Genomic DNA, 144,179 nt, shown 5'->3' with positions numbered 1-144,179 from the left:
CTACTGCCGTCAACGGGGCCGCCGCTGCTGCTGGCAGCCCCATTGAAAGCAATGGGATGCTGGCACCCCCCCCCCCACATTAAAATCTCCGCCTGCTGAAAGGGCTGCGTCTGATTGGCTGAGTGCTCAGCAATCACAGGCAGTGCTCAGTCATTCATTGAATGACAGCTGAGTGCTGCCTGTGATTGGTCACAGCACTCAGCCAATCACAGGCAGTGCTCAGCAATTAATTGAATTCAGGGCGCACGCCTGAGCGCCGATAGCGGCGGTGAGGTAAGTATTTATTTTGTTTTATTTTTTACTACAGCTAGGAGGGATTTTCAATCACTGCAGGTGTTGTCGGGAGCAGCGGTGGCCCCATTGAAAGCAATGGCAGAACATCGCGATTCTCTGCCACAGCTGTGACAGCTGTGGCAGGGGAATCTTTACTCCCCGCGGGGAGTGCCATCATTACTGAACACTGTGACAGATTTGTTTACATTTTTTTACTACTTTTACACAATAAAAACACAGTTTTAAAGAACAACAATTGAATCTGCATTGCTGCATTTTAGGATCGATAGCATTGTTATTTTTTGGAGCTGTGTGAGGTCTTGTTTTTTTGTGGGAAGAGCTGCAGTTTTTATTGGTACCAGTTGGAGGTACATATGACTTTTTGATGACTTTTTATTGCTGTTTTAAAAAATTTTTTGATTATTTTTACAGCGTTGAACCTATGCGACAAAAAAGCTAAAATGTTTTCATTGTCTGCGCCATTATGAAAGCGGTAATACCTGTTATGTGTAGCGTTTCTAGAATTTTCTTTGGTACTTTATGCATTTAAAAAAGGGTTTTATGGGAAGAAATGTGTATTTTTTAAACTGGATTTTTTTTTTCTTTAAATTAAACTTTATTGAACTTTATTAATGCTATTTTTTAGTTCGTCAAGGAGACTTGAAGATGTGATACTACGGTACTAGGATAGTAGACTGCTTTACTTATGTAGTGCTTTCTACTAGGCCTATGACAGCAGCCTATTAGACTTTGCCAGAGGCAAACATGGAGGCCTTTGTATAGCTTCCAGCTGCCATGGGAACCCATTGGTATCTTGTAATCACACTGCGGGAAGCGTAGTGTGATTACAAGATAGGAGACGGATCTCCCTTCTCCTATCATGTGCTTACATGTTGCAATTGCTATTGATTGTTGCATGGAAGGGGTTAAATTACCAGGATCTGAGGTTTCTCTGCATCTGACAGTTAGAGCAGGAGCCTGGCTAACAGTACTGCCTTAAAATTAAAAGCCCATTAGTGAGGCCAGTAAATAAGAGTATTGGGCATCACTAATGGGTTAATACTGTATGTACTGTCTGATTTTGTCTTTTCATGTTCCCTCTGATCTGCAGAAGATGTTGGTGCTATATAAATATTAGTAATAATCCAATATGAAAACAGATTAAAAAGATGTTAGATTTTAAAATTATTAACTACTTAGCAGATGTTAAGGTGGTTTCACATCTGCTTTGGAATCTATGGTCGGAGGTTCCGCTAATGATCCGGTTCAGCGCTTTTTCTTCCATTTAAAAGCCAGGCAGCTGAGCGGAAACCGAACAGACCCTTTGATAATCAATGTGGTTCGTCCGGTGCCGTTCGGTTCCGTCCTAAAACAGAGCCATTTGGCCGTGGGGATTTCCCTTTCCTGCTCCCCAAGCAGAATGAGAAAGAGGAACCCTTCGCCGCAGATGTGAAACCACCCTGTTAGAGTTGTAGCTTTGTGTAACATTGATTATATAGTGCCAACATATTCTGCAGAGCCCCGCAGTCTCTGTTTCAAGTGGTACATAAAATCTATTTTTTTGGCACTATGATCAATTTATAAGGAAGACAGTCAACAGATCAGGATGTTTTTGGAGTGTGAAAGGAAAAAGGTGTACCTGGAGGAACCCCACCTAGGCACAGGGAGAACATACAAACCCTATGCGGATGTTGCCCTTGATCAGAATTAAGACTAGGAGTCCAGAAACCAACTGCTGCAGCTAACAGCGATATCCCCTGGTATACCATGTATTTTTCTTAATTGTCAATTCAGTTTGTTTTTGCATTGTACAGTAGGAAAATAAAACTTCCCGGCTACATGGAAACCATGAACAAGTTGCTATTAACAGATCTGCCATTCTTGTCAACAGATTTGGCGGTCTTATTGTATGTCTATATTTAGTACGTTGAGTAACAAACATGCCCTGAAGTTACTGTTGATATGTCGTTCCTGCTAACAGATCTCGCAGTCTTATCATACTGTATGTCTAATACTGCCATGCTGTGAATGGACAAGTGTAATGAGTTTTGCAAGTATTTGGCATTATATGATAACTAGACTATTTGGATATTCATGTGTCAGTGAGCTGAGCTGGAGAATTACTGAAGTATGCCATCTATAATTAGAATAAAATAAGACCACAACAATATAAGCTGAAGTGGCAGCCGGCCTGCTTGTTGACAGTTTCCATGTAACAACCTAAACAAAGTAAAACAAAAAAAAAGTAAAAAGGTAATGTGCTAGATCACATACATATACGTTAGATGGAAAATTTTGACATTTGATTCTCACATTGCAGCACTCATATATTTGAAATCAGATCCAGGTGAGAACCGATGGGGTAATAAATTGAATGTGAAGTAAAGTTCAACTCCATACGCCCCAGGGCATATATGTACATCCTGGGTTTGCAAGTTTGTATGGAGCTGAATCGGGAGATGGGTCCATACATAGCCAATGTGAACTGTCTTTGACAAATGACACGGGCGTCAACAGCTGCGATTGGCGATTATGCCGATTGCAACTGTTAGCCCTTTAAATGCTGCAGAAAGTGACACCTAAATCCCCCAATCGGCACTGAGATTGCAGGGTGCCATCCGAGTGTCATGGTAACCAGATGCCTTCTAAAGGACTCCAGGGCTGCCATGTATTTCAACCTGTCAACCTGTTAGGATTTGCCTGCAGTACGTCATATTAAAATGTTGACAGAAACACCATATACTGGAATACTGAAGTATTGCAGTATATGATATAAGCAATAAAACGATTGCAAGTCCCCTTAGAGGATTAAGAAAAGAAGGAAAAACAAGTGATTTTTTATTATTAAAAAAAGGATTTAACCCCTTAGTGCTGAGCCCATTTTATGCCTTAATGACGAACGAAGTTTTGAGTTTTTTTCATCATCGCATGCCTAGAGCCATTTCTTTTTAATTTTCCCCACAATTTAGCCATATGATGGCTTGTTTTGTGGGACAAGTTGTATTTTTTTTATTTCATCCTTTTGTGGTACTTATAATGTATAACCTACTAATATTTTTTTTTTGGGGGGGGGGGTGCGGTTGGGAAAAAAAGGAATTTTATTTTTACTTCATTTTTACAGCATTCAGCAAGCAGACTGAATAAAGGGATTCCATTATTCTTTGGGTCAGGGCAGTTCTGGCGATACCAAGTTTATACAGTTCTTTTATGTTTTGCAATTTTTGTTAATTAAAAACACTATTTTTAAAAGATTTGTTTTAGTGTCACTGCATTCCAACAGGAATAACATTTTTATTTTTCCATAGATGGAGCTTTATGATGGCTTGTTTTTGCAGGATGAGCTCTAGCCTTCATATATTAATTTATATATTTTAGGAACATATAACATTTTGATCATTTTTTATTCCATCTTTTTTAGAGGCAAGATTACAAAATCTGCAATTTTGGCACTTTTTTAATGGTGTTCACTGTGCGGTATAAATAATATGTTAAATTAATGCTGCAAGTCTGTAAGATTACATCAATATCAAATTTATATAGTTGTTATAGTATATCTTGCTACTTTTTCATACTTTTTTTAAAAAGATGTGTTTTTTTTGTATTATCACATTCAAAAACCCCCGACATTTTTTTTCCATCAACTGTGCTGTTTGAGGTTTTTATCTTTGAAAGACTGAGGGTCCATTCACACAGGACGACTGTTGGCCAAGCGATGCCCGACACTCGTCCCTGTGTGTCCGCGCTCCTGTGCTGTCACATGGGAGCTACTGGTGCTAGATCGCTCACGGAGCAGCTAGCAGGGGGGCGGACAGTGCAGGAGATTTCTCTCCTCTCGCTCCCCCGCCTCTCTCTATTGTCATAACATAGTGCTGCATAAATGATGGACAATGAGCTCATCGTTCAGTGTGAATAGCGTCCGTTTAGTAGTGATCAGGCGCTGTGTTATCTCAATGGAGAGGGGTGGGGAAACGAGAGCAGAGAAATCTCCTGCACTGCCCCGCCCCCCTGCTGGCCACTCTATGAGCGAGCCAGCACCAGTAGCTCCCGTGTGACAGCACAGGAGAGCGGACACACAGGGACGAGTGTCGGGCATCGTTTTCCCGACAGTCGTCCCGTGTAAATGGACCTTAAAGGGGTTGTCCCGCGATAGCAAGTAGGGTTATGCACTTCTGTATGGCCATATTAATGCACTTTGTAATATACATCGTGCATTAAATATGAGCCATACAGAAGTTATTCACTTACCTGCTCCGTTGCTGGCGTCCCTGTCGCCATGGTGCCGTCTAATTTCAGCGTCTAATCGCCCGATTAGACGCGCTTGCGCAGAAGGGTCTTTTCCCTTCGTCTCGGCTCGGCAGCAGCTCTCAGCTATTGAATGACAGCTGACGCGGCTGAACTCCGGCTGCAGCGGAAAGGTGAGTATACATTTTTTTTTACTTTTTACACATTTTTGGATGATTTTCAGGGAAGGGCTTATATTTTTAAGCCCTTCCCGAAAATTCATCCTGCGATCACCGGCAGCCCATTGCTTTCAATGGAGCCGGCTGTATTGCCGGCTCCATTGAATTCAATGGGCAAACATCATTCTTCTCTGCCACAGCTGTTACAGCTGTTGCAGAGGAGAATGATTTGTGTTGTATATGTTCTCAATGGGGTCGGCGCTGCTGCCGCCGACCCCATTGAGCGCATATAGAGAAGACCAGAAATCGCAGATCGCAGATAGGCGCGATCTGCGATTTCTGTTCTATAATTAATCGGACGAGCGCATAAAAAGCACTCATGTGTCCAATACCATTGCAAAGCAATGGTTTTATAAAATCGGCGATCGCATGCGCAAATCGAGCGAAAAATCACCCGTGTGACCGAGGCCTAAGGAGCCCATTGAAATCAATGGGTTCTATTCTCTGTGTATTGCTTGCGCAAATATGTCCATGTGACATCAGTTAAAAATTGCATTTCACTAGTAGTGTCAAAAACAAATTAAACATAACTAAAATAGTGTCCAATTTAGTCTGTAAATGTAAAATACGGCTTCTTAATAATATTTTGGCATTTGACATTAGTTCTTTTTTACTTGATATTACATATAAGCTGCTGTCGAAAGAGCTATATGTCTATTACATGTTTACATTCAGTAATTGGAGTACATAAAAAAAGCAAAAATCTGACTATTGAAGTTCATTATTAGCCCTCGTTCACACGAGCGTTGTTTTGCACGTGCGTGTGCGCACAAACCTGCGCGTCCTCGCACATGCCAAAACACACGTAAACAAAGCTGCATGCCTACTGCTGTCAATGGGGCCGCCGCTGGTGCCGTAAGCCCCGTTGAAAGCAATAGGATGCCGACACCCCCCAGCATTAAAAAAGAAAGGGCTGCGTCTGATTGGCTGAGTGCTCAGCAATCACAGGCAGCGCTCAGTCATTCATTAAATCGGCATGACGTGTGCCGATTCCAGCCTCCTGATTGGCTGGAATCGGCACATGTGATGGGGCGGAGCTACGCGATGATGCGTACAAGGAGGCGGAGCCAGAACGCCGCTGCTGCCGAGCCAAAGGGAAAGACCCATCTGCGCAAGCGCGTCTAATCGGGCGATTAGACGCTGAAATTAGACGACACCATGGCGACGGGGACGCCAGCAACGGAGCAGGTAAGTGAATAACTTCTGTATGGCTCATATTTAATGCACGATGTATATTACAAAGTGCATTAATATGGCCATACAGAAGTGTATAGACCCACTTGCTGCCGCGGGACAACCCCTTTAATTCTACTTTTTATCTGTACCATTTCTTGATTCATATGACTTTTTGACTGCTTACTAATCTGTTTTTTCTGAGACAAGATATACAAAATTAGCTATTTTCACCACTTTTTTGTTAATTTTTTCATTGCGGACATCGGCTCTTATAATAAACTCCTATACTTCAGTACAGCAGTGTATTATATTTCCTATGAAGCTCAGTCAGGAGCTTAGTCTCATAAGCCACTGTACATGGGAATCCCGGAGGCCATCTTCCAGCCTCTAGATACTGTGGCAACTCATTGGGACCCTGTGTTCGCATTTTGGAGTCCAATGGGTGATATAAAGAGCTCCCTTCTTCTATTAGCTTGCTCAATGGTGCAGTCGCATGGACCATGGCATGCAAAGGCTTAAACAACAAGCATTGGAGGTTTCTATGGTTCCCGCTGTTAGAGTAGGTGCTGAGCTGTCTTCAGACAGCCAAGAACTCCTTCCTAGTGGCATGTGAGAGCCGTGCTGTTATTTTAATGCAGTGCCCTAAAATGGAGTTAAATTAGCCCATTAGTCACTGCCATCAAAAGATGTATGGGTGGTTACTAAGTGGTTAAAAAAACTAATTTCCTGTATTTATAATAAAAAAAATCAAAACAGAAAAATATATTTAGTATCACTGCATGCATAAAAGTTTAAGCTATCAATAAAATGCATTATTTATCTTAAACAGTTAACATTGCTAAAAAAAAAAAAAAAGCCCACAACACCAGTACTGCACTTTTTTGGTCACCTTGCACCCCCCCCCCCCCCCCCCAAAAAAAAATGTAATAAAGAAGTGTTTTAAAAAATCATATGCACTGCAAAATGGTACCAATAGAAACTGCAGGAGGCCCCTCAAAAAATGAGACCTCATACAACTACTGTATATCAATGGTAATATAATAAAGTCATAGAAGACAGAAGATGGCAGCAGAAAATTGTTTTGTTTTCTTTCAAAGATATTTTACTTTTTGTAATATAGTAAAAAAAAAAAATCTTTTGGTATCATCATAATTAGAGATGAGCGAACACCAAAATGTTCGGGTGTTCGTTATTCGGAACGAACTTCCCGCGATGCTCGAGGGTTCGTTTCGAACAACGAACCCCATTGAAGTCAATGGGCGACCAGAGCATTTTTGTATTTCGCCGATGCTCGCTAAGGTTTTCATGTGTGAAAATCTGGGCAATTCAAGAAAGTGATGGGAACGACACAGCAACGGATAGGGCAGGCGAGGGGCTACGTGTTGGGCTGCATCTCAAGTTCACAGGTCCCACTATTAAGCCACAATACCGGCAAGAGTGCCCCCCCCCCCCTCCCAACAACTTTTACTTCTGAAAAGCGCTCATTAGCATGGCATACCTTTGCTAAGCACCACACTACCTCCAACAAAGCACAATCACTGCCTGCATGACACTCCGCTGACACTTCTCCTGGGTTACATGCTGCCCAACCGCACCCCCTCCCCCCCACAGCGCACACCAAAGTGTCCCTGCGCAGCCTTCAGCTGCCCTCATGCCACACCACGCTCATGTCTATTTAGAATTGCGTCTGCCATGACGAGGGACCGCAGGCACACACTGCAGAGGTTGGCACGGCTAGGCAGCGACCCTCTTTAAAAGTGGCGGAGCGATAGCCCACAATGCTGTACAGAAGCAATGAGAAATAGAATCCTGTGCCACCGCCATCAGGAGCTGCACACGTGGGCATAGCAATGGGGAACCTATGTGCCACACACTATTCATTCTGTTAAGGTGTCTGCATGCCCCAGTCAGACCGGGCTTTTTAATTCATAGACACAGGCAGGTACAACTCCCTATTGTGAAGTCCCTGTCGACCCACAGCATGGGTGGCTCCCTGGAACCCACCGGCGGTACACAGAAATATCCCATTGCATTGCCCAACACAGCTGAGGTAGTAATGTCGTGCTTAATGCAGGTGGGCTTCGGCCCACACTGCATGCCCCAGTCTGACTGGGGTTCTTTATAAGTGTACAGATGTAGTAAAAACTCTGTGTGCACCTACAGCATGGGTGGGTGCCAGGAAGCCACCGGCGGTACATAGAAATATCCCATTGCATTGCCCAACACAGCTGAGGTAGTAATGTTGTGCTTAACCCTTTCCAATCCAATTTGTATATGGTTTTCCTAGGGGGCTTACTCTTTTTCTGCCGTTATACAACGGCGCTATATGCTGGCTAAAGCCAGTACTGCATGAGCTGACACGTAGGATAGGCTCCGACAGCAGAGAGGCTGGCAATATACAGTAAGAGAACCCCGACGGACGTCTACCAACAACGGAGCTGTACAGCCTTAAACCCTAATGTCTTCACAGGTCACACAGTGGACTGGAAAGGGTTAATGCAGGTGGGTTTCGGCCCACACTGCATGCCCCAGTCAGACTGGGTTTCTTTATAAGTGGAAACAGATGCATTTATAATTCCCTGTGGACCCACAGCATGGGTGGGTGCCAGGAAGCCACCGGCGGTACATAGAAATATCCCATTGCATTGCCCAACACAGCTGAGGTAGTAATGTCGTGCGTAATACAGGTGGGCTTCGGCCCACACTGCATGCCCCAGTCTGACCGGGGTTCTTTACAAGTGGACACATGTAGGTTAAACTCCCTGTGGACCCACTGCCTGGGTGGGTGCCAGGAAGCCACCGGCGGTACATAGAAATATCCCATTGCATTGCCCAACACAGCTGAGGTAGTAATGTCGTGCGTAATACAGGTGGGCTTCGGCCCACACTGCATGCCCCAGTCAGACTGGGGTTCTTTAGAAGTGGACACATGTATTAAAAACTCCGTGTGCACCTACAGCATGGGTGGCTCCCTGGAACCCACCGGCGGTACATAAAAATATCCCATTGCATTGCCCAACACAGCTGAGGTAACGTCAGCTGTAATGCAGGTGGGCTAAAAATTAATTTGATTACACTGTAGGCGAGGGCCCACAAAAATTGCTGTATCAACAGTACTAATGTACAAAAATTGGCCATGGCCAGCCAAGAGGGCAGGTGAAACCCATTAACCGCTTTGGTTAATGTGGCTTAAGTGGTAACTAGGCCTGGAGGCAGCCCAGTGTAACGAAAAATTGGTTCAAGTTAAAGTTCCAACGCTTTTAAGCGCATTGAAACTTATAAAAATTGTTCAGAAAAATTATTTGAGTGAGCCTTGTGGCCCTAAGAAAAATTGCCCGTTCAGCGTGATTACGTGAGGTTTCAGGAGGAGGAGCAGGAGGAGGAGGAGGAATATTAGACACAGATTGATGAAGCAGAAATGTCCCCGTTTTGGATGGTGAGAGAGAACGTAGCTTCCATCCGCGGGTGCAGCCTACGTATTGCTTACGTATCGCTGCTGTCCGCTGGTGGAGAACAGAAGTCTGGCGAAATCCAGCCTTTGTTCATCTTGATGAGTGTTAGCCTGTCGGCACTGTCGGTTGACAAGCGGCTACGCTTATCTGTGATGATTCCCCCAGCCGCACTAAACACCCTCTCCGACAAGACGCTAGCCGCAGGACAAGCAAGCACCTCCAGGGCATACAGCGCTAGTTCAGGCCACGTGTCCAGCTTCGACACCCAGTAGTTGTAGGGGGCAGAGGCGTCACCAAGGATGGTCGTGCGATCCGCTACGTACTCCCTCACCATCCTTTTACAGTGCTCCCGCCGACTCAGCCGTGACTGGAGAGCGGTGACACAGTCTTGGTGGGGAGCCATAAAGCTGGCCAGGCCCTTAAAGACTGTTGCACTGCCTGGGATGTACATGCTGCTCGATCTACGCACATCCCCTGCTACCTTGCCCTCGGTACTGCGCCTTCTGCCACTAGCGCTGTCGGCTGGGAATTTTACCATCAGCTTGTCCGCAAGGGTCCTGTGGTATAGCAACACTCTCGAACCCCTTTCCTCTTCGGGAATCAGAGTGGGCAGGTTCTCCTTATACCGTGGATCGAGCAGTGTGTACACCCAGTAATCCGTCGTGGCCAGAATGCGTGCAACGCGAGGGTCACGAGAAAGGCATCCTAACATGAAGTCAGCCATGTGTGCCAGGGTACCTGTACGCAACACATGGCTGTCGTCACTAGGAAGATCACTTTCAGGATCCTCCTCCTCCTCCTCCTCAGGCCATACACGCTGAAAGGATGACAGGCAATCAGCCGGTGTACCGTCAGCAGCGGCCCAAGCTGTCTCTTCCCCCTCCTCCTCATCCTCCTCATGCTCCTCCTCCTCCTGTACGCGCTGAGAAATAGACAGGAGGGTGCCCTGACTATCCAGCGGCATACTGTCTTCCCCCGCCCCCGTTTCCGAGCGCAAAGCAGCTGCCTTTATTGTTTGCAGGGAATTTCTCAAGATGCATAGCAGAGGAATGGTGACGCTAATGATTGTAGCATCGCCGCTCACCACCTGGGTAGACTCCTCAAAATTACCAAGGACATGGCAGATGTCTGCCAACCAGGCCCACTCTTCTGAAAGGAATTGAGGAGGCTGACTCCCACTGCGCCGCCCATGTTGGAGTTGGTATTCGACTATAGCTCTACGTTGTTCATAGAGCCTGGCCAACATGTGGAGAGTAGAGTTCCACCGTGTGGGCACGTCGCACAGCAGTCGGTGCACTGGCAGCTTAAAGTGATGTTGCAGGGTGCGCAGGGTGGCAGCGTCCGTGTGGGACTTGCGAAAATGTGCACAGAGCCGGCGCGCCTTTACGAGCAGGTCTGACAAGCGTGGGTAGCTTTTCAGAAAGCGCTGAACCACCAAATTAAAGACGTGGGCCAGGCATGGCACGTGCGTGAGGCTGCCGAGCTGCAGAGCCGCCACCAGGTTACAGCCGTTGTCACACACGACCATGCCCGGTTGGAGGCTCAGCGGCGCAAGCCAGCGGTCGGTCTGCTGTGTCAGACCCTGCAGCAGTTCGTGGGCCGTGTGCCTCTTATCGCCTAAGCTGAGTAGTTTCAGCACGGCCTGCTGACGCTTGCCCACCGCTGTGCTGCCACACCGCACGACACCGACTGCTGGCGACATGCTGCTGCTAACACATCTTGATTGCGAGACAGAGGAGGAGGAGGAGGAGGAGGAGGGTGCTTTAGTGGAGGAAGCATACACCTCCGCAGATACCACCACCGAGCTGGGGCCCGCAATTCTGGGGGTGGGTAGGACGTGAGCGGTCCCAGGCTCTGACTCTGTCCCAGCCTCCACTAAATTCACCCAATGTGCCGTCAGGGAGATGTAGTGGCCCTGCCCGCCTGTGCTTGTCCACGTGTCCGTAGTTAAGTGGACCGTGGCAGTAACCGCGTTGGTGAGGGCGCGTACAATGTTGCGGGAGACGTGGTCGTGCAGGGCTGGGACGGCACATCGGGAAAAGTAGTGGCGACTGGGAACTGAGTAGCGCGGGGCCGCCGCCTCCATGATACTTTTGAAGGACTCAGTTTCCACAACCCTATACGGCAGCATCTCAAGGCTGATGAATTTTGCTATGCGGACGGTTAACGTTTGAGCGTGCGGGTGCGTGGCGGCGTACTTGCGCTTGCGCTCCAACAGTTGCGCAAGCGACGGCTGGACGGTGCGCTGAACTACACTGCTGGATGGGGCCGAGGACAGCGGAGGTGAGGGTGTGGGTGCAGGCCAGGAGACGGTAGTGCCTGTGTCCTGAGAGGGGGGTTGCATCTCAGTGGCAGGTTGGGGCACAGGGGGAGAGGCAGAGGTGCAAACCGAAGGCGCTGAACGGCCTTCGTCCCACCTTGCGGGGTGCTTGGCCATCATATGTCTGCGCATGGTGGTGGTGGTGAGGCTGTTGGTGTTGGCTCCCCGGCTGAGCTTTGCGCGACAAAGGTTGCACACCACTGTTCGTCGGTCGTCAGGCGTCTCTGTGAAAAACTGCCAGACCTTAGAGCACCTCGGCCTCTGCAGGGTGGCATGGCGCGAGGGGGCACTTTGGGAAACACTTGGTGGATTATTCGGTCTGGCCCTGCCTCTACCCCTGGCCACCGCACTGCCTCTTGCAACCTGCCCTGCTGATGCCCTTGACTCCCCCTCTGAAGACCTGTCCTCCTGAGTAAGCGTTGCACACCAGGTGGGGTCAGTCACCTCATCGTCCTGCTGCTCTTCCTCCGAATCCTCTGTGCGCTGCTCCCTCGGACTTACTGCCCTTACTACTACCTCACTGCAAGACAACTGTGTCTGATCGTCATCGTCCTCCTCACCCACAGAAAGTTGTTGAGACAGTTGGCGGAAGTCCCCAGCCTCTTCCCCCGGACCCCGGGAACTTTCGAATGGTTGGGCATCAGTGACGATAAACTCCTCTGGTGGGAGAGGAACCGCTGCTGCCCAATCTAAGCAGGGGCCCGAGAACAGTTCCTGGGAGTGCTCCCGCTCCTGAGCAGGTGTTATTGTAGTGGAGTGAGGAGGCTGGGAGGAAGGAGGAGCAGCAGACAGAGGATTCGGATTGGCAGCAGTGGACGGCGCAGAACTGCGGGTAGACGATAGGTTGCTCGAAGCACTTTCTGCCATCCAGGACAGGACCTGCTCACACTGCTCATTTTCTAATAACCGTCTCCCGCGTGGACCCATTAATTGGGCGATGAATGTGGGGACGCCAGAAACGTGCCTCTCTCCTAATCGCGTAGCAGTCGGCTGCGACACACCTGGATCAGGAGCTTGGCCTGTGCCCACACCCTGACTTGGCCCTCCGCGTCCTCGGCCGCGTCCACGTCCTCTAGGCCTACCCCTACCCCTCAGCATGCTGTATTACCAGTGATTTGATTTCACAGGCAGGAAATAAATTGGCGCAAGACTGCAGGCCAAATATAATTTTTTCCCTTTTTTGAAAACGAAAGGCCCCACTGCCTCTAGTGAATGAATAATCTAAGTTTAATAACTGTGCTGTTTTCCTGCTAATGTGTCACAGAACGTGAGGGTAGCAGAGTTATTAACTGTGGCAGAGCAGGTATTTTTTTTCCCAATTAAGGAAAGCAAATGGCGAAGCCAGGAGTAAAACGTAGCTGGGTGCGTATGATTTTTAAAGGTGTCACACGCAGCCGACACGTGTCCACCGCCCTTAGGACGGACAGAGGCCGGACAAATAGAATTATTTTCCGTTTTTTGGCACCAAAAGGCAGCACTGCGTATATTCTATGAACATGAGAAGTTTAATAACTGTGCTGTGTCCCTGCTAATGTGTCACAGAACGTGAGGGTAGCAGAGTTATTAACTGTGGCAGAGCAGGTATTTTTTTTCCCAATTAAGGAAAGCAAATGGCGAAGCCAGGAGTAAAACGTAGCTGGGTGCGTATGATTTTTAAAGGTGTCACACGCAGCCGACACGTCTCCACCGCCCTTAGGACGGACAGAGGCCGGACAAATAGAATTATTTTCCGTTTTTTGGCACCAAAAGGCAGCACTGCGTATATTCTATGAACATGAGAAGTTTAATAACTGTGCTGTGTCCCTGCTAATGTGTCACAGAACGTGAGGGTAGCAGAGTTATTAACTGTGGCAGAGCAGGTATTTTTTTTCCCAATTAAGGAAAGCAAATGGCGAAGCCAGGAGTAAAACGTAGCTGGGTGCGTCTGATTTTTAAAGGTGTCACACGCAGCCGACACGTGTCCACCGCCCTTAGGACGGACAGAGGCCGGACAAATAGAATTATTTTCCGTTTTTTGGCACCAAAAGGCAGCACTGCGTATATTCTATGAACATGAGAAGTTTAATAACTGTGCTGTGTCCCTGCTAATGTGTCACAGAACGTGAGGGTAGCAGAGTTATTAACTGTGGCAGAGCAGGTATTTTTTTCCCAATTAAGGAAAGCAAATGGCGAAGCCAGGAGTAAAACGTAGCTGGGTGCGTCTGATTTTTAAAGGTGTCACACGCAGCCGACACGTGTCCACCGCCCTTAGGACGGACAGAGGCCGGACAAATAGAATTATTTTCCGTTTTTTGGCACCAAAAGGCAGCACTGCGTATATTCTATGAACATGAGAAGTTTAATAACTGTGCTGTGTCCCTGCTAATGTGTCACAGAACGTGAGGGTAGCAGAGTTATTAACTGTGGCAGAGCAGGTATTTTTTTCCCAATTAAGGAAAGCAAATGGCGAAGCCAGGAGTAAAACGTAGCTGGGTGCGTATGATTTTTAAAGGTGTCACACGCAGCCGACACGTGTCCACCGCCCTTAGGACGGACAGAGGCCGGACAAATAGAATTATTTTCCGTTTTTTGACACCAAAAGGCAGCACTGCGTATATTCTATGAACATGAGAAGTTTAATAACTGTGCTGTGTCCCTGCTAATGTGTCACAGAACGTGAGGGTAGCAGAGTTATTAACTGTGGCAGAGCAGGTATTTTTTTTCCCAATTAAGGAAAGCAAATGGCGAAGCCAGGAGTAAAACGTAGCTGGGTGCGTATGATTTTTAAAGGTGTCACACGCAGCCGACACGTGTCCACCGCCCTTAGGACGGACAGAGGCCGGACAAATAGAATTATTTTCCGTTTTTTGGCACCAAAAGGCAGCACTGCGTATATTCTATGAACATGAGAAGTTTAATAACTGTGCTGTGTCCCTGCTAATGTGTCACAGAACGTGAGGGTAGCAGAGTTATTAACTGTGGCAGAGCAGGTATTTTTTTTCCCAATTAAGGAAAGCAAATGGCGAAGCCAGGAGTAAAACGTAGCTGGGTGCGTCTGATTTTTAAAGGTGTCACACGCAGCCGACACGTGTCCACCGCCCTTAGGACGGACAGAGGCCGGACAAATAGATTTGTTTTCACTTGTTTTTCCACCAAAAGGCAGCACTGCGTATATTCAATGAATAATAACTGTGTTGTGGCCCTGCCTATACAATTCTTTCCCTGCAGTATCAATGGAGGGTGCAATGCTCTGCAGAAGCGATTTTGAGAAGCAAAAAAAAATGCAGCACAGCTAACAGCAGCCTGGACAGTACTGCACACGGATAAATATGGCCCTAGAAAGGACCGTTGAGGTTCTTGAAGGCTACACTCACTCCTAACACTCTCCCTGCCTATGCAGCACTTCTGTCCCTAATGCCAGGTGCAACGGTCTGCAGAGGCGATTTTGAGAAAAAAAAAATTGCCACTGCTAACAGCAGCCAACACACAGCTATCAGTGGCCCTAATAAGGACCTTTGGGGGGTCTTGAAGCCTACACTAACTACCAATTCTTTCCCTACAGCAGCTCCGGTACAAACAGCACTGTCCCTCATCTAAATCACACGGCATCTGAGGCGAACCGCGGGAGGGGCCGACTTTTATGTTCGGGTGACACCTGATCTTCCCAGCCACTCACAGCAGGGGGGTGGTATAGGGCTTGAACGTCACAGGGGGAAGTTGTAATGCCTTCCCTGTCTTTCAATTGGCCAGAAAAGCGCGCTAACGTCTCAGGGAAGGAAGTGAAAGTAACCAGAACACCGCATGGTGTTCGTTACGAATAACGAACATCCCGAACACCCTAATATTCGCACGAATATCAAGCTCGGAAGAACACGTTCGCTCATCTCTAATCATAATCATATTGACCCACAGAATAAAGTTTTCGTACCATTTTTGCTGCAGTAAAAACAAGACCCTCCCCTCCATTATGTTGATATTGGATTGTTTTTCCATTTTATTTTACTTAAACATTTTAAAATGTTTTTCAGTATATTATATATATTGATATGGTATATTAACCCCTTCCAATCCAATTTCTATCCTGGTTTTCCTAGGGGGCTTACTCTTTTTCTGCCATTATACTACGGTGCTATCTGCTGGCTAAAGCCAGTACTGCATGAGGTGACACGTTGGATAGGCTCCGACAGCAGAGAGCCTGGCAATATACAGTAAGAGAACCCCATGGACGTCTTCCAACATCGGAGCTGTACAGCCTTAAATCATAATGTATTTACACATCAGAAAAAACAAAAATGAAAAAAAAGGCCACAATATTTAAGAGTTTATAGGCCATGTGCCATAAATGTCTAATCCCGCAGGTGGGACTCGCATCTATCTCCAAAATGGGAGAGCTGCACTCCAGTCCAGTTTGATTGCTGTATCTTTGTGGAAGTCACAGAAATAACCAAGCATGCTTGCTTGCCAACTCCAGTAGAGGTATATTAAAGACCTGTCCGTTTACTGTCTGTGTGGGTCATGGGACCCAAAGGTGAGCCCAAATCTATCAGATATTTATGGAGTATCCACAGGATTTTGTAAGATGGAAATGCCCAATTATGAAATATTTTCTAAAAGTAATATCTTTGAGTAAATTATTATTTTCTAGGTATTATATACTAATTAACCCAGTATTTCCAGTGTCTTATTGCCTTTTTTAGATTTTACTGTGGTTATCTTAAATTCAGTTCCTTGCCACCACATATTGTCATCATTCCATTTCTGTAGAACTCGATACACTGACATCGTATCGTAAACATTTTATCATTTCAAACCTATGGTGCAGTAGTAATGCAGGCGCTGACCAGCTGATTGCTTGGTAGCACATCTTGCCCCAGGGCAATTTTATGTGGCTTTTTTCCGACACTTACGAACAAATCTAAAAAAGATTGCATAAACGCCTGAAGTGTAAAACAGCTCTCCCTTTGCAGAAGAGATAAATGTGAACATCTCTGTGTGGGCATATCTCAAGGTATCAGCTACACAGTCAGATGTGGCCCTTCTTGGCCTTCACAAGCATATGTAAAGCCTTTGCCTGATAATTCCGAGGAGGGTCGGGGGCATTTAAACCTCCTTTTCATTGCTGCACTCAGAAAAGATATCACGTTATCCCAATTGCTTAGTAGCCAAAGAAATAGCAGTTAAGCTAAGAGGCACATATAACAACGTGATATAATAGATTTTGATATTTGAGGGGGTGGACATCAGGATGAGATTTTCATACTGTTTCATTAGATTTTCATACATTTGCTCAATGAGACCAAAAAATCATTTAAATGGTTACTCCATTGAATAAGAGAACAGTCATTTACTGTAGTCTCAAGACATACAATTACATACTGTAGACCTTAGAGGCTCATTTTAATTCCAATGTTCCTTTAACTTTGGAAATGTTACTTTCCCCTGTCTTTGGGTTTGCTAAGTGTTGACATAAACTCCATTGAAACAATGGTGTACCAAATTGTATACACTCATTGTCTAAAAAAGCCCATCGAGCACCTAGAAGGAGTTGTTGGAATAGAATGAGAAACTTTCTATGTGTGATTGTAACGTTTATATAAGTGATTATAGTATCAAAGTAAAAGGAAAGTCTTTTGTGGAAAATTGAACACATGAAGGAGGTTCTAGTGCCCTGTTGTACCGCCTCTAACTTGGATGCAAGATGTGATCCGGGCGGTTATAGAGGCTCTAATACCCAGTTGGGTGGCCTCTAACTTTGATACAAGATGTGATACGGACGGGCATGGAGGCATACAGGTTCCGTATGGTATCCTGCAGCATATCAGTCCACATTTGCTGAAACTGAGCCTCTAGACCATGCAAACGTGTAGACTGGCAAAGTTGGTATCAGAGATAGTCCAATACATGTTCTATTGGTAATAAATCTGGCAACTGGGCAGACCACAAAAGTGTGACAATGTTGTGGAGACTTTCCTGTGACACCCTTGTTTTGGCGGCTGAGCATTATCCTGCTGGAAAATGCCTCTTGGTAGCCCTACCATGTCACACATGTGGCTGCAGGATGTCCTGAATATATCATTGAGCTGTCATTGTCCCTCATAGCACTGACATATGCGATGGCTCCCCAGACCATCACACCAGAAGTGGGGGTAGTGTGTTGCTCCACAGGAAAGGCAGGATTGAGGTGCCCACTTTTAGGTCTCTAGACACAAACATGGCTGTCCTCAGTGTCCAAACTAAACCTGGATTTGTCACTAAACACAACCTGGTTCCACTCTGCAGAAGTCTAGTTTTGTCGTGCACGACACCACTGCAAACGGAGGCGATGGTGGATGAGTGTCAAAGGCAGTCCATGTAATGGGTGCCATGAAACCAAATGAAATGTCCTTCAACTAAGTATCTGGAAATGGTTCTGACAGACACAGGGGCCTGTTATGATGGTGCCACCTGTTTCTGGATAGCAGACAATGAAACAGTTGGAACTGCTTCTGCTTGTTGGACGATCAGATGATTCTCTCTACTGGTGGTGTTAAGGTTGTGCATCTGGGACCTGTGGTTCTACAGGATTCCTTGTGCACACATTCACAGCTAGTGGTTACTTGAGCTGGCTGGGTGTGGTATTCTCCACCAGCCAATCCCCCTTGTCTGCTGCAAATAAATACCAGCAAACTCTTGTGAGAGATTGCTGGTCATTTTAGTTCTTCACTGTTAATCCCACTCAGAGCTGGTGTGTGCATGCTTGTCTGTAATGTCCCTCTCTCCTCCCCTGTAGATGGTCTGGGCACCTGCTTGCCCTCCCCTCCTTGCATTCTGGGGTGCATGCATTGTGCAGTGTGTGGTACGGTGACCACAGAGATGCAGGCGGCCCGCAGGTTTCTCCCTATCTCTGCGCAGATGTCTGGTGTCCTATGTCTGTGTCAGATGGGTGATGCCTGGCACTGTTTCCTATGTCAGCATGGTGGCTGACTCTCTATTTCCCTGGTGTGAGGGACTGGCTAGGGACTGGCTATGGTTTACAATTTCTATGCATGTGAGTTCTGGGTGGGGTTCCTGTTATATGTTGTATGCACAACCATGTTTGTTGGTGTGAACAGTGACATGTGGTATGTCTGTGCAGGTGGCCAGACAAGTGCTTTATGTGCAGTCCTGTTCTATGTGGTATGTGTAACCTGGTATGCTGGTGTAAACAGTGATGTGTATTGTATGTCTGTGCAGGTGGCCAGACATGTACTTTATGTACAGTCCTGTTCTGTGTTCTATGTGGTATTTGTAACCTGGTATGTTGGTGTGAACGGTGACGTGTGTGATGTGTCTGTACAAGTGGCCAGACAAGTGCTCTATGAGCAGTCCTGTTCTGTGTTCAGTGTGTGTGAACAGTGTAGGTTCCTGATCAGGGCTAGCTAGGTCTGAGATGAAGACAGTAGGGCTGACCTTATGAGGACGGCTACCCTGCTGTTAGGCAGGGGTTCCCCACTTTTCCTGATTAGTTAGGGACAGGGGTCCTTCCATCTATTCCTGGAGAGGTGCAATTGGTCAATGCAATACTGTGTGAGTGATTGCAGTTTTAAAAGGACTCATTCCTGCATCTGTTCTGAGGAGTGGCACTTTAGTGTGCCGAGCGGACGTAACAGGTGGTCTGTCGAGGGACCGTTCGCCCTGTGTGTGTGTGTGCCCTCTTGTATCCACTGGTCCCAACACCTCGTCAGAACAGCCCAGGTGGCAGGCAATCCATCAATTTGACCATTCAGCTTCTCGCATTCCAATAATGTGCCCCCTCTCAAACTCGGTTAATTCAGCAAAATCTCTTCAATTTAGTTGTAGAGGTGTTTAGTGGTCGTCACGCTCTACACAAGTGGAGAAAGAGGTCCATTACACACAAGTGGCCTCTAAGAGCCTTTTTATACACCAAGGGTGAAACCACTTTTAGGGTGACAAATCTAATCATTTGCATATCTGGCTGACATGTAACTGCATGCCAAGTTCTGCAGCAAAACCACAACTCCTTCTAGGGGCTGGATTTTTTTTTTACAAAGAGCGTAATTCCATACAACATTTGTGATTATTTTTAAAGGCTTAGGACAAATGGTTCATGTTTCAATACAACATTTTAGTACAGTGATCCCTCAAGTTACAATATTTTTAATTTGTAATGGTCTTTCGTGGACCACAGTAATGTGAAACCACATTCAATATGCAATACCATAGACAGTCCAGATCTGCGGCATGTGTGAAAGGCATCTCATTGGTAAAGCACCTGTGTTTCAGAAGTACATGCACTGATTGTCTAGTAGCACCTCTCTACAGTGCAGTGTGGTACTACATGTCCTGTACTGCTCTTTACCTGTCCCAGCATGAGCTGCTCCTTGGGGCACCAGGTGAAGCGGCTTCATTTTATTTTTCTAGAACCATGTGTGTACTGTACAGGATCCTGAAGAAGCTCCTGCCCTCTACATAGAAAGTTATTTACAGATTCTAGCCGCTCTTTCTGACTTTTTTAAACATAAAGACCTGTTTTATATGCACTAGTTTTCTGCTTATTTTTTTCTTTCATTTTGTCTTATTTTTAGGTTAACATTTTGGGTAGAGATGAGCGAACGTACTCGTCCAAGCTTGATGCTCGTTCGAGTGTTAGGGTACTCGAGATGCTCGTTACTCGAGACAAACACCACGCGGTACTCGAGTCAATTGCATTTCCTTCCCTGCATGTTTAGCGCCATTTTCTAGCCCATAGACATGTGGAGAAGGCATTACTACTTCCTGCTGTGACGTGTCAGCCCTCTCCCCCCCTCTCCCCCACAGTAGTGAGTGGCTGGGCCGATCAGGTGACCGCCGAGTACCTAAAGGGGTCCCACCCGCGGCTCACCTCAGACGCATACAGGCAGAGGTTAGGGATAGTGCTGCTGCTGATATAGGGACAGTGTTAGAGTAGGATCCTGTCGTAAAGAACCCCAATGGTCCTTCTTAGGGCTACTCCTCATAGTGTGCATTACTGTTGTGGCTGGCTGGGAGCAGTAGTGCACCAATTTTTTTTTAAGCATCTAGGGCTGTGCAGGCCATTTCAGCTGTACATAAGGCAGAGTGTAGGGACACAGCTACTTATATAGGGAAAGTTTTATAGTCCTCCTAATCCTCCGTACAAGAACCCCAACGCTCCTTCTTAGGGCTACATCTCACCGTGTGCATTATAGTTGTGGCTGGCTGGGAGCAGTAGTTCACCAACTTTTGTATTACGCATCTAAGCCTGTTCCCAGCCTTTCAGTAATAGCATTCTCAGCCTGCAGTGCCGTAGACCCAGCTCTCACCGTGAGACTGCACTCTAACATTTCCTAGCCTACTGCAAACTACTTCAGTTATACCGTTCTGTGTCTGCAGTGCATAACGCAGAGTTTAGGGACACAGCGACTTCTATAGGGAAAGTTATACAGTCCTGAAACTCTGTGCAAGAACCCCAATGGTCCTTCTTAGGGCTACATCTCACCGTGTGCTTTACATTTGTGGCTGGCTGGCAGCAGTAGTGCATCAATTTTTGTATTACGCATCTAGGCCTGTTCCCAGCCTTTCAGTATAAGCATTCTCAGCCTGCAGTGCCGTACAACCAGCTCACATCGTGAAACTGCACTCTAACATTTCCTAGCCTACTGCAAACTACTTCAGTTATACCATTCTGTGTCTGCAGTGGATTAGACAGAGGTCTCACCACTAAACAGTACTGTAATATTTCCTGGGCCACTGCAAAGTATTTCTGCTCAGCCGCTGTGCAGAGCGTCTCACAATACCCTTTCCTTGGTGGGGTTGAGATAGCCGCAGTTACCAGCACTATCCGCTGGCTTTAGAGTCTTTTCCCACTCCATACAGCCTCTCTTATCTACAAGTCTCTGTGAGCGGTAAATTACCCCTAGGTATCAGCGCAAGACAGCAGGTTAATTTTTTCAAGTCACAGCATAGAGTCTCCACTATCTACAAGTCTCTGTGTGCGGTGAATGAAGCCACAGTTGTCAGCGCGGTACAGTGGGGTGATTTATTTGGGCCCTGCTCTATTCTTAATCCGCCATGATGAGGAGTAGGGGTAAGGGTCGAGTAACCAAATTTTGTCAGGTGTTCGCCTATACTCTTGGTACACCAATGTTTCAGGGGTTCGCCTACACTCTTGCTACAGAAATTTTAGAAGGGTCTGCCTATACTTTTGCTACAGAAATGTTACTGGGGTCCGCCTATACTCTTGCTATAGAAATGTTACTGGGGTCTGCCTATGCTGTGGGTGCACAAAGACTTCCTATCGCGGTGTTTTACCTATCTGGCACAAATACGCTGACTGACTTGGGCAGAAATGTGGGCCAAGGCCAAGGTCCTTGGCAGGTTGAAACTCTGCCATGTTTGGGTACTTTGATTTCTTCCTGTGTAATACCATCTTTGTGCACCCACAGCATAGGCGAGCCCAAGGAACTCAAAGACTTCTCATTGTGGTGTTGAGCTATCTGACACCTACACAGAATGAATTGTGTGGGGACACATGGATTTCCCATTGCTATGTAACTCGCGGCACCTTGGGTCACACAAGGTGGAGGCTGGGACCGAGCCTGACCCTGGGCCCGCTCACGTGCTTCCCACACAGAGTATTGCTGCATTGTGGAGATGTGTAGAAGTGCTGGCACCTGAGTCCCCTTTATGCCCACGTTTGCGGCTCCTGACAATTTTGCGACGGATGTGGCATGGGATTGGAATGATGATCGGACGTCAATTTATCATCAATTCTTAACAGCATTGTGGGCTACCGTCCACACTTTCAAAGAGGGTCGCTGCCTGGCCCTGCCAACCCTCTGCAGTGTGTGCCTCCAGTTCCTCCTCATCCAGTACGCACTTATAAATAGACATGAGGGTGGTGTGGCTATAAAGCGAGCGTGTGGCATGAGGGCAGCTGAACGCTGCGCAGGGAAACTTTTGAACTTTTGTGTGCGCTGTGGATGCAGGGTCATGCAGGGGGGTTGGACTGCAATGCAACCCAGGAGAAGAGGCAGCTGTGTCACCCGCAGGCAATGATTGTCCTTGGTTGCAGGTAGTATGGTGCTTGGCTAAGATGTGCCAGCGAGTGTGCCTTTCTAATGAGGGTTTGTCCCAAGTAAATTGTTAGGGGGGTGATCGCCAGACTCTTACCCCCATTTATGCTTAATAGTGGGACCTGGGAGCCTCAGATGCAGCCATGCATGCTGCCCCTGCCCTTCCCTATCCGTTTCTGTGGTATTTCCATGACTTTCTGATGTTTTCTGGCGTTTCACAAGTCATCACCTATGCGGAGCATCGGTCCCATACAAAAAGGCTCCAGTCCCCTTTTGACTTCAATGGGGTTCGTTACTCGAAACGAGCTCTCGAGCATTACGAAAAGTTCGACTCGAGCAACGAGCACCCGAGCATTTTGGTGCTCGCTCATCTCTAATTTTGGGGCTTCAAAAGTAATTACCAGTTCTCCATAGAGTTATAGTCTCCAATTAGGGCTTGCTCACATCAGCATTTTGATTTCCATTTTAAACTAAACCATTTGGTTTTTTCTAATGGCAGACATAGTTTCCATTTTTTATGGATCTGGTAGATGAATTAGTTAAAAAGAGGCAAATATCTATCCATTTCTTTCCATTTGCTTCTATTTAGATCTATTTTTTATTCCATGTTTTATTATTTTGTCTTTCTAACCTTCTGTGCATTTATAATAGATCCATTAAACAGACATCAAAAACAGTACACAACAGAAAATTTTCTATTCAGTTCCATGACTCTTTCACTATAATGTTAAAAAAAAGAAACAGTGCCCATTGCATTGTGATTCTTTTTTTTCCTCCCAGAAACAATAGTGCAGCAGTCTGTACTATTTCCATTTAGAAAACAGAAATCAAATGGAACAGAGGCAAACTGACCTGAACTTAAAGGGAACCCTTTTGTGGACAGAAGCACCGTGGTAATCTGCGCATGCGCCAGTCAGCGGCGCCACAAGACTTTGAATTGCAGTGTAGATGACGTGATGTAAAAGCTGAAGACAGGAGAGTTGGTCCGGCCCACCCACCGGACTGGTCGGCGTGTTTTACATACAGAACAGGAGATCTTTGTAACCAGATTACTCTGTTATGGTTTTATTAACATGACAAGTGGTAGGACTGTGCAGAACAGCACAGTGCACACATTGCAGCACTGCAATTGAATTACATAAGAAAAATCTATTGATAGGTTCCATCTAAACATTTCAGTACCCAATTAAATTAATGGCAACTAAAAGGAACCTCAGACAGAACAGCTAAATAGAAAACAAAAGCGCAGATGTGAACAAGCTTACCATGTCTTCAACAATGGTAGTCCCAGCATCGATTCATGTGTAACTTATAGAGGTATTCCGGTTACACAAAGTTGCTGTCGAATGATAATCAAAAGTTATTAAAGTTTGCAATGTGGTTCTGCTGTATAAACCAGGGGCGTAACTATAGAGGATGCAGGGGATGCGGTTGCAACCGGGCCCAGGAGCCTTAGAGGGCCCATAAGGCCTACCTTCTCCATATAGGGAGCCTAGTACTATGAATAAAGCATTATAGTTGGGGGGCCCTGTTACAAATTTTGCATTGGGGCCCCAAATCTTCAAGTTACACCTCTGCTATAAACCATCACCTCCTCCAGAAGTGCTTATTCCCAGGTTGCCCTGGATGCTTCCTGCCAACATTCAAGCTCTAGAGATTGGGCTATTTCAAGAAGAACAACCAAAAGTGGCATTTTGTTATCATCCGCTCTTGGGACCGGATTGCTGACCTATAGCAGGGCAGCTTAGCGGGGATGGTCACAGAAAGAAAGTACAGAGTAGGGAATTGTATGAAATGTCGTTTCAAACTGCATATCAACAGGGATGAAGCAGTCATCTTGGAAAATAGCTATGCGGGAAAACATCAGAAACGGGGGACCGGATAAGAATGTATTGGCTGCTTGATTTATACCCATGACCAGCTGTACAAAATATGGCGCAAGCACCTTTCATATCTGGAATTTTTGAAAGTTCACTTGACAACCAGATACCCTTAAAGGGGCCTCTTTACTTTGGTAACAATCCAATATCTTCTTCCTCAACAAATCACTATTTCACATGGAACTGTTATACTGTATATTACCTTTTACAAATGTGTGCATGAAAGGTCAGCAACTGGGAACTCTGTGGCTAAGTTTTCTACAACATCTTGTACTTATTATAGTTTAGTAGATTTGAAAAGTTACACTACATGCTCACAGTTTGCTGTAATGCTTTCTCTGCAGCATATGGATGGGGTTAGGTAAAACTCTAATATATTACTGATTTGAGTGTGGATTCTTTGATGAAAATTAGGATGTGTGAGGTGTCTTTCCTTTATTCTTTATGTCCTTTTAAGAGGATTTTCAAAACTAATCAAAATTAAACAGCTTTCTCAAGAAAGAAGGATGAGTACATCAGAAAGCAGTTGACAGCTTTCATAAATGACTTGTCTAGTTTAGAAAATACATTTGCATATACCCTATTAGATAATTCTGAGTTAATTGAAGGTGATCCTCTCTTCAGAATCCTGACTTTTTTTTTATAAGAGTGAAAAGCAGTTGCAAAGATTGTCTCACTTTGGAGAACCTGTCTTGTCCTGCATTACACACAACCTATTGACTTTTTCAAAATTCTCTGGGAGGCTTGAAATATAAGCTCTACCCCAAAAATAAGCCCTAGCTGCATTACATAAAAATAAAGGAATACATTACCAGCAGACTCAGTCAAAGTCCCTCCCGCTACTCTCGAGAACTCCGTCACAGTTCCCACAGTCCTCGGTGCCCATACAAGATCACTTCTGGTTACAGGATTCATAAATCCAGCCTCCAGAAAGTGATGACTGTGATTGGTTCATCGAGCGCGGCATTGATTGGCTTCGTGGAGGTGGGATTTATGAATCTCTTAACCAGGAAGTGATCTTCTGTGGGTGGCCGAGGACTGCAGGAACCGCACCAGAGTTTTGGAAAGCAGCAGGAGGGATCCAGGCTAAACCCGTTAGATAAGTAAAATAAGGCATCCGCGAAAATAAGACCTAGTGCCTCCTTATGGGCAAAAATTATTATAATACAAGGTCTTATTTTGGGCAAACATGGTATATATCATTTGATCGTTGGAGCAACCAGGACAAGGGCACATAGTTGCCAGAGTTTTTCAATTTTTCTTGTTGTATTAAGATAATAAAAGCTTTTCAATGGCTTAAGGCAAGATAACTTGTTGCAAAAAAATAAGCAAAATCAAGTTAAACTTTGTTACATTTGTACCAATAACAGCTTCAGTACATAGGCAATAGGCTGAAACTAGAAAATAGAAGCAAAAGGGTAAAAGAAACAAAAATACATAGACATTAGATGGCAGAACTATGTTATTCAGATTTTCTATTTTCGTCCCCGCCTTCCAAGAGCCATAACTTTTTTATTTATCCATTGATATAGCCATATGACAGCTTGTTTTTGTGGTATAAGCTGTATTTTTAACGGTACAATTTAATGTATCGTACAATGTAAGGAAAAACTTTAAAAAAAATTTAAATGGAGAGGAATGGGGGAAAAAATGGAATAATGCAATTTTGGGAGAGCAGTAAAAATTACAAATGAACTTTGTTCTATGGGTCAGTACTATTACAGTGATGCCAAATTTATAGAGGGTTTTCTACTTCTAAAACGTAAATTTGTTTTCAAACAAAAATGCCATATTCTGAGACTCTTAACTTTAATTTTTTTGGCAATTGGGCTGTGTGGAAGCAGTTTGATTGGAATAAAGAAGAATTGGATCTGCATAATACCTACCTGGATTTATTATGAGCTACCTTGGATTTTAGGAGGAGTCCCATTCCCCCAGCAGGAGCGTAGGGATTTTATTTTTTCCTGCTTTACACAATTGAGGCATCTCCTATACCCTGTGGGTTCTCCCTGTGACGCTCTCCCCATATTCTGAAGTCATTCTCAGGGATCCGGTGCTTTGGATACACCACTTCACTGAAAGCCTACCTGGAGTGGCGGGGGATAAGGTATTTGCATTGAAGAGGAGTATTATATGTATGAGAATCACAGTAATGAAAATATGTTAGAGCTACACCTATTGCCTTCTGCTTAGCATGGCAAAGGAATTGTAAATCGTACGAGGTTGCTAGTGGTGTTGGTTTGGTGGGAGATTGGGATAATGAACAGGAAAGGTTCTATTTTACATTGTCATAATGCCCCCCATGCCCAGCACAACAACTGGGGAAGAAAAACAGGGGGCAGGGATACTGGCTGGTACAACTGGCAAATATCGAGTCTATTGGGGATAAGCACAATAGGAAAGGTACTTTTACATGGGAAGAGCATTGGCCAGATAATCGCTCAGAAGAGCCAATTCAAACGATAGCTGTTCACTGTAAACATGTTCGCCAACAGGGTGACGAGCGATAAGTCGCTAGTCGCGTCATTTCAGCTTACCACAAAAAAATGGTGGTCATTAGTTGGTAAAAGGTCGTCTGGTGTAAAGTCACACTTGATCGTATTTGAATGGTATCTTGGCAAATAACTAATGAAAAATCATTGATCTCTGTAAAAGCAAATGAATGACTGTTAGTAAACTTCAATGACTTTTCTGAGCGACCATCTCAACGATAGTTGCTCCGTGTGAAGGTACCTCAAGATTAGTGAAAGATGTCCTACAAGTCAGTTGGACCGCCGGAGGAGCTACAGAAGTTGTGGATTTTAATTCCCTTCGAATATCTTCATTGAAGTTGACAGAATGTGTTGATTAAGGTAAAGTTAAAGGAATAGAACTATTGTACAGATAAAAATAATAGCTGTAAGTCTTCCATTGTCAATCTGTTGAGCGTTATTTCTAAGCAATTGAATGGTACCTTTTTTAATTTAAAGAACAGAGTAGGCGTTGGGGTGAGTGGGAGTGAAATTTATAGATCTGCATGTATGAACAGAAATCAGGGACTGTAGTTCGCTACTTCATATTTCCTTTGAAATTTTCTGTAAAGGACCTACAATAGAGGGAAGGGGTAACAAAACATAATTTTGAATGTACTCTCACAATAATGCTATTATACATAGGTATTGTATAGTATACGGTTAGAATATGAACAGAATCTACTTTCAGATATTCCAACCATATTGCTTTTAGTTAGTTATGAGGACAGTTAGCTTTTTGTTTTGATGTTTTTTTCCACTTTCAATATTCGCTGTTCATTAATTTTACACAAACTATACATATGTAGATCTTAAATACTGAAAACGTAATTTCAAGCTGGGTGAGTTATTTATTTTCTAAAGGACATATATCTCTTATTTGCACTGTTTCACAGTAGAAGTGAAATTATAACAGGGTGGTGTTGCCCTCTAGTGGTAGTGCCAGTAAGAAACAGACACATTTTCCTTATGGATTACATCTCTGTATCTCAACATGCTAGTTTCCTTTACAGGATATTATTGTGAAAGAAGCCATCAGTTTTATACAATGATGCTGCTGCTTGTGCCCTTCTGATTACAATTTACTATAGTAATTTCACTGGACTTCTAGAGAATCATTCTACAAGGGATATTTGAACATAATGTGACAATTGGTTAAACAGGTATGTGTGAAGATTTCCTGCAGTTCAATATTCAGATTCTCTGAGAATAATGCCTTAACTTGCTTATAAAATGCAATGGGCCCAAAAAGGTAATAATACAAAAGTTATAAAAAGGGAAGATGCTTTATATCTATAGACGTGTTGCTTGTATCTGTAGAGCGTGGAACCGTTTTAGCCCAAAAAAATACACTCGTTGTCAAAAAAAAAAAAATCAACCAGTTGGAGCAGAAGGAGTTGTTGAATTTGAATCAAACTTTATATGTGTGATTGTAATGTTAATATAAGTAAGAAATTACAATATCAGAGCAAAAGGAGAATTTATTGTGGAAAACTAAAGACTTGAAGGGAGGCTCTAGTACTCTGTTGGGCCACTTATAGTTGGATACAAGATGTGATACGGGCTGGCATAGAGGATCTAGTTGGGCCACCTCTAGCTTGGATACAAGATGTGATACGGGCGGGCATGGAGGATCTAGTACCCTGTTGTACCGCCTCTAGCTTGGATACAAGATGTGATACACCAGGCATGGAGGCATACAGGTTCCATATGGTATCCTGCAGCATATTGGTTCATATTTGCTGTAACTGAGCCTCTAGATTGTGCAAATTTGTAGGCTGTCAAAGGTGGAATCCCAGATGGTCCCATACATGTTCTATTGGCGATAAATCTTGTGAACGGGCAGCCACAGAAGTGTGACAATGTTATGAAGGCATTCCTGTGACACCCTTGTGTGTGCGACTGAGCATTATCCTGCTGCAAAATGTCTCTTATAAGTCTTGCCATGAGAGGAACACATGTGGCTTCAGGAATCAGGATGTCCTGAACATATTGCTGATCTGTCATTGTCCCTTGTATCACTATAAGGGCTGATCGACTGTCATTTACGATGGCCCCCAGACCATCACACCAGCAAGGGGCAGTGTGCCGCTTCACAGCAAAGACAGGAGAGAGACTCGCATCCCTAGGCCTCCAGACATGAATAGAGCTGCTGTCAGTGACCAATCTAAGCCTTGATTCATCATTGAGGACAACCTGATTCCACTCCATAGCAGTCCAGGTTTGCCATTCATGAAACCACTGCAAACTGGGGAGAAGATGGGTGTCAAATGCAGTACATGTAATATGCACCATAAGCCAAAATGTCCTTCATCCAAGTGCCTGGAAATGGTTCCGACAGACACAGGGGCCTGTAGCAATGTTGCCACCTGTATCTGTATGGTGGACAATTAAACAGTTGGAGATGTTTATGCTTGTCAGATGATCCTATCTATTAGTGGTTTGTTGAGGGCGTCCTGAACCCTGTCGCATTATGTGCCTGCCCTCATGCATCCACTGGTCCTATCACCTCCTAACAGTCTATTCAGAATGGAGCAGGTGGTGGGCAATTTGTTGATACAACCACCCAGCTTCTTGTATTCCAATTATGCACTCCCTCTTAACCCGATTAACATTTCAAAATGTTTTCCTAGGAGTCTTGAAAGCTTACATATATAATTGTTCTGGTTAGCCAATAAAGGTATCACCTCTATAATACTTTTGCTTGTAGTATAATATTGTGTTACTAGTTGGCAGAAACATCTTAACTAAGGATGAGCGAGTATACTCGCTAAGGCACTACTCGTCCGAGTAATGTGCTTTAGACGAGTATCTCCCTGCTCGTCCTTAAAGATTCGGGGACCGCTGCGGAGCGGGGAGCTGCGGGGGAGAGCGGGGAGGAACGGAGGGGAGATCTCTCTGTCCCTCTCTCCCGCCCGCTCTCCCCTGCTCTCCGCCGCGACTCACCTGTCAGCCGCAGCAGTCCCCGAATCTTTATGGACGAGCAGAGAGATACTCGTCTAAAGCACATTACTCGGACGAGTAGTGCTTTAGCGAGTATACTCGCTCATCCTTAATCTTAACCCTTTCCTTCCACTGTCTGACATCTGAAGACATTCTGATTGAAGGCTGCACAGCTCTGATGTTGGAAGACATCCGTCAGGGTATTCTTACTGTATATTACTGGCTGCTCTGTTGTCGGGCGCCTCTCCAGCCTGTCCGATACTGCAGTTCTAGCTCTATCCAGCAGATGGTGCGATTGTATAATGGCAGAAAGAGAAAGCCCCCTAGGAAACTCTGAATCCAAAATTGGATTGCAAAGGGTTAATGCTCAAGTCACAGGCTGCTGTTGATACATCCAGTTCAGCAATGGCGAGAATGTAGAATAAGAAAATGAAGAAAAGAAGAGGTCCTCTCTGTAGATTCTGTCTGGTAGAAATAAAGTAATCTTGTAGATCTAGTAGCTTTTAATGGCTGACAAAACAAATGAAGTTACAGCATGATGTCACATCATTTCTTTTTATTAGCCATTAAAATGTATTTTACAATGGGGGGGCTGATAATTCTTGGCTTTTTGATCTTCATTTGTTTGCATATCAATTAAAGTAAAATCATTTGAGAGCTTAATCTTTGCAATACTTTATAAGCACAGTTTGGCATGATCTCATGTGTCATTCTTATGTTATGCAGGTTTGACAACATTGCGGAGACTGCAGCAGATTTCACTACGAAGTAGAGCAAAGCAGTCATGAAATTCCTGTTTCTGGAATGGTTGTAATTAAAGACATTCATGGTGACATTCTGCAAACATTAGGCAACTAGTGCCCTTTGTACCACACAGTGAAGAATTGGGTTGGCAAATTTAAAACTGGCCACTTCAGCACCAGCGATCAAGACTGCTCCGAGAGACTTCCAATGATCATCATTCTAGAAACTATAGACGCCATTTATGACATGATTCTGGAAGACTGGCAAATTTCTGCTAAGATGATTGTCAAGGCTCTGAGAAAGAATTGGGTCCTTAATAGAGATGAGCGAGTATACTTGCTAAGGCACATTACTCGAGCGAGTAGTACCTTAGCCGAGTATCTCCCCGCTCGTCTCTAAAAATCCAGAGAACAGGGGTCTTGTGTCCATTTCTCCTTCTCACTGCAGGCTCCCACCATGATGTCAAATTGAATGGCTTTGTGGTCATGCCTACACGGCCACCACTCTGCTCATTCCAATTGAGCTGATGAAAAGAGCCAATCGCTTGTATTACGTTACATCCGGCAGTTCTATTGAAAATTAATGAATTGGCACCATGTTTGCACGACCGCCACTCCATTTGATCACCTTCTCGCTGCAGGGTGCAGTAAGCCCAGATTGAGAAGGAGAGGGGGACACGAGACTCACATTCTCAGGATCAGCGGTGAGCCCCCCACTGATCAGACTTTGAGTATAACCCTTTTAATAGTATCAATTTTTTTCATTATTTCAGCCTGTTACTCAGCTTCAGACGGCATGTGTTGATCATTAAAATACTGAGACATCAAGCGAATAATTAGCACCTTTAGAGTCATTAAAGTAATCAATGCATGCATTTAACTTTACAAGCTCTTCCATTCATTTGTAATTCCAGTAAGCCTTACACATTGAACACATGGATTATATGATTCTAGAGTAAACCACAGAGAACGTGGTGAAGGGCAGTTCCACATAGAAATCAGGAGGCACGACAGGCAGAGAAGACAGCTTTGACGTGCTGCCCTACCTAACCAGGTGAGTTGCTGTAATAGACATATTTATGGTTATTAATGCCAGTTTTAATCTTTCGGCGCTTATACTGTACCAGGAAGACAAAAGACTTTTGGCGTTAGCTACTTTAGAAAACTTAGAACTTGCCTGATCACAACTCTTTGAAGTAAAATAAAAAGTTTCCAAGTTTGAATTACTTGTATTAGGACAGGAACAGAGAATTCTGCAATGTGCTGGGAAACTGTCTGTATTTAAATTAACATTTAAATGAGTTGTTCTGTTTGTACAATAACTTTCTATTAGAAGAGCCCTCTGAAAATAAGCTGATCGCAGGGTGTTCCACTGTGGGACATCAAATAAATCTACTGTAATCTCTGGAGAAACATGGCAGCAAGTGTTCAATTGCCTTACAGCACCACCACAGAGGAAATGAAGAATTATATAATGCCAATGAAAATCAATGGGCTGTCCATGCAATGCACAGTAAGGGCCAATTCATACAGCTGCTTTTTCGGCTGTGTGCTGTCCATATATCCCATGTGCAGGAGACTATATATATTAGCCATTTTTTCAAACAGACTGATGATCCCTCTGAAAACAAATTACTGCATACCAGAAAAACAATCAATCACAATATATGAATGCCAACCAAGCTCCCCTCTCAAGGTCCAGAATAGCTTTGAACAAGACTAGTCCAGATCCACGTCCACCAGGATCAAAACGACTTCATAGCAATCCAATAATGAAAGAGGATTTATTTACAGATACAAAAGATCCCCACTCAGGGTAACCGGAAACATACAACGCGTTTCAGCTATATATAGCCTTTTTCAAGTATATATTCTGGACCCTGAGAGGGGAGATTTGTTGCCCAGTTTTTCTGGGTACCTGCTCCCCTCTTAAGTGAGTATTCTCCCATTCTGCATGTTTGTAGCGCAGCTTGGTTGGCAATGTTTGTGATTTCTCTACCTCCAGCAGTTGTTGATGGAGGATTTATTTTTCCCTATGGCTGCAGCTCTCCATTGATTGGATTACATTCAGTTTGGATTTGGATTCCCCTATTTGCCCTTATTGGATTTGGATAATATATGAGCTTCATCCCAAGGCGCTGTCCTACCCTTTTTACAATATATGAATGACATTTGTTTTGTCTTAACTAAAAATATAAGCACACATTGTTTTAAATATGTTGTGTCATTTATAAAATAATAATAATCTTTATTTATATAGCCCCAACATATCCCGCAGCTTAGCTTAGAAGACAGGGAGAACAGAAACAAAACCACGGTTATATGTAGTAATCAATTGATGGAAACAATAGGGGTGAGGGTCCTGCTCCAACGAGCTTACATACTACAAGTAATGGAGTGATACAGAAGGTAAAGGGCTGGAGATGTGTCCGGTATGGCGAGGTGGAGAGTGTGGGATGCTATACACATAGACAATGGTCAAATTGGGCCTTATAGTGGCCAAATTGGTATCACAACAGGGGGTGGTTGGTGGTGGCTAGCAGGGATTACAGTCAGTAGGACAGTGTGCATGTTATCAAGTGGACTAGAGAGGGGTTTGGCTAAGAGGCTTTGGTATGCCTCCCTGAAGAGGTGTGTTTTTAGAGCACGCCTGAAGTCGTACGAGTCAGGGATTGCACAGAGAGTTTTTGGGTAGTGCATTCCAGAGAACTGGTGCCGCTCTTGAGAAGTCTTGGAGGCGGGAATGAGAGGTTCAAGTTAAAGGGGCACTAAATCTGATTTAGTTAGCGGAGTGGAGGGTGCAGACTGGGTGGTAGAGTGAGATTAGGGAAGTAATGTAGGGCGGCGCGGTGCTGTGGAGAGCTAAGTTGATGAAGGTAATGAGTTTAAATTGAATTCTGTTTTTAATGGGCAGCCAGTGCAGTGACTGGTACAGAGCAGAGGCATCCATGTAGCGGCTGGACAGGAAGATGATCCTGGCAGCCGTATACAGGATGGATTAGAGGGAGGAGAGTCTGGTGCGGGGAAGAGAGTTGCAATAATCGAGTCGAGAGTGGATAAGGGCAACAGTGAGCATTTTTAGTGTGTCCATGGTGAGAAAAGGGTGGATTCTTGTGATGTTCTTGAGGTGCAGGTGACATGTTCGGGCAGGAGATTGGATATAGGGGGTGAAGGAGAGATTGGAGTCGAATACAACCCCAAGACAGTGGGCGAGCCACAAATGGTGGTGCCACACACTGAGATGAAGATGTCAGGATGAGGTTGGTTAGTAGAAGGTGGAAACACCAGTAGGTCAGTTTTTCAGAGGTTTAGTTTTAGGTAGAGAGAGGACATAGTGTTAGAGTCAGAGGACAGACAGTCAGTAGCATTCTGAAGGAATGGTACTGTGACATCATGGGAAGATGTCATCTGGGTGTCATCAGCATAGGGATGGTACTGAAAGCTAAATCTTCTGATGGTTTGTCCAATAGGGGCTGTGTAGATGGAAAAGAGGAATTAGCTACGTTGACTTGAAGTATAATACTGAATATACAGTTGGGTCCAGATGATTTTAGACAGTAACACAATTTTCATAATTTAGCCTCTCACCTCACCACAATAGATTTGAAACAAAGTAATCAATATGCCATTGAAGTGCAGACTTTTATAGTTAATTCAAGGGGTTTAACAAAATATTGCATTAACCGTTTAGGAATTGTAGTCATTTTTACATAGTCCTTCAATTTTCACAGGCTCAAAGTAATTGTATAATTGATTGATAAGCAGTTTCATGGTGCAATTGGGTCTATTACCTCTTTATTTCATGACAGATAAAGTAAATAAAAGGTTTGCAGTTGATGCCAAGTGTCAAATTTGCATATAGTGGCTGTTCATGGGAGCTCTTGATCTGTGGTCCAAAAAATGTCAGTGCAAGAAAAAGCGGCGATCATTTAGCAGAAAAAGAGCAAATATGACGGGGTACAAAATGTGATTGTTCTCAGCAAAAGAAACCACGTAATCTTGTAGATATGATACCTTTTAATGGCTAACAAAAATACATGATGTTAATACGAGCTTCAGAACCAACGAAGGGTTCTTCTTCAGGCATAAATGAAATAGATTGGAAGAAGCATGCATAAGAGGGATACAAAAGAAACAGGAATCTTCTATTGGTGGGCGAGGTGTTACTAGTACAGGCTTCTGTTGCTAGGTGAATGTATGCGGTTTCCTTTTAAGCTGATATGCTAGCGGGCATTGTTAAGATGGTTGCGTTCGCCTCCAGTTATTTTTTTTCTTTAACTCGTTATTCAGTTTTTCGGCGATTTTGTGATAGCCGACTCATACGAACAGCTGGGAAATTTTCTTTTCTTTTCCACTGCTCAAAGCATTATTTTTAAAAAGTCACACGCAGCAAGATCGAGTGAATACAGAGGGTGTTACAAGGGTATCATGCTGTTTTTTTGTCAAGAATTGCTTAACAATCAGCACTGTGTGGGCAAATGGGTGACTGGTTCTTCCATCATGACAACACACCTGCCCACACAACGCTGAGTGTTAAGCAATTTTGGATAAAAAACGCCATGACACCCTTGCCTCATCCTCCATATTCACCCGGTATCACTCTGTATGACTTTTTTTAACTAGTGCTTTGAGCAGTGGAAGTTTGTATGATTCGGTCATCACAAAATAGGTGAAAAACTGGCCAGCTTGATGAAGAAAAAAATCACTGGAGACGAATTAACCTTCCCCAACAACATCGGCTGGCATACCGGCTCAGAAGGGTTCCACAGACATTCGCCTACCAACTAAAGGCTGTACTAGTAATGCCTCGCCCCCAGTAGAAGATTCTTGTTTCTTTTGGGTACTCCCTCATATAATGAAAGAGAGGGCAGAAACTTTAGAATGAACAATCTGGTATCTTCTTAACAAGAAGAAAACCACTGGAGAGCTCAGCAACATCAAAAGGATGAGGAAAGCGCCGAAAACAATTAAAGTGGCTGATTGCAATTCTTTAATTGGATATTTATCCTGGGAAAAGAAAAAGCCTTCCCAACCCTTAGCCAAGTCTGGAACACTCTCAGGGAGGTAAGCATATCATTGTCAAAAAGTAAAATCAAGAGACGTTTTTATGAATGTAAGTACAGAGGGTTTCTTTCTAGATGTAAACCACTGGTAACACTAAAGGCCAAACTGCTAGAAAGTATCTAATAAAATCTCCCCAGTTTTGGAACAGAATGAAACAAAAAATTAACTTGTAGCAGAATGATGAAAAGAGAACAGTATAGAAAAGGAAAGGAAGAGCTCAATATCTGATGCACCACATCATCCGTTAAACATACTGTAGGCTGTGTGATGGCATGAGCATGTGTGATGCCAGTGCAGATGGGTCAGTTCTCTTTACTGATGATGTGATTGCAGATAGATGTAGTAGGATGAATTTTGAAGTGTACAGAGTTAAGCCTCATGTTCATGGGCACGCACGGATTCCCAGTGTGGAATCCCACAGCGGATTCCACCCGTGCCGGCAGCCATTGGACATTTGAGGACATTTTCTTACCTGTCCGGCAGTGGTGCGGGTCTTCTCCGTTCTAGCCAGATCTTCTTTCTTCTGCACGGCGGATGCACTCGCTGCGCTGGCCGATGAGCCGCATGCATGTGCAGTGCATTTTTTTTTCAAATCTCCCACTTTCCTGCGGCATGTCCACAGTGTCAGCTGCGGTTGTGCTGCGGATCAGACAGCTTCTATTGACTTCAATGGAAGTCTTCCTTGCTGCAATCTGCAGGAAATGGAGCATGCTGCGATTTTTTCCCGCGTGTGTGATCCGCATGCCGGGACAAAATGACATCCACATGTTTTTATTTGTTTTGTGGACGCATCCCTATGGGCAGCTGGATTTGCAGATCTCCCGTGCAGGTTCCGCAAATCAAATCCGCCTGTAGACATTGGGCCTTAGACTTTCTACTCAGACCAAATCAAATGCTACAAAGATGATAAGACAGCATTTTGCAGTAATGATCCAAAACATACCACAAAAGCAACCAAGAGTTTCTTTAGGTACACAAATTGAAAAATAGTCTTCAAAGGCCGAGTCTTCTGACATCATCCAGAGTTTTTCACTTAATACAAACCAGAAGGTAGAGATATCTAAAAACCAGCAGCAGCTGAATGTGGCTTCAGTAAAGGTCTTGTAAAGCTCTCAAGGGACAAAATTCAGCTTTTGGCCATTTACATAGGTTCCTGACTTCAGTCAGTCATTATTGCATAGAAGTATTAAAAATAATGCTAATATTTATAATAATATTAATTTGTCCAATTACTTTTGAGCCTGTAAAAATGGAGCGACTACGTCACAAATGACCGTAATTCTTAAAGGGTTTATGCAATATTTTTGTTAAACCACTTGAATTAACAATCATAGTGTATAGATCAATTACATACTGATGCCTTTGTTTCAGATCTATTGTGGTGGTGTAAAAAGGATAAAATTATGAAAATTGTGACACTGCCCAAATACTTCTGGATCCAATTGTACATTATAAATGATCTTTACCGGACTGTGTATTATGTCACAGTAGATGTCAGAAAATACATTTAAAAATCTTTGTAACATTTGGGCAAGAACATGATATTTTTATGAATTTGTCACATTTCCAGATTAACTACTTATATTTTGCACAAGGAGAACGGCTTTGGGAGAAATATTCATGATTCCCGTTCCCGGTGAAGTTGGGTTTTCAAATCTTCCAAGTATTACTGGATAATGGACTTCCACAGGACAGACTGTACCCTTTAATTGTGGAAATCTATCAAACAGCCTAACCTATTCTGCCTTTCATGTTCCAGAGGCAGAAGCTCATTTGTATGTAAATAGAGAATAAATAAGCAACCTTCCATTCAGAATCATAAATCTGATTGTATCTACCAAACAGCAATCTCAAAAATCATTCCCCTCCGAATGAAGGAAAGAGTAATCATAGGACGAACTTTGCAATACAAATGAATTGAAAGGGAAACATTTTCAAAAATAAATACCAGCTTTCAGCACCCATTGTGCGCATAAGTTCCTCGTAGAACCGATAGCTATATAGAATGTGACACTGTATATACACTGTAGCTCTCATGCATAAATTATATAGTGTAGGCTCATGCCAATTACAGAGTTCGGTTTGTCAGCCGATGTATTAATTCTTTAAGCGGTTTTCCAGTTTTATGTAAATAGATCATAATCCGTGTATAATGATATGTTTCTAATATGAGCAAGTTCAGAATATACTTTGTGATTCAGTGGCTCATCATTATCAAGATCTCTGCTGTCTGGCCATGATTTCTCTCAGCTGAAAGTTTGTGACAGGGAACAGTAATTGTTTTCTGTCACTTTATGACCTGTCAAGTGCTAGGAGCTACCAGTTTAAAGTGGCTGACAATTCTTGCAAATTGCGGTGTGGTGAGATGACACTGTGCATAGGGTACCTATAGATATTCTGCATTATAGGCGAGACTATACAGTTGGGTCAAGAAGTATTTGGACAGTGACACAATTTTCATAATTTAGCCTTTATACACAACCATAATGGATTTAAAACAAAATCCTCACTATGTGATTGGTGTAGACGTTCAGCTTTAATTTGAGGTTTTTAGGAAGAATATTGGTTAACCTTTTTAATAATTGCAATCATTATTTACTTAGTTCCTCCATTATCACTGGCTTAATATTAATTAGACAAATATATTAATTGGACACTCGATGATGATTATCCGTTCAGTCGCATCCGACCTTCAGTCACTCTATGGATCAATGTTCTCCACGCATTCCTGTCTTTCACTGCTTCTTTCAGTTCCGCCATTGACATGTTGGTGGTGGCCTTGATTGTATCTAGCCATCTTGTTCTTTGTCACTTAGACACTTAGACCAATATAAATACACATCTAAGGTTTTTTTCATTATTTCTGGATGCAAATACTGTGCAGTCAATGACTGCCTGAAGTCTGGAACCCATGCACAGAACCAAATGCTGAGTTTCCTCCTTTGAGATGCTTTGTCAGCCCTTCACGGCTGGTGCCTGAAGTTGCAGCTTGTTTATTGGTCATTCTACCTCCTGTTCCGCAAGTGAAAAGCATGATCAATTGTATTTTATTACTTTCTATGTTAAAGACCTATTGATTTCAGGGTGCTGTACAAATAAAAAGGAGTTTATATTTATATTACATAAGACAAAAACAAGTACCAAAAATATGAACCAAATGAGTGACAAACTGATAACAGGGTGAGAGGCCTTCCGATTTACATGGCAAGGAGGGAGGAGACAAGAAGTATGGGTAGAAGCTGCTAAGATGATAGTGTGGTGGCAACAGGGCTATTACAGATAGTAGGATTTTATGAAGAGGTGTCAGGGTCTCCATTAAGTTCCATTAAGCCTCAGCGAACTGTGCCATTGTCATATCTGGCTATATCCATTGTATATATCCTTATCTCACCTAAGATTGATCAATGCTATATACATAAAAGAACCTAATGTGCTTCTTTTACATAGTCTATCTTAGTATCTTAATCCCTGTTACACGGGACAACAATCAGGCACGAATGTTCATTAGAATTTTCATTTGCCCAATCATCAGGCAATGTAAAGCAGCACAAAATCAGCCAATGAATGAAAAAATGCTGATTCGTCAGCTGATCACATGTTTTGTGCAGCCAAAAAAAATCATTATTTTCACCAGCACACCTCCCCATGTTAATGAGGATGTGCTATTGACAGTGATGATTCTCTATGGTGCATGAATGATTGCAAAAAAAGACTACATTGGCCCAAGTAAAGATTAACCGAGTGAGTGCCGATCACCATGATAAGCACGCTCTTAATACGTAAATTGGCCCATGTAAAAGAGCCCTTATCAAGTGACTGAGCACATGATGCAGCTCTGGCTTTATGTATTTGCAATTAATTGATCCTGTATGGACAAATGAGTGAGTGCCTGTGAATGAGTCACCTGGTCTTCTGGACAAGCTGTAGAACACATTGCCTTGGTTTTCGGGATCAGTTCTTGTGCATATGGCTTTAAGTGGCTGCTTGACTTGCTTCAGGATCGGTGAGCACCCATATTAGATAACTAGGTGAGTGAGTAAAGCATAGTTTATATCCCATTGTGTTGGCTAAGCTAGAGGTATATGTTTGCAGTCTTCCCTGGCATATACCTTTAATGTATTCCACTGTATAGGCATACAGTAGGATATGTTAGCATTTGACTCCCATCTATATATATAAAATTGAATGTATGCGTGTCTGTCTGTCTGTCTGTGTGTGTGTGTGTGTGTGTGTGTTTGTCCTTTATGCACTACTACACCATTCATCCGATCGCCATGAAACTTTGGGAAGTTGTTGAGTACACTCCTGGGAAGATTATAGGCATAGTACATTTATGCTATGATAAATGGCGCGCGTGCGAGCGTCGTCGACAGTTACGCCCCCCACGTAGATCGTTCGATTTCCATCACTGCCACTAATTCTCTCACTTCGCGATGTCCTAGAAACATGACATTTGGCACGAGCATTGATTATGTCATAAATAGGAAAAGCTAATGGGTCCCAGCTCGATTATTCAATTCTATGCGCAAAAGAATTAGCGTCCAAATTTTACGTACGGAATGTAATTTTCTCACATAGAAACTTGAAATTTGGCACGAGCATTGATTATGTCATAAATAGGAAATGCTAATGGGTCCCAACTCGATTATTCAATTCTAAGCGCAAAAGAATTAGCGTCCAAATTTCACGTACGGAATCTAATTCTCTCACTTCCTGATATATATAAATGAATGTCTGTCTGTCTGTCCTTTATGCATTACTACACCATTCATCCAATTGCCATGAGACTTTGGGAAGTTGTTGAGTATACTCCTGGGAAGATTATAGGCATAGTACAACTATCCTACGATAGGTTCCGTGCGTGCGAGCATTGTCGACAGTTATGCCCCCCAGACAAAGATCGTTTGATTTCCATCTCAAGCACGAAAGCAAAAGGCATTACCAGCAACAGGATGCGTGTTCAACCAGAAAATGATGCATCCACCGAACGTTTCGCAAGACAATTGCTGGATATTGAGAATGCTGAGGTAACATGAAAGCTGTGCTGTGATTGGTGGCTACTTCTTATACTGCTGAGGTAACATGAAAGCTGTGCTGTGATTGGTTGTTATATATTATACCACTGAGGTAACATGAAAGCTGCGCTGTGATTGGTTGCTATATATAATACCGCAGAGGTAACATGAAAGCTGCGCTTTGATTGGTTGCTATTTTTGATATTGCTGAGGCAGAATAAAGGTTGCGCTGTGATTGGTTGTTATTTCTCTTACTGCTGAGGTAACATGAAAGCTGCGCTGTGATTGGTTGTTATATTTTATACTGCTAAGGTAACATGAAAGCTGCGCTGTGATTGGTTGTTATATATTATACCACTGAGGTAACATGAAAGCTGCGCTGTGATTGGTTGTTATCTAGATATATAAAAACAAATGAATGTATGTCTGTCTGCCTTCGCAGCAACGCGCGACGGGTAAGCTAGTTGAAAATAAAACAACAAATAACTGTATACTGAGCATTTGTTACTGACTTTCCCTGCATAAGAAAGTGTAACAGACTGCGCTTACCTATACATTGAAGAAAAGGTATCCTAAAGCATACCGGCTCAGCGTATTCCAAAATGGCACTCTTTTGGCATACAGTGGGTGTGAGGCCTATGGACCCAACTTATACACCCGATATTTATACCAAATACAAGATGTGGGCAGAACCTAAGAGAGCAACCTGGTCTTGAATACTAGAGCGAACAAGTGCCTATAACTCTCGGTGTCAGTGATATTAACCCCTTAGTGACCATGATATAGTCTTTTTACGTCCTGCTGTTGCAGGACGTGTATGGAGGAAGATAGCACTGCTATCTCCTTCGATACATCGCAGGTGTCAGCTGTTTATTACAGCTGACACCTGCGGGCAACAGACCCATTCGGCCGCCCGGCTGATCAGGACTGGTAACCCTTTAAATGCCATTGTCAAATCTGACAGCGGCATTTAAATCCCCCGAACGATGTTTGGGGGTCCCATACGGCCCCCCCGCATTGAGATAGGGAGAGCCGTGTGGGTGTCATGGCAGCTGGGGGCCTTCTGAAAGACCCAAGGGCTGTCATGGCAGAATGCCTATCAAGCCATCCCCGTGAGGTGGCTTGATAGGCTACCTGTCAGAATGCAGTATGATGTAATGCTATGCTGCCGCCGGCCCCATTGAGCGCATATAGAGAAGAGAACAGGAATCGCAGATCGCAGATAGGTGCGATCTGCGATTTCTGTTCTATAATTTATCGGACGAGCGCATAAAAAGCGCTCATGTGTCCGATACCATTGCAAAGCAATGGTTTTATAAAATCGCCGGACGCATGCGCATGCGCAAATCGTGGCTAAGAACGCCCGTCTGACTAAGGCCTAAGGACAATTACTCGATCGAGCATTGTCCTTAGCGAGTATCTCCCCGCTCGGAAGTAAAGGTTCGGCTGCCGGCGCGGGTGACAGGTGAGTTGCGGCAGTCAGCAGGGAGGAGCGGGGGGGGGAGAGGGAGAGAGATCTCCCCTCCGTTCCTCCCCGCTCTCCTCCGCCGCTCCCTGCCCGCCACCGGCTGCCGAACCTTTTGTCTCGAGCGGGCAGGTACTCGCTAAGGGCGATGCCCTTAGCGAGTATGCTCGCTCATCACTAATACTGACCCATAGAATAAAGTTATCATGTCATTTTTGTTGCTGTTTGTGTGCCGTAGAAACAAAACGCACTGAAAGATGGCGTAATGTCGTTTTTTTCCCATTTCTCTCCACTTACAATTTTTAAAAAGTTTTTCAGTACATTATATGGTACATTAAATAGCACCATTGAAAAATACTCGTCCTGCAAAAAACAAGCCCTAATACAGCTACGTTAATGGATAAATAAAGGAGTTATGATTTTTTAAAAGGGGGGAGGAAAATACGAAAATGGAAAAAAGCAAAAAAATTGGTCACTAAGGAGTTAAGTAAGCATATGCCCTGGCCAAATAGCAGTAAGTGGGCCTTGCATGGCACTGTTACATACCGACCAACATGCTATAATGCACTCCTATGTAAAACTTGTTTGGAACAGTCATCAGCAGGTCATATGGCAATTTCTTTTTGTATGGCAGAGGTATATGCGCATTGTATGACACTATTATGTGGACACGGTTTGGCATTATTATTTTGAAACTACTTAGCACTGTCATGAACACAAACTGAAAAGATGGAAAGAAACCCCTCTGAACATACATTGCGTTGAAGGCCCAGTATACTGCAGATTCTATAGCCGTACTGTGCTCTTTGAACTACTCGAACAGTGGCAACGTAGGGAAGCTATAGTTTAAATTTATAAAAACATATCAATCTCCAAGCAGAGCTGCATTTTCAGTGTAGACTAGAATTATTCTTTAAATTGAAAAAGCAAAACTGTTTATGCAAGACTAACTTTCTGATGCACAGGCAGCCTGAAGAGGAAGACAGGACATACTTAGTAGTCAACTACGACCTGCACCATTAGGCTTCACACAACATTACAAGACAAATCCAATAACAGCAACTCAAAGTTGACATTCTGAGGGACATATTCACTGAACCTCCTCTCTTGTCATTTAGACAACCACCTAGCTTGAAGCAAATGACTATCTGTGTGTGAAGTTCCCTGGAAATGGCACACCTCCTTATCTACTGGAAAATGAGGATGCCTGCATACATCATCTCCATTAACAGAACTTCACATTGGAAATCAGGGGACATTTTCCTGCAAGCTTGTAATCCGAGTGTATATATAAAATTATAGGTATAACCATATAAAAGGGGATACATATATAGATATTTTCAAATATATTTTACATTTTGGAATCCTTCCATTTAACGGCAGGAACTTTCAATAATAGAGTATATAAAGTTTCCAGCAGTAGACAAACTATGCCTTTAGTGCCATAAGGAAACTGCTCTACAGTATGCCACATTCTGCTGCATATGGCGTATATGTCTGATGGATATGCCTTTTTTTATAACAGATGCATTTTAATGTTACTCAAATTCCATATAGATTCAACATAATCAGTATTGTAAAGCACTGATTTTATCGTATTAATAATTAACTGAAGCTTAGGCGTCTGCCGGTGACACGTTCATATAAGTAAATGGCTAATGACTCATTATATGCTTATTCCTCCCCATTGTTGGAACGGCATTTTTAAATCAATGAATATCTGTAAAATAGATTAATATCAGTTCTTTCCCTTACCTGACAGCCCTGTGATCACCCATCATGTATGTTCAAAATGATTATAGAACAAATCATACCTTACTTAGATGAGGGAAAAATGTAATACTTCATTTCTTATATAACAAAATTACATAATACTGTAGCAAATCACTGATTGTCTAGATTTAGAAAAGGGCTTGTCCTGATGGCATAGGAGAACAGAGGGGAGTATTAAAAAAACACAGGGCTAGAGCCGGACCGTGGCTGGATAGCTATGCAGCCAACTCTACTGACTTTTCGGCAAGACAGACCCTCTTTGAGGGGTTTTGTCTTCTGGACAAAATCTTTTCATATGATGTTTTAGGGCATATGGACATCATAGGGGGGATCCTTTGCTCAGGATGCCCCTCTATATGTCAAAGCAGAGAGCTGTCCTCAAAAAAACCTTGTATTACATGGTTGATGATATATCTATATGGGCATCATGTACAGTTATTAGGCTGGGTTCACACAGGGCGGATTTGCTGCGGTTTTGCCGCAGAAGAACTGCTTCTGCGGCAAAACCGCTTCAAAGGTTAATTTGGGCTTGCGGATTTTCATGCGGATAAATCCGCAAACGTTTTTTTCCGCAGCGCTTTTTTACTTTTTGCCGCATATTTGGTGCAGTTTTGGCTGCGTCCATAGAGGTCTATGGACAAAAAAGCGCTGCGGAAAAGACCGTAGAATGAACATGCTGCATCTTTTAAAACCGCGCCGTAGTTCCATTTCCACACTGCGTCTGTGCGGAAAAAAATCCGTCCTGTGAGAACAGCTTTTTGGCAAATCTCATTTGTGCTGCATTGCACTGCAAACACAGCGGTTTTGCCGCAGTGCGGATATGCAACGGCAATCCGCGGTAAATCCGCCCTGCGTGAACCCAGCCCTATAGTTGCTGCTTTTGTAGGGAAAGTAGACAACCATGCAAAACTTTCCCCAACATTAAGGCCTCTCTCACACAGGCACTTTTTACCGCGATTAACGCAGTGGTTTGAACGCCGCGTAAATCGCAGTATAACGCTCCTATTGAAATCAATGGGGCCTTGCAGACATGTGATCCACAGTGGTGCTTCTAGCACCGCGATTTTTGAGCGCTATCTGCTCTATCTTTGGCCGTTTAGCGCATCTCATCACTTGGTGGTAAATCCAAGCCCGCTTCATGAGGGACCTCACTAAAGTACGGCAGGAAAAAAGTGAATCTGGGACATCGAAGAAAATGCCTTTGAGATATGAACACATGCTACAATTCCCGTAGCAATCTGCAGAATTCAGATTCTAAGTATTTTTATTATTTTGAGATATAAAAAAACTGACTGGTTTTGTGAATTTATTACAATTTTGTAAGGTATGTTGATAGAATTTTTAAAAATGCAAAATACTTTGCCAAACTACACATTTGTAAATGTCCCATGGGTGGAAGAAAATCGCTAATAAGAGAGTATGGCATGTAGCATATGGAGTAAAGGCTCTTTTACACGCAACTATTACACTGTGCAATACAATTTTTGTAACAGATAACCAAATAGGCGGCTCATAGTAACTTTAGTGTGCTGAATTCAATCTGATATCTGGTTTTTTTTTGCCACGTAAGGTTTTCCAGGTATGGGGAATAATGTAATCCAATTGCCATTGTATTGTATTTTTGGAAATATGCCTGTACAATTAATCCTGCAGGCTCGCCATTAACCTTGCTTAATAAAAAGAATAACAAAAGTGATTGTGCAACTATTTCGCAAGCACTCTTACACACTGTGTGCTGACTGAACACTATAAGGGTAGGTTTATGTAACATATAGGGTATGCTTCCACGTGGTAGAAACGCTGAGGATCATCCACCAGTAAATTGTAATTAATGAGTTGTGTTTTTACAGGTCGTTGGTTAGACTGGGACTATTTTTCAAAATGTAATACCAATATGGCTGAGCAGTGCAGATGTCTGAACAGCCCAGGCCATTTCTGATATGTCTGCGGATAGTTTACAACAAAGACAAGGCAGAGGAAATAACATCATTGGTAAAGTGTGCCTATAACAAGTATTTCAGAGTAAAGCTTGGTGACACAGATAAGAAGTGTAACCGCACATCATCTGTGTGTCATCTAACACTCATCTCACATGGGGACTGAAAGGCAAGAGTAGAATCCCATTTGCCATTCCGATGGTTTGGTGAGAACAAAGAGACCTCCATACTGACTGTTATATCTGCATGACAAATACCAAAGGTTTGCAAAAATTGCTTACTCCCATATTTTTTACCTGCTCTGCTGTGTTTTTGAGGGCAGAAATACACTACATATTTCCCTATACAACAACAGGCTCATTGAAATGGTGTGCAATTAGGATGTTTCCTGTGTACTTACTGCGTATTTGTGCCCACCCATTCACTTCAATGCCTTAATGCAGTGTGTAATACACCACAACAAGGTCATGCTGCGTATTTTTTTATGCGATTGTACATCATGCAAAAAAATATGCTCATATGAACAAACTCCTTGAAATCAATTGGTTTTATAATGCATGCAAGACATCTCAGTCATTGAAGACCGTTACAAAGGGAAGTACAATCTGAATATGATGGGTGACTTTTGCTGGTTCTTACAGAGGGAATGTAATGTTTCTTACAGAAAAAAGTCAAAATCCAAGCGTCATTTTCCACCAAAAACCGTTGCATAGTAATATTACGGCACGTCCAAACTGTTATCAATTTAAATAAAGGAAATGGTTCGTAACTTGAAAGTGAGACGTGCTGCTGGTATTCAATGATGCCAGTGGAATCAGCAGGTTTTAATCTTACAGAAATATATCAATTACTTTCTGTTATGATAATTTAAAAAAAAATTTTTTTGCACAGTGTTATCACTCAAAATTTGTTTAAACGGCTGAAAATGAATGATAATCGTTACATGTAAACACAGGCAGTCGTGCACTATTCATTCAATTATGGTTAGCCAAGGTTTTTAGGCTGGCATAAAATCCATCATTTGACCACTGGAAATTCTTTCAATTTGAATTAGTGTTTCCAGCACCTAAGTGATGGCTTAGTTTTGCTTTGCATACTAATGAGTACTATGTTTACCAATGCAATGTGGCCAGATGTTTGCTCAGCTCTTAGAAGTGTTTATGCAACAACAATCACCTAAACACACACCCAGCTGAGCAAACAACTCATTGAGCAAAATGCAGGAGATTAAAGCCATCAACTGCACATGTTATTTTATGCAAAAATGTCGGCAGTTCGTTCAGGCGTTCTGCCGTTTAAGTGATTATCTTTGCGTGTAAATGAGTCTAAGGACTCAGTCAGAGCATTTTTTGCTGCCCATGTTTTTTGCGTTTGTGATTCGTATCTATTAGAACCAATGCTTTTCAATGGCAATGGTCACATGTCCAATTTTTACCTGCACAAAAAATTTGCACTGCTAAAAAATAGGACACCGAATTGCAAAACGCATCTAACAGTGGCATCAGGATTCTTTGGATGTCACATCCATAGGTTTCACCTTGTAGTCAATGGGGCCAGCGGCAGCAGTGCCAACGCCATTGACAACCTACAGAGAAGACTGCGATTCTTTGCCACAGCTGTGACAGCTGTGGCAGAGGATTTCTTCATCTCTGTGGGGAGTCCCCTCATCGCTGAACACTATGACAGCATTGTTACAGTGTTCAGTGACAAGGAGACTCCCCGCGGGGATGAAGAATTCCCCAGCCACAGCTGCTACAGCTGAGGCAAAGGATCACAATGCTATCCCATTGAATTCAATGGAGTCAGTGCTACAGCCGGCATCATTGAAAGCAGTGAGATTCTGTGAAGCCGGCACTGTACTAAAGCATTTTCTTTGGGCAGGGAATTTAAAAATCCCTGCTAGAAGAACACTCTGCTTGTGATTGGCTGAGCACTGTGACCAATCAGAGGCAGCGCTCAGCCATCAAATGACAGCTGAGTGCTGCCTGTGATTGGTCCCTGCGCTCAGCCAATCAGAGGCAGCGCTCAGCCATTCATTAAACCCGCTTTGCATCATCACTAAAGGGTCATGGCATACTCAAACATTTTTGTGTTGCTTGATGGTAATTCATGTCACTATCAGGTTTCAATTGTGCTTGCAATTTACTGGGTTTTTATTGAAGATTCCATACCCACATATTGTTAGCTGGTCACAAGGTATTTTACTGCATTTATATAAACTCTAAAATCGTCTGCCCCATAATCTCGCTCAATATAAAAAGATGTAAGGGTCCTTTTAAAAGGTCTCTACTATGGAAAGAAGTTAAAAGCTTGAATACTTTGAAATTTTGTGCATACAAGAATCACATCCTAATCAGGTAGGCATTTTCTGGTTAAGACAGAAACATTTCCCATGTATTCTTGTTGCTCCAGCAATTGACAAAAAGGAGGAGTAGTTCTACTGGTAAAAAAAATGTTAGCTTTTTCTTCAATGTAGACTTTTACCAACCTGATGGAAAACATACAATATGAACGATCTCATGCGCTTCGACGAATTGGGGGCGGGGGAGAGCGACACACAGGAGAAATTCTATCACACCTGGCAGGCTTGGATCACCTTCAGGTCCTCCGAGCGATTCAAAAATTGGGTGGATACGGGATGACTGTAGAAAGCACAGGAAACTTCCCTAAGGGAACCCAAGGCCTGGGTGTGGCTCTCCCCTGAGACCTGCATTATCATTCCAATCCACTCTCCAGTGATCCACCTGCTCCCTCCCCCACCCACCCCCACAAACCATCCACCCCCTCCTACCCCCTCTCTGTCTGTCAGTATTGTCTTTGTCTTGGTACAATTGTTGACATTTTTGGACAGTAAATAGCTGTCTAAGGGGGAAAAAATGGAAACATACCCGAATTCTTGATGTGAAAATACTTTTATTTACATTTATTTACACTAATTTACGTTGCTTTAAATTTACACACAAATGACAAATGTATGTTTTTATTAAGAAAATATGTGAATAAAATACTTTTGAATGAAAACATACAATATTAGAGATGAGCAATCATACTCGTAAGGGCAATTACTCAAGCAAGCATTGTCCTTAGCGAGTACCTGCCCGCTCAGAAGAAAAGATTCGGGTGCCGGCGGGAGGCGGCTCACCCGCGTCGGCACCTGAATCTTTTCTTCCGAGCGGGCAGGTACCCGCTAAGGACAATGCTCACTCGAGTAATTGCCCTTAGCGAGTATGCTCACTCATCTCTATACAATATATAATATAAATTATGCTATAGAAGTTATTTATGCCCTAATCAAAAAACAAACTAAAATGTATTGTACTTTTTTTCTAAGAAAATCAACGATTATAACAATGGGTCTGTCCTGATTTTAACAGAGTTATGTTGTCATGTCTAGACTCATCTGCTTCTGTCCACCTATTTATATCAATTGACATGAAAAGGAAATTTTATTGATATATGGAGGTTGCGACACACTAACTAAAAAAGATCACACATTTTTTACACACGCACAACATCTACATTTGCATACACATTTTCTGCACTGAATCTGTTGTTTCAATGTATAATACCTTGAAAAAGAACTGTTATTATAACTTGCGATCTTTCTAATTATTTCTTAAATATATAACAGCTTCCTTGCAATTCCCAGAAAACTGAACAATTACATTTTACATTTATTTAAATACTTGACCAAAATGTCCTCATTACGCCTTGATTTTTTTTTCATAAAAACTGCATGCCTGAAATACAGCCATCCACAATATGGTGTCTTCAAAAAGCTGATATTTGGGGACACTTTATAAGCTTAGCAGCTGCAGATTGAAAAGAGAAGAGTGAGTTAAAATTATATTTCTCAAATAATATTATTCACTTGAGTCAATTAAACAAAGCAAAATACTGCCCAACTAGATGAGACGCGAAACGTAACCTCCAAGATCAGTTACATCAACTAGATTTATATAAATATGAACAAGCTCTGTGTAAAATTAAAGCCAAGTATTATAGTCAAAATAATAAAACTAGTGCATTGTTAGCATTGTGTCTGAAATCTAGAGCTGCTAACTCTAAAATATCTTATATTTTTAACACACAAATTGTAAGAATATATTTAACTCTCAAACTATAGCTAATAGTATAGCTGATTATTATGCTTCACTTTATAATCTCCAAGACAGCCCATCAACTCCCCAACCCACTACTGTGGAGATATCTACCTTTGTAAATTCTGTTTCGCTCCCTTAGGTGTCAGAGCAGCAGTTAGAAACATTATCTGCCCCTATATCTCTAGCAGAAATCAATAATGCTATCAAGTGACTCAAACATAAAACTCCTGGCTCTGATGGTTTAACACACAATTACTAGAAGGTTTTTCTGTCTGCCTTATCCCCGCATATTGTTTCTCCTTTTAACAATATACAAACAATGGGTACAATCCCCAAAGAGGTGTTACATGCTACAATCATTATTCTCCCTAAACCAAGGAAAATCCCAGATAGACCTGGAAACCTCTTCCCCATATCATTACTTAACACGGACTTAAAAATATATTCAATGATCTTAGCCACTAGGTAGGTGGATATTTTACCCACTCTGGTTTATCAAGATCAGGTAGGATTTGGTAAGGGTAGGTACTTGGTTAACGATCCCAGTAAATTTGTAAACATTATTAACTTTATAGAAAAAACTCACGATACAGAGAAGGCATTTGACTGAGTCCATTGGAGATACCTAAGTCAAATTTTGCTAATATTTGGGATATCTGGAGTAACAGATGACTCAATTCTGGCACTATACTCCCTCCCATGCGCTGCTGTATTACAGGATACACCTCTAAAACATTTAACATCTCCAACGGCACCCGGAAAAGATGTCCGTTATCACCTTTAATATTTACTCCGGTCATGGAGCCCTTAGCGGAATGTATAAGGAACGCAAAAGCTGTATCTGCAATTACTATAGGGGGAAAATAACACAAATTCGGTTTGTTTGCAGAAGACATAATTATAGCTTCTACCAAACCAGAATCTTCATTACTGCAGTGTTAGAAATAAGTTTACCAGCATCTCTTATTACAAGCTAAATATTGCCAAATTTCACATCTTAGGTATATAAGTACCTAACTCTGCTATTTCCAGTTTTAAAAGCAATTTATCATTTTCCTGGGTATTGGACTCACCTGTTTAGGGATTAAACTAGTCTTCCCATCCTGAACACTATTTGTGAATTATATTCTATTACTCCAAGACATTGAGTACGATCTAACCTTTTTTTCTTAAATATGAAGCATAGTAGGTCGGCAGAATTTCAATCATCAAGATGCTAATAATTCCCAAACTCCTATATATGTTTAGGAACCTCCCTATCCCTGGTCCTCTGTCTTACCTCCATAAACTAAAAGAAAAATTTTAATAAACATATTTGGAAAGGGTAATGCCCCCATGTGGCAGCCCACACTTTATATCTTCTCATCCACAAAGGCGGATTAGTCTCATCACAAATTTTTTATTACTACTATGTGACCATAATTGGAAACCTAATACCATCACAAAGCATTTGGTGAATATAGAAAAATTGTTTCCAAACACTGTACCTGTCTATATGTTATTGTGGCAAATAATAAAATGTATTTCTGTAAATCCCCTTATATTACTATTGAACCTGGGATCACAGCATGGAATCACATAATAATTTCCAAATCCATTATCTCCGTTAAAGGGGTTGTCCCGCGGCAGCAAGTGGGTCTATACACTTCTGTATGGCCATATTAATGCACTTTGTAATGTACATTGTGCATTAATTATGAGCCATACAGAAGTTATAAGAAGTTTTTCACTTACCTGCTCCGTTGCTAGCGTCCTCGTTTCCATGGAGCCGTCTAATTTTCGGCGTCTAATGGCCAAATTAGACGCGCTTGCGCAGTCCGGGTCTTCTTCTTTTCTCAATGGGGCCGCTCGTGCAGGATGCCGGCTCCGTGTAGCTCCGCCCCGTCACGTGCCGATTCCAGCCAATCAGGAGGCTGGAATCGGCAATGGACCGCACAGAAGCCCTGCGGTCCACCGAGGGAGAAGATCCCGGCGGCCATCTTCAGCAGGTAAGTAAGAAGTCACCGGAGCGCGGGGATTCAGGTAAGCGCTGTGCGGTGTTCTTTTTTAACCCCTGCATCGGGGTTGTTTCGCGCCGAACGGGGGGGGTTGAAAAAAAACAAAAACGTTTCGGCACGGGACAACCCCTTTAAGCTTCTTTCCCACGAGTGTATATCGGCCACAACCATACGTCGTTATGGGAAAGACGATTGTATTGACCAGTCTGGTTTTTGTCGTAATGCTAATATCTTTGCTGTATGCCACGGACAATTCTGGATGTCCAGATTGACAGATGCCTTACGTTTGACGCAATTTCTGAAGTTTAGCAGGTGGTTTTGTACCTGAATACTTGTCAGCAAAGGCCATTTGCATTTCCTTAATTGATCCACTTCACACATAGCCTTCCATAACAACTATTTGCTGTTGCATCATCTTTTTGGCGCAACATGCACAGAAGGACTAAATCGCAGGGTAAAATAAAGTCAGATCACTGCACACAGGGCAACACGACTTCACCAGACAGGGTGCGAGAGGCTGTGGCCTCCTCCCAAGAATGTGCTGGCGGGCTCAGAGGTGGGCTACTTTTTTCCATGGCCCACCCAGTAGATAGATCAATCAATCGGCATTGTTTTATACTGTATATACAAGCCAAGAAGAAAGTAAATCGCTAGGTATAATATCTCATAGACCAGATATCAAGGTGAGAACTGCATTACATACTTAAGAAGCACAATGCAAATATAATTAGGAATTGCTGAATTGCTAAATGAAAGCATTTTTAGAGGCGTAAGGAAACACTAAACATTTTAATTTCAATTTCAGTAGCTGCAGCAGACGTTAATTTTTAGAAGTAAGAATAAATTCTTTTAATAACATATAATAAGTAATTAAGGGTGTTGGGCTTGTGGACCATGAAGCTGTTTTATTTGTTGATTACAATATGCGTGCAGGCGATTATGTGACAGACTGGCAATAGCTGAGAGCATAGAAAACAGAGGTAATTAACAGAATTGTGTTTCTCGGAAATCGCACAATTTGTAATACTGCATGACTAGGCACAAAGAGAACAGTCATTGGATTTTTCCTTTTCACTTACTCATAAAATCCAATTTATAATGTGAAATTTATAACAGCATATTTTCAGGAACAACAACTTTATTGTGTAAGGGTAGAAATTCATAGCTTTAATATATAACATTTAGAAAGAATACGGGTTAAAGGGATCGTGCACTCTGGATAATACTTTTATAATAGAAGGGCACCTCATTCCCCAGATATAACGCAATCACGGGGTGTTCCATTGTAGCGATCCCCAGTGATGTAGTGTAATCTGTTGGCGAACGTGGCTTTGACTGTTCATTACTAGAGATGAGCGAGCGTACTCGTCCGAGCTTGATGCTCGTTCGAGTATTAGGGTACTCGAGATGCTCGTTACTCGAGACGAGCACCACGCGGTATTCGAGTCACTTCCATTTTCTTCCCAGAAAAGTTTGTGCCGTTTTCTGGCCAATAGAAACACAGGGAAGGCATTACAACTTCCTCCTGTGAAGTTCCAGCCCTATCCCACCCCCCTGCAGTGAGTGGCTGGGGAGATCAGGTGACACCCGAGTATCTAAACTGGGGCCGGCCGCGGCTCGCCACAGATGCACGTTGAGAGACATTAGGGAAAGTGCCGTCCTGCTGTAGCTGCTATAGGGAGAGTGTTAGGCTGTTATCTTCATCTTCAAGAACCCCAACGGTCCTTCTTAGGGCCACATCTGACCGTGTGCAGTACTGTTGAGGCTGCTTTTAGCAGTTTTGCACATTTTTTTTTTTTTTGTATATCGGGCGTGCAGACCATTGCGTCCTCAGTCTGCAGTCATTTTACTGAGTATAGGGGCAGTACTGGTGAGGCAGGGACAGTGGTACAGGGAAAGAGATATACTGGCTATATAGGCAGTGGGCTTTTTCAAAAAAATTGGAAAAAAAATCTTTGGGCTGCCTGTGACCGTGTTCAGTTTACTGCGTGTCTTCTGGGGGTAGTAGTCGCTCACTATTACCCAGCTAGGTGTTACTGCAGCCTTGCGCATAATTTTTTCTGGCTGCACTGTGCTTTCATTAACCACAGTCATCCTCCAACAGGGAAATCCATATACAGGCTATATAGGCAGTGGGCTTTTTCCCAAAAATTGGAAAAAAATACTATATTTGGGCTGCCTGTGACCGTCTTCAGTTTACTGCGTGTGTGCTGGGGGTAGTAGTCGCTCATTATTACCCAGCTAAGCCTGTGACCGTCTACAGTTTACTGCGTGTCTGCTAGGGGTAGTAGTCGCTCATTAATACCCAGCCTTGCGCATAATTTTTTCTGGCTGCACTGTGCTTTCATTAACCACAGTCATCCTCCAACAGGGAAATCCATATACAGGCTATATAGGCAGTGGGCTTTTTCCCCAAAATTGGAAAAAAATACTATATTTGGGCTGCCAGTGACCGTCTTCAGTTTACTGCGTGTCTGCTGGGGGTAGTAGTCGCTCATTATTACCCAGTCAAGCCTGTGACCATGTACAGTTTACTGCGTGTCTGCTGGGGGTAGTAGTCGCTCATTATTACCCAGCTAAGCGTTACAGCAGGCTTGCGCATAATTGTTTCCTGGCTCTGCTGTGTCCGTTACATGATCGCCGTCATCCCGCCAGAGGGAAAGAGTATACATATATACACTGCATACGGTGTCTGTCTGGTTTTTCACCTCACCATTTTAAAAAATTGAAGCAAAATACTTAAGGCCTACCACTGGCCTTTGGCCACTTGACTGGTTCTGCCCTGTGAATTCCAGTAGCTCAGTCATACGCACCTAGGTCTCACTACAGGCTTGCGCATAATTGTTTCCTGGCTCTGCTGTGTCCGTTACATGATCCCCCTATACTGTGCTCCCCCTATACTGCTGCTAGTGATATGTTACTGGGGCCTGTCTAGACTGCTACTACTACTGAAATGGAACTAATACTGTGCTCCCCCTATACTGCTGCTTCGGAATTGTTACCGAGGCCTGTCTTGACTGCTACTATTACTGAAATGGGCGGTTGGGCAGCATGTTACCCAAGAGAAGTGGCAGCGGAGTGTCATGCAGGCAGTGATTGTGCTTTGTTGGAGGTAGTGTGGTGCTTAGCTAAGGTATGCCTTGCTAATGAGGGTTTTTCAGAAGTAAAAATTGGTAGGGGGGGGGGGGCACTCTTCCTGCTATTGTGGCTTAATAGTGGGACCTGGGAACTTGAGATGCAGCCCAACATGTAGCCCCTCGCCTGCCCTATCCGTTTCTGTGTCGTTCCCATCACTTTCTTGAATTTCCCAGATTTTCACAAATGATAACCTTAGCGAGCATCGGCGATATACAAAAATTCTCGAGTCGCCCATTGACTTCAATGGGGTTCGTTACTCGAAACGAACCCTCGAGCATCACGGGAAGTTCGACTCGAGTAACGAGCACCTGAGCATTTTGGTGCTCGCTCATCTCTATTCATTACCCATTTAACACCAGCACAAGGAAAATGAAGCATTATGTAGTACCTATTAACATCACTAGTCTGTCTGTGAAATGCATGAACTTTCTGTTCTAGCTAATTGATGGAGGTCCTGAATGAGGGAGCCTTTACCATTAAAGGGTTATTCCAATCTCTGGAGAGATCTGGGGAAGAGGATCTGTTCCCCATAGATTTGCGGCACCGCGGCAGCAGTCAGCTGACTTTTTTTAGCCACGCCGGGAAAGAGATGACTGTACAGCTGAGGACAAGGAAGTAAGTAACTTTATGAAAGACAGTAGAGCCCCGTAACAAGGCCTTTCTCTGCCCCGCTGTCTCCTCGGCTGTGAGCCCACTCCTCGAACGCTGCACAATACTGTGACTGGTATTCAGTGAGGCAGCAGTAGCACTCAGATCTGTGTTAAAATCTGCACAAAAAGGCAAATGTAACAGACAGATTTTCGCGCCGGAGAGCTGGTCTGCGCATGCGCAGAAGACATGTGCGGCGTGAGCACGCCGGAGCGGCCCCATTCAACAGAACAGAAGACCGGACAGCGCAGGCGTGTCTAATGGAAGAAGAAGGCAGCTTTAGTCGGCGCCATGGAGACGGGGACGCCAGCATCGGAGGGGGTAAGTGTATAACTTCTGTATGGCTCATATTTAATGCACGATGTATATTACAAAATGCATTAATATGGCCATACAGAAGTGTATAACCCCAATTGCTGCCGCGGGACAACCCCTTTAAGCAGTCCTTTGAGGGGCTTGATAGCAATTCTGCCAAATAGAAAAATGCCAGTATTCATTGTCACTGTACAGTGATATCCATGAACAGCGCTCTGGTCATTGCCACTATACTTTGCTGAATTCTTCGCACGGAAGTCGCCTGTAAAACCGCAGCAGAAATCCACAGCTATTCTGCCGCAGATCCGCATGTGGATTTAGTCCTGTCAATGGGCAAGTCCTACGTGCAGAATTCCTGATGCATTTTTGTGCAGGTCTGCATGAAGAGGTGACACGTCACTTCTTTCTGCAGATAAGCGCGTTAGAAATTCTGCATGCGGATTTTGTGCATTGACAGGACTTAATTCCACATGCGGATCCGCAGCAGAAGCTGCAGCAGAACAGCCCAAGAATGGGGATCTGGTCACTCCCAGAGTGAATTCACTTCACTTCAATGACAGCCCCGGAGATTACCGAGTTCAGGCACGTTGGCATTCTCCGGCGCTATCATTGAAGTCGATAGGGCATAACTTTACAACTTGGCACAAGTTGTCCAATTAAAAAGAAATGTCTGACTGGCTGCAGCCGTACCGTGACTTTTGCTGTCAACAGAAACTGGGATCGCTGTGGGACCAGCTGCAGCATTTCCAGGGGTGGGAGAGAAGAGAGGTGAGTAGGGTTTATTTTGTTATTTCAATACATTTTTCTTTTAGTTGGGCAACCCCTTTAAATCCCTAGCATGTCAATTTACACACAGCTGTGCAGCGAAAAGAAACTATTGATTTCAATTGGTTTGTTCACATTTCCATATCTTCCACACGCATTTCGGTCATGCAAAAGAAAATATATATATATAACATGCTCTATTTTTTTGCGTATTTGCACACCAAAGGCCCCCATTGAAGTCAATAGAGAATACACAAATGCGCATGCAATACGTAAGGAGATGCGTGAAACTCTGTGTAATTCCACTGGAAAAAGAACACATCTGGAACTAATAGCCATTTTAATCGGTGTTTCTTGTTTTCCACGCGCAAATGACCCCGCGGCAAAAAGTGCGATAAAATATGCTGATGCTTGCAAAAAAGCATTGTTCATTCCACAATAACACAGCACTAGAGATGAGCGAACGTACTCGTTTCGAGTAATTACTCGATCGAGCACAGCGATTTTCGAGTATTTCCGTACTCGGATGAAAAGATTCGGGGGGCGCCGGGGGGCGGGGGAAGCCGTGGCGGAGCGGGGGGTAGCAGTGGGGAACAGGGGGGAGCCCTCTCTCTCTCCCTCTCCCCCCCACTCCCCGCTGCAACCCCCACTCACCCACGGCGCCCCCCGAATCTTTTCACCCGAGTACGGAAGTACTCGAAAATCGTGGCGCTCGGGTGAAAAAGGGGTGTGGCCGAGTAGGTTCGCTCATCTCTACACAGCGCAAATACGCTTGCGCCTGTGTGACGCTGGCCCAAGGTTACTCGCACACAGATATCACGTGATAAAATTGTGCAATACGATAAAAAGGAAGCTCCATAAGAAAACATGGGCTAGAAAAAAAACACAAAACGCAGAAAGATAGGACATGCTGAGTTTTTTTTTTCCACGCCACATCACATGAGTGAAAACATTGCAAATTGGAATGAAACTGTTGAAAATCATTGGTTTCATAATTCTGCGTTTTCACTCACTCTCGCATTGCGCGATTTTATCGGCAGTGTGTTCTTCACACGACTATATTTGTGCATTTAAAAAAATATATATATACGCACGCAATGCGCAGAGAATAGAACCTATTGATGTGAATGTGAAAAGGACCTTCTGTATTTTCCAGCGTATGTGCGCACCAAGGATCCCAAAGAAGTCTATGAGAGGTGAGCAAAGACTCAGTCAATATGCGCAAATGCTCAGTACGCTACGCAATTCATTGGAAAAAAATGATTACATTTGGACCTCATTAGGCTAAATAATCCATGGAAGCGGCGTGTTACGTGAGAGAACGAGCCCTGTGTGCGCAAAAAGTACAGTAATATCCATCCAATGCACAAATATGTTGCGCCGAGACAAGCGTATTTGTGAATACGCTCGTGTGAAACCGCCATTAGCTAGAGTCCATGCATAGCGGTAACTTATGTATGGGTATTATGCAAGTCGCAACTTCAATTGTTTATGAGGGCAAAACATGGGCACATACGCTAATACGCTCGCCGCTACGGGGTATCTTAGCGCACGAACTGCTTTTGTTTTTTTTTTGACTACTCAAACTCTGCACTAGCCTTTGAAGAAAAAAGCGGGGAGGTAGGTCTTGCCCTATCTTTCTTACACGTAGTATCAACGCGCAACAATCGCGTGTAATTCGCTGTGTGCCGCCCGTGAGTCACATGTCACGCTTTAAGTACACAATATCATTGCGTACTTGCTGTGCGTCGCTGATCGCCATGCACTATCTGGGCGTGTATGCACGCATAATACGCTCCATGATAGAACATGCTGCGATCTTTATTGCACGCGTACTTTGCGCAGTACGTGTGATCGGCAGTATGGTGACCTATGGCAAATCGGTACAGCGCATTCCGCACGCAAAACCTGTGCAAGAATACGCTGTAACAATATGCTCGTGTGAAGGCGCCCTCAATAGTCACAAGATCGCAGGAAATTATTTTCCGTCCATGGAAACATTTTTATTTCGCAAATAATATCTGATATCCTCTGAGTGTTGTGTTTCTGGTATCCTGCTGGACGTGGGACAGCACATACTGGTGGCCACAGCAATGTTGTCGCTCTGGCCAGCAGATGTGTACATAGCTGTTCCCAGGGCTGCAGATTTGGCATCTGTAGCTCTGCCGCCTATCATTTGCTTGTTGTTGTCTTTAAAGACACTTTGAATAAAGTTTCATTAAAAAAAAACATACAGAGTGAGCCCATATCAGCCTCTGACGTCAGCGTTACGTCTTTAGAAAGCGACTCAGCTTCTGATGACGTATATTGTGTGCGCGGTACAAGCATGTATCATAACAGCACGCAGAAGAAGCATTGGACCTTTACTAGCGAGGATGAGCTGCAGCGGCTCCGGGTGCAGGCTAATAACCGCTGCCGGGCGAGGATACGAGCGACAGGGCAGGTGCGGGGCTGCTGGCTGTACTCGTCCTGTCCCGGTATTCGCCTCTGTTGAGCTTGGCTGATAATGTCAACTGTCTACATGTGCCGCCTCCTGCTGCGTCCGACCTGACACGGCGGTTATAATGCAGTACGCACTGGACCTAATGCTTAGTGATACCATAACAACCAATCAGATGGCAGCTTTCATTTTCTAACCTTCTCTGGCAAAAATGAAAGCTGTGATCTGATTGGTTGCACTAGTGGTCCCCCCCCCCCCCTCCCCATTAAGGTGGTGCCTGCTGTCAAAGCTCAGCTGTGCTGTTTTGAGCCACTGCCTGCAGGGGGCAGCATGTTGCTACATTTCCATAAGTGTTTGATATTTTCGTGGGGATGTCTTTACAGCACTCTACGGCCCAGGGGGTTTTCTGTGTTTTTTTGTGTAGATTCTGCCGTGTTTTCTACCTCATATTCGCATCAGATCTGCCGTTGACATGTGAGCGTCTGATTTCTTGTGTGGGTGATGTTTTCCGATGTGGGTTATTCCCATGTGATAGAGGCTTGCCCTGTCCCTTCTGAATGGACATGTGCGCACGCATATTAGCATATGGACTAACCTACAGCAGCCGTAGTGCGAATCCATCTCCGTAATCCGCATAGAAACATGTCCTTATTGGAATCTGGACTGGATTTTCCCGACACTGTTTAGCGGTGGGCCGCCGCCATGTGGGCCGTGATACGGGCTGAACTCTAACTGACTTGTCATGGATCCTGTAAAAATGGAAACCATGACCGTAGTGTGAACAAAGCCTTTGCTTTATAGGTCCCCAATTATGAAATTGTTCCTTCTGCAGAACCCTGAATTACATGTAGAGCCTGACAGAGCAAGAGGCGCTGCTTGTTGGGTACAACTTGTAAAGTGGACCTGAGTGTTCAAGTTTCTAAAATTCACCATGTTTTCCTTAAACCAGCACTTTTTCAGTCACCCTGTCTCTCCAGAAAAAATTCAATAAAAAGCGATCAAAAAGTTGTATGTATTCCGAACTAGCACTAACGTAAACTACAGGACATCCCGCAAAAAATGAGCACTTTCACAACTACGGCGATGGAAAAATAAAAATGTTATTGTGCACAGAAGATGGCGGCAGAAAATAACAAAAAAAATTAAATGTCTTTGAAAAAAAAGTACAGTAAAAAAAAAACTATACAAGTTTGGTATCGTAGTAATCATACTGACCCATAGAATAAAGTTATCATGTCGTTTTTGTTGCAGTTTGTGCGCCGTAGAAACGACGCACTGAAAGATGGCGGAATATTTTTTTTTTTTCATTTTACTCCACTTAGAATTTTTTTTTTAAGTTTTTCAGTACATTATATGGTCCTTTTAAATAGCACTATTGAAAAATACAAATCGTCCTGCAAAAAATAGGCCCTCATACAGCGATGTCGATGGATAATTAAAGGGGTTACGAACTTTTTAAGGGGGGGGGGGCGCAGCCGCATCATAAATGGGTTAAAGACAATCTGTCACCATGCATGGCCGCCCCCTTCCTGAACTACTTTAATGTGTGGATAACTAGAGAAACCCAGATTCCTAGGATGTGTAAGCAATAGAGTTGAGCGAACGTACTCTTCCAAGCTTGATGCTCCTTCGAGTATTAGCATACTCGAGCAAGCACCACGCCGTGTTTGACCCCGCCCCAGTTTTGACCCCTCCCCGCTGTGATGCGCACGTCAACGGCAGTTTGAGAGAGAGAGAAAACAACCACAACGCTCGGCACCTGTCTGGTCCCACATACAAAAATGCTCGAGTTTCCCATTGTAGTCAATGGGGTTCGTTACTCCAGTAGAGCTCTTGAATTTTACGAAAAGCTCGATTCGAATAACGAGGACCCGAGCGTTTTGGTGCTCGCTTATCTCTAGCAAGCAATTCTTTCTGAACTTGTTCAGCAGTCTGTGCGATGCATTGTAATCTACCCCGGACCCCTCAGACGGTATGGAGGGTCTTCTAGATGCTTGGTTGTTATACATAGCATGGGACACTTGCAGGATTACTGCTGGCAATGAAAGTGACTTCAGAGATAATAATGACATGGTTAGAATCCGGGTCCCTGCAGCTATCCACACATACTAGTAGTTCACGGCTGCTTTTCTTCCTGATTACTTTCATTTGTAAGTCACTGGGGAAGAGGAATCAAGTCTGTTCTCAACTCCCAAAACATATCGTTTATTTTTCTCTCTTAACTTAAAGGCTCCAAAAGAAACAAACAAAACATATATAGACAATAAAAATAAGTGAAAGAATAAGCCGACCGGGTTCCCAGGGCATCTGAGCGACACATGAGCAGTGCTGGTCGGTCACGGCACCTTGTAGTGTCTTAGACTTAGGGTTCCTTCACACTGGCAATCGCAATTATCGCCGCAGCAAAATCTCAACTTTTTTCTTGCACATTTTTGAGCGTCAGCGCTGCTTTTTCTCACTAAAACATCGCCGCCGCTCACGATTTTCTCGCACGATTTTGCCACAATTTTTTAGTGAGAAAATCAATAGGACTTTCCGATGTTAAAAACACATCGCATGAAAATCGCAAGTTTGCGTTTTGCGACTCGATTAAAAAGGAGGCTCCATAGGAAACATAGGAGATTAAAAAAAGCAGAAAGATGGCACATACCACAAAATTTATTTTTCTTGCAACATCGCAAATGTGAAGGACGCTATTGAAAATCATTGGTTTTGTAATTCTGCATTTTTATTCGCTCTTTCATCCTGCGAAAATTGTGTTTTGTTTTGGGGTTTTTTAGTTAGTTTTTTTTTTTTTCTCTCCACTCCCCCCCCCCCCCCCACCTCTCTCCTCGCCAGTGTGAAGGCGCCCTAATGATGTAAATCATGAACAGTGTGCATCACATAGTTAGAGGAGTGGTGTAGCCATCTTTGTTTCTCCAGGCCCAGAGAGTTGCTTTAACTACACAACTTAAGAAAAACCTTTCAGTCCCATAAAACCCTTGTAAAACCTTTTTTATCATTTCTGCATCCAGCCCTGTCCGCTGGATTTATGGGTGCACGATGCAGAAGAGCAGGTGCTGTGAGCTTCGTCTCATTGGGTGCAGATCACACACTCCGCTAATAACTTTCTCCCACTCTGTTTGCAGGCTCATCTCTATGACATATTTAATCTGGACCCTCTTGAAGAGTTGACCATTTGCAAATATTATGAGAAGAAGCTGCTGGATTTCTGCAATGCCTTCAAACCTGCCGTGCCTAAATCTGTACTGGTGAGAGGATTGGGATGGAGGAGGTTATGGGCTTGGGTAAACATAAAGGGGTATGCCCATCGCAGACATGTATTGCATATCCACGAGACCCTTGTGCTCACATATAGGTGGTGACCGCACTCCAGGTTTCATTGAGCATTTTTGTCTGACAGTGTTTGCTGTTTGTGTTTTCTGGACATAATCTGTCTATGGGGGATCTGTCTATTAACTGATTTGGCAGTTTTTTGGCACATTAATAAAGACATTTGTATGATATGCATATTGGCTTTACTTCTGCTCATGTCTTAAGGATATGCCGTACATGTCCGAGATGGGAATACCCCTTACTCTGCCTCAATTAACAAAATTGTCCAGCTTTCACCCCTCCCCCCACCACCAGCTTATTCCATTAACCTCAGGAAGAACATTGTAATAGAAAAGGCTTTTTATAAATAAAGGGGGGCAGGGGGGAGTATCCAAAAGTTTGGCATCACGAAGGGTGTAAAATGTTAGCTAATCTGTAATTCTGCTTCCTCTTTTAGGGAACAGCTTGTATGTACTTCAAACGCTTTTACCTCAATAATTCAGTCATGGAGCATCATCCACGTATAATAATGTAAGTGCTGATTGTTTGCCTAGAATATAGAAATAGAACTCCTAACTGAGAAGTGACCAATCCAGTTTAAAGGGGTTGTACCAAGGTTGCAAGTTATTCCCTATCCATAGGATAGGGAATAACTTGCTGATCAGTAGAGGTCTCACCCCTGAGACCCATGCCGATCTCGAGATCGGGGGTCCTGGGTTCTCCGTCCTCCTCCCTGCAGGGTTACTGCACACCCGCAGGGAGGAGGAGACTGAATGGAGTGCTGGTCACACAGGCGCACTAGTGCTGCATTCACTTTCAATGAGATATCTGAGCTGCATCAGTATATCTATCAGCCCCACTGATCGCGCATGCTTGGCCAATGCTTATTTCATGGGAACATCACTGCGGGGGAATGGAGCGACCCTTGCCATGATTGGCAAAACCAGACACTGGAGTCCTGTTCAGAGGGTCTCAGCAGTGAAGTGCAGCCTTGTTAACGACTTCAGGGCTGCTATATGTTGTGTTGATAAAAGTATTGGCACACGCATAGAAGGCAATTACATTTTGATTTTATTCATGTTTTTCAATACAGTGTTGGGCTGCATTTGGCCTCAATGACTGCAGTTGCCGCCTTATGCATGCTCTCCATCAAATTCCTATAGATGTGTGGAGGGTTTTGTCTCCATTCCTCCAAGAGAGCTTTAGATAGTGATGCGGGGAAAGATGGACGTGTGGGGCGTTCACAGATACGGCATTCTAGTTCGTCCAAGAGATGCTTGATGGGGTTGAGATCCGTGCTTTTGGCTGGCCAATGAAGTTTGCAGATGTTCTGCTCCTCAATACTGCTTGCTGTCATGTTGGTAGAGACACGGCGCTGTACCAAAGTATTGTCAGAGTAGTCCGTAATCGTTGATGGTGGACTTCGCTATAACCAATGGCACTAGTCCCCCACATTACATATCCCCTAACAGCAATACTTATATCAGCATAGGGTAGAAGATGAAGTCAAACATACCTAAAGCTAAAAAATAATAGTATTGCACCTCTCCAATGATAGTGGCCATTTTCATTGGCCTTCTATCCCTAGTAGCTGCAAGTGGTACTCATCTAGTCTCCAGATATGTGGAGCCATACTGTCTTATTAGGATATTGCAGCATTATGGAAACCACATGACATTGTGTCCTAAGTGGGGATCCTATGATAGACATTTGGTCCTATAGTCACTGCTGTTGATTTTGAACTTCCATAACCATAAAATGGAAAGACTACACCCTTATACTTCCTTAGAAGTAAACTTCAGGCTGTCTGCTTGATCTAATCTGTATGATATGTCGGGAGCTCAAGCACAATACTCTGTGTTTTATAGGTTGACCTGTGCGTTCCTGGCTTGCAAAGTAGATGAATTCAATGTCTCCAGCATCCAGTTTGTGGGTAACCTGCCTGACAACCCCACCACCCAAGAAAACGTCCTTGAACAGATCCTAGAATATGAGTTGCTGCTTATCCAACAGCTGAATTTTCACCTGATAGTGCACAATCCATATCGACCATTTGAAGGATATTTAATTGATATGAAGGTAGTAGGTTGTAAGCCTTTTATTTGACTTAAAGGGGCACTAATACATCTTTAGCTTTATTTACGCTGCAGTTAAACTTTATCTCTTGTTCCCTGTAAATGATTTCAATTTTGGGATATTACTGGGAAGAGTAGCAATACGTCTGCCCCCTTGATCACTGCTTTCTTATATATGTTTTGTTCCGAGAACCTGTATAACCATACTTATTTGTGAAAGATGTTACCTCCTTTTTATACATTGTGTTGGATATCAGCAGTCTTATTAGTGTTGTTCGTATCTTTTCTAAGTCATGGCATTATCACTACGACATCACTTTATAATTGGGGAAATATTCTGTATTTTTGGTCCTGAAAATAAAGGGGGTGCAGCACTTGTTTACCTCTCCCGTTCTAAGTTTTCTCTGTTCGGTGGCGCTCCCAGACTGGCAGCAGGTGGACCGGAGTGTCGTTGTGCAGGAAAAATGGAGAAATGGACAGTACACTAGGTCTCCGACTACCGTTAATCACAAAGTCATAGCATCTCCTGGTGGTATTATCCCATAAAGGGATGGCATAACACTACAACTCTGTAGCGCTCCAGGGCGTACATTATTTGTATGGAGGGGGATAGGGGATCAATGACGCTTCATACAAAGCGAGTACCGGCTGTGTCTTAGTGTCAATACCTGCCCGCAACAGCTCCAATCAGCAACGCCACCGATTGCCACACTGTACTTTCAGAGTTTACAGAGCTACACTCACTAAAAAAATCCCACTGGGCGAAATCTCTTTGCATCATAGAGGTGTCTAGCAGTCAACAAGTTCTACAAAAGCAGAAAAAGAGGTCACTACAAACAAGTATCATCTTAGAGCCTTTATGTAGGCAGCATATTTCACTGTCATTTTTTTTTCTGCCCACTGGGCATGTTCATTTGCTTGTGGCAAACAAAGATGCACCAATTGAAGTGGCTAATTAGTTCCAGATGTGTTCTTTTTCCAGCGAAATTCCGTGGTGTTTCACGCACCTCCTTGTGTATTGCGCAGACATTTATGCATCCCCATTGACTTCAATTGGACCTTTTGGTGTGCAAATACGCAGAAAAATAGAGCATGCTCAATTTATTTATTTATTTTTTTGCTCACATTCGAAATATGCATGCAAAATACGGAAATGTGAATGAAATCGATGGGTTCTTTTCTCTGCGTATTGTGCTTGCAAATGTTCCACACGCAAATATGCCCATGTGAAGCCGGTCCTAATGTGTCAGATAAAGCTAATTTAAAAAAACGCTACTGCTGGCTAATCCACCTCTTCCCACATTACTTCCCTTGCTTTCTGCCTGCCAATCCCTTCACTGGCTACCCATTGCCCAGAGAATCCAATTCAGGATATTCTCAATTACTTATACGGCTGTCCACAAGCTGTCCTCTCCATACAGCTCTACCCTAATGTCCCATTACCTCGCCATATGTAATCTTCGGTACTGCTAGATCTTCTCCTCTGCTCCATAGTTGTTTCCAGAATCGTCCCCATACGTCACCTATACTCTGACGTAGATCAAGAAGGGGGAATAACTTGCTTCACATGGGGATCTTATGTAAGAACCCCCCCTAATCCCGGTAGGCAGTAGTTTGTGATGGTGCTCCTAGTAGAGGCATGGGTAGTAGTGGGCCTCTGTAGCAGTTTGTCACTCATCTACTTAATGTTTATTATTCCTGTCGTCCCATATGTAACGGTGATCCCCCGTTTCCATATGTACAGCTCCCTGGAATTATCCACGCTCTGAAACAAATGTCCCCATGCTCAGGCTATACTTTGTATTTTGATACAACTTTTAAATACAGTTTTGAGAGTTGAGAAAAAAACTCAATGCATTAGGCTTTGTTCACACTGATCAATCATAGCTGATACTAAAATTCTGCCATTTCTAATTTTTTTTTTTTTCAGACTCGATACCCACTGCTGGAAAATCCAGAAATCTTGAGAAAAAACGCCGATGACTTCTTACACCGGGTTGCACTCACTGATGCTTGCCTGTTGTTCACACCATCGATAATTGCAATAACGGCAGTTTTATCCAGTGCGTCCAGGGCAGGAATTAATATGGAAAGGTACAAAAAAGAAATTGGAATGTAGATTTATTTATTTAATTCTCTCTTATACTCTAAGCATTGTGGTAAGCGCTGCGATTTAAATGGCTGCGCTTTGCTGCAGTTTGCAGCCGATGCCGGCTATTGGGACTTCTCATCAGTGATGAGGAGCGCTAAATGCTCAAAAATAGAATGTTTGAAAATCGTGGTGCTGAAAAGCTCTGCGACCGAGCGGCTGTGTGAGAGGCTCTATTGAAAAGAATGGGAGCCTCTCAGAGCAGTTAGCGCTGTGCTGAAAAAAAAAAATCTGTGTGAGGGAGGCCTTACAGACATATTACAGTTGTGTGATACCAAATTTATATATACTTTTTGTGTTTGCCCTAATACGTTTACACCCGAAAACATTTTATTTTTTTTACATTTTATGTCATCCCATTTCCATTTGTACCCGTTTAGTGTAAACCCTACTTATGTTTCTATTTCCGGGAGGTAAAAGATATAAATGAATGCTAGAATTTTTATTACATTTAGGCCGCTTTCACATGGGCGACAAAATCGCACAGTTTTCTCGCGATGCGACAGTGCTGCAAATCACATTTATGTAAAGCCCATGCTTTCCTATGGGTTCTTTCACATTAGCGATGTTTTGTAGGCGGCTACATTGCGAGAAAAAACAATTGTGGCATGCTCTATACAGCCGCGGTTTGCGATGGTTTGTAGCCTATGTTTCCCTATGGAGCCTTCCTTTCTGTTGCGATGCAACTTTTACAGTAGGACGTTCTACTGTTGGAGCCCTAAAATAAAACCTAGCTGCAAAAAAAAAAACAAAAAACAGTACATTACCTAACAGGCGCTTCTCCTCTGAAGCTTCGGCACCTGGCTCTAGTCATGTATTGTTTTTTTTTTTTAAAAGGTAGATGGGGCTTATTTTTGGGGTAGGGTTTATATTTCAAGTCCCCCAAAAAAATCCCGGCAAAGGAGTGCTACAAAATCACGATATCGTCACGGGAACGCAGCAATATTGCACAGAACACTGCTGCGATATTGCTGCAATTTTCTCGTGGGGATATCACTGTCGCCCGTGTGAAAGAGGCCTTACTATGCAGGATAAATAACATGTTTTATACTATGGGTCGTTATGTATGCGGTGATACCAACCAATTGTCAGGGTTTAGTTAAACAGAAGAAAAAACCCAACAAAGACTGAACTTTTTTTTTTCCTCTCGACTCCTTTGATAGCTTCAGTAATGCACTGTAATACTTCTGTAGTGCAGATTATCAGGCAAATCAGTGTTAGGCAAAGCCAAATAAGTTCCAGCACATGATAGATCTGTGGCTATTGGTTGCCCCTTTGGTATTGCTAAGGGTTAAAAACCTGGGAGTAAAGTTGACTGTGATACTGGCCCTTACAGTAGGCGAAGATGCAGGCAGCTCCCCCTGCGCTCGCACAGCTCAGGTACAATAGTAATGGCTTTCTCCTGTTGCCTGAGCACAGCTTGGGATAAGCAATAAGGGGGTTAATCGGGAGTATACGTTTATTACTTAGGGTTGCTAAGAGGAACTTTTTACTTTTATGTATTCCAGTTATTTATTGGAGTGTCTGTCACTAAAGGAGAATCGAGAAACCATGACGCATTTACTGGACGGAATGAGACGTACGTTATATACTTATATGTTCCCCCTTCATTTATGCTAATGGCTCTGGTTCATAATTGTCCTTATTTACTATTTAAAAGCCCCACTTATGTCTTTTCTAAGAGTGCAATGTCCAGTCGTGAAGCCCTGTCATTAAGCTCAAGCCTCCTACTTACTCAGCTTGACAACAAGAGTGGTAATATGGAATTCACTGGGTTTAAAGTAAAAGCTATAGATTTATTTTCTTTTAATAGTGATGGCTACTGCTAATACAAAGAGTGGTAGACCTCTTGCACAGTTTCTACAGTCTTCTATTATGCACCCATGAGCACTCAGTGTGCTGCCATATGGTGCTTGCATAGCTCCATAATACAATGCAACCTGCTACTCCATTTATGCCCTCATAAATACTAAAGTATTGAAAAGATGAAGAAAAAATACCCCCTGTGTGCCCCCACATGAAATCGGAGGTATTTTATGGCCCTCCATAGCATTATATCAGCACAGTCTTACGGATGTGTGTTCTACAGACCCTTAACAAGGCACCAATGCCCTCTGTGTTCCCAACAAAACAGCAGTGACTTTTGATCAGACTTAGGCCGCCTGCAGACGAGCGGGTCGGATCCGGCAGCGAGAATTCTCGCTGCGCGATCCGACCCGAGCGCCTGCAGGGACGAGCGCGTACTCACCCGTGCCTGGCGGCCCCGGCTCTTTCATGTGCCGGCTGCCGCGCAGCCAGCGCATGCGCAGACCGGAGCCGGCGGCCGGGTGAGTGCGTGCCCCGCAGAAAATTAGAACATGCCGCGGTTTGTTTGCCGCGCGAGATTTCGCGCGGCCAAACCGCGGCCGTCTGCATAGGAGTGCGTATTTTAATGCACTCCTATGCAAACTTTCAGCTGCGGAAATCCCGCGGGAAATCCCGCGGCGGGATTTCCGCTCGTCTGCAGGCGGCCTTATGCACATTTTCCTAAGAGTTGTCAGTTTTTCTTAGATTATTAAGACTTTCATTAACTGTTTTTTAGGACTTAAGATACTGGTGTCAAAATATGAATCTGCCAGGCCTGAAGAAGTTGCTGTTATTGAGAAGAAATTGGAAAAGTGCCACAGCTCTGAAGTTTCCTCTGCTGGCAATGGGTAAGTGGCAAAAGATTGTGGGGAAGATTTCCTTAGGCTGGCTTATAATACTTTAGTCATTGTGCTAGCTTTTTTGAGACCAGGGTGTTTATCTGGCCATAGGTTAGATAAGAACCACTTCACCTTTGTTACTGTATGGGGTTAAATTCAGTACATGTGCGTTAACTGTACTGGATGCAGGAAATGTGGTGTTTTGGAATTACAGCATTCATTTTGGGATACACTGCATTTTTAATGTGATTTTCTTAGCTCCTCATATCATTAGCTGGATGCTTATTGGTGCCTGTAATCCAGTATTCATAAGGAATGGGTTTTGTATTAGCAAACCACAACCACTACATTTTTTTGTAGCGTAGCAACTACTTAAGTTGTTCTTTCCGTTTGCTCCTCAGAAAGTGTAGGCAACATTAGGGAGAGGTTTGAGATCAGGGTCGTCCTTGTCAGGGCGTGTGCTGTGAGTAGGTGGACAAATCGAATATAGGGCCTTCCTAAATATATTTCCTTTTTTAATCCTTTTTATTATGGGCTTTAAGTTCCCATATGAAAAGGGAGTTTCATGTTGGTTGTGTATTCTATTCTTAATTTTTTAGACTCTTGAGCTTATCTATGAACTATGTTGTTTTTGGTAGGAATAGAGACTCCTTTAACAAGAGATTCTCTATACTTGCTTCACCATTCTCTTTGGGCACTCGCTTTTCAGTCTGTGTACTAGAGTTATTCACATAGAGAAAGTCTACTGATACATTAAGCTATTCTTTTTTAGATGTGTGTCCTCCCTTATATATTTTTAGGGGAGATTTGTTTGTCTTAGGCTGCTTTCACATGGCCAAGAAACCCACACGAGATGTACCTCATTCTTTTGTATGAAGTCCTATACACAAGCTATGTTTTCCCGCACCGCTCACACTTTAACAGCTGCATGTTACACTTGCAGTACAGATGTGTCAGAATTGAAGGTGCATGGTAACCCTAAAGTCCGCTGCATATGTGGAGTGGGGTTTGTTCTTGCATTGTACTAAACTAGCTTGTGGGATTTGGGTTTGGATTCTGTAACAAGTCTTCTTTCTATACATGAGTGCAGCCTTACTGAGTCTTGTGGCAACTACCCTAAACAGAAGTCCTGTTTAATTGACTTCATGAAAATATGTTGGAATAGTAAATAATTGCCCCAAATAACCGGTAACTAATTGTTTCACCTACAAATTGTGCTTTATTCTAGGAGAAAGAGAAAAGGTTATGAAAATGATGATTATATATCAAAAAAGTCCAAAACAGAAGAGGTTTGTATTCTGCTTGTGATTAAGAATAAATGTACATGTAGTCCCCTACTTACAAACAAGTTCCGTTCCAGGAAGCGGTTTATAAGCGCATTTGTTCGTATGTACGAGCAAAGGGTTGTATGGAGGGAGAAGGCAGGTCGATCCCGCTCCATACAAGATGGCTGCTGTCTGTTGGATAAGTAAAGACATCCAGAGGTTATTTAGCACGTCATTATTGGCACGTCAGACTGGAACAATGAGGCTGTCGCGGAGGTCACAACTGGCTGTGATGTTGGGGTTTAAAGGGGCTATTCCAGCAAAAACATTAGTTACCTGTACACAGATGGGGTGATAAATGTTTGGCTGGCAGGGCTCACTAGAACAGCGCACCCATGAGTCCTCCAGGAGAATGGCTGAGCGGTGTACATAGGTGACCACAGCTCCATTCACTGGGACACAGATAGCCACGTACCTTGTTTAGCCCATACAAGTGAATTAAGTGGTGGTCATATTTGCGCATTGAAGCTGCACTGTCCTCATACTGGTTACCTAGCCTGTGGATGGGTGGTGTTTATGGTAGAATAAACCCTTTTTAAAGGCATCGGTCATCAATTTTTCACCCCTTAACTCTCCTCCTCCCCCTGCCCCTGCACTGTTTACACAAGATGTATTGGGCATTTTTAAAGTTACTTTGTTGAAAAGTCTGGCTACAGCATGTCTGATAAGTGGTTGGGTTTCTTATGCTATGTAAAAGGCCCACAGCTGCTTTACGACGCAAACGGCACCACTATGATCGCCTTCTCATCGCCAGGGTGGCCAGTCAGGACCCTAAACTCTGATCGGAGAATTTAAATGCTGCTGTCAGAATTGAGTGTGGCATTTAAAGGGTTAAGATGCACTCAGCCGTTAAAAAGAGCCGCATCGGCTCCAATAAATGCTGAACTTTCATACTTTAACTGTGCATCCTGGGACATTAAGGGGTTAAGCTGCGTAGTGTGTTTAAAAGGTGAAAAATTGGCACATTCCCTTTTTATAATTTTTTTATTTTTAGCTGTTTGGTACCGTATATTTCGGTGTATAAGATGACACCCCCACCCCTCCTCAACTGTTGCCTTATACGCTTGGAATAAGGTGTTAAAAAAAAAAAGAAAAAATCAGTACTTGCCTCCCCCGGCGTTGTGGCACTGCTGCAGGCTGTCGCTCCCTCCTTGTTCCCGACAGAGCATTGCTTTCTGGATGCGGGGCTTGAAATCCACGACTCCAGAAAGCTAATGCTGTGATTGGCTAACACACGCGGCGTCAGCCAATCAATGATATCATTGAATGGCTGTGATTGGCTAACTCTTACAGTGTCAGCCAGTCACAGCCATTCAATGTTGAATGGCTGTGATTGGCTGATGCCGTGTGTGTTAGCCAATCACAGCATTAGCTTTCTGGAGGCGGGGATTTTTTTGGGGTATGGCTGGTGTATAAGACGACCGCCGACTGCAGAGCAGATGTTTCGGGGTTAAAAGGTCGTCTTATACGCCGGAATATACGGTATTTTTGATCAATGCATTTTATAGATAGAAGCAGTAGGTGGTTTCCCCTCATTTTGGCTCTGACTGTGCTTATTTATTTTCCTCTAGGAGTGGAGTGATGATGATCTTGTGGACTCTCTCTAGTGGCTCTTCAATCTTGTAATATACTAAAATAAAGTTGTACTAGTGCTTTTTTTACAGTCTTTATTTTCTTTTCTACTTGTATAAAGTAGACACTCGTAATACATTCTACAACTAGCAGAAAAGGTTTCTGAAATCCGTGTTAGTAGCTTACTGATGTGTACTCTGGCTCTATCTTATTACTCAGGCTACATTCACATTGGTGCTAGAGGCTCCATTCACTACTGCTTTTGAAGATCCAGCACAAAATCCAAAACAAAATAGTCCAGGAAAACTTTATGCAGAATGTTGGCGCACAGGATGGGACCCTATTACGGTCAATGAGGTCGGTTTGGGACCATTGGAGACTTGCTTGCCCCTGCCTCCTCCTCTGCCACTCGGCCTGCTAGCTGTGTACTACTGTGGAGTAGACAGTGATGTCTATGGTCATATACAGCAATCCTATGGCCAGAGGAGCAGTCAGGGCAAGCTTAAGTAATAAACCAGAAGATGGCACTGCAGGAATAAATACAATAGTCAGTTATGATTTCATAAGATTCAAGATAGGAATAAAGGTGCCGTGAAGCTGGGTAAACACCGGAACAGCCTAGGTAGTCTTTAGGATTAAATTAGTCGTCGTTAATATATGCCTGTATTGATTTAAAGAGGTATTCCTGGATTACAAATATTTTCTATTTATGGCCGCTGCTGGAATCCCCGCTGAATTCAATGGGAGCTGTGCCTGCAATACCAGCCAGGGCCACTGTGCTATGGTCAGCTCTTTATTCCACACCAGCCTTGCTTTAGATTTAGAACATTAGCTACTGTTGTCTGGGTGGTCAAAAAGGCCAAGATGTTAGAAGAACAGATCCCATGTAATGAGACCTTGAGGAAGAGTAATTGATAAAACAGCTTGTAGACCTTTTATATTTAACCCCTTCCTGTCATACAGCTTGATACATCCTACGGCCAGAGTGGTGCACAGCGTATGCTGTGCATGGAGCAGATTCGTAAGCTAAATCAACTCCATACATAGCAGGTATTGGCTGACTGACACCCACCTACAACAACCACGATCATAGAACTCCAATGGTGGCTGTTAACCTTTTTAAATGCTGCGGTCCGTGCTAATAGATTTGAATGTCCTGACCAGGCACCCTCCTCCTCCCATGATAAAATTGCAGGGGTGCCATCCAGGTGTCATGGCCCCTAGGGCTGTTATGATGGTCTGCCTCTCAAGACCCATTTAAGACACAACGATCACTCAAAGGACTGCTTTTGAGCGATAAGTTGTCTAAATGGGCCTTTGGTTACGATTTGAATTACTTAACAAAACCCATTGTAAAGAGAATAGAATTTTAATGGGTTTAGATAACTTTCTGTGCCATAACATCACAATGAAGGTAAAAGGTGTGGCATTTTTAACTCCAGGAATAAGAGCCTTTCTGATTGGCCACATCTGCTTGACAGTGTTGTTTCCTGTCATGGCTATCCCATTCACAGAGGAAACATGGAAACTTTGTTGACCTAGTAACATGGAAATAACTTTTAAATCCCCACAGATGGTCCATTTATGGTCAGAGTAGCTGAGCTTATTAAGAACAAACCCAAGATTTCCGTAGCATTCTTTCAAATGGACTGAGTGTCCAACAGGCACAGAAGCATATTGGTTACCATTGTGAAGAAGTACGGCTTTCAAACTCCTTTTTGACGAATCTATGAAAAGTCTCCATTCCTCTGGGTCATATGTTATGTTGAACATTTCCATGATTCCAGGTACATTGTTGCAGAAAATTAGTTCACCCTCTTGTGTAAAAAAAAAAAGGGACAAGCGCTGCGGAATAAGTTGGCGCTATACAAATAAAGATTATTATTATTACAAATTCCTTTTCTCCAAGTCGGTACCATGAAAATGAAACACCGGAGGCTAACATATGTCTTTCTTTAAGTCTAGACCCTAACACTTCCGCTGAATCCTTTGGTAGGCCCAGATCTCGTACTAAATCGTTCAAGTCTGATTGAGAGACAAGTTCAGGGTCATTGGTACCTGGATCATAGCTGTCATCATTATCGCTGCTACTATGTGACATTTGGTCTAAATCGTCTAAAATATTGTCCAGGGTATCCGGAGGTGAAGGAATAGGCAAGCCAGGTCCATGAGGAACAGGGCGAATAGCCGAACGCATGTTGGTTGGGTATGAAATGTCCTTCCTGTTTTCTAAATTGAAACCTTGCACTGAACTCATCACTGATTTTTAGGCTCTCTCCAAACCATGGGTACTCCAAAACGAAATGATTTCTTCTTACCTTGAAACCATTGTCTCAGTTCTTCAACACACGCAGAACACACTATATGGGGAGCCCAAGATTTATCTTGGTCCCCTAATTTCATACCAAAGTATGCAAAATACACCTTCTGAACAAAATTAGAAATGTTCCTTTGTTGCTTCTTGACGGTATAAGACCCACAAATATAACAGAAACAGTTAGGAGAGTTGACACATCTTCTAGTAGCCATTTCTTCTAAATACCGTATCACAAAACTGTTTGATGCGTCCACCACAGTGGCTGGCTCCACACTGAGTCACTGAATGCAGTCAAGGTCACGCCTAGCAGACAGTTTAGATTTGTTGTTGTACGTGTACCGAACCTGAAAAACCCTGAAAATAAGGAAATTTCAGGTGAAATTTGTGACTTATCTAGGGGTGATGGAATTTTTACACTATTTTTACCGTAATCAGCACAAAAAATACTGTTAAACCCACTAATTAAATATGCTACAATTTTTTCATCGCAGACCTGTGTAATCGTTCTGTCTAAATGCGCTGCCCTCGTGCACTGTTTGTTCATTGCTCATTAGCAGTGAGCCTTATCAGTGCTGCACACAGATTTTCTCAGCTTACAGCACTGATAGCATTCTTTCAGCTGATATCCCACTGGGACTTCCCAGTGGGGTACCAGCTGAGCGTGCTGTGAACACAGCAGGAGTATACATAAGGCAGTGCTCCAGCTGTCTTCTGCATACCCCGTTCAGCTGTATAACAGCTAAACGCTCCAAGAACAGAGCAGCTGTATACAGAAGACCACTGGAGCGCTATCTTCCGCATACAGTAGGACCCTTTATTTACACACTAATAAGCTCTTAAGTAGCTAATTAGCTACTTAAGAGCTTATGCAAAGTGAACGCTCAAAACTGTCCCTTAAACTGCCGTTTGAGCGAATTTTGAGCGATCATCTTACCATATAAATGCACACAACAATTATCGCTCAAAAGATTGCTTTTGAGCAAATAACTGATAATCGTTGAGTCTAACTGGGCCTTTAACCGGTCCTGACAGCAGAGCACCTTAAGGCCACTGTCAGGCATTTTCACAGCGATTGACAGGGCTTTTTAACGCAGCCCATCCTTGTGATGAGGTGCGTTAAAAAGTGCAAAAGTAGAACAGACCGCTCGAAAAATGCGACACCAAAAATGCTGCATTCAAGCGCATCTGCAAGGCCCTATTGAACTTAATGGCGGTGTTGTACTGCGGTTAGAAAGCCGCGCTAAGTGTGCTCATCGCTATAAAACACCTCCATTGATTTCAAAGGGGCTTCTCAGACAAACATTTAAAATGCCGTGTTTTTCTACTGCGGTTTGTTCTGTTTTCGGGCACTGCAGTATTATTAAACTTGATACGTGGAACATTTTCAGGCCTGTGAAAAACACGGTAAAACGGTCACTGCGGGACAGATGGCTTCCATTGACTGCAATGGAAGCAGTCTGTGTGGTTCGCACTAGAATAGGACATGCTGTGATTTTTCCCTCTGCGAGCAGGAAAAAGAAAAAAAAAAAAAAAATCAATCGCAGTTGATTTCCAGTTGTGGGCATGGAAAAGCGTTTTGCATAGCATGTCTATGGGCAGTATTTGCTGCGGGATCTGTAGGCGAACACCCACTCCGGATCCCGCAGTGCAAATACGCCCGTGTGAATTGGGCCTTAGGTAAGCCCTTTGTATATTGTATTTATGTTTGAAAAAGAGGCCTTCTGTAGCTTCACAATGCGTTGCCACGTTTGTTCCTGCCGAATAATCAAAGCTTGTGGATACAAAGACATTTCCTTCCGACTTTGATACGACTAGGGGGGGCCTCAAGGAGAGACCCCCCCCCCCACAGTAGTAAGTCCTTTTAGAACCTTTTCTACTGGTGAACTGCGCTAAATTCCTGTGAGCATAAACCCTTTTTCTCCTTATACCCATATTTTTCCTGGATCACTACATGCCCTCTGGCATTCGGCTTGTTTGCTCTCCATTTTGGTGAATATAGGAAGCACAGATAAACCCATTGTTTCAAGGACATCATCCTAAGCTTAAAATAATAGAAGTATACGTCAGAGATGCGCCAAGTGTGTTGAAAAATTACATATGTCAATTTGGCTAGTAGTAGGTCACGACTCACCTGGTGCTCGGTGGGATAACCCTGGATGGGGAAACAAACCGGCACCTGTTGTCCAGGTCAGCGTATAGAGAGATCTTTACTCCACGATGCGTTGAAGCGGAGAGACGCAGAAGGGCCCAAGAGGTGCTTGAAGGAGAAGGAATAACTATGCAAGAAGGAAAATGTCTTCTGCACTCGTGTGGATAAGATTGCTATAACTTAAAGGGGTTGTCCGGCTATAAACATTAGGTCTCATTACTTCTGTTTGCCCAATACAATGCACTTTGTAATATACATTGTGCATTGTAAATTAGGCAAACAGAAGTTATTCACTTTATTCACTTACCTTTTACGATGCCCCCCCGTGTTGCTCCTCGGTTGCCATGGGTTCCGACAAGTCTCTTGTCCTCTTCTTGTCGGGACGACGGGGACACGCTTCTCCAGCACAGCTCTGCGCATGTGCAGAAGAACTTCAGCCGATGGGAAGCTCAGTTCTGCCTGCAGGGGAGGCGTGGCTGCTGGCTCTTCATCTCCAAGGTAAGAATGAGTGGAGGGGCGGGCTCTCGAGGGGGGGGGGGGGGGCTGGAGAGGGAGAGATGGATGGATGGATGTGTGCAAGGGGGGGGGGGGGGGGGGTGGTGCAGTGATGTGTGTGTTCGTGGTGGCTGGAGACCCGGCTGTCAGAAGTCCCGGGGGAAGGGGGGGTGGAGAGGGAGAGATCGATGGATGGATGTGTGCAAGGGGGGGGGGGGGGGTGTGTGTGTGTGTGTGTGTGTGTGTGTGTGTGTGCAGTGATGTGTGTGTGTGTGTGTGTGTGTGTGCAGGGACCCGGCTGACAGAAGTGTGTGTGTGTGGGGGGGGGGGGGGGGGGGGGTCATTGTAAGGGGGAGGGGCACTATGAGGGCATGTGTGTGTGTGTGTGGGGAAATGTTTTGTTTTACTTTAGCAGGGTGGGGGGGGGGGGGGGGCAGTAGGTAGCCTTGCAGTGGGGGGCTGCAGGAGAGTTGTCTCTCGGCTCTCCCCAGCCCCTCTCCATTCACTATACACTCATGCCAGGATTTTATCGTGAACCATGAGTGTATAAGTGTCCCCTGGCTACAACCCCTCTGAGTATAGTATGCAGCAGGGGGCGGGGCCTGGGCGGGGAGAGACTGTAGAGCAGTTCAATAGAGGTGGGCGTGTCATGGGCGGGGCTAGGACGTGAGCTGAGGGAGGCCATGAAATCCTGCCTTTTCATGTCTCTTACTGCCATCGGGAGCGCGCACACAGAAGAGGGAGAGCGCAGAGCATGTGAGAAGGCAGCACAGAGGCGCCATCTTTGAAAGCTGCAGTGAAGATCAGATTCTAAGGTAATAAACTGACATTCCAGCTGATCTGCCGGCCGGTTTGAGCCTCTGTATGCTGTGTGTTACTATCCTTACTGAAAGGGAAACGGCAGCATTATAAAAATTTTTACCCTGTGTGGCCGGACAACCCCTTTAATCTCTTGAGATGCCGTTGAACATCACGCTCTTTATTAGACACAATGAGTGACGCGTTTCAGCTAAAGAAAGCCTTTTCAAGCTCATAATACAAAACATGAAAACGATAGATAATACAGATCTATGTATTTTTTGTATGAGATGAAAAAGGCTTTCTTTAGCTGAAACGCGTCACTCATTGTGTCTACTAAAGAGAGTGATGTACAACGGCATCTCAAGAGATTAAGTTATATCGATCTTATCCACATGAGCGCGGACGACATTTTCCTTCCTGCATAATTACTTAATCATCATAAGCTTGTGGTCGGCCCTCCCCGTGTGTGGCCACAAGTCCTTACTTTGTAGCATTTGACATAAGAATTTTTTTTTTCTTTTTAAGTGCCATCCCATTTAATATTTTTTTGTAAAACTGCGGCATACTGCTAGGACAGATCATCACTTTAGGATAGCTAGGTGTCGAAACCTCTCGGTCTCAGACCAAGGTGATAGCAGGTCCTGGCGATATGCCATTATTTTTCAAGCAGGTAATAACTTAACATATTGTTTAAATTTTCAAGAGGACACACTTTTTTCAGAAGTGAATAAAAATGAGAGAACCAGAAATACTTTACAAAATGGTTTACTGCATGCACATCAGATACAACAATCAATAAATTTAATGAAATCAGTTATTTACTGGTGTAAACATTTTACAAAAGCTTTTCATTATACATGGTTTTGATGGAAAACATCTACCATAAATCAGTGACACATAAAACAATCTTTCAAAAACTTAACATGATCCGCGAAAGACAGAACGCAAATAAAAATAATAGCACTTGTTCCATTGTCAGTTTCTGAAGTCAAACTACATACATTATCGGGTTGCTTTAACAGTCGCGAGCAATAACAGAAACCAGTTAAAAATACCAGTATAAAAATAGCTTGTAATCCAGTTATAAATGACTGTCAGGAAGCAGAAGACGTCTACTGTCAGCCGCCGGGGTTTGGGATTGTAGACTTTGGCATAATGCAGTGAACTGGGGGATACTGGAGTTCAGTAGACAAAGGCTCAGACTTGTAGAAGTCAGTTCAAAGTGTGAAACGTGCAATTTCTCTGGACCAGATTTCTTGAGACAGAACGCCCGCCGCAGCGTCACGGGTCCGTCAGCAGAAGTTTTTGCCTGCATAGTCCCACATATCACGTGTGGCGATCATGTGCTATTTTTTTTTTCTTTTTTTTGGAAAGAGCAAAAAGGAAGTGATATTGTGAAGTAATTTCCAGGTGTTGGCATGCAGAATAGGCAGAGGTTGGTGCTACCTGGTGTTGTTCGTTACCGAATACTGACTTTGTTTCTGTTGAAGTAGTTCTGTGATTGCCAGAAGCTTTTTGAGGACATGCTGTGGGAAGAAAAAGGTTATTTAGTATATAGCAAAATAGAACAAAGCCTTCATAATAAGGGGGACTTGTCTGCTCCGTAAGCATTTGAATTCATAATACTAATAATCAACTCCACTTCATCTCCCCAGTTATTGCTTCTGGTATTGTATGCATAGGTTGGGTGTTACCAGTCCTTCTCACTAAGGGGTATCCATAGTCTAGCACACTGCCCAACTATGCACATTTAGGCCTTTGGCTGCACGGACTTCTGAAAGTGAAAACTGTTAAGTAGTTTCACCTGCACAAATTATGCGGCCAAAAAACACATTAGAAACAGTTGTAATTTGCTGTAAAGCATGCAATGTTTGGTCACCTAACAATACCGCTATTATTTGGAGAGCGAGAATGCATCCTAAGGCCTATGACATCCGAATCTGTAAGTTGCACCTGTGAGTCTTGGCTGCTACTCACATTAGACACTTCTCCGTGTGCTGTCCGATAGACAGACGGTCTGCAAATTGACTTGCCTCATCCGTGATTTGAACAAGCATAAGATAGTATGTAAGGCCGAAAAAAGACATATGTCCATGCAGTTCAGCCAATTACCCCCCACTGTTGATCCAGAGAAAGGGGGAAAAAAAATTTCTTCTCAACTCCAATCTGGCAATCTGAATAATCCCCAGATCAACAACCCTCTTCTGAAGTCATTAATGATAACTAGAGATGAACGAGCATACTCGTTAGGGGCAGATACTCGAGCAAGTATCGTCCTTCTCGAGTACCTCGTCAGAAAAGTTTCGGGTGGCGGCGGGTTGCGGGAGTGAGCGGATCAACACCCCCCCGTCAGCACCCGAATCTTTTCTTATGAGCAGGCAGGTATTCGAAAAGGACGATACTCGCTCGAGTATCTGCCCTTAATGAGTATGCTCGCTCATCTTTAATGATAACATATAATATTGTATCACTCAAGAAAGGCGTCCAGGCCTCTCATACTCTTATCGAATTCGCCACCACCTCCTCCTAGGGCAGAGAGTCCCTAGTCTCACTGCTCTTACAGTAAAGAACCCCCTTCTATGTTGGTATAGAAACCTTCTTTCCTCTAGATCACAGTTTCCAAACTCCAGTCCTCGAGGACCCCCAACAAGTCATGTTTTCAGGATATCCTATAGAGAGAACACCTAAAACCATTTCTGGGACAACTGACAATTCCATCTCCTGTGCAATACTAAGGGAAATCCTGAAAACAAGACATGCTGGGGGTCCTTGAGGACTGGAGTTGGGAAACACTGCTTTAGGCGTAGAGGGCGCCCCCTTGTTACAGTCACATTCCTAGGTATAAATAGATGATGGGAGAAATCCTTGTATTGACCCCTGATATATTTATACATAGTTATTAGGTTGCCCCTCAGCAATCTTTTCAAACGAAATAATCCCAATTTTGATAACCTCTCTGGGTATTGTAGTTCACCCATTCCATTGATTACTTTAGTTGCCCGCCTTTGTACCTGCTCCAGCTCTGATATGTCCTTCTTGTGTACTGGTGCCCAAAACTGTACGCAATATTCCATATATGGTCTGACCAGTGACTTGTAAAGAGGAAGGACAATGTTCTCGTCATGTGCCCCTATACCTCCTTTTGATGCACCCCATGATCTAATTTGCCTTGGCAGCAGCTGCCTGACACTGATTGCTCCAGTTAAGCTTACAGGACACATGATTAAGGTTTTTTCATACAGACCATCGGTCAACATGAAAAAACAGCCATGCACAAAGTCCATGGGCTTCCTTGTGTGCGCAGTCTGCGGGAAACAAAATAGGAGTTAGTCTACGCCCACCAGCTCAGAATGGCCAGAAATCGTATTATTCCTCTTGTACACATACAGCAGCTTACTCTGAAAAGTAATCTGAATTGGGTATACCTAATGTTTCAAGAACGGAGCGGCACAGCAGAATACTAACCCAACACCATCACACATGTTGCGCTCAAAAAAAAAAAAAAAATTGCATGAAGCATTACCTGCTGTGCACCTCGTTCATTACTAATGGTTCGGAGTTCATCAGAATGTGCCACGCACATTTCATGTAAAGCTGCCAAATTGCGGGACAGGTCAGTCCTTGAGTGTTCAGTAGTATCCGGTAGCTCAGGAACGTTCTGGAATAGTCAACTTGTATTAACATTCCAGATTTCATATTCCACATTTTCATTTCTTCAAAACAGACATCATTTCAAGAACACCATACATTCCCATAATAAGCCAAGTACTTGCTTCCCATACAAAAAGAGCATCTTAATTTCTTACATCCAAACTTTAAATCATTAGTGAAACTATGTCCACTCCATCACTTTCAAGTGCTCTTGTCAAGAACGTTAACAGGTGAAAACGGTATCCCCCCCCCCCCCCCCTTATCATGTAGCGACTATTGCCCCGACCTGCCAGAATTCAGCACGTGACAGCAGTGCCTGCTACACTAAGCGGAGCACATGACAATACATTTACACCAACTGCCATTGGGCCACGAATTGGAACTCACCCCAAGTTCATCTAAGAACATAATCATGCGGTGCTTGTTACTTTTAATGAATGGATTCACGCCTTCCATGTAGGGTTCCTAAAAAAATGAATGAATACAAGCGAGTTGAAGTACGGTATTCTACAAAGGATCATTTCACTCCGCTGCATGAGTAATGAAGAAAGAGTGCAACTCCAGTAACGCCAACTACAGCTTTTAGTTTCATGTCATGAGTCACAAACACACCCCAAGTCTACAAACACATGGACTTCTCCCATCTAGCTACAGAAGCGCCATCAAGACAACCATAAGGGATGCAGAAATGGTAAGAGTGTAAAACGTGCGGCAAGAGCATACGGTCCAATGACTGAACATATATGTAGCACTTCCAAAAGACTTACAGCACCACTATACAAAGATACAGATGCAGCCAAATGTAACCTGACTCCAAGCGTTCAGGTAACCTTCTGTGCCAGTTTGTTTACCCTTCCAATAGCTTTACAATGGGTGTTGTTGTATGGAGATGATAGCTTTTCAGTAACTTAAAATAACTCATCACAGAAAGTAATCCAGCAGATTAAACTTGGCTACATCTGTACAACATTATGTCAGCAAGCCACATCCAGGCTCTTACAGCGTCGGCTGCTATCGTGTAGTAAGATAAGTAGTCTAGTAGATCCGGGTTGTAAGTTGTGTGTGTTTATATTTTTCTAACGGGAAAATTAATTTTATCCAAGATCCTATTTCCTACTTCAGTGTTCAGGGCACTTGTACTGCAAAGTCAAACATCAGTCAACTATAGTTTGGAGGAGAGGACAACTTCCAGATATCTCCCACATGTAATTAGGGACACTATGCCAGTTATGGATCTGCAGAGACTAGTCACCTGCGATATACGTGATGTGGAGCAGCTTACGTGTTACTCAATACAAACATTTAAAGGGGTTGTCCCAAGCAACTACTACTGATCACCTATCCTCAGAATAAGTAATCAATAACTGATCAGCCGGGGTCCGTCTCTTGAGGTCACCTATATCCTGAGGATAGATCATTGATAGCGTTTGTATGAATATAACAAAAATAAGGAGGAGGGGGGGGGGGGGGGGGATAACATTTTTATATATTTTTTTCTTCTACAGAACTACATAGGTTCTATTGCACATCTGAATTCAGCCTTAGGATAGTGGCACACGGCTGCATTTTCCGGGCCACGTGCTGGCCATGTAATTCCACGAACAGCACACCAATCCTATGAGGCTATACAAATTTTTTTTTTTTTCAGACCAGTCATCCTCAAGAAAAAAAATCCAATTACTGCCTGTTTTACAGACAATAAGACATGCAACGTCAGTGTGCTGCGTGGTGGCTGTGTGAGATAAATCTGAGGGAACTGTGCAAAAACCTAGTCTATGCTTTTACACAATCCTTTGAGGTCTACAGACCATTCCTTCTACTTTAAGGCTTTGCTCTGACATGCACTGTCAGCGGAGGGACTTTATAAAAATAGGTGTGCGCCTTTTTCACATCAGGCCCAAACTACAGTAATCACAGGTGGACTCCTAGTTGTAAATGTATGACAGACACAAGGGACGAGATGCATCCAAGCTCTACTGGTTGGGTTCATATGTAGTGGCCACAGTGCCGTTCACCAAAGTCTTCCAAAATAGTTAAAACTGCAGTGTTTTGCTGTGGCTTCAGAAAGCCGTGGCAAAAATTAGACCGCATCCCAAACGTGTAAACCAAACTCCTTTTTTTGTTCTACTTTTGCTCAAAAATGGTAATATATCTTCTTTGTAGATGGGTGTGCACATTGTTTGTCATCTTTCTCACATTTGAATTCTGTGCCTACAAATTGCAGCAGAACAAAATTAAAAATCATTAGATGTCCAATTGTTGCCGGCTTTCACAGACGAAGCCTGACCATGTAATGGTGTCCGTGTGCTGTCTGATGCGAGTGGCGCCAGAGGTTTTTGGGCACAACACACATGGGGCCACGTGAATCAGGCCTTAAATCCTTCTGCAGCACTACAAAAAGTTTGTTTTGTCCAGGGCCAAAGAAATTCTTGCAAAGGCTTCTGCAATATTTGCAAGAATATACACGGCCATCACACTGATCAAACTATATGAGCCCCCACATGGTGTTTATACAGGTTCCATACTTTTACACTACAGAGACAATTTGGTTGGTGGGGGGTGATTTATAGTACGCGCTGTTATTTTTGAAGTCTGTTTTGCTGGAGGCAACGTTACCGCTATTTGCAGCAAATTTAGCAAAATGGCACCGGATGCTGATAATTCCTTCACATATTTAAATGCGTCAGAAGTGGTTTCTTCAGTTTTCATATAACCCACCTACTGGAGTGAGATTGGGCGAAAACTGACTTTAAAAAGTTGCAATGCATAAATCTGTCTAAATTCTTGCCACGCAGCAAGCTACTCCCAGTGTTAGCTCCACCCTCACAAGCTGACGTGCATAGCGCAAATGGTTAATAAGTGTCCCACAGCAGATTAGATACTAATTTAAAGTAAGATGCGTCAAAAAGACATTATATTAGGCCTGGTAGTACAGACGAGTTCCCATTGCAATGAATGGCCTGTAATGCTAAGCCTGGATGCTGCCGTTTGTTTCCTAGCTCAGCTCAGTGCACTGGAGAACAGCTGAACAATGGAAGGCTGACCCCACCAATCTACTACTGATGGCCTATCCTAAGAATAACCACCATCCATCACTGATCATAGACAGGATTTAAAATACATCTTTAAAAAAATGTTAAAAAAATATGTTTTATTCGATACGCCATTATATGAAGTGATAAAGACCCGTATTGGGAACTATAGAATTACCAATTTATGACTTCTTTACAAAATACATCCAAATTGCAACAGAATTTGTGGCTTCATAAAAAAGTGGGAGTAATATGGCATACTAGGGACGTTTGTGATATTTTGTCGTATTCTTCACACACTCAGAGGATTGTGAGTCCCTACTGCAATCCTGCAAATTCTATTGCAATTTGGATGAACTTTGTAAATACATTGTAAACTATTGCCAGTTATGATGATTTCATTATTGTATCGCTCCTAGTACTGGTCTTGCCCCAATATTTATTACATCACTTTATATAATGGCGTGTTGCATACAAATGGAGTTTGTTTTTTTTAATATTAATAAAACTTATATTTTACCTTCTGCCTATGGTCTGTGATGGTAGTTGTCCCTCTGGTAGAAATTAGGCCATCAATAGTTCACAACTGAATAACTCCATTAACAAGGAACCTGTGACCTTCTAGAAGTACCATAAACGAAGTTATGGTGTTTATAGAATAGGTCTCACGGAGTCTGGGGTTATAATTTTTACACTTACCGGGTTCCCTATTCCCATGCTGTTCCCCCGGGAAGTCCTTGCATAGCCATTTAGCATGACTCTTCATTCGGTCTGCGCTCACTCCACTAGAGGACAGCAGATTGCGTACGCACTGAATGAGTCATATTAACTGGCCGCACACTGATTTCCTGGGCTGACAGCATGGTAACAGGGAGCCTGGAAAATATAAAAAGGACACCCCCGACTCAACGGGATCTGTCCTATAAGCATAATAACTTACATTTATGGTGTTTATAGGAGGTGACAAGTCCCATCTAGCTTTTATATTTTGCTGGTTTCAATATTTCTTCTGCTTATAAAAGGAAATTTATCTGACAACACTATTAGGAAATCGCTCCCAATGCAATCGCCTAATACATTAGTTTCCCAAAATGGCATACAAAAAGTGCTTTAATGAGGTTAGGCATAGTTATGTCATGTATGGCTACTGAAAAAGGTGATGCACTCTGCGGTGTGTTATATGTCTGCATTACCCCAGGCACTGAACAGTTAAGCGATGGATAGAGATATTGAACCCTCTCTCACAGCACATTATAGTTGGAGTTATTGGTTATCGTGTTAAAAGAGCAGTTCCAATTAGCAAAGACATCGGTCAATTTAAAGATCCAATATGAAAACAACTCTAGAACATTTATTCCGTGACTACAGTACAGTGAGAGTGGCAAAATAAGATGAACGATGATCTACACTTACAATGAAATGGAGGTCATGCAATGACAAGTGCAGAAGCAGTTTGTTATAAGATTAAAGGAAATAAAGCTTGTTTTCTTACAGCTCCGGAGTTAATAACGCAGCTTTGTGGCACAGCAGCCTCATGTCCCTCCCGTGCCAACCAGAATAAAAGGAAGTGTTATTAGATTGTATTTTGTACTTCGTGCATGTATACTAAGACTGCAGCAAGGGTTACTGGTACACACTGGAAGCCAATATATTAAACTGAAATGAATGGTCTAAGGGGATGACTTGTAATCGGATTTGTGTGGCATTACTTAATATTCATGTGCGCTAGTGAACTTAATGTAACATCATAGAACAAGTCAATTGACACACAAAAAAGACAATCTACTTAAAAAGACAGCAACCTTTTTAAGTCATTTCTGGCTTCTTACTTTTAATATAAAGATATATTGCTCATAGACTAGATGCATGGATTCAGACCGCAGGTTTCAAGAATTAACAATTCACAAATTCTAAGCAATATTTATTAATACATGTTGTACTTTCCATCCCAATAGAATGCTGTTCCATCTTGAAAATTGGCAGAAATAGAGAGTCTTCTAACCTGTCAGGTTGGCACAGTGTGCCATCAGGGCAGAAGACTATCCATAAAGCCAACCTCTGATATGTAAACTCTCAAATGCTGGATTATTTGAAAGTGCCAAGAAAACCCTCATGCAAATCGGTGGAAGTATTCCAAGGCTCAGCCTCGGATTATTGTAGCTGTTACACGTCCTATGTTGATCTGTCACATCAGCATGTGACTGAGGCCTAAAAGGGTATGCTCACACAGTGTAAATGATCCACAGCATTTACAAGCAATGTAGAAGAGATTTCAAGAAATCTCATCTAAACGCTGTGGAAAAACCCAGTGACCTGTGATGTGGATTCTAAATCTGCATCGTGTCAATTTATGCAGTGGATTGTCACCACGGATGTCACCCCTTCAAATGAGGGGGTGAAATCTGCAGCAAATCCACAGCATTTCCACACTAAAACCCTCAATTAAAAATGCATTTTTCCCCCCAGTGGCTCCACCACCATATGTGGCTTTACCCCTGAATGCGCTCCTAGAACATTGCTTTATATTAACAGAGAAGAGGCAGTCAAGGATTCACTGCATGTAGTACATCATATCTATAAACACAAAGCAATAAGATGTGCAAAAAATTCTTACTTTGGCTCCAAATTCAACCAAATTTGCTAAATTTTGTAAAGACTTGGCGACCAGCGTCAATGTTCGTGCTGCAGTTGGTGAAGGAGAATCTACCAGGGAGAGAGAGAAGTGGAGGTTAGCAGAAATAAGCAGAACGATCTACAAAGTCTTATTAGTGCTGCATTCCCTTGCACAGCAGCTAGACGGCTGCGGAGGAACTGTAGTGCGGCCCCATTCAGGTGAAAGGGGGTCAGTTGCAGTTCCTTGCACAGCAGGATGCCAAGAGGGCAGCTGTACAGGGAAAACTGCAGTAGGGTTGGAACCTTTCAATCAAGCAAAGTGATGATCGTGTTATATCATCACTTTAAGAGATGAGAAGACGCCTTTATAGGAGTAGTTTAATGTGGTAAACTATCACTACCATCAATGTCTGATCACTCATTTAAGTAAATGCAGACTACAAGGACTGTCATTTCTAGAATCTACTGAACCACAGTTGTATTAATCTTATAAACTCTGATAGCTATATAATTATGTCCGAGAGAAGAATACGTACCCGAGATGATATTAAACATCCTTGGATTAAGGATAGCGGGGCAGATTAATCGCAGAAAAACAAAGCCACTGAAAATTGGAATAAAGGAGATGATGAGGCAATAGACAAGTACGTGCTCCCCTCCCTGTAATGTTTTATGCTTAGAAACACATCATAGACCATGTATGTTCTGGTTAACCCCTTCATGACACACATATGGCTATATACATCCTAACTGCACATAAATCCATGCAGTTTGAATGGATATAGCCGTCCACTACATATGCCGAGTGTGGAGCGAGCTCGAGAGCCCAACCTGCTCCATACACAGTGGGTATCAGTTGTCTCTACAACAGACACCTGCCCATAACAGCCACAACCAGTGAGAACTCGGACCATGGCTACCAACCCTTTAAATACTGCCGTCAGTTCTGACAACGCAATTTAAATATCCAGATCGGGACTTGGATGTCCGAAACCATCCCACAGTGATAACACGGGGATGCTGTCTTGGCGTCATGGCAGCCTGAGGACTTCTGAAAGTCTCCAGAACAACCATGATAGATTGCCCATGAGGAGATGTGCCTGTAACGTCTTTACTATGCAGCCTGTTAAAATATAGTATTATACAATACCATAGTATTGCATTACACTATATAAGTGATCAAACAATCACAAGTTCAAAGTTCCCTATGGGGACTAATAAAATAAAAAGTACAATATAAATATATTTTTTAATTAAAATTTTTTAAGTTCAAGAAATCTCATTTCCAATTGTCAGATTAAAAAAAAAAAAAAAAATCTAAAAATTGGCATTGCTGCACCTGTAAAGTTTTAGTTTTTAAAAATTCTCGCAGCCGGATCCAACCTGGCCGTCTGCAGGCGGCCTAACTGCGTAAGAAAAAAAAATGGGATTGTCATTCTGTCTTCAAAAAAAGAAAAAAAATGAATAAAAAGCTATCAAAAAGTTTTATGTTCCTCAAAATTATACAAATACAAACTACAGATTGTCCCGCAAAAAACCGAGCCTGCACACAGCTTTATCGATGAAAAAAAGTTGTGGGTGTCAAAATAGAGAGACAGTACAAATTTTTTAAGTACTACTATATAAAAAAAAAAAATTAAATCTGTTACCCAATGTACTTTTACTGACCCACAGAATAAAGATGTCACTTTCACTGCCACATCAATGCTATAAAAATAACCCACCCACTCTAAATTGTTTAACTGTGGGTTTTTTCACCACTGTTTCAGATTTTCTTTTTTAATTCTATGATACATTAAAAGATGCCATTGAAAAAAATACAACTTATCCCACAAAAAACAAGCCCTCATGTAGATACGACCCCTGAAAAATCAAAAGTTATAATTTTTTGAGTCTGGATACCAGAACTGCAGCATGTGACCTGGACGCTGGCGCATCAATGACCCTGATCATAAAAAGGTCAATCCAGACAGTATTTACAAAGTACGATTTATTAAATGGCACATACCAGGCAAGGCTCACACTCAGTAATACAAAGCAAGTGGGTAGCGGATGATTTGGGGGCTTATCTGTGACTTGCCAGAGGCGTGGGGTTAGGCCATGAGAAGAAGTCAGCGCCTGTGTTTGAGTTTTTGGATTATGCCTTTAAGAATAGAGTTTTAGCATTTTTTAGTTGATTGCGTGTAGCTACTTACCTAACAACTCTTGTCCTCATGGTTGTATTAGAAGGCCACTTTTGTTGAACAGACCGCTGTAAGCATCCATAAATATACCTGAGAGTTCTGTAAAGATATTGAATGTGTAAGATCATTACATCTTCTGCCACCGGGTTAAAAGGAGGATACAGGAGTCACATGTAAATGTGAGCATCCAGTCATTTGCTCCAGTACACATCTTAAATACATGCAACTTCACCCAAAAAACGTACATGGGTGAAGCTGGATATTTCCCCAAATGAAAGACCGAGGAGAGGAGAGAAGTTGGATTTTAGCTGCTCATTGCATAATGAGATAAGCAGCTCCAGAGATGCCTGGCCACCACTCATCCTGTCCCTATTAAAACAAACACACATGCACACCCATACAATCTACATAAATAAACCGCAATTAACTCATTTCTCATTTAGAAGAACTTCAGACTTACGGAGGGAGTATTTCTGCTGCCATAAAAATTTTTTCCACCAACTCTGAAAGTAAAGCCAAGAGGTGGGCCAAGTTCGCATTCACATCTTCATTCTTCTCCAGCTTTGAAGGATTCAGCTGTATAAAACAGTAGATGGAGGAATAAATCATCGATGAAAAAGTACATTGTAATCATGTTAAAGGGGTGACCTAGGTCATCATTATGAGATCAGTGGGTGGGCCAAATCTTGGCACACACTAATCAGCTGTTCCAGGGGCCATGGCACTTGGGCAAGCACTGTGGCCTATCCATTGGCCTGTGACTTCACATCAATTGATCGCACAGCCATTGTGCAGCTCAGTCGCATTCAGGTGAAGGGGATTGAATTTAAATACCAGGCATAAATGCTATTCAATGTAAGGCGCCGTGCCAGGTGTATGATGAAGAGGCCGCAGAGCTCATCCGAGCGTCACTGCCATTTCCAACAGCTGATTGTCGGGGGTGTCGAGTTAGCCTCCCCGCCAATCTCAAATTGATGATCAAATCAAAACATGGGTCAGAAGAGCCCGTTAAAGTAATTTATGATAAGATATAGAAACTGATGGTCAAAGTCAAGTTTGTTGCATGTACATGCAACAGCTGACTTTACTTGGGGCATTCACACACAGATTTGCTGCAGATACACAGTAGCCTTCAATTGAAGGGATGAAATCTACTGTGGATCCTTGTCGAAATCTGCATTAATGGTGCTTTCATTGCAAAAAATGCACACCAAATCAGTTATGTGCGAATACACCTTAATAAGACTTTCTGCAGTGGCAGCAGATCCTTAATTGGTAGCGATTTCTTACCTCACATGACTGCTTGCTATCCATTATTTTTAAAATGGTGTCTTTCAGCGCATGATGAACAAACGGAGTAGCAGTAGCTTTCATATATTGCTCCATCAGCGTGCTTGCTAAGGTTGTTGCTCGGAAGAGAGTTGTAGCTTCATCTACATTGTGGGTAAACAGAACATATCTTAACTCAGACTGCAGCCCAACTGTATCAAATTGCATATACAAATTAGGAGAAAAACAGGACTACAGAGAGAGGATCCTTTGTAGTCGAAATATAAATTTATAAATAAAGTAAACAAATTTAGTGTTACACCATGATGTATAAACGCTTCTTTCCAAAGTACTTTTTATGTGAACAGTCAGGCCCGGCTCGCACGAGCGGGACAGATTCCGCTTGAAAGGCCCGCAGCAGATTCCGGCTTTGAGCCCGGCCGGTGACCCTGCGTACGACCGCGTAATGGACTGACCATGACTGCGTACTCACACAGGTTGTCATACACAGTACAGCTTTTTTTGTTTGTTTGAATTTCCTGCACTGCCGCTTAGCGATGACATGGGTACCCCCGCAGCCCATGTGTAATCTAATTGGGTATGGGATGCGGGTATATCCACGACCATAAAGCACAATGGGCTGAACGGTAGCGGATCTCCACTGTAAAATAAAACATGCTGCGCTCTGTTGTCCACTAGTGGATTACGTAATTCCAACTCGCTAATGTGAGTGGAATTGTGTAATCTCATGTATTTGATTGAACATCATATTACTGCAGATCATAGGATCACGGAATTCACAATCCTAATCCAGCGGCGTGAGACCAGCCTCCCTTAATGCCAGGAGAAACATATGGATGCATAAAAACCTTCTAAATTAGATGCTGCATACCTTCCACGCTGATCTCTTTGTCATTTAGTGTTCGCAAAAGTAAATACTCCATTTTTTCATGCAGGAAAATCCGCAGTAAAATGCTAGCTAGTAGTGTTCGATCCTGTCCACATACATGTGACAATGCATTTACAACATGCAGCTCCTTCTGAAGTATAAGCTGCAAGACAGAAAAACATCAGGTTACAAAATCATTCCACCTATGCATAAAAGCAGCCTTCTTGGGTCCGTCCCTATACGAGTCAGAAAGGGGAACTGCCAGGAGACACTCGCTCTGGAGTATCCCTCATGTCCACATATTACATAGTCCGCCATTAATTAGAATGGCCAACATGTGATCCAACATTTCCCCTATAAGAGCTGCAGTTTCTCTTGGCAGCAGCTGATTGCTGGGGGTCCAGAATGTTTGTGAGGCAAAAGTGAACCCCTTTAATCCTTCACAGGAATTCTGGGTAATGAGTTGACTATACTATAAAATCTGGACAAGTTTACACGTACATGTATGTACAAAACTAACACATTATGCTAACAAATAGAACTTAAAAAAGTCCCCAAATAAAAACTGCCAATATTAACAATAGTGTTACCTCTTTAAACTCATTGTACTCCTCCTCTGGCATGATTTTCTCCATAGAGTACCTCGCCCGGACACGCAGCGACCCTGGCTCTATACCCTTTAGCGGTATGTGGGAGCTGAGTTGAAACCATTCATCTATTGCATGTCCTTTTTGCAGTCTATTTAACTGGCAGCGCATAAATACTGGGGAACAGGAAAGTAAGAACGTTACATGTATGATCCATATACTACGACTTCGGCAGGTTTGACTATAAACATAGAACACAAAAATAGGCCACTACTTACATATGTCGGGATCTTTGCTTTTCTTTGTTTTGTTACTTAGGCTAATTTCAAACCGGTTTATATCTGTAGATAAATCACTAGAGAAAACATACAAATCATCATTTCAAGAACTCAGTTGAAACCTGGCTTTATGTGCAAGTTCTTTTTACTAAAAGGGGTTATCCTACACTTTAAAAGGACACTATCCTCACCTTTGAGCCCCATAAACTACGTTAAAAGATGAGGGAACGGGAAGTCCAGGGAGCTGTATTTCATCCTCACTGGGTGCCCCGTTCCAGTGGAGTATCCCCCACACCTAGTTCACAGGGATACAGTGCAGGAATGGGAGAGTATGAAACACAGCTCCATGCACTTTCCATTCCCTTGAGCCCCATAATGTAGTTTATGGGGCATAAAAGTCGATGACTGCTTCCTTTTAATCTTTTAGAACCTGTCATTTTAGGCAACTGCTGTAAGTGTAATTATCCAACATATACATACAAGTATCATAAAATGTAAAGGGATTATCTAGTGAAGACAACCTCGCTCAGCAATCAAAAATCTAGCAAGTAACAGTTTTGTTTGCAAGAATAACAAGTTGATGAGGAAAACCAGAGGAGACTGGTAAGAATGCCAGGTAGATGCAATGCCATCTGATGCATGCTTCATTGATACTAACAGGCAATGACCATATAGTGCATGTAGTATCTGTCAAAAGGAAGGGCTCATAAGCAACATTGTATTACAGCTCCACATAAGCTCCAAGTTGTATGGAGCCGAAACACATCATCTATAGAAGCCGTCTATGGTGCTGTATTGCATCACAGAATTCATGTGTTTGGTTTTTTTTCGGGTGTTCATGAAATGGTGTGGTCAATATCTTCTGGCACTTATGTCTCCTTGTACCAATGAGAACGCCTTTGTCTTAACATCGTAAATGAGAAAAAGAAAAAACAAACAACTTACTCAAAGAAAAACTCTTCTGACCAGACAGGATTTTGGCCCTCCCTGGCGTGTGTCTTCGCTACCTGTACACTGTTCAGGTAGATGTTACAATACGGACTAGTGAAATGCTTGACTGGGAGCTTGTGAGCTTCTTCTATGTGCAAATGAAGACTGCTGACCTGGAAATGAAAGTTATAACGTAGATAAAATTTCCAAAATTCTACTGGACAAAACGCAGTTTGGATCAGCACAAAAAAATAGACCCTTCAGAGTAGTTTCTAGGTAGGTAACTTATTAAGACATTCTACACCACTCCTAACAGAAAAATGCTAGCAAGAAGAGAATGCCAAGCTCTACCCAAAAAAACTTACATACTACAGGTGGTAGAACGAGGCAGGATGTGTTTTATTGTTTAAATGGAAGACGTGGCTTATTTTGGCCCTAAGAATGCAACGACGTTTTGTGAATATTCATCTCCACTTCTTAAACACCCCACCTTTATTTTTCCGTTGATAGGGCTATATGAGGGCTTGTTTTTTGCATGGCAAGCTGTAGTGTTTATTGGCACTACTTTGAATGTTAAACCACCCATATAATGAAGCTCTCTCCCCTTCATACTTGTAAGAAAGCCCTTCAAAAGTGGATGACTGACGTATCTACACTTCTAGCTTTGGTAAACGTGCGTTACCTCATTTAGACTATGGAGAGAAAAAACGGACATCCCTGTGCATGCGTCAAAACCAGTAGCGCAGTGCCAATGCAGTGTGAGCTGGAAACCCCAATGATCCATGCGAGGTGCATGTTTAGATGTATGGAGGGTGAGAGCACAGACTACTTCAGCTGTGGAACTGCCCATTGGAATGTTCCATAGCAAGTTGCATACCACTCGTGAGCACTGCAAGTCATTCTGCAACTGAAGCCAAGGAAGAAAATAAGGTACTGTTTGTGTCTAGCTTTGCCACATTCTATGTTGGGATTAGATTCTTCTACTAAATATAGGTGAAAGACGTCCTTTCAATAGTATTAGTTTGTGTTAAATGACGACATGCAAGCTCAACTGCCACTCCACAAAGGCCCCTCCTCACCCGCATGCGTACTTGGGAGCCCCATAATAGCCATCAGCTACAATTTATTATAAAAGGTGTTTGGTGGGAAAACTCCTTCAAAACATTTTGCTACAATAAATGAAGACTTCTTCAATCAGTGTAACACTAGGCTATTTTTTCCTGATGGGCAAATACTAGCAGGAACCTTCAGGACCCTCATTCTCGAGATTGGTCGGGGTCCCAGCAATCAGACCCCCACTGCTCATAAAAGTTATACCCTAACCATAGGATAGGGGATAACAAATCGCTTGGCACAACCCCTTTAAAGAGAACTGAAACAGTTAATCTGTCAAGCACAACTGCCATGCAGTGATCTACACAAGACCAGCCTGGAACGAAGATTTTCTTCATGAACGCAGCATATATTCATGACTATATTTACTGCACAAACCTGTCTAAGCCGTTTATTAGAAGAGGCTTGTGGCGTTTTTCGTAGACTGCAGAATGCTTGAAGACTTTTCATCCAATCCTAATGAAATATGGAGTAGAAAAGAGAAGATTGGGAACAGATCTACACTCTTGTAGTTCATGATTTAAGGATCTGTGCCCCATCTACATAATCACAGATACAACTTAACATTTGCAAACCTAATTGATTCATCAGAGAAAACTGCTGAAACAAACTGGCAATTGCAACACTAATATTTATTGCTGCAGCCAAATGACTAGTTTTGCCGATTTGTTCAGGTTGCCCTGCGATATGGGCAGTTAGGGACGGCCAAACTGGGTGCAAACGGTGCAGATTTTCTCAAGCATATGCTGGGGGAAGAAAAAAAAAATCTGTGCTTAATCTGCAGTGGAATTGACATGTGGTGCAGATCTGCAGCATGTCAATTGTTTGCTGTGGATTTTCACCTTTTTCAATGAGCAAGGCAAATTCCACAGCAAGCCCACGGGTAGGACAGACAGATTTCAATGAAGATTCCTTGTAGATTTCGCAGCGGGAATTCCACCCTTAATATTCTAAGAAGCAACTGGGATAAGTGACATTTTATTCACATACTAAATTGAAATGAGACTTTGTACACCTGTTTGTTTCCATGGTACAGATTATACGCAAGCCAAGCGATTTTTTTCTTGTATGACTGACAGTTTTGGTTTTCTTTGAAGACTGTTAGCTTAACTCAACTTGATCTTTACTTTGCCTTCTAAAAAGGACCTTGCGAAGTCCAAAATCTTGTACACTGTACATTTACTACACATATGCGTAAAAGGAAAAAAGTGCTGTGATTGCTGCTCCAGTAATCCCCTGAACTATTTTCCTACACTAAAGAGGTGCAGAGAAGTGTGTATGATTGTCAGATATATATTTGAGAATGCAGATGTTTACTGTGGCTTTCCAATAGTTACAAAGACTACAACTTGCAGCATATGCAATGGCAGCCACAGATTGCTGACCTCTTGAAGCCTATGGAAGCCGTCCGGATCCGCGGCACACCCGCAGCTGAATTCCTGCTCTCCAGCGCGGGAGCGTGGAAGAGCAGAAGTTCCAAAAAAAAAAAAAAGTGCACAGCGCATGCGCGCAGCACGCTGCCGGTGTGCTGAGCACATCCACGGGGCCGAAGAAAGAATATCCGGCCGCGACGGAGGGCAGATCCGCAGCGTCCGGACAGGTAAGTAATTCTTATTTTTAGGCCTCATGTCCGCGGGAAAGGAGCGACCCGCTGCAGGATTCTGCATCAAGAATCCACGGCGGGCCTGATTTTCCCCGTGGATATGAGGCCTAAAGCTTACGATAGAGAAAGTGAACACACAAAAAACACAACAAGCACGTTATTACTTTGTGTTCGGATGATAGATCCGTACACCTATAGTACGTGTATTATATAAAATTACCTCAGTTTGTTCTGGAGTCTCCCCAGCAAAGTAGAATATATAATGCTCCTCACTAAAGTGCTGAACTACAATTTGGAAACAGTTTGGCCTGAAAGAAAACCGTGAGATTTATTATAGTAAGGATTACTTATTTCCCAGCTAGGCAATTTGTGAACACACATTTAAGCCACATTTCCACATAACGGAAAAGCCACAGCCGATTCTGGCACAGATAACCATCAAAATCCAGACGCTACAAGCGGATTTTGATGCAGATTTTAACCCCTTGCTTGAACAAGTGAAATCTGCAGCATAAACAGACAAGCTGTGGATTTAAAATCCGCACCGCAGTCACTTTACACTGTAGGCTCTCTTTGCATTGTGGGCAACTTCTCTTGAAATCTCCTCAGCACTATAAGATGCCGCAGATTGTTTGCAGCCAACTCCGCAGCATCTCCACAACGTGTGAACATACCCTTACAGGTTGTGCACTTAGGACAACTATCCGCTAGGACTGTCAGCAACGCTGCAACTAAAGTTAAGCATTACACGTCCGAAGCAAGACAACCATGTTCTCCAATACCTGTATAGGGAGGAGATACGGCAAGTGGTTATCCAAAGTGAACACACACGTCATGGATGTGATATGTATTAGGACACATGTGGACAACAGGCAACAAAGGGTACATATTGACAAAACTCAAATGGGTTTTCAGATGTAGACTGTAAGACAAAGCTCTTCTGAGCTACTTCTAGTGTAATCTACTGTAGAGCTCTGGTGCAGCTGCTCTGAAGTCCTTAAAAGTAGTGAAAGAAAAAAAACATCAAAGTGACAAATAATTTCTAACATTTTTCAATGATTTTCTGTAATAAAGGGCTTCAGGATGTGGGGGTAAAAAATAAAAAAAATATCACAATCTCCCAGCATTTATAAGTAAACAAGCACTAATTAACACGAGAGCTGCTCTTTTACTTACATGTCAATAAAAAGTTTTCCAAGTTCTAAAAAGAGTTAGCAGATGGCAGCCAATTGGTAAAAGTAACTATGATGTACTCACTGCTCATGTCCTCCCTAGGCTGCAGTGGTGATGCTGAATGTACATACACAGGAGCACCGCAGCCATTCACTGGCCTCAGCAGTCTAGAGCCCTATACCGCTGAGGCCAGTGATGCATGCGTATAGAGCGTCACCACTGGAGCCAAGTAAATGCAGTCCAGCAGCAAAGACATGAGATGCGAGTATACGGAAGCTGCGAGTATACGGTTATTTTTAACGATTCGCTGCTCTGACAAATTTTTTTCACAACTTAGAAACCTCTGTTAGCCGAGCCTGCAAGATGGAACAGTACATTGTCACAGATCTAGTATGGTACCTTCGTACAGCATCTCTAATATGGTACCCTATAGAACATGCTATGAGCTTTGTGTGAAGTTGGAGGCATATGGAAGTCCAGTAGACTTATGGGAGCCGTATAATGGCTACATACAATCCTAAGCTGTAATATGGCCAAGTGCATAAGCCTTGAATCTCATTTTGCTGCCAGGTATAGGCATGTACACACAGTTCCTGGGAGTCTCCCCAATACTAGGAACAACATTGAAAAGCAAACTGCACCCAACTAAGTTTTATCAGGGGAATAGGAGGAGGAGACAAGAACACCCAAACAAAAAAAGACATTTGGTTGGAACCTCTCACCTGCCAAACAGACTGTCATGGACTACATAGACAGAACACACACTCAAATCAATTAATCCTTTGGGCTTTGTTGCACGTTTTTCACTTTCAAAAAAAATAAGTTGGGCATCATTACCCTCTAAGATAAAATACAAGTTCTTCCACCGCTTGCCTTTACCTACAAAGAAGAAACATACGCAGCATGTTAACTGAGTGAAGGCGTTCAGCCAGCACATTACAGCTGTCAAACATCTAAGCACTCAAATAGCTGGCAGACCTGGCCCATTACTGCTGCCGGCTGCACGGATCGGGACGATAAATGTACTGTATCGGGGTCTGCTAATTAGCGTCGAGCGAGCCAAACCAGTTGAACTCCGTTTTGGATCGAACTTAAATGAAAGTTGTGTTCGAAATGTACCCGACCCTTGGCCGGTTGGTCCCAGCCAAACCAGAGGATGGCGAGGATAAGGACCTGTGGCTCAGCGATTGGCACATTTATAAAGCACATACATATTAAACAGCGCTTAACATTACTTGATATTTTCTGTTCCCACTGGGGCTCACAATCTATATTTACCTGAGGAGGAGGAAGAGTAGTAAGAAGTTAGAAGCAGATGCATGGTGGCTCAGTGGTTAGCACTGTTGCCTGGCAGTGCTGGAGTCCTGGGTTCAAATATGACCAAGGGCAACATCTACATGGAGTCTCTCCGTAAACATACAAAGGGCTCACTCGCATGGGCATATGCAGATTTCATGGACAAACAGTGCATTTCATGCATGTTGCTATTTTTTCGCATTTCAGCAATGTGTTTAACGCCCCGCTGCAAATAAATTGGGATTCAGTGCTCTATAATATAGGAGCGTATTTATGTCCGTGTGAAGGAGCCCTAATAGGTGAATATATAGATTAGCCCCAATATCAAGTGATGAAAAGCGCTGTGTAATATGTGCTATACAAATACAAGTGATTATGAAAACACAGGGAGAGAGCATACAAACAGCAGCCATGTTTCCATGTGTCAAGCAGTTAGCAATTAACAAGCACAGGGTATGTATAACAAAGTAATACAACGATACCCAATCAACAAGCATCCCAACACTGACATTAAATCAACCCGAGTTGCAAAGCAAACTTGCGTGTCAGCAGAATACATAAAAATAGGACTGTGTGATTTGGCGGAAAACTAAGAACCTTTGCGTGCGTATTGACGTATTCTATCCGCCCGCCATATTAATAAATGCATGGCAAACAAAGATGCACCGTTGAAATGGCCGATTAGTTTACTGAGTTTCAGATATGTTCTTTTTCCAGTGGAATTAGGCAGCATATTATGCATCTACTTGCACACTAGTGTCCATCCCACCCTCCCAATTGATTTCTATGGGGACCTTTGGTGTGCAAATGCACAGGAAACTGAGGATGCTGCATTTTTATTTGCTTGACTGAAATGTGCAGGAAAAATACACACATGTGAAAGAACCATGGGTTCCTTTCTACGTGTATAGCGCACGCAAATACGCCCGTGTGAAGGGGTCTAAGTCTATACATTATTCAAGCGTTCAAATCCATCCGATACACTTACTCTTCTTTAGGAGATAGCCTTTCTTCACAATGTTTTTGTAAAAAGCATCCTTTGTTTTTCGCCTGATGGTATTGTAGATTTCCTTGCCATCCACAAGATCATTGAGAACTTGTTCCTGATGCTGTGGAAGAAATGTAAAAAAATGAAGCCAGTGGAATAGTTACCAAAATGGACTACACAACAAAATCATAACTTCTCAAATATCATTTATTAGAAGTGGTCTATCTATTTATGAACTGCAAAGAGCTTTGCTTAAAACCAGGCTTTGGGATAAAAAAAATGTTGCACTCCTGGTATATGAATGAACAAGAGATGAGCGAGTATACTCACTAAAGGCAATTGCTCGAGCGAGCATTGCCTTTAGCGAGTACCTGCCCGCTCAAGATGAAAGGTTCGGATGTCGGCGGCGGGCAGGGAGCTGCGGGAGAGCAGAGCGGAATGGAGGGGAGATCTCTCTCTCCCTCTTTCCCCCCCGCTCCCTCCTGCTGACTGCCGCTACTCACCGCTTCCCCACGCCGGCACCCGAACCTTTCATCTCGAGCGGGCAGGTACTCGATAAAGGCAATGTTCGCTCGAGCAATTGCCTTTACCGAGTATACTCGCTCATCTCTAGAATGAACCCAACTTTCCACTGTATGTACTACAGTGCTGCTGCCTATACATTACATAGGATTCAATGAACAGACTTCAGATCAATCACTCATGGTAATAAAGCTGCCCTTTGCTTTAACAAGTTGCTAAACTCAGAGGAAAGAAGTTGGCAAGACCATATGCCAAATTTCTCGTGGTGGCATGAATGATACATTTGAAAGCATCTTACTGCATATTTCAGACACTTAGGTCTTCCTTTTGACCGGTTACTGCGCACCAATATTTTGCATTAAAAAAACGCAACGTGCCAATAATATAATTGCCAAGATAATGTATGGAGATTGGTAGCACGCAGCAAGTACGCATGTTGTCACATGTGTGCTCGTACGCAAGAGATATGCGCTCAGCATGCCAGCACAGGTGTTTGTATGAGCCCAGCCTAATATACAGAAGTATCGTTTCTGGTGACCTACCTGCACAGGAACAGGATCTTTCAGAAAATAGCCTTCCACAATTTGTTCTTTCCTGTAGTGTTCTATGATATCATCAATTCTATTTAAAAAAAAAAAAAAAACAATCTGAACATACATAATATTCAAGGTCCATAGACAAATTAGTTTTTTTAATAAAACCACACAGAATGGCTGGTGTCGGGCCTTTCATTGTTGCCCATTTATTAGTCTCTAGAGCGGAGGTGAAGAGGCTGCAAATCAGATCACATATGTGAATTGGTAGAAATTTAGTATTGTATGCCTAGAATACATGGACTAGTCAGGCTCTGCTAGATATGCTCTTTGGTAAATCACTTCTTGCGTTGCCTAAGAGAAAGATCCTGACATGCAGTGGACTCCCTTCAGTGGCATCTATATTCCCTAAAAGTGGGTTTAACAACCTGTCGGGTGTCAGGTTCACTGCAACATTATAAAAAAAACAATTGTATAACCAGGCTAGCCATGTATCTGCCCCCCTACCTTTGAACCATTTCTTGATGGTCTCTCTTTAATGCAAGATTACAGAATGATATCCCTTAGATAGCGACAACATAATCAGTGGTGATATAGAATATGGAATGAAACAAAGTTATAAATAGTAACTCCTAACACTGCGCCATTACCGAAATCACTCTCTTCAACTGTAATTACATCTTATTACTACAGCACGGAAACTGGAGACTCCAAATTCAAGGTAAGGTCCCAGTCAGCAGCTTTCATGATATGTATAATCTGTCTCATTCACAAATTATAGTCTACTGAAAATAGCAGCTTATATTCTGCTAACGGGAGCGCTGGGTAAACAGAGCAAAACTTAAAATTCCTTCACGGATGAGGTGTTGCTCATCTTATAAAGTGATTGCATATTGTTAAGATATGCCACTACTTTATGATTGTTGGGGGCTTGACCGCTGGGGCCCCCATCAATCCTGAGAATGAAGGAGCCACAGCGCTGGTTTAGTGCTTTTCCCATCCTAAGTTTCTGGCTCCGCCGTGCAGAGAAAAAAAAAATGAAGGGGAAGAAGTGCTACTCCTGTGCTTTTGACCCCCATAAACGCAGGTCCTGTGGAGAGGTGCCAGAGATCAGATCCTCACCAATCAAAGGGATTGCATATCCTAGGGATATGCCATCACTTTGCATTTTAAATGGTTTTCCCATTCTTGTTAAGTCCCACTGCTAGATTCCAGAAATAAAACTCTAAATAGGGAATTACCAGTTTTTATTCGGAGTTCCCCAATAGCCCTTATTGAAGATAACCTGTCACATTGAACATAGAGTCTGATCTATAAAGCAGGGGTCGCTAAGCAGATTGGTACACAGATGCTTTTCCCAGACAACTACTGTTTTTATGCTTAGGAGTCCAGTGGGCGGTCCCAATTAGTAATTGGAAGGCTCCCCATCACTGAGTAGTACCGCTCACTGGACTCCTAAGCATAAAAAGAGCAATGATTTAAATGAATAAAATACACGTTTGTATTGAATCATTTTACTCAAAAATATCCATCTGCTCAGCTCCCCCTGCTGTGTAATGGGCTGCATTCTCAGGACGACAGGCTTCTTTTAAGCTACAGTGTTGTTCTTTTGTGAAAAAGTATAAACTTTCAGACGCTCTACAAGCCGTTACCTGTTATAGTACCGACCTCCCATCATAAACTGATTGTTTGGTGTTGGACAGATCTTAAATCGCTGTATGTTTTCATTCGTGCGGAAATACAAGGAATAATCTCCCGGAGTGTTGTCCGACGGCCTCACAAGGAAACTGCTGATTTGGCCAACTAGGGATTTTCAAAAAAAGGAATTAGTTCATAATTAAAATAAAGAACTATAAAAAAAAAAGGGTTAGAAAAGGACTTCAACTTCAGATAAGATGGCAAAGTGAACAATAATTGAGAAGCAAAGTCTAATAGGGCTCATTCACGCTTGCCTATGAAAATACAGCTGTGCAATCCATGTATTTTCTGTATTGTGCCCATTTTTCATCTGTATCGTGTTCAGTTTTTCATACGCGTTTATTTGACAATTTTTGCTTTTTTTGTAATCTTGCAAAAATGTGTATGACAAAAACTGAAGAAATATGCATGTTTTTTTCTATGTGAACACAAGACATGCATATTTACTTAAAGGGGTATTCCCATCTCTGCTTTTCATAGCTACCATCCACAAGGTCAGAGGCTACGGAAGAGCTGAACACTTAGCGCAGTGCTGTTTCCATCTCTTATTGAAGTGAAGGGGAGCTCCAGAAGCAACATAGCACAGCGCGTTACACTGTTTCTGTAACTAAGGGATTTACAGAAACAGCTCCCAGTCACTTCAATAAAAGCCATGGGAACAGTGCTGTGTTAAGTACTCAGCTCTTCCCAACTGCTAGTTGGAAACCATCTCAGCCACAAAAAGCTTAGATGGTCATGACCCTTTAAAGTCAACCCATTGACTTTAAATGGTCACTAACTTTTCAAGCAATTTGTGCTTATATGATAGGCAGTGTGTTAACTAGCAAAAGTGCCCTTTACTCCATTTACCTAATATGTTTTGTGCTTAAAATATATCTATCACATCTAGCAGCTTAACAAAGAAAATGAGTTCTTCCCCAGTTGGGGGCTGTTTACAGCCAATATTTTTTTTCTTCTCTTTATTTTCTTTCATCCGCTGGTCTGCCTGGGTTGGGTTGGTTGAATATGGAATGCATTCTGCATGCAAGTGCTACCTGTCTATGGAGATTTAAATTTTGTTCTAAAAAGTATGAAGGGATAAGAAACAGGGGGGGGGGGGGGGATTAATTAGTATATCTATTTTAGATACTAAATATCAAACCAGAATTTACCTGTCATGAGTAGATTATACGCTTCCTGCTTGTTGATCTTCCCATGGAACCATCTGAAAAGTAAACCCATTACAGTATTAGAGATATCTAAAATCCTCGGATCTTGTGAAAGCAAACCAACGGCTGCTGGGTGATTAATGCTGCTGATCTGAGCTGTCCGATCCTGTTCACATTACTATCTTGGCTTCTGCTCATAACGGAGCCATGACGCTTAGGCTGGGTTCACACAGGGCGGATTTGCCGCGGCTTTGCCATGAGATTTCTCAGAAACCTTGTCCACACGGGACGGCCAATCCGCTGCGGTAAGTCCGGGTGAAACCGCGGCTGCAGAAGATGCAGCATGTCTATTTACCTTTCTTTTTTTGTTTATTTTCGTCGCGGCCGCAACGGAAAAGCGAGCGGCCGGGCCGCTTCAAAGCCGTTCTCCCGGCGGAAATCTCGCGGTTTTTGCTGCGGCCAAACCGCGAGATTTCCGACGGGAATCCGCCCTGTGTGAACCCAGCCTTACAACTGGGTCTCAGGTTTCCAGCCACGCACACAAAAAAAGAACCCCCTGCTAATGTAGATGTGAATAGCACCCTAGAGTACTTTTAGAGTTCAGACACACACACGTAAATATGCTGTGTATTGCGCGTGAAATATGCATTGAATAGAAACCATTGTTTTCAATGGGTTCATTCACAACTGTGCATTTTCGCTCTATTTTAAATAGCATGTATATAAAAAAAATGCACCATGTCCTATTTTGGTGTGCCTTATGCACAGAAATAGCCCATTGAAATCAATAGGCTTGCATAAGTATTGAAACCTGTGCATTTGCTGCGTATTTACACAAAAAAAAAATCAATGAGATTTCTAGCAGGGTTTTTTTCCCAATGCGTAAAAAACTACTAATAGGCAGAAATACGATGGGAATCAAGGTATTTCACTCCACGAATATGCTATGCATTCAGATACTGAAATATGCAATACACCTGTGTGAACGAGCCCCATCTTTCAAATCGTCACTCAAAAAAGTCGCTGAAGTGTTCAAACTTCAGGTGTTTGAAAGCTTTTACACAAAGAACTTATTGTTCATTAGTTGATCGCAGAGGTACGCTTCGTAGGGAAAACTCCATATAACTTCCGTGTTTAAACACGAGTGACTGCGACTTTATACCAGGCAACTTATTATCAACCACTTACTTTTCAGGTGAGCTGAAATGAAAAGATTAGCGACTAGTGAGCAAATTATCGCTCATAACCCTGTAGGTGGCTTTATTTACGTGCAACAACTGCATTGCATTCTCTTTTTTGAGCAATTATACGGATGACAGTCATCCCATGTAAAGCCACCAATGGTCTAACAGGAACGCATTTGTCTACGTAAAACGCTGTCCGATAAAATGTAGAGTTAAATATTGCAAAATGATCTAGTTACAGGCACAAATATCATCAAACCGCTGATGTGATGTGGTCTAAGGGATTTATAACAGTACTGGATAACACTGTCATAAAGCCAAATGTTATACCAGGACCAACCATTGGAACCTGTGCAAGGACTATACACAAAGATGCAGAGCGCTAAACACCTGCCATGTTTACGGTCAGTGATGATCATTTAATAACCACTAAGAACACTTACACCTTGCCTTCATGGGGATCCTCTTCTCTGCCCTAAAAAGAAAAAAAATAGTAAAAATGTAAAGTTTGTAGTTCTGAGTTCATGATTCTTATTTATGACTAGCAAACGGGAAGGAAATCATATGTACTCACCACCTCATTCACCAAATCTTCAACTATAAGTCCTTGTTCGTTAGTGCGAAGATTGGTAACCCACATCCATCCATCTTCTAATTCATTATGGACAATAAACATATCTCCTTTCAAGAAACTGCAAATTTCAGAAAACAGGAAGATTTGTAATCACTGCGCTTCTGTGTCGGACTTGGACATTTAACAACGGTTTCACTTTCAATAGGCGTGGATGTCCTTTATGACTTAAAAGTCTAACCGTTTAATCAAGAAAAAGTTTCTAGTTATAGATAAGAAGCAAAAATGAGTCAGGATGTTCTTTCCAACTCTGGGCAACCTTTTTTCTTCTTTGACAGGACCATTAATGACTAGCTGACTGAAGGGAATGTTGGCTATGGCCCTGTGAACCTTCATTTCTGTTAGGGAGATCCAGGGCTCACTCATTTCTTCAGCAGAAGGAAAGTAGTGTGTCCCAGTAAGGGTGAACACACACTTGTCTTTATCTTGCACGTTTTTTTTCACGTGATTGTCAATGGGACTTTCTAATGTTAAAACGCATCACAAGTTTGTGCTTTGTGATTTTTGTGTGATGCGTTTTTAACATTAGAAAGTCCCATTGACAATCGCATGAAAAAAAACGTGCAAGAATACCGCAAGTGGGTGTTCACCCTAATACCGCATTTAAATGGGCAAGTGCGATATTTGTCCGAGAAACTCTGACCAATATCACATTTTTAAACCTGTGCATTTTCCTGTGAGTGCAATGCATAGAAAATAATGGGCGATTCCTGAACAGAATTGTCCAAAAACAGGACCTGCTGCTAATTTTCTAGCTTGCAACATCACTGAGAAAAAAATGCTTATTTTGCAATGAACAGAAATCACTCATGAAAAAAAAATTGCCCGTGTAAACACACTAAGACCAATGTGTCATCAACTATATTTATGGCACATGCAAAGTCCCCAAGAACAAAAGCTGCTCTTCACAGGGGTGTTGTGCAGGTACAAAGTCTAATCATCCACCCGTATTAAATCTACTGCTAAAAATGCATTTTGGTCAATGTAGCATCATGTCTTGTACTCAAATGAACAGAACCATTTTTTGTTCTCCCGTTGTCTGGATTGTACTAATTAAAATTAAATTTGTTAAAATTGCCTCCAAAAATAACCAACGATTAAGAACAAAGCAAAAAAAAAAACGATAGAAAAACTTGGTTGCCTGGACACATTGCTGCAGGAGTCGTCCAACGAGTAGCAACATTGGAATGTTACTTTAATCACTCTCGTTTCTCCATCTGCAGTATAGCTGTTACTTCAAATTTTCATTCATCTCCGATGTCCTGATCAGTAACAGAGCAAATTAAAGTTTACCAATAAACCTGAGAATTAGGCTGCCTGTCCACGGGCAATGATCACACTCTGTAAAGCTTTCCATAGGGTTGGTATGGAAAGTGCAGCGCCGATGTCCACGAGCAGAGAATCATAGCGATTCTGCGCTCGCGGGATTTAAATAGTGGCATGCTGTGATTCTGCGCAGTGAGCCTATCAGATAGGCTGCCCTCTGCACCCCCCGACCTGACAACTCCACCAAGATTTTCTGCCATGCCGTGAAGAATCCATCACTGTATTCTTTTAGCCAAAATGTGAGCTTTATAGTCTGACATAAATAGAATTATTACTGAAAAGGAATAATGGGTTAAATAATATGCAGAGAGAATTAGCCATTAATTACGGTACTTCCTGTACACACCTGATTTCATCAGTTTCTGGGACTTTAGTGTAAGGAAGAATGGCACGTACTCTTCTCCTGTCTTCCACTGGCTAAAAGAGAGAAAAATAAAAGTTAGGAAAGACGATTGACTTTATTATGGGCCAAACACTTTCATTCAAACATCCTCAACCTAAAATACTTGCTTGAAAGAATTTAAAAAAAATTAACTGCACTATTAACGATACCAGAACATGCGCTATTTTAGTCGCTACTTTACAGAAAAGACATTTAGTATAAAATTGAATAAAGAGGGGTTTCCACATACACATTAAAAAAAATATGCCCTTCCTCCAGCGTCCAACAATCTGAGCGCCTCTGCATGTAAACATTGCAGTGCGCTGAAGTTGTATTTACACAGGCGATTTTCCCTCGTAAGTTCTGTCTAAACTGCAAGATGGACAGAACTCGGATGGGAAAAGAACCCCTTAATTTCAAAGACTTAATACGTAAGTGATTTTTTCTTGGACCAATAGTCTGAAATTCAAAAAAAAAAAACAAAAACAAAAAAAACAACATCTTATTTTCCGAGACTCTGCTGCAAGAATTTTGCATTTTTTATGGGAGAGTGAAAATAAAAAATAAAACACACATTGTACTAGAATGCCATGTGATGCAGTCTATATGTGAATATGATGCGTTTTTCAAGCATTTTACTACTGCGTTTCCCTGAAAATAAGACATCCCCAGAAAATAAAACCTAGTAGAGGTTTTGCTGAAGTGCTAAATATAAGGATTCCCCCAAAAGTAAGACCTAGCTCTGTCCCTGCTGTTCGAGTCTGCTGTGATGAGCTCCCCCTGGTGGCCGGAAGCTGCAGTACCATCCCTGCTGTAGAAGTGGTCCAGGAAATGCGGTGAGTGATCATTATAGTCTCCAGACAGTGTGTGTGAGCCAGATACTTTACAGCCTTTAGTTTTTGTGGTCCTGTGTGTGAGTCAGGCAAGACAAGACGTACTTATGTAAGGACAGTGCTATTGCTAGACATGAGAGATTTGGGCCAATGATTCTGAAAGAAATGGAGTCACAAGAAATTCACCAGGAAATTCAGGGTTTGGATTGTTCTGATGATGTTTCAGAAGATGATGACATGACTGTCATTGAATAAATCTTGCTTTGTGTTCATAAATATCGGGATCAGTAAATGTACCATAGATTGCTGTACATGGTAATAACGGTAGTAAGAAGAAATTCTTGCTGGGATTCACAGTTTGTCTGGTTATGCTGGTGTGTGATGACAACTACTGCACAGTATATAATAAATGGCCATTTTTTTTTCCTTCAACAATAAATGTAAATTCTTCTTCCAGGAAAAATAAGACAACCCCTGAAAATAAGACCTGGTACATCTTTTGGAGCAAACATTTATATAAGACACCGCTTTTTTGGGGGGGGAAATACGGTATTAGAATCACATGTATGTAAATCTGATGCAAATTGTGTGTTTTTATCTCAGAAACAAATTTCACACACAGGGAAAAACAAAAACGCAGGCGATGGTGTCAGTTTTTCACTAACCTACTGTGTCAATTCAGCCTCAGGGCCATACATGCCTCTGCACTCCATGCAACGTATGGGACACCTGTACTTTATCAGATCTGTAACTGTGGCAGGTAGTCGTCCCCACTACTCACTGTCAACGGGCAATATCAGACCTGATGGTTAGTGAGCAGTGAGGACACCTCACACAATCACAGCACCAGCAGCCCAATCCAAAAAAGTCATGTACATGGGAATAGGATAAAGTAGACCAAGAAGAGACATTGCTGGAGTCAGTGGGGTTGTGACTGGAAAGCTACGCAGCTGGGCTGTCTGACATAAGGGCATGACAGATCCTCTTTAAATCAGGGGATAGATGATCAACATCCACCAATTGTAAAGCTGGCCTGAGCATGGATGCAGCACATAAATACTCCCACTTCCTTCGACAGCAGTGGTTCCACTGAAAGCCTATTTTGACTGCTGAAATTTGAAAAACTATGACCAACGTACCTCTGGTGGGGCCACAGGAAAAAGTAGTTTTTCTTCTTTAAGTAAACAAGAGACATGACTATAATATCCTATGAGATCTGAAAGCGATGAAAACCGCCTCCCCCCGATGTAGAAGTCACCGCACATAGCGATAATCCTGTAATAAAGGGGAAAAAAAGAAAAGATCATAAACGGCATAAAGTATTCAGTTTTGTCCACATCAGCAGCGGGTTCCATCACTTTTGCTGGCACAGATAGCGTAGCATGCATTGATGGCAGAGCCTTAGACAATGACCTCCTTTAGCTGTCACTGGGATCACTTATAAAGAATCCAGCATAACATACCGGTAGTATGTTAGGCCACATAAAGACAATGTCCATCTAGTTCAGCCTGTAAACCAATCATAAATGGAGGCCATAATGCTGCTGCAAACTGAATCTCCGTTGCCCTCTCCAGCTTGCCTTCATTACGATGACCAGAGAACTCTGTTCTCACCATCACAAGATCCAGCAAGCCACGTTCTTCACCAATCTACAGAATAATCCTCACAGAAAAGAACTTTACTGATAATTTAAATTTAACTTTTATTCTTATATAACTTAAAAGAGCCATATATGTACATACATAAAGAAAATTTACTATTAAAATTTTTTTTTTAAAAACACTGTGTTGTGTTCGAATACACAGTAGTGATGATTTATGGTTGTGTTATTTCAGATGTACAACCACTTTTTTCTTTATACCCACATAAGACTGGGTGTCATGAATTTTGTGTATGGGCACCCTTTATTATGCTGGTAACAATCGGTCTATCAATTTTCACTCTTTTTGGTATCCTAGATTTTTTGTTAGGTAGTTATGGCTTAGCCACCTCCATATATGTTTATTCTTGGAAGCAGGTTATTTTTTACAAATGGAGCTTTGGTCTATTTATTCCATCATTATTCCATCTATTCCATCAACGCGTTTCTATAACATAAGATGTACGTGTTATTTCATCAGGATGGAAACCGTCTGGTTTACAATGACCTTTATGATGTTATTGAATTAATGTGCTCCAGCCCACATTCATTGGGATATAGTTCACTTCTTTTTGTCCGTTGTTTTAGGACATTGAACCTGTTTATTGATTTTACTTGGACCACCTATATTAGTCAGGATAGACAGTGATTATACACATCAGCTTTTATTTGGTGATAAAATAGGCATCTGATGTATATACCTATTGGCACCATTAGCTGAGCACTAAACTGTCCACACTACGCCCACATTTACGGGGCTAATTATATACATCAGCTTCTGTTTAGTGAAGAAGTAGGCATTTGGTGTAAATACCTATCAATACCATTAGCTGAGCACTGAACTATCCACATTAGGCCCACATTTACGGGGCACATAGAATAGAGAGTTAGCTCTGCTGTCTACTGATTGGGACCGACAGTAGTGCAACAGCTTGTATTTAAATGACAGGACAACCTGCAATAACTAAGTGCCTGTCAATCATACAAGCTGAGCACCAAAGTTATCCCCATCAAGCCCACATTTACGGGGCAAGAGGAAGAGAGTCAACATCAATAGCAGCCAAACTGGCCGCGATGTTAGCGTAGCAGCCGACCTGGCCGCAATGATAGAGATAGAGCTCTACAGAATACAGATCTACAGAATAATCTTACAGCCTACCTGAAATGCGTGACAACATTTGTTTTGCTGAGAAACGACAGCACGAAGGACCCCGGCCGCCGATCGCTCTCCCTGATAAGGTAGCTTCCAGTCCTCCCGGCCTGGTAGAGGCGCTCCTCCGCAATGGTTCTGTCCAGCTTCCCATGATACCACCTGACAAGACATAGCAAAACAACATTAAGACCTTCAAGTTGAAAGGGTTAAATCCTATCAAATGCATATCTACAGAACACACTTCTAATAGTGCTGGGGAAAGTGTCCACAGCAGCTTATGAGGTTGCATCTCCTCTTCTTCAGAGGTCCAGATCTTCCTAAATCTCCCTCTACATCTGGTACCATCCCCTCATTTAGGATAAGGTAAGGCTTTACAACAAGGTAAACAGCATAGTCATTACAGGTCTGACACAGATTAGATGAAAGCAATGATCGAATGCAAAAAATAACCGTTCTTCTCCCGTTACCTCCCCGCACCAAGGTCGGGAGGCGGGTGAGGAGACTTAAAGCCTTTTTACACGTAACGTTTATCACTCAAAATTCATTCAAACGGCTGCAAGTGAGGGATAACCGTTACGTGTAAACACGGGCAATCGTGCTTTTGTTCATTATTCGTTCACCACTTACTTTTAGTTCACATAAACAGTTTGGTTGTTCGCTTTTCGTTTGGTTTAAATGACAATCATTCAGCCATTGGTGGGGAGGGGTTATTATTTGCCGGGGCAGACTTGCTTACGTCCAAAAAGGCGCAACAATTGGCCGTCGGACAACAAATCAACTATTTTCCCACGCCCTCCTAGTGCTCCACCATTGGCTGGTAAATCATCGGCCGTTCCCACGTACCGCAGAAGCTACAAAGAGCATCAAAGATGCATCCGCCATCTTTTACTTTGCATGCTACGGTCACGGCATCTACAGCGAGGACTTCTCTTTGGGCGCCAGCTGGTTTCCCTTCTTCCGACTAAAGATTCGTGATAGTACACACTTCAATTGTCAATTCACAAAACTCCTTGTTTTCTATTTACTCTTACGCCGACCACCAGGCTAAACTGAATGCTCCACGAAAATCAAGTTCCTATTGAAATGAAGACCAAGGCGACATTCACACGGGCGAGCGGGATATTGGGACGAGAAACTTGGCCAGATATCGCACTTGCCAACGTGTATTTTTCACGGCGATGCGTTTTTCATTCAAAAGCGCCTCGCATGGTTTCTGTGCATTTGCAATCCTCAGGCACGCGTTTCACGTGAATGGGAAACGTCACACTGCACTTGTCTGCATATCACACAGCATGTGAGCGCCATGCAATGTCCTGTGAGCTCCCATTAAAAACAATGTGTTTTACGGGAACGCTCAAAAATAGAACATGCTGCGATTTTTATCCACGCAGCATCTCTGAGGGCGCCTTTACACTGCAGAGAAAATCACGGGATTTTCACATGACACAAGAGTAAAAACACAGAATTATAAAACACAAATAAATTATAAGGAGGCGCCTTGATGCTTTTTACTAAATCATGTTATATCATCTTAACATGAAGAGAAAACAGAATAGAGTGTTTAACTCACCTGGTGTCTAGCGAGAATACCTTGCAAAAGGTATCTCGCTGACACCACAATCCAAGTCCACTTGTAAGATAGGTCTTTAATCCATCCAACCTCCGTCGGAGAGCAGCCGGACAATCCAGATAAGCTGCACCGGGTAACCGGGGCTTAATTCAGGCAAACCACAGGAAAGAAAAAGTGGCTGTCGGCGCTCCTAGGGATATCAGACTCTGATCCAGGATAATAAATTCCTTTTTTATTGGAAACACATACAAGGATCTTCGAGCAACGCGTTTCAGTAGATACAACTACCTTTCTCAAGCTTGTGTGAAGGAGCACAGTACAAAATAAATAAATTGCTCATGTGAATAAGTCTATTCAAAAGAATGGAGTTCATATTCGTGCGAGTTGTGTGCCTCGCAATGCGAGATTCTCACCCACGTGAATGTAGTCCTATTTACTTGCACTGTGAAAACAGACGCCACCGTGTTGTCCATTTTGCAAGGTTTCCGTATACTTTATTTGGAGTACAGAAGAGAGCAGTCGTCTAAGTTATTCTACACTCCAAAAATAATGGAAACCTCGGACAGCGGACAACATAGCGGTGTCTATCACAGTGCAAGTGAATAGTCCTGGGGTTGTGTCACCACGCTGGTTTCTGCATCAGTACCCCCATCCAGTGGCTACTGCGGGTCACATCCCACTCCTATACCACGTGAGACCCCCAGCAGTAACACTCAGCGTGACCCAACTGAGATGAAGCTCGGCATCAACTGGCGATTAGTTACACAGTTGTGATTCCGGTGCCAGGAGCCAAATAAGACTTTTGGGTTTCTGCCACCAGGTTAGGTACCGTCCTCCGCAACGACCACCGGACATAATACAACAGCAAGGCCGTTTTTTGTTCTACTAGCTCCTGACTTATCCACAGGGCCGGTAGGTGGGGCCGACTGCTTGGTCACCCAGGAGTTACTTTTTACCAGGACGGCCACAATGGGGTATCCTCCAGCATGTTGCTGGCGAGGGGTACATGTCCCTATCTAATGTCATTAGTTGGTTAACGATTCCTGGTTATTCTCCCCATTTTAGCCCCCCCCCCCCAGTGTAATAGAATGAACAACAGATGCAGATTACAGAACTCAGACTACATTGTCCAAGTACAGCAGCTGCTGGCCGTAATCCCCGTGTCAGTGAAAACTGGAAGTGTGACAGGAAGTGACAAAGCCGTGCCGACTATTCCTGCCAGAGGATCATGTCAGCAGTGAACAGCAGCTCCAAATGTGACAGTGACAGAGGGCCGCAGCTCTAACCGCAGCTAGAAGCAAAAACTACGTTCATTTACACCAAAATGCACATCTATTTTTAGCAAAAAAAAAACACAGCGGTGATCATCAGAACGGACTATACAGATGTTATGGGGGCTTCCTTCTACATGATCCTTTATTATTGTGACTCACATGACTGTTCTAGAAACAAACAAGGCTTATTCAAAGCCTTAATAACTCTTCCCTTCCATGAGAAGCAACACAACACCCCCAAGCTCCCCCCCCCCCCCCCCCGGCCAGTACCGAGGAGACTGCTAGCCACAACACAACGCTCCCCCCCCCCCCCTTCCCCCCCGGCCAGTACCGAGGAGACTGCTAGCCACAACACAACGCTCCCCCCCCCTTCCCCCCCGGCCAGTACCGAGGAGACTGCTAGCCACAACACAACGCTCCCCCCCCTTCCCCCCCGGCCAGTACCGGGGAGGCTGCTAGCCACAACACATCGTTTTCCCCCCCCGGCCAGTACCGGGGAGGCTGCTAGCCACAACACATCGTTTTCCCCCCCGGCCAGTACCGGGGAGGCTGCTAGCCACAACACATCGTTTTCCCCCCCCGGCCAGTACCGGGGAGGCTGCTAGCCACAACACATCGTTTTCCCCCCCCGGCCAGTACCGGGGTGGCTGCTAGCCACAACACATCGTTTTCCCCCCCGGCCAGTACCGGGGTGGCTGCTAGCCACAACACATCGTTTTCCCCCCCCGGCCAGTACCGGGGTGGCTGCTAGCCACAACACATCGTTTTCCCCCCCGGCCAGTACCGGGGAGGCTGCTAGCCACAACACATCGTTTTCCCCCCCGGCCAGTACCGGGGTGGCTGCTAGCCACAACACATCGTTTTCCCCCCCGGCCAGTACCGGGGTGGCTGCTAGCCACAACACATCGTTTCCCCCCCCCCCGGCCAGTACCGGGGTGGCTGCTAGCCACAACACATCGTTTTCCCCCCCCGGCCAGTATCGGGGTGGCTGCTAGCCACAACACATCGTTTTCCCCCCCCGGCCAGTATCGGGGTGGCTGCTAGCCACAACACATCGTTTTCCCCCCCCGGCCAGTACCGGGGTGGCTGCTAGCCACAACACATCGTTTTCCCCCCCGGCCAGTACCGGGGTGGCTGCTAGCCACAACACATCGTTTTCCCCCCCCGGCCAGTACCGGGGTGGCTGCTAGCCACAACACATCGTTTTCCCCCCCCGGCCAGTACCGGGGAGGCTGCTAGCCACAACACATCGTTTTCCCCCCCGGCCAGTACCGGGGAGGCTGCTAGCCACAACACATCGCTCCCCCCCGGCCAGTACCGGGGAGGCTGCTAGCCACAACACAACGCTCCCCCTCGGCCAGTACCGGGGAGGCTGCTAGCCACAACACAACGCTCCCCCCCGGCCAGTACCGGGGAGGTGACTAGCCACAACACAACGCTCCCCCCCGGCCAGTACCGGGGAGGTGACTAGCCACAACACAACGCTCCCCCCTGGCCAGTACCGGGGAGGTGACTAGCCACAACACAACGCTCCCCCCTGGCCAGTACCGGGGAGGTGACTAGCCACAACACAACGCTCCCCCCTGGCCAGTACCGGGGAGGTGACTAGCCACAACACAACGCTCCCCCCTGGCCAGTACCGGGGAGGTGACTAGCCACAACACAATGCTCCCCCCTGGCCAGTACCGGGGAGGTGACTAGCCACAACACAACGCTCCCCCCTGGCCAGTACCGGGGAGGTGACTAGCCACAACACAACACTCCCCCGAGCCAGTACCAGAGGGGCTACTAGCCACAACACAACGCTCTCCCGGGATAGTACCGGGGAGGCTACTAGCCACAACACCTGCATGTCCACTTAAAGGGGCTGTCCGCTCTCTAGTTTCTATGTAGTTCTGGAATAGGAATTACACAGTTTTGTAAGGGACATGGATTTAAAATTCTGCTCTTACCCCTTCCTTATACCAGTGTGGTGGCCCCTATGCGCACAGTAGAATGGTATAGTCCATGGGCTGTCCATAGTAATAGCAGTCAGTCATGTGACCCCTGGTATTCAGCACACTGATAAGTGTCTGGCGCCTCGTTCACATCAGTGTCGGAGGTTCAGCGCTCATTTCCACCGCAGATCTGACTCGAGCCTCTTTCTTTCATTTAAAAGCTGAGCGGCTTAGTGGAAACCTAGCCGACCCCATTATAGATGAGATGGAGCCATCTGACCACAGGGATTCCCCTTTCTGCTTCCAGAACGGAGCAGGTTAGTGTATCCCCGAAGCAGATGAGACACCATAAAAATGAAATCCAACAAGTGTGGGGAATCTTTTTTTTTTTTTTTTTGTGGACATTGGGGAGAAATAAAGTTATACAATACTTTAAACACCAACATAATGCCATTGGAAAACACAACTTATCCCGCAAAAAAAAAAAAAAAAAAAGCCCTCACATGGCTAGGTCAACAGAAAAGTTTACGTTACGGCTTTTAGGAATGTGACCAGTAAAAAAAAAAATAAAAAATTATAATTTATATAATCTCAACAATGAAAAATGAGTCATTAAGGCGCAAACAGGCTTCAGTACTTAGCGGTTAAAGCAATAGCATCTGATATGCCAGAAAGGTCTTATCTGATCCCCATCTCCCATAACCAAGTACAACCACAGCCCCTTCTATAATAGGTACCAGATGTTGGACCTCATGAACCAGATATTGTTTGGCATATCAAATAGGAATCCCCTTTAAGAAAGAGGTTCTGCAGGACGGGACCAGTAAGACCCAAGCCGATAGCAGGAACCTTTCACACTAAGGTGTTTTGCACCAACTTGGCTCGGGCACCATATTGCTGTATAACCCAACTGACCGACCAATGACATAAAAGAGAAAGCCCCAGCTGGAACAATGGGATTGCGCCAAACTGATTTCAGGGCTACTAGTTCATTCAGCAGTATTCAGCAATTAGCAGAAAGAAAAGCATGAACTCAATATCCTCAGGAAACCCCTCACTGTACACATTTTCAAAAAAACAGGATATACGTAGAAGTGCAAATGTTTTAAGTAAGATAGAAGCTTTGAGCTGCCAGCGTTGTATCACACAGCAGCGCTCTTACAGAATATCCCCCCATACCGAGGACCGATGAGCCCGATGCGGGAGACGTGCCGATCCGCAGCAGCCGTATCCACCGCGGAAATCCATGCAGATTTTCCACTGAAACCGGCGTCCAATTTTTCAAACAGAGTTAAAGGGCTGTGATTGCAGCCCTTGTCCCCTTAACACGAGCGTACGCGTATGTGCGGACCGAACAATGGTTTTCTTGCGTGCGCATCAGCGTATTTTACTCTACTATTTCCGCCGACAAGGCATATTCATTTGCACGTGGCAAACAGACGCACCGATTGAAATGGTTAATTAGTCGGAGTTCCAGATGTGTTCTATCCCCAGCGGAATTGCGAAGCGTATCACGCATCAACCAGCGTATTGAGGGCGCATTTTCACCCCCCCATTGACTTCTATGGGGACTTTTAGGTGTGCAAATGCACAGAGACGTACGGCATGCCGCAGGGTTTTTTTGTACGACTGAAATGCGAGGAAAAAATATGCGCATGTAAACAACGCCACTGAAATCAATGGGTTCCATTCTTTGCGTATTGCGCAAATTTTTGAATGCACAAATATGCCAGCGTGAAGGCCTTAGGGCATAGTCACATAGACTAATGCAATTTCGGTGAGTGAAACCAACAGTGTTTTCACTGTGTGCGCATGTGTGAACTTCAGGTTTTCTTTTTTTGCAATGTACAACTGATTTTCCACAAGCAAATCCATTCCAGAAAACTCGCGGCATACCCGCCCCATGCAGGTATACCCTTAAAATGTATCCGAGTTCTCAAAAGCAGCCCAAGTCTTCGTTGGCTGCTGTTTGCACCCAGTATGAGCGCTATCAGGTCAGATTGCCATGTACATTTTCCTATTTTTCTGTTGCCCTGCTGTTTGCAACCACTTACAGGTGAGGGGGGTCCTAAGCCGGTCATTCTGCCAGTACGGTACTGGCCAGGACTTCCCATGCATGCCCACCCCTCATGTAACCAGAACACATCCCTGTTACTAGAGAAGCCAAGCGTCTATGGACATACAGTTGATTGCAGAGGTGCTGGAAGGGAGACCCCTAGTGGCAGCCACTTTAAACTGGATTTTCAGTGGCAAAAAAAAAAACAATTAAAAAGGGGATTTTATAACTACTGCAAAAAAATTCTAACAGCTGGGCCTAGCGTAAAATACTAAAACTCTCCTCTCCTCTCTTTTGTTCCAGGACACAACTGATCCAGCGCCCGGTGTGTATGTCCAGCAGAAGTCAGACGACCACTGCAGCATCGCCGTCCGAACTCCTGGCATCAGCACGCACAGCCTGGGCACCGTGATGCCAGTTCATGACGGGGACACTGCAGTGGTCTTCCACGGTATGTACACACGGGAAGCTGGCACCAGGGTCGCAGGAGCCAATCAAGTGTTTCCTGGGACGGCAGAAGAGAAGTCTAGCCTTTCCCAGCTAAGGCTGGGCAATTCAGCCTAAAATTAAAATCTCAATTTTTAATTTTCCAGAATTTTTGCGAAGCTCAATTTTAATCTTGATTTTCTTGTTTATTTGCTAACCAAGCTAAAAGAATATTCAAACATTTTTCCATAAGAGAAATGCATGCATTCCCTAAAATACACTGATCTGAGTTGTTTTGGACAATTCTGATCAGTACATATTAACCCTTTGCAATCCAGTGTCACACCTCGTCCAACACACCTCTAACCCAATGCAGGATGGATCTCCGCAGCGCTGTCCCACACAATGTAATATAGATCTACAGAACAGCGCTGTCCTGCAGGCTCCATCATTAGAAATGAATGGAGTTATTCTATAAATGCTATATCAATACACTTTACAGGATTGCTACAAATGATCCTCCCGATGTGAAACACTCAGAACTCACATTTAATGCTAATGAAACCACCACATCGTTGTGTGTTTCTGATTAGAAATTCGGAGGAATCCACAATGTGCTTTCCCACCCAAAATTAATCAGAGCTGGGGAGTGTGCGAGCAGCAGGGAAACTGGTCTGGAAAGGGCTAAAAAGGCACGAAGCAGCTGTGAGGCCACTAAACCCCCAACCTACCATCATAGAGCTGGGTTGGACCTTCTAAAGATACCCGTGTGACAAGCAGCTTCTCAGTGTCATCTAGAAAAGAGAGGTCTAACTTACTGGAGAGAAGTCCAGGACTCTTCTCCATGGCTATGGGGCGCATGGCGTATGCAGCTGAAGACAAAACACCTTGCTTCACTGTATACCACTGGAAGGCAGTCTGTTAAGTTATACCTACCTTTCCTAGATAATGCTGAGAAGCCGCTTGTCACAGGGGCATCTTTAGAAAGTTCACCATTTGCAATCCAATTTTGGATTCAGGGTTTCCTAGGGGGCTTTCTCTTTCTGCCATAATACAATGGCGCCATCTGCTGGCTCGTGCCAGTACTCCGGTATGTGACATGCCAGAGAGGCACAACAGAGCAGCCAGTAATCTACAGTAAGAATACCCTGCCTGGACGTCTTCTGACATCAGAGCTGTACAGCCTTCAAATCACAATGTCTTTAGACGTCAGAGTGGATTGGAAAGGGTTAAACCCAGCTGTACGACAGCTGTCTGGGAGTTCTGTGGCCCTGAAGGTGCTGACAAGTTCCCTTTAAGGAATAAGGGAGAGTATCAACAATTTTTCACCTCGTTCCTTAATTTCTATTCGGTGGCTCCTCACAAAGCAGCTGTGATGGAACCTCCAGGCGGAATCCGCAGAGGGTGAAAACACTGAGAACGCTCCATCAGTGTGCAAGCACTTACTACATGTAAGAGGTTCAAAAGTAATATTCACAGGAAGGAAGGGAACTAATCAAAGCCACCCATGTATTACTCACCCCTCAGTCATCACCTCTGTAGGTTGTAGCCGTCCTCTCCAGATTCCCACCCTTGTCCTCTGCAGCCCCCCTATAGTACCACCAGCCACCCCCCATAAATATGCACCGATAAGCTGGGACATAGTACTATATACAAGCAGAGTGCCGATTGGCTGAGACCTGGCCAATCAGCAGTATGCTTAGTTGCACCGCAGTGTCCTGGCCTATCAGCGCACTACACACTGCAGCGCTGATCCAGACTTCCAGGCAGGTAGTGCCCCACATCTCCGGCCGTTTGTTCCCAAGGGATGGGGCTAATATCAATTTCACAATGAAAGCATATTACAAGACTGATGATACACAGGCTGTTGGAGGAGCAGAAGTTGTGAGAAAAGTTAGTGTCCATTTAATAGCAGACCTACATATTAGTCAAACTCGCTGATGTCGGTGGGATGTATGACAATCTAATGTGTATAGGGGAACATACATAATACAACAGCAACAGTAAATATTGAAAGAAAGGTCAGACATGTTGGATTTCAACACGTTCGATCAGTTGTTCCCTCAGAAGTGGCTTCGGCTATACAGATTGCACTATATACCTTCGACTGAAGGCTTGAATGCAGAGATCTCCAGATGTATACCTTGGAGAATGGCACATACAGTTACGTACATAATGCACAGTAAACTGTAATTAAGTGTCCCGTGTTGTCCGGTTACTTGCAGAGGTCCTTAATACAGACCGCTGGATGCACCTTCCTATACAGGTGAAGGCACACAACGCATAGCCCTCTGCACGCAGAACATCACCGCTTTGGTTACGGTCAAGTGAGCGGAGCCCTATAACCCGATCTAGGGCTGAACCGCTGTCCGCACAGAGCTGTACTCCCGTCCCCACTTAAACAGTGGACATTATAGTGGGGGAATCGCTGTTATCTATAGGATGTGTATTGCCATCTACTTACTATAGAAAAGAATGTAGAACCAGAGCTCAAGATAAAGATATCCTCTAACACTGGGGAACACAAATTTTGGTGACTGAGATGTTAGAACTTTTTTGGGGTCATAGATTCTGAAAATGGCATTAGTTTTCTCCATCTGGTCTGCTTATTAGGATATGACATATGTCCATATAAACATATACACATACTGTATTATACATATAGCGACTGCCAGTCAAAAGCTGAAGGTACAGAGATCCTAAGAAGCCTCGAACACGAATAAAACAAGTATCTTCATTGATACATGTGGATGAATCTACATGTTTGTAATTTCCTGCAATGAGATATTCCAGGATATTTACACTGGATGTTTCACCAGTAGTCCGCCATCATATGTGTATCCCCATCATCCGCAGTCCTGTTCTTCTAGAGTCACCAGTAGTCAACCATCATATATGTATCCCATCATCCACAGTCCTGTTCTGCCACGGTCACCAGTAGTCCGCCATCATATGTGTATCCCCATCATCCGCAGTCCTGTTCTTCTAGAGTCACCAGTAGTCAACCATCATATATGTATCCCATCATCCACAGTCCTGTTCTGCCACGGTCACCAGTAGTCCGCCATCATATGTGTATCCCATCATCCGCAGTCCTGTTCTGCCACGGTCACCAGTAGTCCGCCATCATATGTGTATCCCATCGTCTGCAGGCCTGTTCTTCCATGGTCACCAGTAGTAAGCCATCATATGTGTATCCCATCATCCGAAGTCCTGTTCTTCTAGAGCCACCAGTAGTCCGCCATCATATGTGTATCCCATCGTCTGCAGTCCTGTTCTTCCAGACTCACCAGTACTCCACCATCATATGTGTATCCCATCGTCTGCAGTCCTGTTCTTCTAGAGTCACCAGTAGTCCGCCATCATATGTGTATCCCATCATCCGCAGTCCTGTTCTTCTAGAGCCACCAGTAGTCCGCCATCATATGTGTATCCCATCATCCGCAGTCCTGTTCTTCTAGAGCCACCAGTAGTCCGCCATCATATGTGTATCCCATCGTCTGCAGTCCTGTTCTTCCAGAGTCACCAATAGTCCGCCATCATGTGCGTATCTCATCATCTGCAATCCTGTTCTTCCACAGTCCTTATTTCCTGGGGAAATCGTTCACCTGTTCATCATTTACATCACCAAGACAATCTGGAAATCCATCCAAAATGACTGCAGGTCCAGCAATCTGAGGCTCATGTTACACCCAAGTGTTCACAAAGACATGAGTATATTCTCCACAAGTTCCCCGGGGTTTACGGCCTCATAGTACCGAAGTAAATGCTTTACATGCAAACAACGACCACGTATGCGCCTCAAAGCTATCCACTGAATCCTGCAAACGCCGGTCTTTCATGAGTTCCTGGATTTGTGGTCCAGCGAATCTACCAGCTTTTAGCTTCTCCAGGCTCGTCACAGGAAATGTTTGTAGCCGAAACACGCTCCATCTCTCTTCAATGTCTTCACACATTGTTTCATCAACCCAAGTGTGATGTGCAAAGGTGGCGATATGTATCATATGTACTAATAGTAAGCAAATGCTGGCCGGAAAATAAAGTAATCATAAAAACAGTAAATGACATCTCAAAAACGAAAGCTCCTAGAACGCAATAGATGGTATTTTCGGAATCAGCGGCACACAAAACCCCAGAATAAGGTCTAAAATTCCAGGCACCACGGAAAAAAATGTTTTTGTTCCCCAATGTAATAGATTCCCATTTCCTTGTTATTAGAAGGCTTATTACTGAAACAATGTTTCTTTGTGACCCGTGTGCAGAAATGTCCTGTGTTGTAATGTAGCGTCTAGAAGTGTAAATCAGTAAGGACACGGGGCCATTACTTGCGGGCGATGAAGTACACGGAGGAGCGCATGTAATAAGGGCTGCTGGTAATTTGAGGTAGAAACCACATCCTGCCGGCAGCAATACAAAAGCCACATTTCCTGCAGGAGCACAAGTGCTGTGTGTAATGGCATCAACGCGAGACGCCAAATGAAATGTTAGACGTGTGTTCACATTTCTCCAGACCAACACGATAGCCTGCACTCCGCGCGGAAACCATACCTGCTTGTATGCCTGCATACGGTCACAGGGAGTCTCTGCTACTTACAGGTTGGCATGCAACAACTGTTCTGGTACGGCTCTACTGCAGCCAGCCTTCTACAAAGTCACAACATATGCTGCATCATGACCGCCTCGAGTGTAAACGACCCGCAGTGGCTGGCATCAGCTGATGATTGTGGCACCATAACAATTAACCCCTTGAAGGCCATGCTGCAGAATCTATTGAAAAGCTCTAGCAGTCTTACTGTATATCCTATCAAGTTGATTTAGATGATTTTTTTAATTTGGTATTTGCACCAGCATTTTCTTTTCAGGGGGGCTTGGTAGGGTATTAACATGAACAGCCCCCCTTAAACAGGTTTTCTGAGAACCTCAGTAGTTTAGTGAAATAGACTGTCACCATCATTTTGCACCCCTGTCACAAGGTAGTGACAGCCACACTGATTACAGTGACATGTCTGTCACTGTTTAGACTGTTCAGCCATACCTCACCCCAGAACGTGGGGCAGCCGCTCATTCACTACAATGGGGACCACCGGAGGTAGCGGTGTCAGTAGTATCATGCTGGCTGACTCGTCTGCCCCAGAACCCTCTAAAATCCACCAGAAACATGGAGATACTGAAATGTAACCTCCTCTTGGATCACAGTCCCTCTAACCTCCCTCCCATGCCAGAGCCAAGTGGAGGCCGCCAGGGACATCCTCCACAGGGCGGACAGTCTTGTGACATCGCCGGCTGTCGCACGCCGTATGGCGCATGCGCTGGTCTGTGATCTCCTGGCGCATGCGCAAGATTTTAGTCCTTTGAAGATTCAGCCCTGTCATTTGCGCACATGCCGGACGACAATGCCACGAGATTTCACCCATCCTGTGTAGGACGCCGCAGCGTCACCCACTCCGCACTGGCGGAGTTTAGAAAAGAACTCAGCAGGAAACCATGCGGTACAGCCCACCCATTGGACCGCTGCATTTCTATTGGCATAGGTCTTTTTTACAACAATTTTCCAAGGTACCCCGCTGCCCTTACTTAGACAAGGTAGTTCAGACAGCCCAATTGATGCCACTTCTCCCCACTGTCTCCTGACAACAGGCATGATAACCGCAGGGAATGCACAACTGATTAATTGCTGCGTTTTTATGCAACCCTATTGAATTTAATGGGTGGACAAAATAAAGGCCCATTTACACGGAGCGATGATCGCTCAAAAGCGATCGTTTGAGCGATAATTGTTGCGCCTAAACACACGGCCATTGTGCACGTATCGGGCACTGCTAGCTGATCATTCAAGTCAGTCCAACCTAAAAATCTTCATTCAGCCTTATCAGTTCTCCACGGGGAGTGCTGATAGCATTGTTTCCCGCTGGAGAACAAAGAAACTAAAAGCAGAAAAGAGCCCTTGGGCTATTAACTGCTTTCAGCTAAGGCTTCATTTACACATTAAATTGCTCTTTAGTAGCTAGTTAATAGTTTATGCAAAATGATCGCTCAAAGCTGTAACTCAAACTGTCGTTTGAGCGATCATCGCTCCGTGTAAATGGGCCTTCAGTCACATTGCTTTTTTAACACGTCTAAATACACCAATGCAGAACAATGGTGGTCTATGCTGTCTGTATTATACGGATGCAATATGGAAAGAAAATACGGCCCAAAACCTGTTTACATTTTTTTGTCAATTAAAACACATTATAGACCAAACCTAGAAAAAGGAAGATTTAAACTGCAACTCTGATAAGTGCTGAAAAAGATCCAGTTTTTACTGCATTACCATCAAATGAACTGTGGCTAGAGGCTAAGGATGGGGAGCGGTGTGGCTTCACTGCAGCCTTTCACACTATTTGCAGGCAACATCAGTGCTGACTAACCACCACAGCCTTTAACAGGTCCCTATGAGATGGCACATCCATAACCACCAGGGTAAATGCCTCTACAGCGCCACCTATTGGAAGACAGCCTTCCTGCAAGTCAATGACAGACCTTTTCACAAGCCTTGATATAATGACTGGGTATTATGAGCCAAAGCCAACCATGCACAGACAGCTGTTTTGGGATGAGTGCCCCTCATCAGTGTGCAGCAGGTTTCTGGCTTGGCTAGTGAAAGGCCTATGGATGTGGGTCGGGATATTTCCCAGAGGAGCATGGATGGTTTTATGTCTCCTCACACCTTCTAGGTGCTCTCCCTAAGGAGAACCAATACCCTTCCTGACCACCAGGGTGTCATAACAGAAGCCGTGCTCTTAGCAGACTGCACACGGGCAATTTTGCATTGCAGAATCCAGAGCGGGCATCCGTCTCCGGATTCCGCAGCAAATACCGCCCATAGCATGCTATGGGAAAAAAAACAAAAACGCTTTTCCCTCTACATGAGCGGAAAGCAACCGGGAGGAAGGGAAAAAAAATGTAAAGAATTTTTTTTTTTAAATTGCAGCATGCTCCATTTCTGTACGGATTCCGCACAGGAATCAATGGAAGCCGTCCGACCCGCAGCCCGTCCGCAATGTCGCTCCGAAAAAGCAGCAGATTCCCGCATGCAGAATCAGACTAGGTTGTGTGCAGCCGGCCTAAGCTTTGTTATATTTCTTGCTTCCAAAATTAGTAAATGTAGGCGACAGATTTCAAGCAGTTCTGTGAATAAGGCATACGAAGCCTGAACGTGTCTAAGGGTGAATGCAGACAGCCCGGTCAGATCCCGCTGCGAGAATTCTTGCAGCGGGGTTGCGAGTCGTGCGCTTGCAGTGATCCGCGGCTCACCTCCTCCCGCAGAGCCGGCACGTCAGCAGTGACATTTCTGTGCGGACCTCTGCGAGACTCGCACAGAAAGAGGACGTGCCGCCATTTGTTTACTGCCTGAGTTTTCATGCGGTCAAATCACGGCCGTCTGCATAGGATTGCGTGCATTTATGTCCGTCTGCATTCATCCTAAAAGAAACTTCTATTTTTGTTTTTTATTCAGAAAAAGGAAAGTTGACTCATCCAAGATTTTTTCACTTTAGCAACTGAGCTAAAAAAACAGAAGTAAACCAAAACACAAGATGCACTTTGCAGAAGAAAATGTGATTACAAATAGAATTTTTGCACTTCTGGTTTCAGCATGACTTGTGACTGGGAAGTGCAAGGAGAGTTGGCGCTGACCCAGTAACACTATGTCCTACTGGGCGCAGTGACCCATTCATTGCCGAGGCCCCCCCAGGGCATCCTACCTGCTACCCTGTGCGCCCGGCCAAGCTGGTGCAAGGCAGCTGTCCAGACGTCCTTATACACTGTGCAGAGTCACCAGCACTCCCACGTACACCCACCCTTAGGCCGCTCTCATGCACACCCCTTTTCACCACGATCAGCGCGTCGTCCAGAGCGCTGCGCTAACCGCGGTACAACGCTCCCATTGATTTCAATGGGGCCTCGAAGCTCTGCGCTCGAATGCAGCACTTTTAACACCTCAATTTTTGAGTGCTGTTCTATTTTTGCACGTTTTAGTGCTTTTTAAGCACCTCATCACCGTGACGGGGTGTGTTAATTAGCGCTGTCCAACAATGCACCATACGTGCAAAAACACTGCTCAAAATTGCAGTAAAACGCCGCAGAGCAGCGTGGCAGGCAGCGTGAGAGCGGCCCAAAGCATCCAGTTAAAGGAGCTGAAGCATGGCGACATCAGTCACAGCCTAGACATGGCAGCTCTGCTGCGCCACTAGTATGCTCCTACGGCGGTGCTACGGTGTTTGTGATGTGCAGGCGCGGGGGAGCTTGCACAGGTGAAGCACTGTAAAACCACGTGCCCCATCTGTAGCAGCCGACAAGACAATTAACATGAAAAGTGTTGCAGAACAGCGCACTACCAGCAGCGTCGGGCCGGCTGTACGTGGATGGATTTGCATTGCGGAATCTGTAGCGGGTGTCCACCCCCGGATTCTGCCGCAAATACCGCCCATAGCTACTACAGAAAAGCACTTTTTCCGGGACACAAGCGCAAATCAATTGCGATTTTCCGCTCGCTGAGGAAGAATAGCAGCATGCCCTATTTCAGTGCAGTGTCCGCACCGACGGCTTCCAGTGAAGTCAATGGAAGTCGTCTGACCTGTAGCCCATCTACAATTAGCATTGATCACAGATTCTGCGTCATTGCCTAGCGACAGCGTGGGAAAATACGTACTGCGCATGCGAGCAATCTGGACCATGTGACTTCAATAGAAGCCATCCGCGCAAAAATGGAGCATGCTGCAATTTTTTCATTCATGAGCGGAAACCGCAATTGGCTTCCGTTTGTGCGCACGAAGAATCCCTTTCACATAGCAGCTATGGGCAGGAGTAGCTACGGAATCCGGAGGCGGACGCCCGCTCCAGACGCCACAATTCAAATCCACCGGGGTGCAGCCGGCCCAAGGAAGATCAGTGAAATGTTATTACCAACACCATCTGATAAGACGGCACAGAGCAGGCACATCTCTGTAGAGGGCACTACCACCTCCACCCTCCACAGGGCGGGCACCCCCAGCCTCCACAGGGCGGGCACTTCTGCAGGAGCACTACCACCCCCATCCTCAGCAGGGCTGGCACCAATGTAGAGGGGAAAACCAACCCCCATCCTCCGCAGGACGGGGATGGGGTGGTAGTGCCCTCTAGAGGTGTGCCAGCCCTGCTGATAATGGGGTGGTGGTGCCCTCTACCATGGCTGACACCTTTGTATGGGGCACTACCACCCCCATCCTCCGCAGGGCTGGCACACCTCTAGAGGGCACTACCACCACCATCCTCCACAGAGCTGGCACACCTCTAGAGGGCACTACCACCCCCATCCTCTGCAGGGCTGGCACACCTCTAGAGGGCACTACCACCCCCATCCTCTGCAGGGCTGGCACACCTCTAGAGGGCACTACCACCCCCATCCTCTGCAGGGCTGGCACACCTTTGTGGGGCACTACCACCCCCATCCTTCGCAGGACTGCAGGGTGTGGAGGAGGGTGTGCCCGGGGACCGGCCCAGCACGCCGGGGTACTTACTGGTTGGTAGGGGGCGCACTGAGAGGGATCTCCACCTCCTCCTCCTCGTACTCCGGGCCGTCCAGGGAGTCCGCTTCTTCCACAGGGCCCAGCCCCAGGCCGTCGAAGGCTAGCGGCAGCGGGGGCAACGGAGGAAAGCTGTCCGAGGGCTGTGACAGCAGCGGGGCACTCGTGGGCAGCGTCGCCGCCTCTCCTCCTCCTGTCAGCAGCCCCACAGAGCCATACGTCGCTGACATCCCGAGCAGCGCCGAGAGCCGCCGGAAGTGAACGGGTGTGTGCCGCTGTCTGCCGCTACGGGAGCCGCGGCCGGTCAGCCCGGTGGCCGCACACCCTGCAGTCTGCGCTCCGGCCGCCTCCCCGTCACCTCCGACCGTCGGCAGTAAAGGGGGCGCCACACACCAAACTGACTATGGAGGAGGGGGCGGGGCCGCAGCGCCTCACACTATAGCTCCGCCCCCTCACCGTACGTCACGCGGCGCACTGACTGGAAGAACGGAGTGTTTTTCTTCTAGGTTTCAATAACGCAGCTTTATTTACAAGACAATACAAACAGGATAGTTGTGTGTTGTGGTTAGGGTGGGAAGTTGTATTATGACCTGGGACAGGGTGGTCAGCTGTCTGTTAGATGTATCACCTCAGGCCCATTCACACCAGTGTATTTTCTGACTGTATTACGTCCATATTTCTAAGGCTTAATTCCCACATACAGATTTCTTTCCCGTTTCAGGTGGCGAAAGTCCGCGGCGTTATCCCGCAACTATTAGGTTCTATTGAACCTAATAGCTTTCTGCCTTTCAATGTTCACGCTGCAGAATTCTACCGCGGAATTCCGTAGCGTGAAAGAAACCGCGGCATGCTCTAAATGCCACGGGAAAACACGCGGCAGTCTTCCATTGTAGTCAGACACGGCCGTGGGCATGAGGCCTAAGGGCGGGATCACACAAGCGTAATTAATCGCGTATTACCCAAGGAATGGAGTCATGGAAGTACATTGATTCTCACTGACCCCCTCACACTAGCATTTTTTTTTTTGCGTGTTATATGTTCGTAAAAAAGAACGTAGCGTGTTCTATTTAACGCGTATTAAGGGTGGTTTCAGACGGCCATATGCAGAACTATGCTTGCTGCTCCGGAGCGTAGTTACACATGGACAGGGTTTTTTTTGGGGCGTTCAAATACCGTGCCATAGCGCTGGAGTTTGAAATCAAACACGCAAAGCTAGGTGCTGCGCCATTGTTCCTGTCCATAGTAATAACTACGTGCAGGGAAGATGGGGCACGTCTTATCTCTTCATGGGCGTAGTATCCACCCCCGAGAAAAGACCTAGTGAAAACAAAACCATTGGATTCACTTGTTGCATTTTGTTCTCTTATACGGCGTAGCGAGATCAAAACACGTTCATCTGTTTAAGGTTAACTTCCCATGGGCGAGGATATCATCAGCTCTCACCATCAAAACAATGGACGCTGCGATGCGGGATAGAACATCGCCTATGTGTATGACACCATTCAAAAGAATGGGGTTCATATTTGTGCGTCTCGCAGCGCACAAACACCTCAGCAGCCTCAGCCTTTATGGACTAAAATCACCCAGAAAAGACAATGGGATTGTGTAAAAATGCAGCAAATAATCAGCGTATTCACTACATTATTCGCACATGTTGTCAGGAGACAATGGGGGAAAAAATGTTGCCCATAGCTAGTTTTCATAGCTCATAGTGCTCCACAATAAAGTTTTCATAAATATGCTCCAAGGTTTTTTTTCATATTGTAAAAAATGTCATGAATTTCTTGACTTTTTCCCCAAAGACTGTATTCATATGGGTTGGTTAGGGTGCAATAAAAGCCACACCAAAAACCCCATCAGCAAAATGACACTATCTTCTCATTTTTCTAATGTAGGTTTTTGTGCAGTTTTTATCGCACCCCAATTGCCCCATGTGAATACAGCCCAACTTTTTAAATGTTATGTTTTTATTTTTATTCACTTTTTCTGTATAGAAGATCTATGGGAATACACCTGAAAAAAAAACCTCATAGACTGAATGGGTAGAAAAACCACTCAAGTGACTCATAAACTTTTAAAGTCTGGCTGCTGTACTTTTTTCCATTGAATAAAACAAAAAAAGGGATTTGCTACCGTGTTAGGCCTCGGTCAGGCGAGCATGCTTTTTTCGAGCGTGAAATGAACGTTTCTGAAAAAACCAATGGGTTCCTATAAAAGTGTTCATATGCACAGAATTAAGGTTGCAAAATGGCACACACCTAAGAAAAATAGAACATGCACTATCTTCGGTGCGTGACGGCAGGAGTTTCCATAGACTCCTATGTACGGATTAGCTTCCCCGCTGCTTACAGCAGGGCATTTAAACGGTACTTCTGGCTTTAAGGGATTTCCCTATTGCAGGAAGAGAGCCGAAGCCGGGGTTACAGTGCTTCCGCCGAGAGCGTGGGAGGAGGGATCCCCCTCTAGCACCACCCTCCAGCCCCGTCCCCTATGGTTTGCTATAGGGATTCTCTGTGAGAATTCCTATAGCCTAGCCCACTCTTTCAAGCCCTGCCCACTCAGTCTCCGCTATGGGGATATTCCTCGGGTGGAGCAATGGGGGATTAACACTTCGCCCCCCTCCGTCTCTTCGTGCTATGGGGAAACCCCTCTATAGCTCCGCTCATTCTCCCTGCTTTGGGGAAATCCCCAAACGCAGCAGCTCCCGTGAATGGGCATTGTTTCATGCGATGCGCATATGAAACATTGCCCGTTCACGCATTTTCAGCGAGGCCAAGGCCTTAGCCAGTAGAGCATAGTGTGATTATTCTCAGTCCCAAGTAATCTTGTAGATACTGGCTATCAAAAATACATGATGTAAATGCAAGTTTTCAGATCTTCTATGTACCCTTCATCAGGCTAAATGGCTAAGTGAAACTGATTTGGATGTATATATATATACACACACACACACACACAAATACAGAGACAACACCCCTCTTTTCTAAAAAAAAACACAAGAAGCGTCCTTCACACATACTTTATTGATGGTGGTTATTGCCCCTAAAAAAGCATTTTTGAATAGCGATTATTTCAGTTTACACATTTTTACTTGTATATTGTCATGGCTTTTTTTCAACGTCTATTTTAAACAAGCGAATTGTAACACGTCCGTAATATGGATCTGTATTATGGACATGTTACTGATGTCGTTACAACCGTATATCAGTATTCAATCTGCATTTGCTTCCTTTTTTACTGTCGTTATTTTTATTTTCTACGAGGCAAGTACTGATCCGTATATTCCCAATAGAAAATGATAGCATTACGGAGGCAAAAACAGAAAAAAATAGGTCATGCTGCATTTTTAAAAAACAACCATGTATAATACCCCCATATACAGTAAATAGATTCATAGATTCTTCATTACCTCCATAGTACAGTCTAGAAATACAGACCAAATATGGATTAAAAATACTCTAATCTGAAAATGGTCTAATAGAGATATTATGCTTCCAACAAATACATGTTTTCCGTTGTAATATAAAAAGTTCTACATTTATCCAATATCCCTTATGAATGAGTTCCTCATATTTTCACAATTTCTGATTGTTGTCATTCATTGGGAGCCTTCAGAATAAAAAAAAAGATCTATCCAAGTCATGTGATAGAGACACACGGTAGCTGTATACTCTGTACTGTTAATAGTTCCAATAACTAAGTCTTGTCTCAGTCTAGCCCCTGGCTGATATTCACATGACCAGCAAGCAGAGATCTAGAAAACCCTGAGGACTGAATACAAAAAGCATATGAGAAAATTGTTTACAATTCAGTAGTTGATGGATGGGGGTCCGCCACTCGGGATTCCGATTCATCAGCTGATTGTCTGGCCCGCTGCGCTCTGAAGCATGTTGAACGTTGTCATCAATGGTCAAAAGGAGCAGGGAGAGGGACGGCTTCACTCTGAAAGAAATCAATGGGATTGCCGCGTTGTTCCTATGCTTCCTGACGTCCTGACTATAAGAGGAGCAGGAGGCAGCGTGGAGCTCCCATTGATTTCAATGGGAGTGAAGCCATCCCTCCCTCTGCTTCTTCTGACCACTGATGACGACAACTGGCTCGCTGATCAGCTGATGGATCAGGGTCTCGACCCCCTTCCATCAACTACTGATGATCTAAAGAGGAGATATGTCATCATGTGAAAAATACTGGAATATTTCCAACAGTAGTAAAGATTCTCCGGCACCTTCATTGGAAATAGCTGTGCACAAGCAGCTAAGAACTCCACCACGGCTCTAGGATTTTACAAAGTATCTTAATATGCCGCTGCACCAAACTTCAGATGACAGTTATCAGTACAAAATGTTTACATAACTTCTCATTTTACACTGAATAGCCTTTTAGGGTGAGTGCTCACATAGAGGTACTGATGCAGATTTTCTGTGTAGTATTTTTTCAATTGTGGTAATTGTGAAAATGGTACTGATCTCTCACTGCTCAGTGTAACTAGCAGCCGTTCAGTATTGAACGGCAGCTGTGTTATGTCAATGGAGAGGGTTGGGGGAGCGAGAGGAGAGAAATCTCCTGCAGCCAAACCGGCTCCCCTGCTGGCCACGCAGTGAGCGAGCCAGCACTACTAGCTCCCGTGCAGAAGCACGGGAGCGAGGACAAACAGGATTCGTCCTGTGTAAACCCACCGTTAAAAGTTCATGTATGACCTAGTGCCCAATCAAGGGCCAGAGGGAGGGGTTGATCACATCATACAGAAATCTCAGGACCACTATCTAGCAATGGACTGCCTACCAGACGGTGGTAGTTTAATTCACATATTGCGTAATGCAAGATCAATTGCCGATTCCGATGTTACTGACACACTCTCAGCTGCCAGAGAGGTGTATGTAGCCTGTCCCCATGTCACTGTCTCTGACATACTACTGGTTTAGTAGTCAGAGAGACGCTGACAAAAAGTTTCTCTATACATTATACGATACATTGAAGGGGATGTACCAGAATTCCAAGTTATCCCATATCCACAGAATAGGGGATAACTTTCTGATCAGTGGGGTCTCACCACTGAGACCGCCACCTATCCTGGGAAACTGAGTCCCTTGTCCCACTCTTCTTATCATTGCAGGAATGCTTCTCCCACCTGCAGTAACGTCAAAGTGAATGGACCACTGGCCAAGTATGCGTGGTCAGTGATTCACGCCCCGATATCGCATCTGCCACAATACGAAAGCCCCGTGGATGCGAGGCGGTTTCATGTGAAAGCAGCCTTGCATCACTGCAGGGATGAAGGGAATCCCCATCCGTAGCTGTCGCAGCTGCGGCAGAGGATCGCAGAGTTCTCCCAATGCTTTCAATGGGGCCGGTGCTGCCACCGCCGACCCCATTGAAAACAATGGGGCTGCAATGCAAGATCTCACAGAAAGATAGAACATGCTACGATTTTTTTTCCACATCTCGGTGCCAAGTAGAAAAACATCACTAATGTGTATGAACCCATTCAGTAGAATAGGCTTCATATTTTTGTGTCTCGCAACACACAAATTTCACATGATTTTCACACGTGCAAGAAAACTGTGTGATTTTTGAGCAATGCAAGAGTGCCAGAAAATGCGGAATCATGAAATCCATGATTTTCAATAGTTTCATTCCCATCTGCAATGTTTTCACTCAAGCGTGTTGCGAGATTTGGAAATCATTGCCTGCCCTATCTTTCTCACCAGTGAGACCACCACCTATCCTGAGAAACGGAGTCCCATGTCCCTCTCTTCTCATCATTGCAGGATTGCTTCTCCCACCTGCAGTAACGCCAAAGTGACTGGACCACTGGGCAAGTATGTATGGTCGGTGCTCTATTTATTTCAATGGGGCTGGTGGAAATACCTAAGTGCTTTCCATATAGCTATCTCCGCAGTCCCACTGAAAATGAACGAAGTGGCAGCACGCTTGCACAACCGTCACTACATTTATTCTCCTTCACAATGCAGGGGATGTAGTGACCTAGCAGTGTGGAGGAGATGGAAAACTGGATCCCCATTCTCGAGGTCAGTGGGGGACTCAGTGGTAAGACCACCATCAATTAGCAAATGATCCCCTATCCCGTGGATAGAGGATAACTTGTAATTCTGGTGCAACCCCTTAAAGTGCTACCATTTAGAAATGCAACTTGTGTTGAATAAGCAAAACCTTACACAGCTATGTCAACAGAAAAATAAAACGGCTATGGCTTTTGGAAGGTAGAAGTGAAAAAAAAATTAACACTAAAACTGGTTAAAGAGGTTTTATAGATGTGGATTACTGAATATCTCTCCTCAGGGATTTCATTGGAACAATGCCTGCAATACCAATCCAGGCCACTGCATTGTGCATGGAGCTGTCAGCTTCCGGCTCCATACTGTCAGTGACCCTTTAAACCGCTGATTCAGACCTGGACAACCCCTTTAGGTAATTATGAGACTACATATTTAGCAGAAGTGTAATACAACTCAGGAGTTACAGTTGTATCGATTTACTATTCCCAAAAATCAAATATGAGGTGCACTTAATAAATGAGTAACGTGTGTCTCATTCTCCTCATTGCTAGACATAATAAATATTTACTGAGAAATGAGTGCGGTTGGTGAAGATTATGTCATCAAAGAAAATTCTACAAAACAGGCAGAATGATAACATAAAAACTCATCTGAAAAGGTCACAGTTCAATGAAAATGTGTGTTATGAAGCTCATATGTAGCATGTGTTATTGGATAAACATGTAATACATTGAAGTGCTAGGTTTGCATTCTTCTATGCACCCATATACTTGTTAGCGCATTAGTGTTTAAGTCATATAACTTTTTTCCACTCAGTAAACAACACAATTCTTGGTGCTCGCTAATACTTTGCTGACAATAACAGTTAGGCTCTGATAGGACCGTATGATCCGTGGTAATACCTCGTTCAATCAAATACACTGGGTTACACAATTACACTCACACTAGTGGGTCGGTATAGCATAATGCGCTTGCAGAAAATAGAACGCAGCTGGTTCTATTTTACCGCGGATATGCGCGACACAGAGCCCATTGCGCTCTTTGGGCGCAGATATACCCGCAGCCCATACACAATTACATTGCGTATGGGCGATGGGTACCCGCTAAGCGACGGTGCAGGAAGTATTTTTTTTAAAAGTGTACTGCGCATCTCCGCCTGCATGAGTACACGGTCATACGCAATATAATTACGCGGCCGTAAGCAGCGGATTCTGCAAGCGGCAGTGTGAGCCCGGTCTTACAGTACTACTAGCTGCATTATTGGTTGATATTATTAGCTAACTGACATATACAGTATATACTATATACAGGGTGTCCACAGGAATACATATCCTGAGATCTTTCCAGTATTGCACAAGGGTATATGTGTGTGGAGCATGTTTGTTTCAGAGAATCAATTTAATACAAATTGGCATAAGAATACATTTATTCATTGGTAGGAAATTAAAAAAAATGTCACATATGAATTAATACAATCACAGAAACAAAATAATTGAGTCAAATAAAGGGCCCTGCGACAATCACACAATCCATCAGTGTGGAGAATAGCACATCAGTGGACGGTGGAGGTGAGTGTGGCACCATGTTGGTGTTTGACGGGGTCTTAGCATGACTGGAGGATCATCAAATGCGTTGATCTACGTGATTCTGGAAACCTCTCTTGAAATCAAAGTGCTGCAGCTCGTGTTTTTCTTTCCATTTCCTTGTAAAGAATTACTATTTGACAGTATTGCTCATTTGTATATGACATTGTCGCTGTTCCATAGGTATCACCTACCGTAGCAGCTTGCATCACGCTGTCTGTTATTGTAATGACATATGCTAAGGGCAATTACTCGATCGAGCATTGTCCTTAGCGAGTACCTGCCCGCTCGGAAGAAAAGGTTCGGGTGCCAGCAGCGGGCAGGGAGCTGCGGGGGAGAGCGGGGAGGAGCGAAGGGGAGATCTCTCTCTCCCTCTCTCCCCCCCACTGCTCCCTGCTCACTGTCGCAACTCACCTCTCACCCGCACCGGCAGCCGAACCTTTTCTTCCGAACAGGCAGGTACTCACTAAGGACAATGCTCGATCGAGTAATTGCCCTTAGCGAGTATGCTCGCTCATCTCTACATATGATCCATCTAGACTTCTTCATGATCTGCATCTTGACCTGATATTATTTCAGCACTGGAACAGGCATGCTCCACATGCATAGTCTCGTGCAGCCCTGGAAAGCTCACTTTTTCCCCGGGATAGGTATTTTTGTGGATACCCTATAGTCAGAGAACAGCCATACAGCTAGAGGCCAAACACGTGGCAGATCTTACAACTTTTACATATAGTGATAAAATATTTAAACAGTTGATTTCTTTAAGTAGTAAACTTCTCAAACTTTTCCACTGTTGAGCATTTCAGTATGTACATAGGGGTTAAATATTCTTTCATTTTATGAAGCTTAGATCTGAAAAATGTAAGGCCACCACATGACAGAAAGTGATAATCAGACAGGAACATAAACTTAAAAACAGCTTATGTGTGGGTGATAGCTAAAACCACTGTAGAAAAAAGGATATACAAAGTGTCAAATAATATCACATAGAGCACTGTAGCGAAACCACTGGAGGACTTTGTTATCGGTAGTTCGGCAAGTTGTTCTCTTTGGACAACTGTAAGGCATACTGCAGGTCCCGTGCGTCCAGCTGATCTCTGGGGAGCCTTGTTGCTGGGAATCACGGCAGTATATAATAACAAGCAGACATTTTCTTATCACTTCCTCTCCCTGCACATAACTCTATTACTATAGATTGCAGGTCCCACCAGTAGGAGATAAACACCAGAGACTTGGCCATATGAGCGCATGTGAGACTGGTTTACAGAGACATTGTAGCTACAGACAGTAAACGAGAAAGGCCTTATTCACACGAGCGTTTATACAACGCTAATTTAGCCGCAATAAAAAATCGTGACCATCTGAAGCATCGGATTCCAATGCATTCATTCAGATGAGCAATTTTTAGCAACGTAAAAACGTTGCGCCGTGAATAATAGGACATTGGCGGCGGAAAACAGCGAACTATTTTATTCGCGTCCGGAGAAGATAGGTCTTGCCCTATGTTTTGGCTAAGATACACTTGCGGCTCACATAGGCTTCTATGGGAGCTTAAAAAAAGGGAGAGGGGGATATGGGCACAATAGCTTGTTATCGTGTGCCCTGCATAGCGCATATGCATCTCACAATAACAAGAGTATATGCACTTTCGCCCGTGTCAGGCCACCCTAAGAATTTAAAATTTAGGGCTTCTTCACATGACATGTTTTTGCATGTAATATATACGCACGCAATGCGCAGAGACTAGAACACATTGATGTGAGTGGATTTTACGTACGTATTTCTCATGTGTGGAAAAAATAGGACTTGCTCTATTTTCCTGCATGTTTGCTCAACAAAGGCCTCATAGAAGTCAATGGGAGGTGCACAAATACACACTCAGGCCTCGGTCAGACGGGCGTTTTTTCATGTGATTTGCGCATGCGATCTGCACATATATAGAACCATTGCTTTGCAATGGGATCGGTCACATGGCCGCTTTTTATGCGGATGTCCGATAAATTATAGGACACGAGGAATCGCAGATCGCGCCTATCTGCGATCTCTGATTCCTTGTGTTCTCTATATGTGTTCAATGGGGCCGGCGGCAGCAGCGCCGACCCCATTGAGAATATATACTACAAAGATCATTCTCCTCTGCCACAGCTGTAACAGCTGTGGCAGAGAAGAACGATGTTCACCCATTGAATTCAATGGAGCCGGCAATACAGCCGGCTCCATTGAAAGCAATGGGCTGCCGGCGATTGCGGGATGAATTTTCGGGAAGGGCTTAAAAATATGGGTAAAAAAACGGATCAGTTTTTTTCAGTTTAATTTCAGTTTCTCTTCTCCAAAAATGGAGCAGAGAGATGGAAACCCTGAATGACCTAACACAGGTGTGAAAGCAGCCTTAGGTATTCTTCACATGCCCTTATGAGTAAATACACTCACTGCAGCGCAATGTCTTTGTGCATGAACGATGATGATGAGCTTGATTTGCGCACACGCCTGCATATAATACTGCACTTTTCGCGTACGCAGGGCCAGTTCACATGCAACACACGTCTCCCGTAGATTTAAAGGTTATTTCACCTACTGAGGTCCAGATGTATTTTTTCCCCCGCAGTTTTGGGCAGTGTTTCACGCATCCCCTTGTCTATTTGTGCGCCTCCTTAGACTTCTATTCGGGTCTTTGATGTGCAAAGTGCAAAAAGATAGAGCAGGTCCTACTTTTTTTCCACGCATGCAAAACACGCTCATCATCACAAGCCCATTGAAATCAATGGGTTCTATTCTCGGTGTTTTGCGCACATATATATTACTATGTGGGCAAAAACATGCGCAAATATGGTCGTGTGAAGAAGCCCTTAGGCTAGTTTCACATGGGCGGTTGCGATTTTGCCACGAGAAAATCGCAGCAAATAGTGTCTTTGTTCCCACGATTTTGGAGCAACAGCGATTATTTTTTTTAGAATAATCTCACATCGCATCGCTGCAGCTCGCGATAAAATTGCACTTTTTTTTGTTGCGATAGTCAATAGGACTTTCTAATGTTGAAAACGCATCGCACAAAAATCGCAAGTTTGTTCTTTGTGATTTTCGTGCGATGCGTTTTTAACATTAGAAAGTCCCATTGACATTCGTGTTAAAAAAAAAGCAGCGATATCGTGATCGCCAGTGTGCAGGAGCCCTAGGTTTGATGAAGAACTTTGTGAAAGCCTTGAACCGGACTTCGCAAGCTTTCTGATACCTTCATGAAAAATTCCCTCGACTCAGCAAGGCAGAGATTAAAGGGGTTGTCCCGCGCCGAAACGGGTTTTTTTTTTTTTTCAACCCCCCCCCCCCGTTCGGCGCGAGACAACCCCGATGCAGGGGTTAAAAAAGAACACCGGAGAGCGCTTACCTGAATCCCCGCGCTCCGGTGACTTCTTACTTACCTGATGAAGATGGCCGCGGGGATCTTCTCACTCGGTGGACCGCAGGGCTTCTGTGCGGTCCATTGCCGATTCCAGCCTCCTGATTGGCTGGAATCGGCACGTGACGGGGCGGAGCTACACGGAGTCGGCATCCTGCACGAGAGGCTCCATTGATAAAAGAAGAAGACCCGGACTGCGCAAGCGAGGCTAATTTGGCCATTAGATGCCGAAAATTAGTCGGCTCCATGGGAACGAGGACGCTAGCAACGGAGCAGGTAAGTGAAAAACTTCTTATAACTTCTGTATGGCTCATAATTAATGCACAATGTACATTACAAAGTGCATTAATATGGCCATACAGAAGTGTATAGACCCACTTGCTGCCGCGGGACAACCCCTTTAAAGAGAGAGTTTTTGTGGGTCCTCAGATGCCAGAGCTCTTCAAAGATGACCGATTCAACAACCGAACCTTGCTGCAGGGTGATGCGAAACAAGCATGGAATGCTTTTCGCCTAAGGTCTACAAACTTTTTGGGGAATGTTAGGGCAGAAAACTACAAGGAACTAGTACAAGACATGCTGATGCAGTATGAGAAACTTGGCTGCAATATGTCTCTAAGGGCTTCTACCCACTAGCAATATTTTTTTCTTGCAATGCGAGAGCGATGATTATGAAGCCAATGATTTTCAATGGTTACATACTCATTTGCGTTTTTTTTTTCTTAAGTCTCGCAGCAATATCGCTTAGTGTTCTCAATGGGGCAGCGCCAACCCCTACTGAAAACATAGGGAATACATTGCAGACTTCTGTAAAAGCTGTGACAGCTATGGCAGAGGATTCCTTTATCTCTTGAAATTTAAACCTTCCCTGAAAATAATGGCTAACTGTAAAAAAAAAAAGTTAAAAAAAAAATATACTCACCTAGAAGAGCTGTCCGGCTCTTCTCTCCGGCACGCCAGTTGTCTTCTGTGTTCTGGAGGCCGGGGATTGAAAAATCCCTGCCTCCAGAAAGCACTGGTGTCATTGGCTGAGCGCTCAGCCAATCACAGGCAGTGCTCAGGCATTGATTGACAGCTGAGCACTGCCTGTGATTGGTCACAGCACTCAGCCAATCACAGGCAGCCCTCAGCCATTCATTAATGAATGGTCCCCGCGGGGATGAAGGAACCTGCTGCCATAGCTGTCACAGCTGTGGCAGAAGTCCACAATGTATGCCCTATGTTTTCAATGGGGCTGCCGCCAGCCCCATTGAAGACAATGAGCAATATCGCAGTGATATTGCAGCGTCTTTTCTGCGCTGCAAGGCACTCAATCTCGCACTGCTAGAGAAAAGAACGCTAGTGGGTAGGCACCCTAAAGATCCACTTCCTTCATTCCCATCTAGATTTCTTTCCAGATAACTGTGGTATGGTTAGTGATGAACATGGCAAACGTTTCATCAAGGTATCGCCACAATGGAACAAAGATACCAGGGAAAATAGTCCATTACCATGCTGACTGACTACTGCTGCACACTCCAGAGAGATGCTCCTGAACAGCTGGACAAGAGACAAGCAAAGAGATCTTAGACTTAGTTTATCACTTGATTTCTTACAGGTATTACCAACGGCCTATTACTATTGGCATGCAGTTCGGGATGTAAACAATTATTGCAGATTACAAAAATAATAGAGCCGATTTTGCCTTTTAACTGTCATATTCGTGTTGAGCACATAAAAATTGATAAGAAATTACTAATTTTATAATTTTATTTCAGTACGGTGACTTTTATAAAAATTTGTGGACCAGTGAAATTTTTGGATTCCTAATCTGCTTTTTTACTGACTCTCGCATCAGGTGAAAATCGCAAGGTTTTCTTGCCGTGTGCAACCACCAAGAGGCTAGTTTCACACGGGCAATCACGATTTTGCCGCAAGAAAATCGCGGCAAAACCGCATCTTTGTTCCTGCGATTTTCGTGCGGCAGCGGTGCTTTTTTTTTTTTAGAATAATCTCAAATTGCATCGCTGCCGCCTGGGATAAAATCACAGTTATTTTATTTACGAAAGTCAATGGGACTTTCTAATGTTAAAATCGCATCACAAAGCACGTTTATTGCGTTGTGATAAAAAGCAGACTCCATAGGGAAACATGAAAGATGAAAAAAAAATCGCACATCGCAGAAAGATAGAGCAAATCATAATTTTTTTGTTCTCTCAACATCACATCTGTGAAAACATCACAGATGAGAAGGAAACTACTGGAAATCATTGGTTTCATAAGCTGCTTTTTTACTGACTATCACATCAGGGGAAGATGGTGCGATTTTCTCGCCCGTGTGAAACCACCCATAGGCTTTATTTTTCACTAACCAATTTCAAGTAATCTATCTCTCTGCCCTATTAAGCATTGCTTAAGACTGAAGCCTTTGTCAATATCTGCTAAAATATCAAATTTAAGCTCAAAGTGGGCCAACAAGTATAGCGCAGCACCCGGCCTGCAGATTATTCAATCAGATGGTGTGTATCTCAGAAGGGAAAAAGTAAATAATTCAAAGACTTAACCAGTCTGGAAGGAATCCTTCCGCTTCATTCCCAGCTATCCCTGAGCATTATGAATTCATTTACATGTACTTACACGGTATTGTATTCATAGAACTGAAGAGAACTGTCGAGAGAAATATCATGAATCTATTTTTTCTATTTAAGAAGAAACCCCTCTGAGGTGTGCCCTCTTTATAGGTAATTTGTGGGGTCCTTCCTTTGTATCATCAAACGAATTAATAACTGAAAGCGCAACAGAACTGCTTGGCTGAAGCACAAATACAATGAAATACCTACTAATCATTATGCAACATGGACTCCTTTTACTAGAATTGTAGAGAACCTCACACAGCAACACTGATCGAAGGATAAGTATTCTTAGGAGTGTGTATAGAAAGCTACAGTTTTACCCTTTGGCGGTATTTTGATCAATTTTGTTGGAAGATGCCTGATTTTACGACATAGGGAAAAGTATCAATTATGTCCCGCTGTTCCAAAAATGTAGTATAATAAATTTGTATAACTTGCATGTGATACATTTTTGCAGTACAGCACTTTTTGGTGCCATTTGCGCCATTCTGGCTCATTTTGCTTAGGATATCTGCCCCCAAGTGTCAAGAAAGATGTCACAGCATTATAATCACAGTTTTCAAGGAGGGACTAAAGTTATGGGGCTGTTCTGGGAGGTGCGGGGAGCCTGGGGATGTAATTTTTTACTCACCCACTCCCCTGTTCCTGCGCTGTCACCCACTGAAGTCTGCGCACTGCACAAAAATCTGACCCTTTTCAGATTGCCATGTACGCGCTCTGCCACACAAGTCTACAGGTGAGCATGCGCACTGCAGTCTAAAAAGAGTCAGATTTCCATGCGACACGTGGACTTTAGCACAGGAACAGGGGAGCCGGGTGTGTATAAAGAAATACATCCCCAGCTCCCTGTCATGTTCCCTAACAGCACCGTAACTTAGTTTATGGTGCTGTATGGAAGTGTCAGTTTCCCTTAAAGTTTTTAGGAAATATTGGCCATGTTACTGCAAATTAATCCATTTGTTGATTTAGTTACATTAACAATTCTGTCCCTTTTACATTTGGGAACGCCTCCATTGCTGTTCACGGTATAAAGTAAACCATGCAGCCACAGATCAGCATGGCACGCCCACCTCCATACCACTTGTACATTATATAAAGACACGGTATAATAAAGTGGGCACTCATCATATTTGTTACTTACTGTCATATGGCCTCTGTACAGGATTGTGTACTGTACAATGTACAAGTATGGTGAAGGAGGCCATGCACAGGCAGAGCTGTGGCTGTAATGGTGAAGGGGAGTTGGATTTTTCAATGCAACTAAGGTCTCATTCACACGAGCGTGAAAATCACACTGAAGTTACCTACGCCAACTAATCGCAGCTAACTGCACGAAAAATAGCATGAATGGACGAATTCCCGTAATCAAGTCCCACGCTTATCTAGTGGTGAAATTGCCCATTCACACCATTGGGTGCTGCGTGTTGCTTCAAAAAAGCACTGCTGCTCCTGGAGAAGAGAGAGAGAGAGGTGAAGGAAAGCCCTGGGGGAACCCCCTTCTCTGCGGGGCTTCCTTTCATCTCAGCGTGGCTGGATATCCTCAGCAGTGGCGACACCGGGGTTCACCTGCAAGGGAGAAAAAGGAATTCCCCGCTGCTGAAAATTTCTTATTCTCCTCTGCAGGCGAATCCCAGTCTCACCGCTGCTGAGGATATCCTTTCAGTCCCGCTGAGATGATGGGAAGCCCAAAGAGAAGGCGGTTACCCCGGGGCTTTTCCTCATCTCTCTCTCTCTCACCACTATGGGGGAATTCCCCTGTAGTCGGGAAGGAGAGAGGGCAGGGCTAGAGAGGGTGGGGCCAGAGAGAGGGGGCGGGCTAGAGGGGCTCTCTCAGGGATTCTCTCATAGCAAAAAGAGAGAGGTCAGGGCTAAAGAGTGGTTCCCTCTAGCCCCACCCTCTCTCCCCCCAATCTGGGGAAGCCCTCTAACCCTGCCCCACTCGCTCTCCCTGCTATAGGGAATTCCTTGTTTTACACTGCTGTTAAGGGACAGCTGAACAGCAAGTTTAAAATGTCCTGCTGTAAACTCTGGGTAGTTCCTGCTGGGAAGAAGGGAAGCCCTGGGGAGTCCCCTCATCCCTGTGGAGACTAACAGGAGCTTATAGCGGGACATTTAAAATGTGCTTCTGTGTTTAGTGGCACAGCAGCACTCCCTTCCCCCTTATCTCCTTTCCTCTCCTGTTCCCATTGTTTAGAAGTGTAAACTCAACAATCTAAATATTTAGCTAATCTCCCTCCCTCTCCCTTGTTATCCAGCTCCCATAGGAGTCTATGGAAACTCCTGCGCTTAGCGCACCAAAGATCAAGTCCTATCTTTTAACGCAACAGGGAATTTTACTTGCGGGATTTCAGTTGCGCATGTCCTATTTTTTAGGTGCAATTTTTTGCGAATCTAAGATTCCTTTATCTGAACGTTCCCATAAGAAACCATTGGTTCTAATAGCCGCAAGTTTTTTACGCACGTGAATTTTGCGTGCATAGGTCCCTGGGTGAATGAGCCCTAAACTAGCAAGTTTATTTATATGTAGTTATGTGGACACTGAGGTCGGCGACACACGAATGGGTCGGATCCTGAATCCGGCCTTGACCCTGACCGGCTTGCCGTCGGTCATGCACAGTACAGATTTTTTTTTTTAAGTCTTTGTCAATTGTGGATGGGCCGGAGGTTTGACTGCTTCTATTGACTTTAATTTAATGGAAGCCGTCTGTGCTGACACCGCACAAAAATAGCGGTGTCTGCCGGTAAAGCTGATGTTTTAAAAAAAAACATGTTTGTGAG

At 43.8% G+C, this 144,179-nt stretch overlaps 2 protein-coding genes across 3 annotated transcripts; one reads left to right on the top strand and one right to left on the bottom strand.

Annotated features, from left to right (window-relative positions):
* Positions 1 to 59,295: 59,295 nt before the first annotated feature.
* CCNH (cyclin H) lies at positions 59,296 to 72,654 on the top strand. 2 transcript variants are annotated; one of them, XM_066602967.1, is made up of 9 exons: positions 59,296 to 59,450; positions 62,576 to 62,698; positions 63,220 to 63,293; positions 64,631 to 64,841; positions 66,768 to 66,931; positions 68,495 to 68,565; positions 69,568 to 69,679; positions 70,899 to 70,959; positions 72,567 to 72,654. In XM_066602967.1, exons 1-9 carry the CDS (start codon positions 59,334 to 59,336, stop codon positions 72,600 to 72,602), a joined length of 969 nt encoding a protein of 322 aa, XP_066459064.1. In that variant the 5' UTR covers positions 59,296 to 59,333; the 3' UTR covers positions 72,603 to 72,654. The 2 variants fall into 2 exon arrangements, with proteins under 2 accessions (XP_066459064.1, XP_066459065.1); XM_066602968.1 differs by having other exon boundaries at positions 59,369 to 59,484.
* Positions 72,655 to 79,078: 6,424 nt separating this feature from the next.
* On the bottom strand, positions 79,079 to 128,217 carry RASA1 (RAS p21 protein activator 1). Its single transcript, XM_066602965.1, has 25 exons — positions 127,787 to 128,217; positions 110,991 to 111,143; positions 109,331 to 109,466; positions 107,323 to 107,393; positions 105,594 to 105,711; positions 105,463 to 105,494; positions 103,839 to 103,891; positions 102,642 to 102,792; positions 100,999 to 101,077; positions 99,935 to 100,055; positions 98,373 to 98,529; positions 96,698 to 96,785; positions 95,253 to 95,330; positions 93,777 to 93,934; positions 92,832 to 92,908; positions 92,557 to 92,729; positions 91,970 to 92,129; positions 91,099 to 91,241; positions 90,269 to 90,384; positions 89,821 to 89,907; positions 88,162 to 88,229; positions 87,627 to 87,715; positions 82,368 to 82,445; positions 81,853 to 81,987; positions 79,079 to 79,855 (listed from the first exon to the last, which is right to left on the bottom strand). Exons 1-25 carry the CDS (start codon positions 128,020 to 128,022, stop codon positions 79,772 to 79,774), a joined length of 2,841 nt encoding a protein of 946 aa, XP_066459062.1. The 5' UTR covers positions 128,023 to 128,217; the 3' UTR covers positions 79,079 to 79,771.
* Between the last annotated feature and the right edge of the window lie 15,962 nt (positions 128,218 to 144,179).

Source organism: Eleutherodactylus coqui, chromosome 5 (assembly GCF_035609145.1).
Source record: "Eleutherodactylus coqui strain aEleCoq1 chromosome 5, aEleCoq1.hap1, whole genome shotgun sequence".
NCBI lineage: Eukaryota > Metazoa > Chordata > Amphibia > Anura > Eleutherodactylidae > Eleutherodactylus > Eleutherodactylus coqui.
This window is presented reverse-complemented; position numbering and strand designations above follow the sequence as displayed.

What these genes read in the sequence shown, in the direction of transcription:
- RASA1 (XM_066602965.1), bottom strand. Translation starts at nt 128,022, where the DNA reads ATGTCAGCGACGTATGGCTCTGTGGGGCTGCTGACAGGAGGAGGAGAG. An exon ending in CATGACAGTCTGTTTGGCAG is followed by an intron (nt 96,786 to 98,372) that starts GTGAGAGGTTCC and finishes GTTTTCTTTCAG; the next exon opens with GCCAAACTGTTTCCAAATTG. An exon ending in AGTACAATGAGTTTAAAGAG is followed by an intron (nt 92,130 to 92,556) that starts GTAACACTATTG and finishes TCTGTCTTGCAG; the next exon opens with CTTATACTTCAGAAGGAGCT.
- CCNH (XM_066602967.1), top strand. Translation starts at nt 59,334, where the DNA reads ATGTATCATAACAGCACGCAGAAGAAGCATTGGACCTTTACTAGCGAG. An exon ending in GATATTTAATTGATATGAAG is followed by an intron (nt 64,842 to 66,767) that starts GTAGTAGGTTGT and finishes TTTTTTTTTCAG; the next exon opens with ACTCGATACCCACTGCTGGA. An exon ending in GTTTCCTCTGCTGGCAATGG is followed by an intron (nt 69,680 to 70,898) that starts GTAAGTGGCAAA and finishes GCTTTATTCTAG; the next exon opens with GAGAAAGAGAAAAGGTTATG.